Genomic DNA, 139,790 nt, shown 5'->3' on the forward strand with positions numbered 1-139,790 from the left:
TATTCACCTGAAATTTCTTTTTTTTAAAAAAAATAAAGTTGAGTTTGGACTTAAAATTTGGTGTGAATGTATTTTATGCTTATGGCTATCTATGTTTTATATATGGTTTTCACGAGTTTCAACTTGTTTGATGATTTTCACTAAATATGTCCTTTAAAGTCATTGTGAAAAAATAAACTATGAATAAAAATATTAAAATCAAATAAGATTAAGTATCCAAAATTTTTTAATTGATAGACAAAAAGCATGGCCCTCATCATTTAGCCAAATACGAATAATATGTCATACGAGTATTAGAAAAGAAAAGAATTTGTATAAGTGTTCTTGGCAACTTAAATATCAATTCTGAAAAATAAACTTTCATAAAAAATTAAAATTAATTTCAAAATTAAATTTTAAATTTCAAATTTTAGCATCGACTGATGTTGTACCAAGGAAATAATGGGAACCAAATGGTGGTGCTTTACATGCAGTTGAATTTAGCCTGGGACGTAGCCACCGCCTTGCGCCCGCCCACCCATGAAAACTGCATTAAAATTTAATATTGTTAAATAAATTGACGATGAAATTTTTATAGTAAATTATAGTTACAGTGAAGTTTAGCCGGGTAAAAAAAAAATCTTTCCAGCTTCTGAATTTAGCCTGACAGATAATACCAATCCAGAAGCTCCGTTCCGTCACGTCATCGTCCGTATAGAGGTAGGCCGTGCGTGCGCGAAACTTACTGCTACGGAGTGAGGCCGAACTCGCTATCCCCGGCCGGATAAGACCGACCGACTCGACTGACTGGTATACACGCACGCATGCCCATTATGGAAACGCTACGCACGTAGGAGTATACTCCACGCTTTGCAACCGGTACTCTCCTGTAAGATCGATCGAATCCTAACGGCAAACCCCGCCCATCACGATCGATCATGCACCAAACCTGCATGCTCGTCCTTTTCCGTTCTTTCCATCTTACCCCCTACGTAAAAAAAAAAAAAAAACAAACTCTTGATTTTCATATTCAACGTTTGACTGTCCGTCTTATATGATATTTTTTTATAATTATTATTTTCATTGTTGTTAGATGATAAAACATGATTAATACTTTATGTGTGACTTATCTTTTTAATTTTTTTCATATTTTTTTTAAATAAGACGAACGGTCAAACGTTAGACACAGAAACTCAGGTTTTGTCTTTTTTGGGACGGAGTGAGTAGTGTGTTTAGTTCCATGTCAAACTTGGAAGTTTGATTAAAATTAGATGTTTGAAAAAAAAAATTGAAAGTTTATGTATGTAGGAAAGTTTTGATGTGATGAGAAAATTAGAAGTTTGAAGAAAATGTTAGGAAATAAACCAGGACTTATACTAGCTGAATGGGGTTGCAACTGAAATTAAAAAGGAGAACCCATCATATACATATATCTTAAAGTCTCAGAAACTAAAATATAATTACTCACATTGTAAAATCTTCATATAGTATTTTATCACTAGTTTGGTGCCTCGCTTTAAAATAAAATTGACTTGTTTGGTTATTGAGGCCGAGGACGAAACATAAGTCCACAATTCTTATTGTTTGAGACCCACATGTCACTGGTGGTGAGTGGTGGCATACACCACCATTTAGGTATTTTCAAAGAGAAAATTTGCATGTTTGTCACGCATAAAAATTGGCTTTTCTAGAATATCATCGTTAAATAAGGGATTCAAATACCACTCTTAAATTGTGAGTATTCGCTACGATGTCACTTTCGTTGTTTTCTGCATCTCCGAATCATTTTTCTTCCATTTTATTTCTCTTGAACGTTTATACCCCTGGCTTAATAGGTTGAATGAGACTGTGTTTTTAGATTAGGCTAGTTAACACAGATAGCCATGTGAGAAAAAAATTACACTACACGAATCTGTCTAATTTTGCAGCTGCTCATATAGATGTTACGTTGACAATTAAGCAGAATCCATCGGTCGCCCAGAAAATCAAGGTTGTGTTCAAAATCCCACCTTTCTCAACTCTATTCTCTCGTCTTTCACGCATATGTTATCAAACTACTCAACCATATATTTTTTTAAAAAAATTTATATGCAAAAATTGTTTTTTTAAAAAAATCATATTGACCTATTTTTATAAGTTTTTCAGTTAGTACTTAATTAATTATCCGCTAATAAATTATCACATTTTTCGTGCATGGAGGAAAGATTTCAAGTCTTGTTGCTCTCTAACTCAAGCCTAAGAGCAGGTACAATAGCAGGCTATAAGCAAACTATAAACATATTTTAAAAAGATAAAGAAAGAGAGATAAGAGCAGCGTGCTACAGATCTGTAACCAGCTGTAGCACGGACTCTAAGACGTAATGTGTGTATGATGGGTGGGACCGACTATTAATAGTATAGTAAGCAACTATTATATGGATTGGCTATTACAATTGCTAAAGATGGTTTGGAACTAGTAGTTGGCTATACTATTAAACTTGCTCTAATAAAACTTCTGTTTTTCAGGAGATGATGTTTCTAGGTCCCTTGAGCCGTTTTCAGTTTCCACCAGTCCTGCGTAGTAATTGCGTGCGTACGATGGGCAAAGGCAGGCGTACGTGGATGCGTGCGATGATGTGGGCGCACATTGGAAAGAATTGGATGGATTTGCAAGAGCTCCGATGTGTGTATGATGGGGGAGGAATAAATTGGGGCGTGTCAATGTGATGGCAGTATGACACCTGTATTTTTTTTGGCTTGGCTGGTCAGTGGAAAATGGCGTGCCGCGTGCGATATTCCTCTCGTTTTCCAGGTACGTGTTCACATCGGTGTTCTTTGGTAGTAATAAGGGTGTATTTAGTTGGGGAAAAGAAAATTTTTGGGTATCACATCGAACGTTTGACCGGATGTCAGAAGGGGTTTTCGGACACGAATGAAAAAACTAATTTCAGAACTCACCTGGAAACCGCGAGACGAATCTTTTGAGACTAATTAAGCCGTCATTAGTACATGTAGGTTACTGTAGCACTTATGGCTAATTACGGACTAATTAGGCTTAAAAGATTCGTCTCGCGATTTCCCCTATAACTGTACAATTAGTTTTTCTTTTTATCTATATTTAATGCTTCATGTATGTGTCCAAAGATTCGATGTGATATTTTTAGGAAAAAATTTTGGAGAACTAAATGGGCCCTAACATCTGGAAGAGCTTTCTTTGTCACAGAAAAGATGAAGAAATGTCCTTTCGACTACAATACGGGTATGATGTGGATTTACCAACCGGAAGATATTTTATAGTGCTAGGCTGTGACACTAAAAAAATTAAAAGTTTGGTTGAAATTAGAACGATGTGATGGAAAAGTTAAAAGTTTGTGTGTGTAGGAAAATTTTATTATAATAGAAAAGTTGAAAGTTTGAAGAAAAAAATTGCAACTAAACACGGCCCTAGTACTAGTATTATAAATAGATAATCCATTTGTCTTAAAACAATTGTATTTTTACTTCAATCATCGTTCAATCAAATTCTCCTTACTCTACCCTAAACATATATCTCTTCCATATAAATTAAAAGCATTATATTCTTTCTTCTCAAATCTTAATACATATAACTAAGCAACTTAAAATATAAGTATCGTGAAAAGTAGGGAATATTATTCTATAAGGAAAAAAAAAAGGTAACCAACTCTTAGATTTATAAATTTGTAAAATGTGTATATGTTTAATGTACCACTGGAGATCCAAACTACAGATAACACAACTTGGGCTCTGACACAACCATCTATGGCGGTGAGAACTGAGAACCTTGCTTTTGGCTCTGTTTAGTTCCACCGATAAAAAAAAAAACTCCTTTTTCACACACATGTTTTCCGAACTTTTCAGAAACTTTTCGCTCTTCACTTTTCTTCACATATCAAACATACCGAGGCATATTATAGCAGAGAGGTCTAAATGCAAAGTTATCCCATTTCTTTTCTTCTTTTTTTTACTGGAATCATAGGATTCCATTATAACCTTGGTGTGGCAGAATCACCATCAACCAGAGACTCGAACCCAGGGGGATGCCGTCCCAGAGGAGGTTGGCATTCTCGGGTTCATTACAACCAATCGCAGCTAGACCATGAGCTACTTTATTACACTCACGTGGACAAAACGTCACACAAAACGATCTAAAAAACGCCTGGATAGTGTTCTTCATCTCCTGGATTAGCCCTCCTGTTGGATTTCTTCTTTTTTTTTTTATATATGGAGTTATCCAATTTCTTTGTGTGAGGGAAAGTTATCCTCCTTTGTGGATGGCCACTCCAGGTGGGCCATGTTGTGGTATTTGGGCCTTCACTGAACAACCCGGCCCAGCCCATCGCTGCTTTACTCCCCCATCAACGCCGCTCGCTCACTACTCGCGCCGCCGCCGCCGCCGCTTCCGCCGCCGCTCCGCTCCAGTCGCGTCGGCTTCCCGCCTCCTCGCCGGCGAGCCGTGCCTCGACGCTCTCCCTCTGTTGCTCCGCCGGCCAGCAGCATGCCGCGCTGCTGCTCCCACTAGCTCCCGCCACCGCCGCCCCTACTGAGCCCGGTGAGACCGTGAGGCGGTGGTGTGCACCAGTCCGGCAGTTCGCCCCCCTCCTCCTCCCAATCCGGCCGCCGCTTCATCACCGCCGGCGAGGCTCCGCGTCTCCTCCTAGGTCGCGCTGCTTCGTATCACAGAGAGAGGTGAGCCCCTTGCAACTTGTTGCCAGAGTTGCCAGAAACACAAAAGATCGATGTTCTTGGACTGAATCGATTGTTTCTTGGTAGGTCAGCTCGGTCTCCGGATAAGCAAGAACCATGGCGTCTGCTGCTGCCGCTTACGGCGTCGGGGCTCCACTCAAGCTCGCTGCAAGGCGGCATGGGGCACTCGCGCTGGCCGGTAGCCATCGCTGCAGTGGATGGAAGTCTTCAGTGTCTTGCCCTGTTCCTCAGGCTTGGATGGGCAGTTGCTCTTCTGTCGCAATGCGCCGTGTCGCCTCCGGTTCTCGATTGATTGTTCAGGCTTCAAACAGCGGGGGCTCAAGCTTGAAGGCATCATTGGCTGATGCTAGCCTGCTTACTGGTAAAGTAGTATTAGATTAGCTCAGCTTATTTTGTTCTTTCTTCAGGTGGTTTATGTTTATGGAAAAGAAAAATCCAAAGTCCCAATGCGCTATGAGATGAAACTTTGTCGTTGAGTTAGTCGAGAGAACTTGTTATTAGATGCAAAGTCTGGGGCAATGGTTTAATTTCCTGTTTCCTGTTTCATTTCAGAAGAGAGGATAACTGTTTTGGTGATTGGAGGTGGAGGAAGGGAGCACGCTCTCTGTTACGCCTTGAATCGCTCTCCGTCTTGTGATGCGGTCCTATGCGCCCCTGGGAACGCAGGTATTGCTCAGTCTGGAGATGCGACCTGTATATCGGACTTAGACGTCTCCGATAGCGATGCCGTTATCGCGTTCTGCTGCAAGAGGGGAGTGGGAATGGTTGTAGTAGGTCCTGAAGCTCCTCTTGTTGCCGGTCTTGTGAATGACCTTGTGAAAGCTGAGATACCAGCATTTGGTCCTTCCTCAGAAGCTGCGGCTTTAGAAGGATCGAAGGACTTTATGAAGAAATTATGCGATAAGTACAATATTCCTACAGCTAAGGTACCTTCTTTTTACATTAGTTTTCAGCCCTATAAGTTTAATCTTTCTGGGACAATGAACATTTGCTCCAATGAGAGTACGGGGTGCCTAAATTTGGTTGATGTGATATCCATGTTTAAGAAAGAACCAAAGATGCATCATTTCAGGCATAATCACACTGATATTTCCTTTGTATTGTTACAAGGTTGCTAACCAAGTTCATATTTGACTTGCTTGATAGTATATCAGTTATAGACAATATAAGTAATCATCTCAGAGTTAATGATATATCTTCAGCTTTCTAGGTGAACTGTACTTAAGCATTGCCCATATGTCCTGAAATTTCCCTTGGGATTGCCTGAGTTTTGAAATAAAGTCATTGTGTTGTACTGTAAACGTTCTAGAAAAGATAGGGAAAAACAGAGCTCCTCTACATAAGTCTATATGTATAATTTGATATGTTAATATAATGGTAACATAAGTGCTTATATTTCTTTTATAGTATCGCACATTCACAGATCCTGCAGAAGCTAAACAATATGTCAAAGATCAAGGCGCCCCTATTGTTGTCAAAGCTGATGGATTGGCAGCTGGAAAAGGCGTGGTTGTTGCTATGACTTTGGATGAGGCATTTGAAGCCATAGACTCTATGCTGGTTCAAGGGTCATTTGGTTCTGCTGGTTCACGGGTTATCATTGAAGAATATCTGGAGGGTGAAGAAGCCTCTTTCTTTGCATTAGTGGATGGTGAAAATGCATTGCCACTTGAATCGGCACAAGATCACAAAAGGGTTGGTGATGGTGATGTAGGCCCAAATACTGGTGGTATGGGTGCATATTCCCCTGCACCAATAGTGACAGAAGAGCTTAAGCACACAATTATGGATAGTATAATAATCCCAACAGTTCAAGGTATGGCAGCTGAAGGATGCAAGTTTGTTGGTGTATTATATGCTGGACTTATGATTGAGAAGAAATCTGGTCTGCCTAAGCTTATCGAGTACAACGTACGATTCGGTGACCCAGAATGCCAGGTTAGTGATTCTCTATCTATAAACTCTAACCTTCAATGATGCACTATCTATTAGGAAACTATGTATATCTATTATAATTTAGATTTTGGTTTATCTGATCATGCTTTGGCCAAGGTGTTCTTGTTGGACATTATAGTAAAACAAAATTGCATGACTATTTTGGATTCTGGTTCCTCTGATCACACTATGGCTAAGATGTTCTTATTGGACAATAGAATGAAACAAACATGCGTGTCTTATCATCAGAATTTTTCTCGTTCTACAGTTTTGACACCCTGGTCTGCATCTAGCAGGTCAAACTCTACAGGGGGTCTAGTAAGAAGCTGAGTAGATTTCATTCCTGTAGTGCAATGATTGGTGCATTTTTGTGTCATTTTAGTGATGGTCAAATTTCAAATTTTATCTACTTTTGCATATTTGTTAGTGATGGCCAACCGTTTGATGTATGAAATTTTCGAATTTATACCAGTGCAGATTAAACAATTCTGACTGGCTACTAAAATGTTTATCTTTGAAGTAAAATTGCTTTTAGAGTATAGACTTTTAAAATTATGCATATTATTGGCAAATAACAAAGGCAAAATGTTAAAATCATGAAGATTGTCAATTGAAAAGGTATATTATATTTTTATGGCCAGAGGTAGTAGTTGTTTATCTCAGCCTGAATTGTTCATCCAGCATCTGGCCCAATTATCCAAGATTCCCTTGTGGGCTGCATTTTCATGAATAGATTGATAGTCCTGTGGCATATTCGTTCTGCTTGTCTGGTACGTATCCCAACTATAGATTTTCCAGATAAGATCGGGTTTTTGTTCTTTTGCTGCTAAGCAATCTAGTTGAACTGTTCACTATTTTTACCATCAAATTTCGATTATACTTTTCTCTACTGATATATACTTCTTTTTTGCACCTCAGGTTCTTATGATGCGATTAGAATCCGATCTAGCACAGGTTCTGATGTCTGCGTGCAGAGGGGAACTGGGCGATGTTTCACTAACCTGGTCACCTGAAATGGCAATGGTGGTTGTGATGGCAAGCGAAGGATACCCCGGATCTTATAAGAAGGGGACTGTAATAAGAAATCTCGAGAAGGCCGAGCAGGTCTCGCCCGCGGTAAAAATATTCCATGCTGGAACAGCACTGGATGGGGATGGAAATCTTGTCGCTGTCGGAGGCCGGGTGCTCGGGATCACGGCTAAGGGCAAAGACATTGAGGAAGCACGGGCAAGAGCATATGATGCAGTAGATGTTGTTGACTGGCCTGAAGGATTCTTCAGGCGCGATATTGGTTGGAGAGCACTGAAGCACAAGCAAGTGGCCAATTACTGATGCGGATTTTCCTGAGCACACCACAACTATGGTGAGCATGTAATGTTAAGAGCAATAAAGAGAAAATTTGTCACTTCTGTGGTTGAGGAAAGGCAAAACCATAGCTCAAATTTGAGTTTTTTTTTTTTGTACCAACTGTTAAATTTGAGTTGGGCTTGCATTTTGAGGAACAGCCAGATGAACAATGACCGAGTTTTGACTTCCACAAGTAGAGAGAGAGCATTGTTCGGTGCTTAATATCTACTTCCGTTGGTTAGTGGTATTAAGGGATTCCATATGTAAGTCGTTTTAGACTTGTGCACAAGAATTAAGATAACAATCTCAATGATTTTGTTACCCTTCATTTAAACTACATCAGAAAAAGATTACTCATTTATTGAAAAGGATCTAATAGTTGTAAAATGATTTGCATTTAGGAAAGAGTGGAGGAAGAGTAAAATGACTTTCATTTAGGGCAGTCAAGAAATGTAGAGGTCTTGTTTTGGTTTGAGACCTTACCAAATTTTGATGTGTGAGTAGAAGATTTCGAAATTACCAAAATTTGGTATGCTTTGGTCGAGTTGCGATTTCAAGAGTTTGTTTTGTTTGTCACATTACTAAAAATCGGTATTATTAATATTAATAAGTTATTTTTTTGAGACAATCATTTGTACAATAGCATTTCTTATAACTCATACTTGTCGGTGATATTTTTTGGATTTAGACGCTTGTCAATGGCATTTCTTATATTATCTCTAATTGAATATATCTATATCAAAATTAAGATTTTCGATTTCAGATGCAACCTGCACTTTGCACATAAAAAAGCTTTAGATATAGTGTACTACTAGTAGCGATTAGCGAATAGCACTGTAGCTGGCCTTAACTGGGCCGAGTACTTCTCAGGTGGTCCAATCTGGGCCGTAGTACTTCCGGTTGGGCCGGCGGTCGCGAGACAGTCGCCGGACTTCCGCCGGCGCAGTCGCCGGCTGGTCGTCATCGGCGGCCGCGACGCAGGGGTGAAGCCGCCGCACTTGACGCCGCCGCACTTGGCGCGCAGGGCGGCGACGTCGACGGCGGCGAGGCCGGGGCACTCGCTCACGTGGAGGACCTCCAGGTGAGGACAGCCGCCGTCCACGATCGCCGCCAGCTCGTCGTCGCCGACGCCGGCGACGCCGACGAGCGTCAGGTGGCGCAGCTCGCGCATCGCCGCGATCCCGAGCGGGCGGCGGCGGTGGTGGTCGCCGCCGCCGTCGTCGTCACGCCACGCGGGGTCTCTGCGAACCTCGAGCCGCCTCAGCCGCGGGCACGCCTCGGCGACGGCGGCGTAGACGCCACCGCCGCCGCCGCCGCGGACCTTGCGGCAGTAGCTGAGCACGAGCTCCTCGAGAAGAGGAGCCATGGCGATCATCTGGGCGAGTCCATTAGCCTCTTGAGAGTGGGCGAGCTGCATAAGAACACGGAAAATTCAGAAGTTTTGGTGTATCACATCGGGTATTATATAGAGTTAGGATGTTCGGGTACTATTACAAAATCCGTCAGTAAACCGCGAGACGAATTTATTAAACCTAATTAATATATCATTAGTAAATGTTTATTGTAGCACTACATTATTAAATCATGGAGCAATTAGGCTTAGAAGATTTATTTCACAAATTAGATGTAATCTGTGTAATTAATTATTTTTTAGTTCAAACGTTCAATGTCATAGAGTGAAAAATTTTGGGTGGGATCTAAACGTAACCGTAAATTCAAAATTCGATCCAAATTAATCGTGCGAATTTGAGAGAAAACTTGGTGATATACATATACCTGTCCCCTACATGTTTGAGGAGCTTGTTGGTGACGAAGGCTCCCGCCATGAACGCCTCGAGCTGGCCGTCGGCGCGCTTGACAGCCTCGTCCGCCATGACGCACAGCACGGCTCTCTTCTTCTTCATGACAGCTATGTCGACGCATCGCCATAGGTGAGGCAGCTTGGTGGCGTCGAGCCATGGGCGGCACACGAGGCCGGCGCCCATGAGGACCTCGACGGCGCCGAGCTTGGCAAAGACCACCGAGAGCGCGTCCACCGGCAGCTCCGACCAGTCCCTCGTCGTCGTCTTCTCCGGCGACGGCGCCGGCAAGGCGTCCATTTCACGGGGAGGTAAACAGGCAAGGCGATCGATGCTGAGATGAAGGCTGAAATTATGGCGTTGGTGAAGGTTGATTTAGGCCTCAATTTATATATAGGCCGGCAAGATCGATCGATTGATTGGTAAATTTGAATGCAATCCTGTTTCCATTCACACGCATTAATTTTTTTCAAGTAATTTTTTTACAAAACTACTAGTATTACTTTGGGAGAATAGCTAATATGGTCCTTAAAGTTTCGCTCCTGGGTCAGTTCTTTTTTCAACTTCAAATTTCAACTACTTCGTTTTTCGTTAGCACGATTTTCAAACGGTTAAATAATGTTTTTATTAAAAATGTTTCTATGTATAATTTGTTTTAAAAAGCAATTAAATCCATTTTTAAGTTTATAATAGTTAATACTTAATTAATTATGTGTTAATGAGATTTCTCATTTCGCGTGCGCAAAAATTTTTATCCTTTTGAAGCATCGAACGGGTCCTAAAGTATAAGAAAATTATATATTTAAAATATTATATCATAAAACTATAAATTTAAGACTAATTATTATAACTATAGATTTAATGTTAAAGTTATCACAAAACTGTAAATTTTGGAACTTAAATCCCTAGTACTACCATTTTATTTGGGTTATAAACTTTGTAGTTTCGTGATTAGATTGACTATAGTTTTACGAAAAATTTACAATCTAATCAATAATCTTATGTATTTTTTATCTTAAATCTATATTTTTATGATAAATTAATTTTATAGTTTGTGATACAACAATTTAAATTTAAATATATAATTTACGACAGTTTGATGAAAATATTAGTTTTTTTTAAAAATTAAGATCAGTATCCCAGAACTCGAGAGGCCGAAGCACCAACCAGTCAACCACATCTTCTCGTTTTCTTCTCTTCGATCGATCGGTCACGGGCAGCATTCTTCCTGCATGCATGCATGATGCATGCATGCCGGCGCGGGAAGCGAAAGGTTCTCATCTCTCACAGCTCAAGGAGGACAAGATATTCCGACTAACCTTTCCAATTCTCCTGGCCTCTTCACGCATCCACTAATATAGGAGGTTGGACGATAAGATTGATTTGGTAGTACATTGAAAAAAAATACATATTAACGCCTACTCCATTCGTTCTAAATTAAGTTTACTTTTGTATATATGAATATGAACATACGTGTTAAAACTTTTGGTTATCTCATTTATATACAAAAGTTTAATTTAGGACGGAGGAAATATTATGTGGGATGCAAAATACAGTTTATATTCACACACATTTGAAATGAGCATCGAGAGGCCGAAGGTAGACTCTCTTAATGTACTGATGGACGGTCAATGGAAAAGGTTTTGTTACTGAATAACAACTGTGTTAGTCCAATAGCGTGGTTCACTTTTGGTGGAAGAGTAAAACAATATATATTAATATTGATTTTTTTTTTGGAAATCCCCCGTTAAGTATATACCCCTTGGGTCTCCCTAAGGCTTAATAAGTATAGAAGGGGATTTATATGGATACCCTTATAATATAGATATTTAGAAAGGTAACTATAGACAATTTAACCATGGGTTTCTTTGTAAGTCGCAATATGTGTCTCTTTTTAGCGAATTGGCCCCTTTGAACCCCGGGTTCTTTAGCCTTGAGGCGAAGGCACTTGGCCTAGTGGTGAAGGCTTCTAGCTTCGCCTAGCAGGTTCGCCGAAGCCACTATCTATGCGTGAATCGGCGCCTTCCCCTAGCCAGTGATCGTTGGCCTATTTCGACAGGCTCAGTCGAAGGCCCTTGTGACATGCCTCCAAAAATGTTTCATCTCGGCTTAAGAGCTTATTCAGTTTTGGAAGAATTTTAATCCATAGAAATAGAAAAGGTAAAAACAACACACCAATCTATATGGATTTTTTCACAAGATTTGAGTGGATGAAAAATTTTCTATCTACATCTTGTAGGATTCAAATTTTTTTTGGTTCCTGTACTTACATTCCTACAAACCGAATGTCACTCATAGTAATTAATATTTGGCCTTTGTGTTAATTCAGCTTCGGCAGATGATGTATTGATGTCAGAAACTAATTTCTCGTGCCCATAAAAAAGAGCGATTTATTAGCACATGATTAATTAAGTACAAGATAGGTATCCCGCGCGTTGCTGCGGAAGAATTGCGCGATAATATAATAGACATGAGTTCTAAAATTTTCTTTCTTACCTACTATACGATTTTTTTCATGTATTTATATATTTTTATACGTTTATCAGTTATCCAAAGATTCTAAATGATTGGTTGTATGTGTGCCTTTTGAGGAAAAGAGATGCAAATTGCACCCTTCATGAATCATCCAAAGGCTAAAAACAATGGAGGTGATGTGAAGAGATGCAATTTACACCATTGATGAATCATCCAAAGGCTAAAAAAATTAAGATATGGCTTCATGAGAGAAGAAAGAATTAGCATTAACTACACTTAGTGGGGATAAACTTTATAGATATATAGGAATATAGGGTTACTATTTTTTAAAATAAAAAAGCTTAAATTAATATGATATTTTAAAATAAATCTACTATGAAATTTTTTTCTGTGGCGGTGAGCCTGTGATATAGCTCGGTCTTCAGCAAAGCTCGGCGCCATGGATCCAGCCATTGATCGATTTTGCTATTCCTCTGTCGCGTGATTTTTTCTTACGCCTCACTCGGTTTTGTGGCCGTTAGATGCTTAGCTGGTCTGTTAATCCCTAGAGAGCCATACTATTTTTTATTTACCATATTTTTATATTTATTCTGAATGAGTTAACTATCGTGTCGGTATACGAGTACTTATGAATTTTTATAGTGTTGTTTTTATAGCCTATAATGTAATTCTTAAAAATTACATTGTAATTTTTTAAACTTACAGTGTAATTTCTTTGTATGTTACAGTGTAATTTAAAAATTTACAGTGTAACTTTTGAATTCTAAATTAGATTCAGTCTTCTAATTATTAGGATATGCTAAACAGCGTCGCTTAGATAATTTGTGTTGCAAATTGGCCTGAATACTCAAGTGTTCCCTAGCCCAACAATCTTCCGTGGATGCATCGGTGCATTGCAGGCCTACCACGTAAGAAATAAAAACCGAGTGATATCATTTAGAAAATGTGTTGAAACATCATGTCTCTTATTTTGTTTTTTATCCTAGGGCTGAAAATTTGTGTGAGACCTAAGAAAAGAATCTGTCGAAAGATATCTAGGTAGTCCCGCCATTGATCTACTACACAACCCCCCATTTCCGGCTAGTAATTGGGCTACATAGCCCACGAAAGCCCAGCTAAATCCAGGCCCACCATGACTAGGCCGGCCACCTTAGGCAAAGTCAGCCCACCACCAAATCGACACGCACATCCCGGATCCTCGCCGGCCACCGTCCCCCTCACTCCTTCACCGCCGCCGTCCGCCGCCGACGCCGACCACCGTGCGCCGCGATCTTCACCGCCGCCCGCCGCCGGCTTCCCCCCACCGCCTTCCTTCCTGCTACTTCATCCCCATCGCCCGGCGCCACCTCCACTCCCGCCGCATGCTTCACCGCCGCTCGTCTCCCCGCCAGCCCTTCACCTCCGCCGACACCGATATGCGCCTGTGTGTTGATGTCGGGCGCCAGATTCTGGGCGTTACCACTGACTGCGGTTAATTTTGTTGGCTACATTGGTAATCTATTCATGACACGGGGAATTTTGTTATTACTGGATTTGGGGCTTTGTGGATGTGGATGAACAGTTCAGGGAAAAAAGAAATGACGAAAAGCAAAATTTATTTTCTTGCTTTTTTTGTTGAGTGCCTGATGTAGTGAATTGTTGATGCATGTTGACACGCGGCAAATGGAGATGACTGGAGCTCTTGGAGTTGGGAGGACCCTTCAAACTGGAGCTGCCCATCATGGTTTACCAGTTTGGTATGGTTTCCATTGATTCCAATAATCTCATTCACGTTTCGTTGCGTTGGCAAGTCTATGAGATCGTCTGAAAGTTGAATTGATTCTGGGTGCTTCGATAAATATCGCAAACAACTATCGAACTGTCATATGTTAACGTCAGAGTGTTGATGCATTTCTGGTGATAGCCATTCAAGACTGAAAACATGAAATTTGTGAAGAAACTGCTCTAAGGGGTTTCATCATGCTACTCTTCAAGATAAGCTATGAAAGTATTTCTGTACTTTGATGCCTTATTTCCACATTTTGATGTCTCATTAAGACACGACACGTTTACTAAACCTACACGAGAATTGGTTCTCTTTACACATGTCTAGAAATTTGAAGACCCGGATAATTACATTCCCGGTCTCGTACGCTTACGCACGGGCTTGTGTGTGCACATAAATGGCTAGAACATGACTCCGCCACCCACCAAAATGGCTTCTAGCTATATTTTGTTTGACAACTTGATTTCTGGAAAATTAAACGTAACGGCATCTCCTTCTGCGCTGGAATCAAACAGCCAAGGCTACTGTTGGAAGTCACGCAACCAATTATAACTTGCCTCTCTTGTCGTGTGTAAATGGTACTACGAGCATGACCACACTAGAGATTATGTAAGCTAACCACGCTTAGGGGTTAAATATACTTTTTCAAAAATAGAACACAAAAGAATAAGTAAAAATATGATTTTCGTTGCTTCACATGAAAATTAAGAAGGTGAGGGCCTGGGCGTGCCTACGAATTCTCAATGGAAAACATTTGTGAAATAGGAGATTTCTAGAAGAACTATGAGATACATTCCAAAAAGGACCACATAGGAAACTTTTTATCAGGTTTGAATCCTTTATAGTCCCTACTTTATTTTTGCATTGTTCTAAATGAGGTTCAAATGACAAATTGATCAGAATACATGTAATAAAGAAAAAATCATGCAGGCAAAGTCAAAATAAAGGAGAGTAATGTTAACGCACCTGGCAATGTGACAACAATCTCCACTTACATCTGATTATGTATCTACAAATGTGAACTACCTAGACAGAAAAATAAATACTCAATTAGATTTAACTCAACATTCACATAAGGGTAAATGGTTTTCCAAAATAGGTTCGGCGGTTTTGAAACATGTCCATAATTTTACGTATAACTTCAGTGATAAGTTGCTTGACTTGTTGGCATGAGGCACATGGAATGTTCCAGAACAGCACACAATTCACAAGAACACTACTGTCCACACTCATGCCTCTCATGAGCAACCAGGTGGCCCACGGGGCCCACAGTATGCCACTTACATATTCCTTGTGTGCACACAAAAAAACAAACAGCAGAGGAAAACTAACTACAGGGTAGAAGCCAAGACGGAAAGGAAGGATCATAATTAGTTTAATAAAAAAAGATAAGAAAAAAACAAGGTTCTCAGTGTGGTGTTTGTCAGGACAGTGCAAAACTCCACTAAAGATGTGCTCATGTGCTGTACCTGTGTTCTATATTTAGTTCTTCTTGAGAGATAGAGATCAAGCAGAGGAGGCACCGCTAGGTGGTGTGTTCAGCGGGCTTTAGGAGGTTTTGGCAATGGAGATGGCTCTCCGGCCTCAAAGCCTTCTATGCCCTCGGAGCAGGCTGAAGGTCGTCATCCGGCCAGCTAGCAGTGCCAGCGGTGGTGGCCTCGCGCAGGTATGATTCAGTTTCAAGAAGTTCATGATTCCGGCTGCTCTTGCTTTTCTTGATTTGCTTGATCCACCAAGTGTTCGTCCTTTTGAAGGGGCATGCAAGATTATTTACTCAGTTACATGATCTCAAATATTAATATTTTGGTTGTGTTTCCTGTGGTTTTGATTCATTTCATCTTGGGAACATACTCTGGTGATAAAGGGGAAATTCATGTTATGGGGAGTTCTTTCCTGGACTTTCTTACGGTTGTTGATAGATTTGATTGAAATATTTTGGGAAATATTTCTGTGGTCAATGATCTTAATTCTCAAATTTAGATTAGGTTAAAACAACGGGACTGAAAGTTCCTTCTGGAGATCGAAAGGTAGTTAATTCTACTCCATTTGTTAAAATTTCCCCCCAAGTACTTGTATATTTAGGTCTGCATAATCATTGAAAGATTTCCTCATCTGGGCTAATTCTGTTCAGTTTTGAAGTGAAGCCTAAAAGACCTTGTCCTCTTGTTTTGATTTGTTGGGTTCTTGTTTTGTAAGGAAAAATACCGCTCATTATGCACCCCCTTTTTTATCTACAGTTGAACATTATGCATTTACATTAATGTGAGAGGGTATCATCCATTCTAAACCGACATGCTAAGAAATATGGTTTCGGAGTGCAATTCAGTATAATTTTTTAAATATTTTTCTGACAGGAATTCTTTCAATAATTTTATATTGAGGATCTGAGAGGCATAGATTTTTTATAGTAAAATAACCTACATATTTCAAAACAGCAATATTGATTCAAATAATTCAATACTCCCTCCGTCCCTTTATAATTGTCGTTTGGGAGTTGTGTCCCCCTCACAAGCACAGATTCCTCGCGACTAATAAAAGGGGACAGAGGGAGTAAGTTCTTTTTATTGAAACATCTTGAGCTACAATATTTACTTTCTTTTCTTTTTCCAGTATTTCTTAATGACCAGGAGATATACTGGAAGCAGAATTGTTCGATGCATGGTTTCAAGTTCAGGTTTGTGTAGGATAGCTTCGTAAAAGCTTTATTAATTTTCTTATTTGCTATGCTAAGGTCATGTTTGTTAAAATTATATCATGCAGACTGTCCTAATAGGAAAGCAAAGAGGACGATTTCCCTTCATACGGAAGTCGCTTCTTCTAGGGGATATGCTCCGAGAATTGCTGCTGAATCAAGTATTCAGGAGCGAGAACATATTAATAGTGATGAAGAAACATTTGATACGTACAACAGATTACTACGTAATGAGTCAACAGAGTGGAAAAAGTTAGATACTACTGAAGTGGATTTGTCACAAGATGTTTCAAGCAGTTCAATGAGGAAAGTGGATGCGACGGATGAAGCTAAGCTAGATATACTTGAGGATGATTTGCCCAGAAATTTGTTGAACGGTGTAACAATGGGGGAAGTAGATATGTTGGATGAAGCTGGGGCAGAAGATGATGTATTTGAGGTGGACTTGTCAGCCTTGCATAATTCCACAGTGGGGAAAGTGGATGCGGTAAATGAAGTTGGGACTGAAAATGACTTATTTGAGGTGGATCTGTCAGCATTGCATAGTGCTGCAGTGGGGAAGGTGGATGTAGTAGATGGAGCTAAAGCTAAAGAAGATTTGTTTGAGATGGATTCATTAGCATTGCACAGTGTTACAATGGGGAAGGTGGATGCAATAAATGCAGCTGGAGCTGAAGGAGACAAATTTGAGGTGGATCTGTCTGCGCTCGCGTCGAACAATTCAATGATAGAGGCAGTTAATGTGATGGATGAAGCTAAGGCTATAGAAGACACACTCGAGGTGGATTTGTCAGGAAATGCTACAAGCAGTTCAACATATGGGGAAGTTAAATTTGAGGTGGATTCATTAGGAAATACTTCAAGCACTGTAATGTATGGGCCAGCGGATGGAGCGTATGAACCTCGGTCCGATGAAGTCACTTTTAAGGTGGATTCATCAGAAAATGCGTCAAACAATGTAATGTATGGGAGAGCAGATGTGGTGGATGAATCTTGGGCTGATGAAGGCATATTTGAGGTGGATTTTTTTACAAATGCTTCAAGCGGCGCAGAATATGGAAAAGTGGATGTGGTGGATGAAGCTAAAACTGATGATTTCACATTTGAGATTGATTCATTAGAAAAAGATTCAAACAATAAAATGCACGGGAAAGCTCATATGGTGGATGAAGCTTGGGACGATGAAGCCATATTTGAGGTTGATTTGTTTGGAAATGCTTCAAGCATTCCGATATATGGGGAGGTGAATGTGTTGGATGAAGCTCGGGCTGATGATGGAAAATTTGAGGTTGACTTATTAGGGAATACTTCTAGCAATTCAACACATGAGGAAGTGGATGTGGTAGATGAAGCTCAAACAGGTGAAGCCACATTTGAGGTGGATTTGCTTGGAAATGCTTTAAGCAGTGCAATATATAAAGAAGTGCCTGTCATGGGTGGAGCTCAGGATGATGAAGTTGATGTAGATTTCTCAATAAATGCTTCAATCACCGAAACAGAAAAGGAAGCAGATGCAGTTGATGAAGCTAGAGTTGAAGATGAGACATTTGATATGGATTTAGTAGGTAAACAGATATCAATCGATTCTATGAATGATGATGTAGTTGAAGAAGGGACTAAACATCACAGATATCCAATGTTGTCTTCAGCATTCATAGAAGTCAAGACCATTCATGAAACACCTGTAAGTTTAAAGCCTGAACTTATGTCAGTTGTCATGGATCAGGAACAAGACAAACCAATTTCCAGCGTTTATCAACAAGAAGGATCAATTTTTAATTTGCATGCAGAAAACCAATCAACGGTAGATTTTCATGAACGGGAGCAAATGGCTATTACTTTTGATAAACAAAAGGAATCAGTTGCTAAACTCTCTAAAGAAGACCAACAGACTGCTGGTTTACCTGAGCAAAACATGTCCTTTGATGGTGTCCATAGGAAAAGCCAGTCAATTATTGGGCTCCCATTTCAACACCAATCAATTGTTAGTTCCCCTGAAAAATACCGATCAATTGTGGGTTTTCCTGGACAAAATCAATCAATCATCAGCTCTCATAAACAAGACAAATCAATTGTTGGTGTTCCTAAAAAAATTCAATCCATTGTTGGTTCCACTAAGCATGATGATTCAATTGTTGGTTTCCGCAAACAAGACAGATCAATTGTTAGTGTGCCTGAGCAAAAACAATCAATAGTTGGTTTTCATAAACAAGATCTATCAATTGTTGCTGTCAGCGAACAAAATCTATCAATTGTTGCTATACCTAGAGAGAGTCAATCAAAGCAAATTTCTATTGTTCGGAGACATGATCCACTACATTTGAAGGAAGTGGAAACAAAGGATAGAGATGGCATATCTAAAAAATCTGGTGGTGACGATGATTTGCCACATATGCTCTTCGAAGAAGAGCTTTCACAGGTTGAAGATGAAGCAAGGGCAATCGCCTATAAAAAGCAGCATGAAGTTGATATAATCTCTTTGACTCCAGATATCCAGGAGTCACCACAGGACAATATCGACCCACAAGAACTCCGAAGGATGCTCCAAGAACTTGCTGACCAGAATTGTTCAATGGGTAACAAGCTTTTCGTTTTTCCAGAGGCAGTGAAGGCTAATTCGACAATTGATGTATATTTGAATCGTAACCTATCGGCTTTGGCGAATGAGCCTGATGTCCACATCAAAGGAGCATTCAATAGTTGGAGATGGAGGCCTTTCACCGAAAGACTGCACAAGAGTGAATTGAGTGGGGATTGGTGGTCTTGCAAACTGCACATACCCAAGGAAGCTTATAGATTAGACTTTGTGTTCTTCAATGGTCGTTTAGTCTATGATAACAATGATAGTAATGATTTTGTGCTGCAAGTAGAAAGTACAATGGATGAAGATTCCTTTGAGGAGTTCTTGGTTGAAGAAAAGAAAAGAGAACTTGAGAGAGTTGCCACTGAAGAAGCTGAAAGGAGGAGGCATGCTGAAGAGCAGCAGCGAATGGGAGAACAAAGGGCTGCAGAACAAGCTGCCAGGGAACAGGCTAAGAAGGAGATAGAGTTGAAGAAGAACAAATTGCAAAATCTGTTGAGTTCAGCCAGAACACATGTTGATAATTTGTGGCACATAGAGCCTAGCACATATAGACAAGGGGACACTGTCAGATTGTACTATAACAGAAACTCAAGGCCGCTTATGCATAGTACTGAGATCTGGATGCATGGTGGTTGCAATAGTTGGACTGATGGACTCTCTATTGTTGAAAGACTTGTCGAATGTGATGACGAAAATGGTGATTGGTGGTATGCTAATGGTATGATATTACACATTTTTCTCTTACTTGGGTAGGAGTATATTAGAGCATCATAAGATACTTTGCCACATTAGCGTAGGGCTTCTAGAAAAAAAAATCCTTGTTCTAGTTATCTTGCACTCTTATTTTTTTGGTTTACTTGGGTAAGAATATATGTAATGCATTGCTTTTCGTTTTAAACAGTTCATATACCTGAAAAGGCCTTTGTATTGGACTGGGTTTTTGCTGACGGGCCACCTGGAAATGCAAGGAATTATGACAACAATGGTCGACAAGATTTTCATGCTATTCTTCCAAATGCCATGACTAACGAAGAATATTGGGTTGAAGAGGAAAACTGTATCTATACAAGGCTTCTCCACGAGATCAGAGAACGGGAGGAAGCTATTAAAATAAAGGTCAGTCAAAATAGAATCTTTAAATATGGACTTGGTTATTTGATCCAGAGTTTTACAACATGGTTCTGATGTATTTTGTTGGCTGACGAATTCTCTAGCAATTGTTCTATTTGTAATTAACTTGCGTAGAGCTAATGAACTTCACATGTGAAATCAGGTTTTTGACCAACCGATTACCTTCTTTTTTTTTGCGGGGATGTTTTTGACCAAATAAGTTACTATTTCACATCCTAAGACATGTTATAAAATTCATCCAAACTCAGTATTCTTTCAAATATACCATAATTAATTTGACCAGTTAGATCATTCTTCACTTTGAACTTGTGCCTTAAGCTGACTGTTTTGACCAAACGAATTGATGGCCCACCCAGTTAGCAGTTAGCACTATTTATTGGAACTTCTGTTATACCATATTATATTATTCAAGGAAAAATGTAGTTGTTCACTGTCATGTATATATCTTGATGTTTTGAACATCAGATATATGTTGTGAAGTCCTTCGGCTTACTATTCCCACTTTTTTGCTTGTACAGGTTGAGAAAAGAGCAAAAATGAAATCTGAGATGAAGGAAAAGACTATGAGAATGTTTCTACTTTCTCAGAAACACATTGTTTATACTGAACCACTTGAAATACGTGCTGGAACAACTGTGGATGTTCTATATAATCCTTCTAATACGGTGCTAAATGGAAAGCCAGAGGTTTGGTTTAGGTGGTCCTTTAACCGATGGATGCATCCAAGTGGTGTTTTACCACCCAAGAAGATGGTGAAAACAGAAGATGGTTGTCACTTAAAAGCGACAGGTTTGAGCTTGACTTGTTACATTGTTCCTTTTAATGCTGATAGATTTATATGATACATGTACTGATGTGCACTTTTATCCATTAATATATATTATTAAGTGCTACTGGACCATTAATTGATCAAGCACTGTTGAAGTATATGTCTAGCAATGTTCCAACTTTGATCCATAAATGGTATCTAGTACCAATTTTGAAACCTGAATCACAAGGTGACATAATTATACTATTCTGAAGAGCTAGCTAGTTTAGTGCCTAAATGAGCTACGACAATTCTGTAACTGGAGTTTTCTAGATGTTATAACTGCAAAAAATCTAGCTGGTTTACTGTAGACATAATTCATTATAATATCTAGTATATCGCAGTCTAACCCAGAAGAGCTCAAAATTTCAAACTACTTTGGATTATTACTCAACTCTTGGTAAAAGGTGGCAATTTGGTGATTAAACTCAATAATGTCCTGTCAAAATTTACCTTTTATGTTTAACTTATTTTGGAACTTTGGTTGGTATATCGTTCAGTTTACTCAATATTACAGTGTAATACATTTTTTCCCTTCCATATTCATTAGTCCCTGTTATGTTCCTTCTCCAGTTAGTGTTCCATCGGATGCTTATATGATGGACTTTGTTTTCTCTGAGTCGGAAGAAGGTGGAATCTATGACAACAGGAATGGGACAGACTATCATATTCCTGTTTCTGGTTCCAATGCAAAGGAGCCTCCCATTCATATTGTCCATATAGCGGTTGAGATGGCACCCATTGCAAAGGTAAGCCATATTACCATGTAAAATTTTCTGTGGCTAGCAACAGTGCTAGACATCAACACTTGCCAAGTTATCTGTTATTTCTATGTGCATAAAGTAATGCCATACTCTGTAATCTCCAATTACAGGTTGGAGGCCTTGCTGACGTTGTCACAAGTCTTTCACGTGCAATTCAAGAGTTAGGCCATCATGTTGAGGTTATTCTCCCGAAATATAATTTTATGAATCAAAGCAATGTAAGTTCAAGTAGCACAACAGCCTATGTTTCTCCTATTATATAATATATTATTTATTTATTTTTGGTTTCTGTGGTGGTTTTGTCGCTAAGAAACTCAAATCGAAGAGCTCTCTATTTTAAGAGATTCTATTACGATACTGTATATGGATGTGCTCCGTGTTGTCCTTCCTTTCTCAGTTAGTTAGGATTTGTGTTAGATATGTGGATTGCTGTCAAATATTTGAAATGTACCTTAATATATCATATACAGTTCTAGTTTTAAATTTTGTATTATTTGAAAAAAAATAACTTTTTCATGTCTTGTCCTTGATGCACAAGAACTATGGAGGCAAAGAGGACTTGTCAAGTGTAGCAGAGAACTCAAGAATATAGAAAAGTGGATTTTATATCTTGTATGAACCATGTTTCATCCGTTTCAATGCAGGTGAAGAATTTGCATGTACGCCAAAGCTTTTCTTTGGGTGGTACAGAAATTAAAGTGTGGTTTGGACTAGTTGAAGACCTGTCTGTTTACTTCTTGGAACCTCAAAATGGGTATGTTGCATCTCATTCTTCACACAAACATAGCTATTAGTCTATTACTCTTGTTTCACGAAAACCATCATCCCTAATCCTTATACTAGCTAATGCACAGTTCACTAAGCCTAAGATGCAGGGTATGATATCCTTCTAAAAACCAATTGTTGGTTCCTGTCGAGTACAAGAGCTAACTTAGTACTCCCTCTGTTTTTTAATAGATGACGCCGTTGACTTTTTCTCACATGTTTGACCATTCGTCTTATTCAAAAATTTTATGCAAATGTATACGATATAAATCACACTTAAAGAACTATGAGTGATAAAACAACTCATAACAAAATAAATTATAATTCCGTAAATATTTTGAATAAGACGAATGGTCAAACATGTGAGAAAGTCAACGGCGTCATCTATTAAAAAACGGAGGTAGTACCAGTTATTCAAACCTTGGCCAGTTTAGGCCCTTACTTCTTTTGATCCCTCCTTCCACTGCAGTATGCATATTATTATTTTTTTTCAAGTATGTGATACAAATCTGAAATCTAAATATAAGAATTAAAGGTACAATCACCAAATGCAACCCACCAGAAGTATAATGATTTCGATTTTTTTTTTCATTTTTAGTCTTCAATATCATTCTCTTTCTTTGTTTCCATGTTTTGCCTCAGCTGGTAGTCTGAGCAGAATAGTTCTGTTCTAAGCTTAGATTGCAAAATTGTTTTTGAGAATCCATGTAATGTGTTTTGCCGCTCCTTAGCATGGATGGTGGTTTAAATCTTTTCCCTTAATACGAAGATATGCAAATCTTTTTCTTAGTTTGGGTCGCAAAATTGTTTGTGATTTTTTTGAGAATGTTATGCACTGATCATGATTCTACTTCAGTTATTAGAATTGGTATCTTTAGTCCTCTAACCTTGACCAAACAATTGTGACCTATTCAGCTCTTTGACTAGGCATAAGGACCTAGCCAGGGTTAAAGAGTTTGCTGGTTCGAGCTCAAATCAGGAGATCTGAGAACAACCTGGCCTTGCCCTTTCTCAGCCTATATTGGCCTTTACTGGGAACACAAATTGCTTGGGTAGCATTAGTATTTAGCTAGTTTATATTTATTTCGATTTTTGCTCTACCATATCCATGAACTGCAAGTTCTCTACACAACTTCATGGCGCTGAATTGACAGAAGAACATTTGTAAGATGCACCAGGGCTTAGGTGATTACACCACACTGTACTATAATTCATACACATGCTAGTATAATTATTTACTCCTGACTGGTTCAGTTCCTGTATGATGATTTCAGTTATCGCAGGAACTGTTTTGGAGATTGTTTCCTTGTAGGAGGCTTCACAGAATAATCAATTTGGCATATCTTGTGGCAGGATGTTTGGGGGTGGATGGGTATATGGAGGGAACGATGCTGGCAGATTTGGCTTGTTCTGTCAGTCTGCTCTAGAGTTCCTCCTTCAGAGTGGATCTTCTCCAGTAAGTATTTCTCTAATTGAAAACTTCCAAGTCCAAAATCAGTGATAAAAGAGAATTTTTTACTTTTGGTAATAAATATATTGTTTTTTCCTCTTGATATTTTCTTCACGTTCTTGTTTTCCATGCTTGCATTTCATTATGTCAAAACATGTTTAAGTCACTGACTTATTTGCTGCATTAGCCTTTTCTTTCCCAGTCACTTTTTCACCTTACATTCACTTTACTCCTCTTTTCAAAAAGAGTGACATTTTATCATCCTGACAGCATATAATACACTGCCATGATTGGTCAAGTGCACCAGTTGCCTGGCTATACAAGGAACACTATGCAGAATCCAGGTTGGCAACTGCCCGGATTATATTTACCATCCATAATCTTGAGTTTGGAGCACATTTTATTGGAAAAGCAATGACATACTGCGACAAAGCCACAACTGTGAGTGCCTGATTATCTTGAAGAGTTTTATCATCTAGTTTGGTGCATTTTCATGTTATATGAAAAATAAAATTATTTTCATATGTTCAAACATCTTCATGTCTGTCTTGCCATACCTTGCAGGTTTCTCACACGTATTCAAAGGAAGTCGCAGGTCATGGTGCCATAGCTCCTCATCGTGGAAAATTCTATGGAATTCTCAATGGAATTGATCCAGATATCTGGGATCCATATACTGATAACTTCATCCCGGTATAGTCATGATAGTCGAATACATTTTTATACAACTACCAGTCCATATGTATTTGATCTTGGTAAACTAAAACAAAGTTTGCTTGGGTTGCCAATTATGCGCACTCATAAGATTATCACTTTAACTAATACTTTTGTGATAGTTGCCCTAATATGTAATTATTGAAAGTGCAAATGCACACTGATGCCACAGTATCGCCCCAAACATTTTTCATGTTTTGCTTATTTCATCCTATGTCAGATGCATTATACTTCTGAAAATGTGGTTGAAGGCAAGAATGCTGCAAAGAGAGCATTGCAGCAGAGGTTTGGACTGCAGCAGACTGATGTCCCCATTGTTGGAATCATCACTCGTCTGACAGCCCAGAAGGGTATCCACCTCATTAAACATGCACTTCATCGGACACTTGAACGCAATGGACAGGTTAATCATTTGATGACAATCTTCTAGTGTCTCCCTAGAACTTGCTTTTCCCTTTCGCAATTATTTTTGCCGACCTATCTGAAACAAGTGATGTGTTTGCTTTTTAGGTGGTTTTGCTTGGTTCAGCTCCAGATCCTCGGATACAGAGTGATTTCTGCAGATTGGCTGATAGTCTTCATGGTGAAAACCATGGCAGGGTTAGACTATGTTTAACTTATGACGAGCCTCTCTCACACCTGGTCAGTTCCAATATCCTACACCATCAAATTGGTCTAAAAAAATTGTTGCTGGCTAATAATTTCAGTGATTCTGCTACAGATATATGCTGGCTCTGACTTCATCCTTGTTCCATCCATCTTTGAACCTTGCGGTTTGACTCAACTTGTTGCCATGCGCTATGGATCCATCCCTATTGTTCGGAAAACCGGAGGTGAGTGTACATAATAACATGTACATATATGAGCTTTCTTACTGACCTCCTCAAGGACCATAAAACTGCTTTACATACATAGATAGCTTACTGGTACTCCTATGATTCATTCTCTCCTTTCTTTGGACATCATGAGCTGAACGTGAATCCTATTTTCTTCATGCGCAGGACTTTACGACACTGTTTTCGACGTAGACCATGACAAAGACCGGGCTCGAGTTCTAGGCCTTGAACCAAATGGGTTCAGCTTTGATGGAGCTGACTGTAATGGTGTGGATTACGCCCTGAACAGGCAAGTACATCCACACCTCACAATTGTGTGAATGCACAATTGAGCTGAACATAATCGTACAGAACCCCGAGCCAAATTCATCATGTGACATCCGTGTGGTTTGTGTGCTTGGTGGTCTATTGTTTATGTGTCTTCCATGTAATCGCAAACAAAAAAAGAAGAAGAATTATCTTCCCTAATTCAATCATATATTATCTTATTCATGCAATGTTTGCTACCCTTTTGCAGAGCAATCTCTTCTTGGTTTGAAGCCCGCGGTTGGTTCCACTCCCTCTGCAAAAGGGTCATGGAGCAAGACTGGTCCTGGAACCGGCCTGCCCTGGACTACATTGAACTGTACCATTCAGCTCACAAATTTTGAGGCCCCCATCCAACGGTGGCAAGAGAAAGCAAGCATTGGCAGATACTACAAATTAAATGAAACATGGCTCAAAGTTAAAATATTTTATCTGAGCTGCAGATACAAATTAACTAAAACATGGTTCAAAGTTAAGATCTTTTATCTGAGCTACACATATATATGCAGAATAAAGACTCTTTACAGCATGCATAAACAATTGTGGGAGTATGTATCAGCAATGTTTCCTATTCTCAGTTTTAATTATGAATACTTGATTTAGTACCAGAACCGTGTACATATGTTTGCAAAATTGCAAGTAAAATGAAGGTGTAGAACTATAATGTTGTTCTATGGTTTCTTTTGCGCTACATCTGGACTATGGCTACGGCGTGGCTGTGTATGCCTTGCAAGAGAAATATTCCCAATGACAATATATGGCTGCTCAATTGGCTTCCAGGTCATCCTGTCCAGAATTTGCATATATTTTGAGACAATTTGGCAATACGGTCCATCCATGTGTGACCAATGCATTTTAAAGAAAGAAATTTCGCAAGTTTTTTTTTTGCCGAAATGACGGAAGGAGGTCACTTAATGTAATTAATATAGGAAGAAATTTGCGAGAGAGAGTACGGTGACCGAACGAATTCTGGCTTGCAAGTGCGTAGTTGACCTAAATGATGCGGCTTTGCTTGCGTGAGATGCTGCTGAATCACTTGGCTGATTTAGGTCACAAGCCGTGTTCCAGAATTCTTTCAAACGCATGAAGTATTTGTTCGGTTTCCGTAAAATTCCTCAAAGAAATCCTCGGTTCCAAAAGAGGCTTCTTGATATTCTACTTCAAACTGCAATACCATCACGATTCCTAAAGCCAGTGTCTCCTTGTAATTCACGTTAAACAACATCGACTCTCTCTCTCTTCTCAAAACTCAAAAAACTAATACTAGCACTAATCAAAATTAAATTCCTGCTACTAATTAACCACAATCAAGTCGAATAGATTTGGGAGTCGAGAAGTACTCCTGCATCTAATACTCCTTCCGTTCCAAAATAAGTATAGATTTACACTATTTATATACAACGTTTAACCGTTTGTCTTATTTGAAAGTTTTTTATGATTAGTAACTTTGTTATTATTAGATAATAAAACATAAATAACTCTTTTTGTGTGACTAATTTTTTAATATCTTTATAAATTTTTTAAATAAGATGAACAGTCCAACGTTGGACACGAATACCTACGGCTGCACTTATTTTAGGATGGAGGTAGTACATTATAACTAGTTATTAATTAATTAATCAAACCAAATAGAATTGGAATTGGAATTTGGAAGGTGAGAAGTTAGCTTGCTTGGGGCAACCAGGTAGAGTAGACTCAGACCTGGTTTTTGCTTTTAAATTAAGTTTCCGAGTGCAATACGTTGCGTGCGCGTAGCAATTTAACCAAGCCCCCAACCCCTTTCCCCTCTCCCTATCCCTATCTCTTCTCGTCTTCCTCCGCTTCACGCCGCAAACAACCAACCAACCACTTCCTCCTCCTCCTCCTCCGCCGCGATCCCCAATCCGATCTCGTAAGTCTTCTCCGCCCCTAGCTGTCGATCGATCGATAGATTATTCGATTATACGATCGCCGAATTTGGTGGTGTTCTTTTTTTTTTTTGGGTCTACTCGTCGATCTGAGCCGTGAGGGTTTGTTGCGAGATTGGCGTGCTGTGTTGTGGGGTGGTGTTGATTTTTTGTGTTTGTTTGCAGGAAAGGTAGTAGTGAAGAAAGCAAGGCAGGGCGCGCGTGATGGCGAGGAGCTCGTTCAAGCTGGAGCACCCACTCGGTTCGTCTCACCTCTTCTCCTCCTTTCTTTTTCTTTTCTTTTTGTCGATATCGATGTATCTGTGTGCTGTTTGATGGATTGTTGTAGCTGTTTTGCGTGACTACTTATGGACTTGGGAGGAGGGCCGATATGGTGTGGGGATTGTTTAGTTTTGTAGCTAGATGATGGTCAGTTTGCTTGTTAGGTTTTGGTGTCACTTTTTGTTTGTAGAATCTCAATCTATCCCCTTCTATATGGTTGATTTCTACATATACGTATGTAGAGGAGATGTAAATGATCTGTGGTTGATTGATGGCTAATTTATTGAATGATGCCGCCTTTTATCAATTCTTAGCGCATATCTTACCATGATCTGTTTATTTTACCCTGCCCATTGGCAAAATTTATTGATTGATACCGCCTTTTATCAATTCTTAGCGCATAACATCTTATCAACAGAATTACTTGGTTATGTGTGGTATAATTGAAGATCTCACTCTGTTTATGCCATGTGTTGTGTCGCAGAAAGGAGGCAGGCTGAGGCCAACCGCATCAGGGAGAAGTATCCCGATAGAATTCCTGTAAGTTGGATGGATTCTTGTTGCTTGTGGTGTTCGCTTACTTTGTCATGATTATTTTGTTCTTATGTGAAGCAACTTCCTGTGATTAAATATAGGTCATTGTTGAGAAGGCTGAGAGGAGTGACATTCCTGACATTGACAAAAAGAAGTCAGTTCTCAACCATTTTACTTTTAAGAATAAATCTAGTGCCACTTTATCTCTATTTGTTTTGGCAAGTTATGTTGACACTTCATTTTTTATGCTGCTGAAAATAGTTTTAGCAAATTATACCAGGTGCCAAAATTTTGTATTTACCAATAGGTTGATTGCTTTGGTTTTCAATTATTCCATTGCCAATCATGCCCTCCAGTCCTATTGCTTCAAGTTTTCAAAGACTAAAAAAAGTCTTAAATCAAGATTATTTTTTCTTTTGGTGTGTGTGCAAGTTCTCAATGAAAGCTAATTATGTACTCCACTTGGGCATATTCTTTTCTTGTACCAGTACCCAAATTCCAATACTGATGAGAAATTATTTTAATCCTGTCTATCATACTTGATAACTCTTGCATCCTGTAATGGCAGCAAAACCACTGTTGACCAACCACCATATGTTCTTTTTTTATCTATATGCAGGTACCTTGTTCCCGCTGACCTCACGGTTGGACAGTTTGTGTATGTTGTTCGGAAGCGGATCAAGCTCAGTGCTGAGAAGGCAATCTTCATCTTCGTCAAGAACACGCTTCCACCAACAGGTATGGCAATATGAGCTCTGGGAGCACTCAGTTCAACATCAACATAAAAAAAAATCATAATTGCGTGATCCCTAAAATGCCTTGTTGCATTGCTCCTACAGCTGCCCTGATGTCCGCTATCTATGAGGAGAACAAGGATGAGGACGGCTTCCTCTACATGACCTACAGCGGGGAGAACACCTTCGGCCTGTTTGTCTGAGTGGCAGCAATCATCAATTCGACAATGCCTCGTGTAAATAGGCATCTAAAAAAAACCTCTGTATATAATCTGGTCTAGCAGCATGTTCCAAATCCCTTAGCATCTTATTGTCAAAAACCTATCCTGTAATCATCAAAGCACACGGTGCTCTTAGTACATTAACAACTGTCTGGTCTGTTCTTTCTGTTCAACAAGTTGCATAATTGCATTGCTTCAGTGTTCTCTCTGAAGCTGCTATTCTAACAAACTGAAATCCATACTTGTGTGTTCTGTGCCATACTGTCCCTAAAAAATCAACTCTTAGCTGCGAACCTGAATGTAGGCAAAAATTACTTCCAGCTTACATTCAGGTTCATAACCAGACGTTGATTTTTTGTGACGGAGGGAGTATATATGCATGTGTTTTTGTTGAGGTGCCTGATTCCGGTGACGATTTCAACGGAGAACCTGGAGTTCTGGACAGGAGGTCAGGAAACTTGTCCAGGGCCCTGTGATGCAGTGGCCTTCAGCCTTAAGCTCCACATGTTGGATCGGATCTACTACTACTACTCCGTAAATGGGAATTTGGCATCATCAAATCAGTGCATTGCATTGCAACATTCTCCCAGGCATTGTGATGTCTGATATGACACCAGATGACACGGTTTGAGCTGGCATAGGATGACTACTGCCGACCCCATTGTTTCACTTATTCATATGCTTATTTAAAACGCTTATTAATAATTTAAAAAATTATTTGTGAGTAAAATTTTTATATACATGTCCTTAGCGACTCAAAAGTAAATGTTGTATAATAAACTACGATGATATTTTTTTTCAAAATTAAGTTCTAAAATTAAATTTTAGCTTATAATCATAAGCATAAGCCAAACAATAAGATCCTACTATATTTGAGTAGTCATAGGATGACTACTACTCCCTCCGTCCCCTAATATAAGGGATTTTGACATTTTGCTTTCCTTGTTTGACCACTCGTTTTATATTTTTTATAAATATTAAAAATGAAAAGTTGTGCTTAAAGTACTTTGGATAATAAAGGAAGTCACAAATAAAATAAATAATAATTCTAAAATTTTCTGAATAAGACGAATGGTCAAACAGTGCAAGTAAAATGTCAAAATCCCTTATATTAAGAGACGGAGGGAGTATGTATTACCTCCATGGTAAAATATAGTAACTTAAGACGAGATTAGATACCACGAAAATATATTCTTAACTCTATGCATTAGGTTGTTATATTTTTTTAACAGAGAGTAGTATCAATTCAAAGTGGATTAATTACTCTTTCCGTCTTAAAGTATAATAACTTCTAAGATTCAAAATTTATCCCCAAACAAACAACTTTTCACCTACATTTCATTCTCAATCGACTACAATCTTCCACTCCACATATTTTATTTTCTCTACCAATTACATTCTTTTTCATTTAACATCACATACTCTCTTAAAACTTTTATATTTTGATATGGAGGTAGTACAAAATTTCTGATCGCTTGATGTGCAGTGGCAAAAGAGCTCATCAGACATTCCACTGCACAGACAATCTGGGCCTTCTTACATGGACTGGCACAATTTAACATATTCTAAGCTGTGCCTGGGTGGATGTAGGGATGCAAGTAGGTCAACCCGTAAATCCACTTATATGCAAAATATATAGGTATTCACGGGTTTACCTTACTAATTTGGTTTATAAATGGGTTTATGGGTCGACCCATTTGCATCTCTAGGTGCGATAAGTCAAGCCACGACATGAAAATGGGCTACCACTTATTTGACGTATAAGTAGATTGGCGGGTCCGTTTAATTGCATCCCTGCACCGGCCATCCATCCTCCATTTCGACGCCGCCGCGGACCGGAGCTCCCCAGCTATGGCGTTCATCTGTGGATCAGTAATTAATCACCTTCTGACTAAACAAGAAAAAGCATCTCATTTACAGAGGTAATCAAACTGAAAGCGACGATCGAAACTGCAGGTACTTTTTTTTAACAAATCTTCTTATTTTCAGGATCCATATATACGCGAAGTATACTGAAATTTTATTTTATTTAGATAGCAGTGCGATCAAGATGAGCTACAGTAGCATGCAGTTACGGGTGTAAAATGAGCAAAGCATTTATGAACTTATGATTAAAGCATATTCTTATATTATCTGAAGAATCAATATCAGCCCAAATTATAATTGATTAATCAGATAGGCTAACTTAACTTACCATGACAGTGTACTGAGAGTTATTACTGCAGCTCCAGAACAACACTGCAGGGTACACAGTTCACTGCTGATCTGAAATTCTGAATAGGGAGAGCAAACATCCCATGCTGTACCTGCAGACTGTAAATGCAGTGCATTGATTCACATAAGCATCCACACTGCATTCGCATTAACACTGCTGCTCACATTATCACACTCTCTCTCTCACTCACTCGAGGCATCTCATATTATTATCATCACCATCTCTTTCTTCAATGCTCTCTCTCTCTCTCTCTCTAAATTTCTCTCTCTGAACTCTGATCAAGAACAGCAGTCTCCTTTTTCCTTGAATGTCGCCAATAAATATCCCAACCCCCTCTTTGTTCGGTTGTTGGCTCATTCACTCCATCACCCTTTGCATTTCCATTGCATTCCACCATGCTCTTTTCCTCCCTCCCTCTCCTCTCTCTCTAATTCTAAGGAGCTATATTAAAGAAGGCTAGCTATGCTTCACTCAAACCAGTTGCTCATCCATCTTCTCTTTTCCTTCTCCTTCTACTTCTTCCATCTCCTCCTGCATTCTGCAAAAGAGTGGCTCGATCTTCATGATATATAGCTCTTTTGTTTGTTCTTGGTGTCCATGTTCGAGGGAGGGTGCCAGTCGTTGCAACATTGCAGTTATGTATTTTGTGTTTTTTTTAATTTTATTTTGGTGATATTAAGGTTGGTCCATTAGACGGCCTTGCGACGACGGGATATTGGGGCGGTTCAATCAGAAAGCTTGTGCTCCGGAAGCGAGGAGCTCTACTCTTTTGATTGAGCCGTGCCAATATCACGTCGCATCCATCACTTTGGATGTTTCTTTCATGCAGATGGTCTTGATTCCCTTGTTTTTCGCCAGCATTGTAGGTTTATTTGTTACTGTATTTCTGTGTTTAGCTACGATTAGTGATAATCTGGATTTGTATATATATATATACAGTGAGGCTGATCTGTTTCACTTGTAGTAATTTGTATTTATTTTACATGTCTGTATCTGTTTAGCAAGCATGGAATTTTATATGTTATGAATTTGCTCTTTGGAGTAACAATGCTACTTGTTATTATTGATACCATTACTTGAAGTTGCACTGGTACGTACGAATGTTTTCTTTATATCTGAATAAGACTGACATGCACACAGTGAGATCCTTCAAGTCTTCAAGTTTATCAGCTGTTTTCAATTTTTACAATGTGGATGTGTTCAAAGGTATATATTTCATTACATTCTAGTAAGATCTAAGTTGGAGACAATAGATGGTTCAGTATCTAAGTCCTTAGAATGCAGAAATCTGTACTTAGTACTAATTAATTGTTTTCCGACGGTGTCAAGTATCATTAATAGAATAACTGGGTGACGTTCAGCAATATATCTAGGTTCACCTGGAACACAGGTAATATGGTTTCACTATCTGCAAAAGAATTATGAAACAAGAGCTAATTAATTAAGTTGCTTCATTAATTCCTTACTCCTTCATCCATTCAGTTCTTGGAAGATGCAATGGATCTGCCATATTCAAATAGAGCATGCATGGAGAAGGTAATGCCAGCAGCAGGAATCTAAGTCAAGATCTGAAATTTTTTCCAGGATACAGAAGATGACTCCCATGGGTGCAGCACTATGCGGCGACGTCGAAAAAAAAAGAAACTGAAAAATTGTAGTAGAGACAAAGGAGTCAGTCACAATGCCGTGGCTGAAAACACAGTTAAAGCCTGATCATGAAATGTTCATGATAGGGCCAACCGATGGACATTTCAAAGCTTTGAGTGATTAACTATATGATCCTCTCTTGAGAAAGAATATATATGCAAAAGGATAATTGGGATAGGTTCTATTTAGTCTATTGTACCTTCTTTTCAATGCCTTCTTATTTTGATGCAAAAGCTAATATTGCTTCATGACTACATTCAGTTTCTTACTGTCACCTCTTTCAGTAAATTTGCTGCTACTGTTTGCACATACTGTGTACATGTTATCTTTTTTCCTTGGACAATTTAAAAGGGCTCTCAGATATCTTGTATTCCTAATATTTGATTTGTGAAATGAACTACAATTAATTGCCAAATCTTGTGCAATGCAATCATCCTTGGTTCATGAAGTGCTAGCTAAATAGGTGCAAAATAATGCAGTAAAATTCAAGAAGTGTGGGACTGAATAATACTACTATTTCCTTTTGGGGGACCAAAAGAGGATGTGATGGTCAAGTGTATCTAGCAGATAAGTACAGGGACACTGGTCCTTTGGTGACCATGGAATGATGCAGAATCTTGCAGAAAACTGAAGCCAACAAGAACAACAGTACAACGACACCATCAAATCAATTCACATTTACAGTAACAAATTTTGTTGTTTGCATCGAGCCTCTGAGGATCATTGCACAGGAGGTTATCAACGTAACCGACAGCGATTAGAGCATGATACTGTTCTCTCTGAAGAACCAACAGTGACATTTCTCAGGGACATGACAGGAGAGGTCATGTGCAAAACTCTGCATCTCAGGCATGAAACCCCCACAGCTCCAATGGATCAAAATGTTCCGGGTTTCTTCCTGTTTGAAATGCAGACGAAACAGTTCAATTCATCATGACTGAATGATATGACTTTTGATAGTTTGTCAGGTATTCCGACAGCGAATCGCGACTATTTGGTACGACTGAGTTTTATGTGTCAGACAGACTTAACCTAAAAAAGCTTAAACTGGTGAGGAAAGATAAACATGGTACACTTAGATAAGTACTCCAATAAAGAATTACAATTATTCGGTATAATTTAGTTCTGTGTACCAAACAATTCGTCTAAAAGCTTAACCTATTTAGTTCTATGTACCAAACAATTCGTCTAAAAGCTTAACCTCATAAGGAAAGACAGACAAGGTACACTCAAATGGGTACTCCGACATTGAATTGTCGGTACAATCGAGTTCTGCGTGCCAGATTGTCCATTTAAAAGCTTAAGCTGATGAAGAAAGGTGGACACGGCACGCTTAAGTAGGTCTGAGGAAGGAGACATCAAGGAGCAGAATATCATACAGCTTTGTGTGCATGCATGAACAAGACAAGCAGCCAGATATATCTGCTTGAGCTTGACAGCAAGGGCGAGAGGGCGTTGTCGTCAACCGTCAGCGCTGCTTCTTCCCCAGGGAATCAACGTGATCCAACAGAACCTGCGGTGAAGGACGGTGTGAGCTGCCTGCATCTGTTCAAGCCTGATCATTTTGCAGTATGCTGCTTCTTTTGGATTCATCTACCTAAGCTGGGAATCACAGAATAAGGGCATTCATGTGAGTGATCAAAATTTGTCCTTATAGTTATGGTAATTGGTTGCTTCATGTTTCTAGTTTTGATGAATTTGTACTAATTGTTAATTTTTCATAGTTTTTGTGTAACTGCCATATTAATAAGGTTCTAGTTAGTCAAAAGCACTTTTTGGTGACCCTAGTGGCTTGGGAGATTTGGAAGCACCGCAACGACTGTGTCTTCTTTTTTTTTTTTTTTGCAACGACTGTGTTTTCAATGGCGCCAATTCTAGAGCTGTGACGGTCTTGCAAGTGATAGAAAATGAGGCGACGGTCTTACAAGTGGTAGAAAATGAGGGTCATCTTTGGTGTGTTTCAGGAGCTTTTGGCCTTCAAAAGCTCCTTAGTGGGACGGCAAGCCTAGACAACCAAGCTCTCCGGGTGGTCTAGTGCGTGTGGGTCTTGGTAGGAGGGCTTGGGTCCTCCTACTTTGTAAACATTTTTGTTTATGTGTTTTTTGTGTTGTTTTTTCTTCCCCTTAATGAAATGAAATACAACTTTCCTGCGTTTTCGAAAAAAAAAAACACTAGTGTTGTTTTTTAGGGAATATGCAAGAGGGTTGCGTATCTTTGGAGTCGAAAGCATTATGAAGTCTAATGAAGAAACTTAAAATCTATGCCATAGTCAAAGTTCAAATAAACAAATATCTGTCATATCTACTCTAAATAAGTTTTATGTAAGCATCATCAATGTTAGTTCTGGCGCAATTGTGCAAGTTCCAAATAATATGACTCCAGCCCAACTCTGAAGCCAAGGGAGGCATGTCCATTCCTTACTCTCAGGAACATATTTTTCCTTCATACTCTCTCCGATAAAAAAAAGGTATATATTTTCATAATATCACAAACTTATTAGATTTTATAAATTTATTCTAATATAAAATTGATCATCAGAATTTAAGAAGTGTTTGAATCTTGTCCTAAATGTCAAGCATTTATGAACAGAGAAGTAATATTTTTTCGAGTAATATATTGAGATGAGGGTTTGGAAGATCAGGTAAATCCCAAGCAGTAAGTACAATAGAAGAACAATGCTTGACAGGCAAGAGGTAGAGAACTAGAGATCCAGCAAAGAGAATCACCAATAGTTCATCATCCAAATTCCAGCAAGGAGCATATTTTCCTTTCTTCTGGACTGCAACTTCTTTCTGTTCAGATCAAGAAAAGTATTGCTTCTAGCCTACTTGCAATGAACCTGCAGCCGACTCGTTCTGTTCCACTAATGTATGGACTGTAGCAGCCAGCAGATCAGAAATTCGCCAACCGACTCGTCGGTTAATAACTCTGCAGGTCTGAAGGTTCATAGTTTAGTTCAGATGATCAATAACAAAATTGCCAAGCAATGGTTAATCCTAAAAATGTCAAGATTTCAGGTGAACTTGTCAGCATTTTCAAACAGTAAGTTGCAGCAACTTAAGCTTAGTTGTAAGTGGATCTATTGAACTCATGTTTATTATTAGTTCTCAGGCAAAATGCATTCCAAGTGACAAACCTGGTGCCATTTTAAACTGTTAATGGAGCACTGATATCGTGCAATGCCAATGCAGGGCATATTGGCAAACAGCAAACTTATTTGCAGCATGAATGCACAAATTGAACAAAACATCATCAGAAAAGAACCACCACCAGGCTATGAGAACATATCAGGAAACTCAGCTCAACTGCACAAACTGGTCCTTGTTATCAACAACACTCCAACAGTCATGCTGATACAGGTGGCAATGCATAGCGGATTTACAGCCAAACCCAGACAGTACTAGCATAAGCACAACGCATGTGCCAGAATTTATTCTTGTTCATAGAGCGGAAACCACTTCTTTATTACATTGCACTGGCATTACTACATAAGGTTTGCGCTTTGCCTCCTAGCACAGAACTTGGGCCATCTCTCATCTTCACTGGAGTTCCTTCAGGAAGTCGGCGTTATCAACCAAAACCTAAAGTGAAGAACATCATTAGTCACAATGTGTTATTTCACAATGAATATGCTAGCAGCACATATCACTGGATCATTTGGCACATCAGCAAGCAGCTCAATGCTACTGCCTTTGAAAAACTATGCTCTAAGAAGATCTGACAGTTATATGAATGATTGCAAATGTACTCGATTTTTTTAGTGTTACAATAAACATCAGTATCAGTGCTTCGCCATGTGTCCTATTTTTATCTTACTCTATCCTTTTAAATCCATCCAGAAGAAAACTTTCTAGTATATTGTATCAAAGATGCCCACTATCCTCTGCTTTGCAGATTATGGCAGACTCATTATCAGCAAACATACAATGAAAATACATACGGCCATAGAAGCGGGATTTCTTTTTCACAAGTAAATGTCTTGCTTCACAAGTGCCAAGTACCAACCTTATCAACAGTAGAGTTCAGAACTATAAACTTAGGTACTGTTCTTTTAGATGAAATGCGGATGATATGCTTGTTTATGAGAATAATTAAATATTATATACATTATAAACCTAACAAATAGATTGAAAAAGGTTAATCAATCAATGCTGGTGAAGAGAATTTTTGGAAGCATGGTGCAAATAATCTGCGGTGATAATCTGGCGGATTAGCCGAGAAGAATGGACCTAACTGGTAAACAGTAATGCCTAAACACTAGCCCTTGTACTTTGGTCCTTTGTGACTATGTTTTAGTTTTGTGCCTGCACTAAAAATTACTATGTTGTGTGTAAGCAAATGGTTTGCTTTCCTTTTTGACCAGGCTTTCTTAAACAAGAACTGCCAAATGCTCTAGGCTTAAATATAATTGATGTACCGATCATTCGATGGTTAACAGTAGTAAAATATAGTGGAACACGAAGACAGGAGCCATACCACTTTCCAGCCATCAGGGTCAAGGAAAGAGGCAATCTTTGTGTTGAGCCCTGGTAGTGGACCTGGCTGCCGCAAAATCTTTCCCCCTAGTTCTTTTGTAACCAACTCAACAGCCTCAGCACTCTTGTAGACATCTTCAGTGCCAATAGCAACCTGCACTTGCATCAGAGATCATCAAGAAATGCCAACATCTCTTAGGAAATCTCTGAAGAAAAGAAGGATTGTCCAAAAACCTGAGCATATGCGTTGCCCTTGGTATATTCTGTGACACCATAGTTGTATGTCAACTCAATAACAGTTGTCTTATCCTCATCAGCATAGCCCAACATGGCAATGGTATACTGTGCATGCCAAAAGTTATTCAGTCTATGGAAGTTCATAGGATAAAATATGTCTAAGAAACAATAGCAAGGCATGGGCCTCAGAACTTTCAGGCATAATAACAGAATTATTGCATCTTTTTCAAGATAAATAGAGGTACCTTATAGTCAGGTACATCCTTCTTCCTCAGCAGCTTCATACCAAGGGCCTTCATTAAGCATAAACAACGCCAGTACACATATGAGCCCACTATTGTAGAGATTAGAGAATATATAAAAGAGATACTTTAGCATTTCTAACTCTTGGAATAGCCTATAGTTATGCAACGAATGAGAATACCTTCTCGTAGAACTTGATGGAGCGATCAAGGTCACCCACACGAAGCATAACTTGGCAAAGAGGCTCAGGTGTTGGACCCCTCTGGATAAGCTCAAACATGTAACCGTCAGGATCCTGTGCAAAGGCAATCACAGTGGATCCTCCCTTGACAGGACCAGGTTCACGAGTGATCTTGCAGCAACAACTGGATTTAATTTTCTCAGCCAATTTGTACACCTATATTTGCATCCGATATCATGTTAAGATAATCATGAGAACAACATATATTTGCAGCATGATATCATGTATTCATGTTAACATAATCATGAATACATAAACAATACATACGTCCTCAGTTGCAATAGCGAAATGCCCAAATCCTGCTCCAATGTCATACTTATCAACACCATAATCTATCAAAAAACAAAAAACATATAGGCACATTAGAGTGTAGAAATGGGTGACAGTACACTCAAAATAAAAACAAGAGCTGACTTGTTTGAGTTAAGGGAGAAGAAAAACAGAACAATTCTCCAGTTGTTTTGTTAGGTTAACACATACTTTAAAAAACATTAACTACAATATCTAATCATCTATGAAGAAGCAAAATATCAGAGGATCAATAACATACTGTATGTCAATTCAAGTGCAAAGTTGGTGTCCTCAGGTCCAAACCCAAGAAATGCATTCGTATATTTCTCTTCAGGCACATCTCTTTTCCTCAGTAATTTCATTCCAAAGCATTCTGTGTAACATCTGCCACAATCACATCATATTAACAGACATATACTAGGTGTGGGAAATATTACTTCTAGCACAAAACCATACTTAATGGTGCGATCCAAATCTCCAACACGGTAAACAGCATGTAGAAGCCTCTTCTTGTCCTTCTTAGGCCACTCCAGCACAACCTCAGGTGACTTCTCAGCTTCACTACCGCTTGCCATTCCTAAAGTGAGAGAGTGTAAATTTGATAAGAAGAATAAACAAGCTAATTATAATAAAATCAAAGGACTAAGAATAATCTCAGCGTCCATACAATGACAGTAAATCACTTGGACAGAACTCTGGTCGAAAGCAAAAAAGGATGCCTCAAAGCTATCATTTCAAAACCAAAAAAAAAAAAACAAAACAAAATATTCCATGAAACGGCAGTTGTAAGATAAGATGAAAGTTTCATATCCCCAGGAAGAAAATCCTTTAGCCGCAGCTTATTATGACTCTTTATTCCTAGTCGATTTCTCCCTAATTTTCTTTTTCATCCACCATGGTGTTCTACTGTAATTTCTCTGTACCCTTTTCTCTCTTATCTGGAGTTCTTGGACCCTTTTCTGAACGAAGACACGCAGGTTCAAGATCTGGAAGTTTTACATGCTAACTCCAAACTAGCACACAACGTAATTCTCCCAAATCTCCCCAATCCGTTCTTAGTTTTGAGTTCCATTTCGGGGTCATTACCCATTACCCCCGAGGCCTGACAGAACCTCTACCGAAGCCCAAGACCTCCGGTAAAATTAACACAAAAAGATCCCCACCTTTGAGCGGCATGCGGGTTCCGTCGACCCCCCCCCCCCCCCCCCCCCAACAAAATTTTCGTAAATAAACGACTAATCCCCAATCAAATCCGCACCAAATTGGATGGACTGGAGAGAAAGAATGATCTCACCATCCCATCCCCCCAACACACACAGTAAAGAAGACCTGAACAAAGTTGTCAAAGTAATCCAAGAAAGTTGGAATTCACCAACAACATCACCAACAACAGAAGAAGACTGTATAATTGAAGCCACTGATTACGGATAGATGGGACGAGTACCTTCGAGCCGAGGTGGGAGGATTCAGTGGAGTGGAGACTGGAGAGGGTTCGACGGGAAGGAGGAGGTATCGCGATGGGAAGAGGAATGGGAAGGAAGAGAGGCTCAAGTACTGGGGCTGAGCAGCTGAGGTCTCTTTTTTCTCTCTTTTTTCTTTTCTTTTCTTTTCTTTAAAATACTTTTTACCTTTTTCTTTTCAAAGAATGCTCCAGAACACCACAAACCAACAAAAAAAAATATCAGGATATTATCACATTGAACATTGCTTAAATGTAAACGAAACTCGATATATTCTTTTGGATTTTTACGTCGCCGTTAACTTTTTAACATATTTATTTTTGTCAAAATAATTACTTCCTCCATTTCAAAATATAAGCATTTTAGCATACTGACAAGTCAAATATTTTTAATTTTGACTATTAATAGCACAAAAATAAAAAAAGATCAATCATGTAAAATTGATGTTACTAGATTTATCATTAAACATACCATCATAATATGTAACTCTTTTTATTTAAAACTTCTTACTTATATTATTGTTGGTCAAAGTAGCATTTGGAAGATTACGTCAGAGTCCAAAAATGCTTATATTTTGGGACGGAGAGAGTATATAAATATGGTTTTTTTTTATTTACTTAAGCATGCTTCTTTTGTATTATAGAATTTTTTAACAAAACTGATAGTTATAATATATGTTTAAAAGTTAACTACTACATCCGTCCTAAAATATAAGCATTTCTAGCTATGAATCTGGACGATAACTGTGTATCCAGATTTATAGGTAAAAGTTGTTATATTTTAGGACGGAGGGGGTAGGTTATACATTGAAAATCAAAATAAAAGCAAGCATCCATATCAACTCGATGCAGTGTTCATTGATGCTACAAGACGCAACAGCATATGTCGTCGCTCGGCAAAATGGAAGCGGTGATCATTTGATGCTACAAGACACAGCTGCATATGTCGTCGTTCGGCACAGATAAGGAACCTTATCACTACACCTATAAACTTGATATGCTCCTAACTTTGTTTCTACCTCCAAAGAAGTTTAGGAGTTAATGGGAATCTCATTAGGACCTGAATTAGTTTCTACAAAAATCATGTAAGGTCCCCACATTTCATGTTGAAGTCTCTCTCTCTCTCTCTCTCTCTCTCTGTGTGTGTTTTTTTCACTCCACCATATGTTTGCACCAGAGTTCTCCATGTGTTGAACGTGCAGATATTTAAACCACAAAACTCGCCTACTGCTGATTCTGAGACGCACAGAAGCTTACAGAAAGCATCAATTATGATTGAGACCTTAATCAATTATTACTCTTTTTGTAAAAAATAATAAATCCTAGCTACGAATCTAGATACGTATATGTCTAATTTGTAGCTAGGATTTTTTTTTATTTATGAATAGAGGCGTACTGAATAGTACAGGTGTCACTCTCACAGTGTCAGAGTAGTGGATGAGCTTCTCACCTGCAGAGTGTACTCCCTCCGTCCTATAATAGATGTCGCTTTGATTTTTTTCTTGTAATGCTTGACCATTCGTTTTATTTGAAAAATTAGTGCAAATATAAAAAAGAATAAGTTGTACTTAAAATACTTTTGATAATAAAGCAAATCACAAACAAAATAAATAATAATTTTAAAATTTTTTGAATAAGACGAATGATCAAAAATTACAAATAAAAACTCAAAGCGACAAGTAACATGGGACGGAGGTAGTACATGTGAACTGTCACAGGCAAAGCTAGTAAAGTTTAGAAACAACCACAAACTCAAAAAGTCACAGTACAGGTATGAGTTGTGAGCATCTCTGCCTGAAGCTGACATCCATATTTCTCATCTCCACAAATCTCATACTGTCCTAGAGCCTAGAAATGTGCTTCACAAGTGCAATCACGACACTTCAATCATAGAGCAAAGTAATTGGTATTCTGCTCCCTATCTAATATTAAAATCTTTATCTACATCTATATCTATAACTATATAATATGACTATGTCAAGATCTAATCTTCAGTTTGTGTTTATCATATTACACATTTCTCTCACCTAAAATTAGCTGCTTTGCATTGAAATCAGTAAAGTTTTCTAAAAGAGGAGTGTATTTAAGCAAGGCCTTTGTACAATTGTGGGTCGAGTATATACAACTCTTTTAACTTCCTACTAAAAATGTGCCAATCTGCTAAGTCAGCCCAACAGTTTAGGTGTCCTTTGCCTGCTCAATCGGATTTTGGCTAGCCTCCAACGTGAGACACGTCTATAATTTAGCATTTAGCTTCCTCTTCACTATCTTCCTTTTTCGGAAGACCTTATTCACTATTGACCTCGCTGTAGCCCTGCAAGGATAATTATTTCCGTGATTTTAACTCGCAGTTTAGAATTGGCAAATAACAGATGAACTTAAGACCAACAGACATAAAATTGCAGTTCAAGTCAATTAGTTAACTAATACATTTCCCTGTTTTCTTGTATGATTTTTTTAGCAGATTTGACCAGGGATATAGTACACTACCATACTGTCATCATCTAAACAGATGCACTCTAGCTCAGGACTAACTAGTACTCTACTAGTGCCATGCCAAATAAATCTGTAAATCTGGAACCACTTCCCTAATCACAAAGGTGCACCAAGACAAGCATGTGACATCAAGATGGAAGGAGGAATTTTCCGAAATTCAAAGAGATATTAGAGGATAGGGTTACAGGGAAGGCAACTGGGTCTCCTCAGCCAAAGCTAGACCTTACAAAAGTGACAGCCAGTACAAAGAAGAGAAAGTACATTATATATAGTCCGTACCATCGACAAAGCAAAATTTTTACGACATGCCACTGTTGAATTCAAGCTCTACAGTATGCCATCAATTAACTCATTTCCTTACTTATATGTCATCGCCGTTGGTCAACAGTTAGTCGACATCAGTTAAATAAGGAAAGGGTCAACTTTGCCACTAGCACACAATATATTTTCTGATACTATCAGCCAACAATTCTCTTATTGTTTCCAAAATAAAACAAGGCTATTGTAGGCATTATGAAAAAAATGGAATCAGCAGTTCACTATGGAGATGGCATATAATGAAGAAAACGGATTAATCAATAGCACATTGTAGAATTCAACTTCGTCAATGGCATATAATAGAATCTTTCAAGAAAAAATAACAGAATCTAGGCAGTTATAAATGCGACTTATCTCTTTCCAACTAGATCACAGTAAAATTGTAACTAAGAGTTCCGAGTTCTGACCAACATGTAGCTATTCATGATTAAGTGTGATTCTGATTTAATGTCAAATAGAGTGGACAAGATATTACCTTAACTGTATCACGCAAGAATTTGGCTTCCTTGTTGTTTTCAAAGTGCTCACGGACAGGCTGAAATTATGAGAAATTGGTAAGGTGAGGTAAAACATAAGCAACTGGACAAGTGGTCAAACGGACTGAGACACTTTGGAAGTTATCATTAAACACATCATGGATGCTATCCTTAAACACAGCATGGATGTCTAATGGAAAACCACATTGCCTACCATACAGACAAAAAACACCCAACCAACAAAGCTTGGGTAGAGCCAGATGTAGTTCACAGGGGATGGAAAAGAAACATTACTTTCAATATTTGGTTTATCGCTTCTTTCAGAGCAGGCTTTACATCAGCAGGATGCAAGGAACCACTCTCATAGTCCATGACTAGTTCTTCCACGCTCATAAATGTCCTGTAAAATAGAAAGTGTTACACATTTACAAATTATACACTATTATTAAATAACAAACGTTTAATAGACTTTTTTCCCCTGAACGACAGTAGAGTTTTTTTAAAAGGATTATTACTTGTTTCCACCATTTTTAGCCTTCCGGACCACCTCAAATTTGCCAAACCAAGGAAAAATGATGTATTTTATGTACTCAATACATGGATTTCCCTTGACAATCTTTGGAGGGCAGAAAGCCTGTTTTATCTTTAAATCTATCTCAGCCTGCAACACATTAAAGTCTGTTAATAAGCAGCATATTTTTGTTGACAATGAATTAATGTCAGTTTAACAGAAGGATTTTTTTTTAGAAAATGGGATAAACCCGGCCTCTACATCCAATCGGATGTACACAGCCAAGTTTAACAGAAGGATGAATGGACCGTGCTATATAGTGACAGAAACATCAAAGAAAACAGGAACTGAACTATACAGCAAAACAGCATATGCAGAAGCTTACTAGTAAGCAGAACATTCTTGTAGCGCATGCAGCATCAGCCCATTAGAATGGTAAGTAAATAATATTAATTGCAAGCTTGTTTGTAAAGACTTAATAATAGTGAAATTAATCGTTCCATGCCTACAAGTAGACTCAACTCAACCAGCGAAAGACAAAGTAAACACAAAGCTGTCAATATTATCATAATATTTTTCTTTTGTTGAAGAATTAAGATCTTCAAGATCTGAATGGAAAAATATGTGGTGTGTTTTGATTTGGCACTTTCATCAAAATTAGACTCTGGCCATTAATTTCTCATACAACATATTTGTCAAGATAGAAAACCATGTAAAAGCACTTTGAAATATTGTATTGGTACTTTACTAATTGGTTAAGACATACAAAGTTTGAAATTTTTAAATACATGCATACATTGTAAAATTGGACAGAGTGAGTTCCTATATAAATAATGTCCACAGTCGACTGCATTTCATCATCCACCCCCTAATCTTGGACATTCTTTGTTGCATAAAAGCCTTCAAAATTTTACTTTAGTTTGACAGGACAAATATACAAAATCCCATTGCATGATCATATCGATGTAGTATGTTTTGTTTGCATATAATTTGGGGACAATGGCTTTACAGGTACTACTAAATATATATCAGGACTGACACTGCAAAATAAGACCTTTGTTTTGTTTTTGTGTATTTTGAGGACTCCAAGAGACTGAAGAGAGGAACATCTGCATAAAGTGGAAATAGCACTATACACATATAAAAAAAGACTACTTGGTAATGGCAGGATTAAAACCTTCTCATCATCCATGAAGATGGCTGATGCTGGATCACTAGCAGACATCTTGTTCTGCCCTTTCAAGCCAGGGAGCAAGTCTATGATTCGTTAAGAAAAGAAAAATAAAAACATCATGACCAAATCTCCATGAATCTGTGAGAATTATGCTGTAGCTCTTGTTGGTGTGAGTATTATGTTCCATGGTGCCCTTGTAGTTGTTGATGCCTTATAACTTGGTAAATGGAAGGTAAATGTGTAGGTAATACACAAATCCTCATTTTGGCAAATTCAAAAAACTAAATAAAAACAGGACAAAATAAGGATACAGTGTGACAGAATAATTGGCTTCTTTTCCTGTCTGTTATCAGAATACGTTGTTGCTAGCTTGTTGACCTCATGCTGATCCATGCCCATCTGACAAATGTCTGCCTAGAAAAGGAAACATTCAACCAGAATCATAATTATATAGACTGCATGTGGGTTTAACCTAAACAGAACTGTTGGGAAAAATCCTATTACTACAAAGAATATGTTGTAATATTCAGTGCAGACAAATCAAATTTAATCTGGAAATATCATAACTAAATACATATCTGCAAGTACTATATGGCCTAGAAACATCTTATCAACATTAGCAAGAGACATCACTCTGCTTGTCCATGACTTCCCACAAACTGATTTAATTAACAGTGGTATGTTAAACAATGGTTTAACCGTTAATTTTCCATCTTCTATAATAGAACCTGGGAATCTCTTATATGGAAAAAAGAATTTAACAGTGGTATGCATTCTTATACTTGTTTATCTGGATTTTCTTTGGTCGTATATAATCCTTTGAAATGACTTGAGATATATATAACAGATTTGCTTAGATCCTCTTACTAAAAGAACTGCACAAGACCAACATGGGTATTAGTGTCCATGAATTCCCAAACGAATGAACCATTGAAGATTCTTACCTCTAGGAAGAATATGCCAGCACACTGCATGCAAGGGTTGAAGAACTGGGCAGTAGGCTTTTTGCATTCCCTGAGCTCCCTTTGACCCATAATTTGAAACATATGCACACAATAAGTAAGAATACAAACTGACTTGCATTTTGTAAAATAATAGGAACACAGACGATCGCCTAAGCTATTGTCAGTTCCAAGATTTTCTAGCAGATAAATGCCATGTAATTATTGCTATTCTTAAAAGTGCAAAAATGAGAAAATACCTCACAACTCCAATCTTGCGGTGTGTGCTAATACCCATGACACGTGGCCAATATTCATCTGCCCGACTATTGATCTCAGCCGATGAACAAAGAAATTCTACCCCATCATGGTTTATACCAATGGATTTCCAGACCTCTATCATGTAGCGGCCAACAGTCTGGATTTTTTCCATGTCACCTCCCAGCTTGTTGTTCAGGAAGGCAGACCAATCATCTATCCAGATTTTTACTCTGCATCCAGCTTCTACCATTTTTCTCACATGTATTGCTTTCAAAACACCCTGCCAGGTGAATAGGTGAATAGGTGATAACAATAAGATGCACAGCCAAAAATTTAGGAGTAATTAGTAAAAAAACAAAACAAAATTCACCCTTCCAGCATGTATAAAAAAATAAAAATAAAATCAGCAACCAGCTCCATCCGCCACAAAATTCTCCAAATTGAAAATGCAATCGATCCAACAGGAAGCAACCACCCGGGAGATTGAACACGCAATTAAGCAAGCAAGCACACTCACCTGGGCAATGGTCATGCGGTCGCAGGGCAGGAAGCTGTCGTAGCAGACGGGTGGGGATTCCCCCGCAGCAGCAGCCGGAGCTCCTCCTCCGTGTCGCACTCCTCCGCGATCCCTAGCAGCGTCGCAACCCTCTCCTCCTCGCCGCCCATCCCCATCTCCTCCGCCGCCTCGCCCCTGCAGACCAGCAAATCACTCCAATAAATCCAATGCACAAGCAAAAGCAACAGCTAGGGTTAGTAGGGATCGATCGAGAGCGCCGGTTGATCTCACCCCGGGAGGCCACCGGAATCGGCATCGCCGGCCATCACGGCGGAACGGAAGATAGCTAGAGTAGGGTTTTGGCTTGGGCTTGCTCAGGCGATCAAGCAGGGTACGAAGAAACAGCAATGGCGCACGGATAACCCTCCCGCGCGAGCCTCCTCGCCGCCCGCCGTCGTTGCTCGCCGCCGGTCTACGGCTTCGCCGGCGCCGCTCGCCGCCGTCGGGAACGGAACGGCTTTTATACCGTTGCTTTTAGATTCGTGCCCACACGTGGCTCGAATCCGAGAGGGACAGCGTCCTGAGGAGTACTAGTATTTGGAAGCTTGGGCCGTGACCCATGAAATAACCAATCTTGGGCTAGTTCGGCCTGCACGTGTGGGGCCCATGTGGGGCCCATTATGTGTGTGGCTGACAGGTGGGCCCCGATGCATCTCCGAAAAGATCCTAATCCTCGTGGGGTTTAAGACGGGGAGAGAGAAGGGGAGGGAGGGGCTCGCTGTCTCATCACTCTGTAACCGATAAGGCTGCCGCCATTGCTGCTGCTGCTGCTGCTTCCGCCGCGTCGCCTTCTCCGGCGATGGAGGCGGCGGCGGCGATTGGAGGGGCGCGGTCCCCGCTCTCCTTCTCCTCCAGCCTCTGGTAAGCGCGCGCGCGCCCTCCTCCTCCTCCTCTCGCAGTAGCTCCCACTAGGCTCGCGCGGCGGCGCGGCGACTCGTGTTGAATTAGGGGGTTGGAGGTGGGGCTTTGGTGGGTTTGGGAGCTCGAATTTATGGGTAATGAGGTTTTTGTGCTGTGGTTTGCGGCAATTTCGGAAGAGGGTTTGGTGGATAAGGTCCCTGGGGATTTTTCTGTGGGCATCGTGGAGAGTGTGTGTGGTTATGTGATGTCCATTCAGGGTTGTTATCGCTAGGTTGTAAGTCTTTGGGTTCAATATGCTCCATTGCTCCAATATGTCATTTGATTTGAGGAAGCCGGTAAGCTTCGGTTTCTTCAAGCCTGTTTTGGCATGGTGGCAGTTAGTGATCACGACATGTGACGGTATCATGTGAATTGGGGTAAAGAATAAGGGGAAAGCATAACCTCTGGTTATTGAGCACGAGAGATAGCCTGTTATTGTACAAGTAATTCGATAGATTTACATCATTTCTTACTTACTCAACATCAGTAAATTTGTTGTAGTCCACTTGTCTATAGTTATCTATGTGATAGTATGACTTTTGTTGTGTTGCCTTTTCTTTTCATTTCGTTTTCTCACTTGATTACTGTTTCCTTGTATGATTCCGTTTGAAATATCTTTTATGCTGTCAGCAATGCAAAAGTATCCTGTGGTTTAGCTCTTCACAATGTGAAGATCAAGAGCAGTCGAAGGCTTGAGGTGGTTTGCCATGGAATGTTGACAACCAGAAAGTTCATGCAGAAGAAGAAGAAAGAGGAGGTATATAAGGATGCTGCTGATGAAGCAGAGCAGAAGAATTGGAGGATGATGATGAGGGAGATAGAAGAGTCAGGATCAGCTGTCTCCATTCTGAAGACTCAGCGAAGCAAGAAAGAACCACTGCCAAGGGATGCTGTTCTTGGAACTCTTATGCGGTTCAAACAGCTCAAGAAATGGAACCTGGTCAGCGAGGTATATTCTCTTGCAGTATATTATCCAATATGAAGCTGTCCTGTTGACTAACTAGCTAGCTGCTATTGTTTCATCTACAATAGAATGTGATTTGAAGAGTTCATAAATATTTGAATTTCTATGCCTCATTTTTCAGATTCTTGAATGGCTACGCACACAACATTGGTGGAACTTCAGTGAGATGGACTTTTTGATGCTTGTTACGGCCTATGGAAAATTAGGAGATTTTAGCAGAGCGGAGAGGGTCCTGAAGTATATGAACAAGAAAGGTTACAAACCAAGCGTGATATCTCAGACTGCACTGATGGAAGCATATGGAAGAGCCAAGCAGTATCGTAAGGCTGAAGCAGTGTTTCGCAGGATGCAAACATCAGGCCCTGAGCCATCAGCTGTGACATATCAAATCATTTTGAAATCTTTTGTTGAGGTGAGCATTTAATCTACCTTGCCATCCAATCTAAAGTCTTGTGATTTAGCCAGTGAAACACATGAGAATGTAGGACCATATATAATCATTAATCTTTTGTCAGATTGAATGTTAACAAGTCAGTCTACTATGATTTATCATAAGACATGAAACTTTAACATTTTTGTTTGATAAATGTTTACAATTTTGTGAACTCTTTTTGGTGTAACCTCAAGGAGTACCTGGCAGCAGGTGGTTGGTTACTTGGTTGGGGGGCATAATATGATCCCCCCCCCCCCCAAGGTGGCACACCATATAAATAAACACACTCACTGAAGCTTTTTCACAATAATGTTGTGTTTCAGACTTCCTGTGCATAGTATAGTTGGCATTTACGGATTTACTTGCATGCTTGCCTTGTCTCATGTGTCCTTGGTGTGGGCGTAAGAGCTCTGAATTTTATATGGTGTACATGCACCAATCCTGTAGAGAATTCATCTGTACATGCTCCAATCAAATGATCACCAATCCTGTAGAGATCTCATGTGTACATGCTCAAAATCAGATAGATTTGTGATATGCTATAGTGTCTCGACCATAAATGTCATTTTCTGCAAAAGTCACTTGTTGCTCTGATCCCATCCTGTTGCACACTCCAAGCATCGATAGTGCCTGGTGCCTCTTTGCTGACATCTCATTGAATCCTTTATAAATTATTTATCTCTTGTATTCTGGTCATTGTCCTAAATACTGCTCCGCGGTCGTTTCAACTTATCTTAGACACAAACAAAATTATTTGTTATGATTATAGCATCTCCCTTAATTCCTCTACATTTGTCCATAACAATTGTGCTGGTGGTTGCTGACAGGGTGACAAATACAAGGAAGCTGAAGCTATTTTTGAGGACCTTCTTAATGAGAAAAGAGCTTCTTTTAAGCCTGACCAGAAGATGTTTCATATGATGATTTATATGTACAAGAAAGCTGGCGACTATGCCCAGGCTCGGAAACTATTTGCTCAGATGTCAGAGAGAGGAATCCCTCTATCAACAGTCACCTTTAATAGTTTGATGTCATTTGAAACAGATTACAAGGAAGTTTCAAGTATTTATGATCAGGTACATCCCCAGCTTAAGTGCACAATCAAGTATATCTATATTTTTTGTTCCTTTCTTTAACGAATTCTATAACTTTAGATGCAAAGAACTGCGCTAAAACCAGATGTTGTGAGCTACTCCCTGCTCATCAAAGCTTATGGAAAAGCTAGAAGGGAAGAAGAAGCATTAGCAGTTTTTGAAGAGATGCTTGATGCAGGAGTCAGGTTCAATCTCCTTTAAATATTTTCTTGGGTTGATACAATTTAAGCATTGATCCCTTTGTTGGACTCCCTGTAATCATGAACATATTTTTTGGCCAAATTGGTTAAAGCCTTAGTGTTTAAGCTGTGAGCTCTAAGGACATCTGTTAGCCATGTGAAGTTTCAGATAACAGTGTTTTGATCTGATCATACTTTTAGCAACATATTTCTCTCATTCTTTTTTGTGTTAAGTGAAAATATGCCACTCGTAAGCACATTAAATAGTTTTTTGCTATGTACCAATGACATGTTATGTGATGCATTAGCAATTCATGTCAAGCAATGTGCCATCAAAATTTTTGTAACCAAAGGGAACTAGTTTGTATTTTCTTTTCCATGAAAGCAAGTCAATACTCTGTTACATCCAGAACTTAGAAAAAAAAACAACTTTTGACAAAGAATATCTGCTTGAGATCAGTATTTTTCTGTAAAAGATATTCCAAAACATTCTAATGGTGGTCAATTTGATGTTAACTTTCCAGGCCAACACGCAAGTCGTATAACATTTTGATTGATGCATTTGCAATATCTGGATTGGTAGAAGAAGCTCATACAGTTTTCAAGGCCATGAGAAGACACAGGTACAAATTTTATCTGTCGACTTAAATTTCAAGACTAATTGAACTGTAGGTTTCTCACCTTAACACATTTTTTGCTTTGCAGGGTTGAGCCTGATCTCTGTTCTTACACAACAATGGTCTTAGCTTATGTGAATGCTTCTGACATGGATGGGGCTGAGAAATTCTTCCGCCGGATTAAAGAGGACGGTTTGAAGCCAAATGTTGTTGTTTATGGAACTTTGATGAAGGGCTACTCGAAATTAAATAATGTTGAGAGAGTAATGAGAGTGTACGAGAGAATGCGGATGCAGGGTGTTGAACCCAATCAGACTATTTATACTACCATCATGGATGTGCATGGAAGGAACTCTGATTTTGGAAATGCTGTCATCTGGTTCAAAGAAATGGAGGCTCGTGGGTACCCAGCAGACAAGAAAGCAAAGAATATCCTTCTTTCTCTTGCCAAAACTCCTGAAGAACAAGAAGAAGCGAATGAATTGACAGGGAATTGTGCAATTCAGCTGGAAGCAAAACCCGATGGAACAACATATGGTTTAGAAATAAATGGTACTGGAAATGAGTATAAACATGGACAAAATGATGCTGGGCATGACAGTTTGTTAGATGGCGCATGCACCACAAGTAATCGAAATGGTAAAGTCGAGGCTGGGAAAGGTCATTTTGAGGAGGTTAATGACGATGATGATGATGATGACGATGATTACGATGAAGAGTTAAATTTTGTTTCTTTCAAAGATAAGCGAGAACTAAATTTTGCCACTTGATGTTTTGATTAATGTATATCTTTATATTGCAAACTTGTGATGGCATTTCCTATACAAAGGTATCCATGCTGTTTGTGAAATGTCAAATATAGCTATTTTTATGATATTACTGTCTAGCCTTGTCTGTTTCAAGGAATGAGGCTAAAAGGTCAAAATGGTGGTTACCTGCAATGTAATTGCAGATATTTATCAGGTAAGTTTTGCTTTCCAGTTGATAGCAACTGCATCAATACAATGCTATGACAAGCATTGACTTCGTCCAATCAATTTCACTTGCTTTGCAAGTAGTATTACAACACTTGCTATGACAAGCATCTTGAAACTGCTGTAGTTAGGGATGTATTATGTCGTGGTGCTTGTTCATACATATATGTAAAGTTATTGCTTTCAACTAATTTTTAGCAGCTTAAATACTCATGTTTTTTTTACTGGGTTTTAAATACTCATGTTAGCTCATCTCTACTTGTGATAGGCTAAAATTGGAATCAGCTACTATTTATCTGTCAAAGCAACTTCTTAAAATAACTTTTGATATTTTGTGTTGTACCTCATGGGCCACTTTCTGCCTACAGAAGGCAACAAGAAAATAAGGCATTTTGATCCTATCAAGTTAAATGTTAAATAAGCAAATAAGGCACTTTGCTGCGAGGATGATATGTTGCCAGTGCCACTGACTACTAACTGTTGTTATAGGTATATGAAAAACTAGTCCTTTTTTAGATCAACTTGACATGTGGCTGTTGTTGGTTCTACCCGTATCCATTCTGACCTTTTTTATCTTCGCATTCTGCTCTTTTATGAATTTCCCATATACTTTTCTTGAAATTGAGATACAGTGTTGCAGTTAATAATGGAATACTATTCTTAGAATTGAAGTCTACTATTGTGATATCTATTCACTATTTACTGTTGTCGTGGTGAAAAGGGAACATCAAATCTAAAGATTGAATTTTATGATGACACAATTGGAACTTTCTGCCGTCCAATCTGAAGCTCCTTCCAGATTTTACTTGTTAATGTGGCTCGGCATCCAACATGTTCTAAAATGATTAATATCATATTTCTCTGGTTCTTCTTGTCATACTGTAGCACAAATTAATAGCTAGAGTGATAAAACACCTGGGTTAAAATTACAAAATGGTAGTAGTACTCTGCGTGCACAACTAGTTCAATTTTTTTTTTCCTTTTTGGGACTCAAATTGTTGCTTAAATACATCTTTGTTCTTCCTCTCTGCTGATGATTCCATGCTTATTCTGGATAAACATTCTGGTTTTAAAATCTAACAGTAGTTCCACTTTCTTTCCCTCTTGCTCACTATCCTGAACAGGTTTTTCATAAACCTGAAAAGGACAGCTTTGAGTGAATTTTCCAGGAATTCTCCTCTGATCTCCAGCAAGATCTTGCTAATATGCTTGACAGCAACATGCTGCATGCACCCTGCCTCTTCGATCCTGGTTGGGGCATGATCCTACCCATCACTGATCATCTCAACTGTTTGCGGATCAAAATCTTGCCTCTCCTCTGACTGATAATCATAATCTGTAGGAAAGATATGCAGCGATGTGGGGACACTTGCTGTTATGTGCCGCTGCAGCTTGCCTGGCGGTCTTGCTGTCAAGCGTGTGTTGACCACCTGAGCCGGTGAGGATTCTCACCGGTTGCTGTCGATCGTGTGTTGAGCACTTGAGCCGGTGAGGATTCTCACCGGCCGAGAGCTGGCACATTGAATGGCATATCAGTTGCCATCACTGTACCATGTTGCCAAGGTTAAATGGTTTTGTTTTTCTCTCTCTTTCTTATGCTAATGCATAATATTTTACGCTTTGTTACTGTATTTTTTTTTTAATTCCTTATTGCATGAGCTTTATCTTGCTTATTGGTTAGTTGATGGAAATATGGAATACATCAACAGACCCACAGCAAATACAATTTATGGCCATAGAAAAGGATGACTTATTGGTTACTAACTTAGAAGGAACTGAATGGAGCTTAGCTCAGTTGGTAAGATATGTGGGATGATACTAGTTTGTACAGTTCATGTTATAGTTTATTTTGCTCATGTTTAAGAATTCATGTCCTTGATTGTAAGTTGATAGTTCCTCCTTGTATTCTCACATTCTTCAACTGAATTAGAGAAAATTGCAGATATAGCAAAAAGTTTCACTTGGGTCCATAACTTGAAATAATGTGTAGGTCACTCAGCCCACTTAAGTCTGTTATCTTGAACTAACTTGCAAGTCCCTAAGCCAGCAGTTGTTAACCCTAACTAGAAATCATTGTACCATGCATCTTCTTAAACTGTACAAAAGCTAAAACAAAACCAGGACACAAGCATATACATGGCAGCCTCTGGCACCAATAGATCAAAACTCACAAGAGACAAACTGACACCACACCTCAGTGACCTGTCTTTATCAGCTCATTCATTACAAAAAGGTGAAGAAAACAACCTCCTCTGTCGCAATGCGGCTGCCCTTGCCATGAGGGTACCTGACCACTCCATTGTCTACTTACCCTACAAACAATTCTACAGTTAGGTGTATTTCTGTATAATATTAAAAATGATAGAAAAAATGTTTAACACCTAGTGCATATTTGGTTCTGTTTCGGGTACAAGGATTTTGCAGCCTACCATTTACAGTTTTGCATTTTTGGATGCTGTGGTTCCTCTGCTCTTAGGTGGTAGGCTATATGCGATACTCAAATACTGAATGATGCACGCATGCTTATTATTGTGATGATTCTTACAGTAATTCTGGTGATTTTAAAAATAAAAATAGATTAATGAATATAGTTTGATGTGTTGAATGAAAACAAGAGGAAAAAATTGGGAGTTAGGCGGCATCAGCTCATCTTTTTCTTGATCATACACTTGCATGGTTAGAATAGTACCCGGTCATATCAATATGCATGACCAGAGCAGTACAAATTACAAAATTACATGTCTTAATTTCTCCCTTGGTGTGCATGTTCATCTTCTGATTGAGGTGTATTGTTTGTTTCTAGCCTTCATTGTCTGTTCATTTATTATTCACAAAGTTCCTTTTCAGGGAATGTAATTCCAATTTCTCCATTCATGACCACTTGAATTACCCATGTGAAAAATACACTTGAATAATTAACTGAGCATAGGCTATATAAAGCCCACCCAGGAGACCTCATGGGAGCAGCCAGAACACAAGCCACACGCCCACACTGAACAGAAACCAAATGCCCCCTTGAACTAGCTTTTTTCCCCTATTCTACACTCTTCTTCCCTCCTTTTGTATATTCTTATACAAATTTAGCTTAGGAAGTTTTAAATTGCTACTATAGAAATGGCTCAACTCGCTGCCCGAATCACAATGGAGGTTGCGCCACCGAAGCTGTCATCGATCATCAGGCGCACCAGGCTCCCGAGGAGACTCGACACGATCATGGAGGATGACAGGGAGGCCATGGAATCACCAAGGGCTCCTCCTCGCAGCACAAGCTATGCCAAGGAGGTTGTCGACACCTCAATGCACTGCACCAAAAAGGGGGTATTCCTTGCCTCGATGATGAAGGCAGGGTGCCTGAAGATTAAAGCCTAGTTTGGTAGGAAACATGGAGTTTCGGGCGGTCTAGTCTTGCTCTCTTTTTTTTGTTTGAGCAGATTGTGCATCCGTGATATTTCTTGAGTCTTTTCGTTTTCGCAACGTTAGTGTTTTTTACTAGTTTACTCTGTGCAGTGCCAAACAAGAGTTGTTTGGTGCCAATTAGACCTGGTCGTGTTTGAGCAGAACGTACCATGGTATCGAATAAATGGTCTCTTTGATGTGGTGAAAGTTAATAAGTTTGTTGATTTCGGGAGTTACATATATTTTTTTTATACAGATTGGGAGCCATTGTTGTTTAACGGTACCAGCTAAAAGTTGCTCTTCACCTTTCTTTTTTATGGATGAACAATATTATGCTTTTTTTACATGGAATGATCACTGGCAATGGTTCATGCTGAGCACAGATTGAAAACAGTTGTGCGGACAACTATCTTGGTCAAATTGTTCAGTTGTTATTAAGAGAACATGGGCATTTCTACTCATGTTCTGGCTTCTGAGACTCCTCTTTCATCTCTGGCTTGGTGCTGATGTACATAGGTATATTTTGATCACAAGGTTTGCATGTTATTTGACCACATGATGAAATTTCCACACAATTTGCCAATTTTGGTTGTTATGCATCTTTGTCATATAAAAAGAAATTTGGATTTTACCTTCTTGAACATTGTCGAACTTTTTTACCATGAGTACCGCTTGTCCTTTGAAGATTATATATGAGTGATTTTTTTCCCTTTTTGGGGAAGTTCAGGTGAGTGTTTCCAGTGTTCTGTTATTGGACTCCAAATGTCGATTACATAAAATTGGGCACAAAGAAACTAGTACTTCCTCCGTTTCATAATGTAAGTCATTCTAGCATTGCTCACATTCATATAGATGTTAATGAATCTAGGCACACATATATGTCTAGATTCATTAACATTAATATGAATGTGGGAAATGCGAGAATGACTTACATTGTGAAACGGAGGGAGTAATTAAACTAATTATTGACTCATTTCCCAGTTTAAGTCAATGAAGTATTATGTACTGAGCATTGACAACCCTTCATGTCATTGAAATTGACCTGTATCTCTTGTTGGTTCCACCAGCCTTCATGACTTGTATATACTCACTGTGCTGTTTCTGAATTTTCATATGCTGAATTGAGATATTCTGCTGCAATGGTTACGATTCTTGAAATTGATGCGTATTATTGCAAGAGTTACTCCCTGATTACTATGTACGGATAAGATTTATGGTGAAGATGGAATTCCATGATGAAAGCTGGAATTTTCTGCCATCCAATCTGGAGTTCTTTGCAGATTTTCCTTGTCAATTGGAAATGAACTGCTAAGATGCATATGCTAATGTGAATCAGCACCCAACATGTATTAAAATGATTAATTCGCATATCCCCCTGTTTTTTTTCCCTTGTCATAGTATGTTACATGAATTAATGGCTGCAATTTAGTGGGTTAATTTCACAGATTGATGGTATTCATCCCTAAGCCAAACTACTACATTACAGCCTCTAAATTTTCTTCTTCTTCTGGTGATGTTTCACCCATTTTATTCTCTGTTCACTCCGGTTTACATATTAGTAGCATCGTTCCGTACTTCCATGTTGCTCCTCATGTTCTCTATCCTGAATATTTTTTCCACAAACCCGAAAACCAAAAAAAAAAAGGAACCCTTCATGTAATTCATGGGAAATTTCATCTCTCATCTTCACATCATCAGCTGCTGAATCCTCCTGCAAGATCTTGCCAATCTGCTTGACAACAGTAGGCATTGCAGCATTATGCACCCAGCATCTTCCATCCATCATCCAATCATCTCACTGTTCGCATATCAAAACCTTGCATCTAGAATGCAAGCGGGCTGACCCATAAACCTATCTATATATTAAATAAAAAGTTATCCACGGGTTTTCACACCATGGCTCGGCTTACAACTGGATCAACCCATAAACCCATTTATAGATCAAATTGGTAGGTAACCCGCGAGCCAATCCACGGGTTACTAACTAATTTGACCTTTAAACAGGTTCACGGGTTGCCCGCTTGCATCCCTACTTGCATTCCCAGTCTCCAGCCACTGATGTGACAATTAGAATGGAATGCTTCTGTTGTGTGCTGCGGCTGCAGTTTTGGTCGGCGGTCATGCTGTCGAGCGTGTGTTTTTGACTATTGAGCGCCAGCTGAGACCTGGCACGATGGGTGGCAATGAGAGCGATGCTTGTGTTGTGCCTGGTGATCAAATGCTTTTGTTTTTGACTCGTTTCCTTTTCTTTTTCTTAGTTTAAAACATGAAAAGGTCTTGTATTGAGGAATTCAGCATCCGCGGCGTTTAGATGATGGATACATAGGCCCTGTTTGGAAGCTAGTTTGGTTTTAAATTCCTCGTAGTTTTGAGCACCTCCAGGTGCATCGAACCAGCTAGGATCTACAATATAAACCATTTCAGTTTGGTTCAGTTTGACATATGGTATGGTACTTTCTTCGGGTTATGGCATTCCTAATGTATAATATCCATGCACATGATTATAAGTAGGATCAACTATAAATATTCTCTTATTTTTCTTATTTTTTCCTACATCTCCTAATTATATTTTCATTTAAATTGGATTCAACCGTTGAATGCATTTTTTTCTCCCCTAATGCAATAATATCTAACCTTGGTTTGCATGTAAGCTATGTCCAATTAAAACTTTCATTTTGTCAGTGTTACAATATTGTTCCTCCTATATACATGCCCGCTGAGAATACCGTGTACTTCTTATATGGAAGGGTATACCTAAGTTTGGTTAATTCTCGAGATAAGACAAATTTCTTTCCTGGCAAAGAAAGATATCGAATGTATAGTACTAGGTCTTATTTGCTCGTAACCTACTTGGAACCCCTAGTTCTATTTAGAAAAGGGATTATCTGTCTATATAAGAGCGAGTACAATACAAGTCAGCTATAAGCACACGTGAAAGAGAGAAGGAAAGCGGGCTACATATTTATAGCCATATGTAGCACGTAGTGTAGCATATGTTTATAAGTAACTATTGTATGAATAAACTATTAGATTGACTATAGATGAATTGGAGCTATTAGTTGGCTATTTTATCAAACTTGCTCTAAATTAAATAAGAATCCTCATATAAAAGAAGAGTATCAAATCATAAGTGGTGCTATAGCCACGTCAGCCAAAATAAAACTAGCCGCAACGCAAGGCGACCAAAAATAAAAAATAAAAAAAAAAATGATCGCCTCTCCCACCCATTTCTCCCCCGTCTCGCATTCCATCGCCCACTCGATCAGCCGCAGCCGCAGCCGCGAACCCTAGGCGGCGTCGCTGGATCGGGAGATGAGATCCCTCTGGTGGTCTACACCCACCCCGTCCTGAGCTCGCTCTCGCTCCCGCGCTGTCTTCGGTGAGGTACGTACGATGAACAAAGAACAAACCCCTAAATTGCTCTTTCTATATGCGATTTCTAGAGTATTTATTTATTTATTTATGAGGGGGGATTCCGCCGTTCTAAATTGGTGGGTCACAGGAGAGATAGGTCCGATTGTTCTCGTGGTGAAATTAATACTATGCGCTCACGTACGCTACCTCTGGATTAATTCACCATTCAAACAAAATCAAGGCAGAACAAATGGTATATATCTGCTATTTTTGTCAGCGCCAATCTGCAAATTAACAATGCTTTACATATTGGAAAGTGTCTTGCTGTTCTTCATGTTTGTCTCAGTTAGTCAGTTAGCAGCTTCTTTTTTTAATTTCTTTAGCGAAATTCGTTATATCTGGTGACATACGGACAGGGTCGACTAATATAGGTGCATGGTCGCGGCCTACTGCAATCTGCATCTGCAATTTGATTCACGGTCTATTTGGCTCCTTCGTAGAGACATTAAAAATATTGGTTGTGTTTGTATGATCAAGAGAACTTTCATCTGAACTTTGATTGGTTGTGTTCACAGTTGCTGGAGTTGAGTTTGACAATGGATCTGGAGACGGAGAATCATCTTGCTTCTTTACTCCTTGAAGAGGCACGGAGGTTGCAGTTAGAGGCTGACAGGGAAGGTGTTCACGCGTATCTGCGAAAGCCCAATGTAAGGCATCGCCCGAATTCACGGTTCCTCACAGCCACAGTTCGTGGAGTTCAACAAGGTTAGAAAAATGTTCTTTTTTTTCTCACTATCACATACTCCTGGTGCTGGATACTGTTCAATGCAGCACAACTTCTGGTTCTCTTGAATCTGTTGTTCATCATTAGATTTGCAAAATACTAAAATCTTTTGTATTGGGCTTTTTACCATGATTATGTCTTTTGTGTCATGAAATTCATACATTAAGGAGAACTGAAGAACCAGAATTTGCTAAACAACATTGTAAAAGCCATCTGTGTAAAATTGCTTCCTCTGTCTAGGAATGATCGGCCAGATAAACATTAGAGTAATAGCTAGCTCATAAGCATAGCCAATATCACATTACCCGTTCTCTTGTAAAAACGAATCAAGTGTTGTTCTGGTGTGCTGTTGAATAAAATGTGTTATTCACCTGCAGCAAACCGAGTTGTAGAGGTCAATAAAATGTGGCGAGCAAGGGAGAAGGAACTTGAATTGGAGTCTAAGACAAAAAGAAGATCTATTAATCGTGGTGACTCTAGAGGTAAAAAACGCAGGAGTGATGTAAGAAACCAGAGCTCAAGTCCAAGGATGGAACAAGATAGCACTTCTTATAATAGTTCTTACTTGGACCTGGAGGGTGCTCTAGGGGATGATGAAATAGAGATGTTCCTTCATTCGAGGTTAGTAGCGTCCATTTTTTCTTGAAGGAACTATAGAGTTGTTTTCTCATGCCCTGGTCAATTATAAAACTAATAAGCCCATTTATCTATCTTTTGATAGTCATAGCATCAAATAATTGTTTCCATGTCTCTGTTTTCTTAGAATCAAATATCCTGCATATGATTCCCGTACCAATCTTTAAGATTTGTTGACAAACAATTTAATTGTGTGCTATGCTAGGGTGAAGAGAGGACGAGGGGCCCTTGGTTCTAGGATGGATGAGACTGGTCCATATCTTAATGCTTCATCACGTAGTCAAGACAACGTACCTAGTCTTGATATAAGGGTGGAAGAAAAATGGTAACTCCAAGTACAAGGCCCAGAGAGGCCACTGTCTTTGAGATTCCAATCCACAGATGATTATTGGCATAGGGAAACAATGGATGGCGAACCATCCATCTCTGGGAAACACATGAAAAAAAGAAAGAAAAAGGAGAGCAATTCAGAGAAAAAAGATAAGGAAGAGAGAAGGAAGAAACATGAAAACAAAAAAATCTAAGCATCATCGCTCCTGCCACTATCACAGAAGCCGGCGAAGAGAATGATAGGTCTCTTGCTGAGGAACAAAAAATTGTATTGACGGTTCTTGTGACGTTAGATAAAGTTATAGTTTGGAGGTATATACTAGTATTGTGAATTAATATGAGATTCGTTTACCTCTTAGCTATTCCCAAGGACGAGAAATACACACAGAAGAAGGGGTTCATCCCTGACCCTGAAAGTGACTAGAATGTTTCACTTGAAACATGTATGGAAAGCTTAACGTCGTGCATAATGAAATGCTGTTTTTATTGTACAGATTGTTGATACAAAATCATAGGTTGCTTTCAGTTCTCTTTTTTATATAATGCATATAACATGATTAATAAACATATACATAAGTGTTATCTTTTTTGGTCTAATACCTAAAACATGATTAACATGGCAGAAGTGCTTTCTTTTTGCCTGTCGCATGATCAATATTCTTGTTTTTTATGAGATTCTCTTGGATTGTTAAACATTGTTTAAGCATGTGTTCAGAATCTTTGCAGAGCATGATTATGCAGTGTGACGAAAATGATGAAATTTCTCCAACCTGAATTCTGACAGGCACTGTCCTTAAGGTACTTAGCTTACATCAAAAGTTGTATCAACATAACAATAAGCAGATGGCTTTAGAAGTTGCTTGTCAAGCTGCTGTCATCAGATGCCTTAAAGATTTCAAGTGGTAAAGAAATATTGTTTCACCTTAATCACAATTTTTTTTCCTGGAGATGTTTGTGGCAGCAGCATTCAATTTAGGGATAATCTAGTTTGAACTGGTTATAAGTCTAGTTTAGTTGCCAGTTCAATCAGATATGAATCATGTTTGGCTCATATGGATATATACTCATAATTATTTGATGTCAAAGCTTTTTCGTTGAATTAGAAACAAAACGCACAAAGAGTAACTTATATCAAAGTGCAACTTATGCACATTAACTTGTCATGAAGGTTACTTGAGCCAGTAATAGTAATCTAGTCATTGTATTGTGCAAGTGCAACTCCAGAACCACAGCAAAATATGACCCATCTTCTGAGGATTGAGGTATGATGACAAAAACGGATTGCGGCACAGCCATTGGCACCAATGGATAAAAAAAACTCATTTGTGTTTTCTTGGTTAGCTAAGCTATTAAGGGGATATACAACATCACACCTCTTCACCATGTCTTTGTCAGGTCATTCATTACCAAAATGTGAAGAAAACATCTTTTGTTGCCATGTGACTGCCCTCACCATGAGGACACTATGTCTGCCCTACAAAGCAAGGTACGGTTCCGTTCATTCCTCTACTGCATTAAAAATTATACATAACTAAATTGATATGGAAAAGGATGCAAAAGAAGTGAAACATTTGCCCTCACATATGGGACAATGGCATGCTTGTTTTTTTTATAGTTTCTAGTTTGCGGAAACAAAACAAAAACAGAGCTGTACTTTATGTCGTACGGAAAAACAAAAGAAAAAAAATCTAAGTTGCTGCAGACATAGTCAGTATGGGCTGTTTTTGTACAAATTTGTTGTCATGTTGCTAGAATGCTAGTGCTCAGATCTATACTTTTATTGAAGAAATGTCTCTTTTGTTTACTGGTAGTTTTCATATTGAACTGTTTCTGATGATATACCATGCATCCCTCCTCCAAAGTAATGATCTCCTTTTTCACATCAACAAAAAAAAAATTGAGTCATCATTAATAATGCAAAAATAACATCTCTTTTTTTTACATATTGCTTTTAGAGAAGTTTTCAAAGGGGTAAGGGGACATGATTTTTTTAAAAAAATTGCAGACAGGGGCATAAAATTATCAGCTTGTGTAATATTATTTTGACAAAGGACTCCAGTTGAAACTAAGAGCAAATATCTCTAGGCAGACTAGGCTTCACAAACTAAAATGCATAAGCTCTTTACTTTTAGAACCTGAGTGGTTTTGTTTAGAACAGAAATGCAAGGTACTTTCCATGAGTATTCTTCTTTCAATTAATATTGGTTGACAGGAACATTGGAAAGTATAATGACACATTTTTCTTGCACGTACACTTGAATGGTTGGAATACTTCAGTCGGCAAAACCAGTATGCGTGGCCAGAACAAGTACGAGTGACATAATTACATAACTATTGAATTCTACCCAGATGACCATTTGCTTCCAGTCTTCACTATCAACTCATTCATTTTCTCCCCAAAGACTACTTCCAGACAATTAATTGTCATTTCTAGACATGACTATATCAATTTACAGCTCCAAAAAAAATCAGAGAGAATAAGCTATATAAAGCCACCCCCAGAGATCTCATGGGAGCCAAGACAAGCCACATTGAGCAAAACTCAATTGCCCCTGAGTTTGTTTTCGCTGTCTTCCTTGCTTTTTGTGTCCAAATCCAGCCTAGAAAGTTTTAAAGTTACAACCATAGATTATAGAATATGGCTCAATTCATTAGCCAAATCACAACGGAGGTTGCGCCATCGAAGTTGTCATCGATCATCAGGCGTGCTAGGCTCCTGACAATGCTTGACACCATCACGGAGGATGACAGAGAGGCCATGGAATCACCAAGGGCTCCTCCTCGCAGAACAAGCTACGACAAGGAATTTGGTGGCACCTCGGTGCACTGCACTAACAAGGAGGTCCTCCTCGCCCCAATGGTGAAAGTAGGGTGTTTGAAGATCTAGGCCTAGTTTGATATATAGGAGAGATGGAGTTTCAGGCTGTCTAATCTTGCTCTCCTTTTGATTTGAGCAGATAGCATCTATGAACTTTCACGAGTCCTTTTGTTTTCTCTACATTAGATTTACTAGTTTACTCCATGCAGTACCAAGAGAGGGAGAGAGTTGTTGCTCAGTGTCGAGTAAAGCTGCTCATGTTGGACCAGAAAGTATTGTGCAGCCTTGAATAAATGTTGTCTGTTTCATGTTGTAAAAGCTAATACTGTAATAATGCTGTTTTTTGGTTTCTGCCCCTTTTATACAGTGTAAGGTGAAAATAAGACTTAAATGGTGAAGCAATCCTATTTCAGAAACTGCAGACCTTGAACAAAATATGAGTGGAACAAGATTTGTGTGTTTTTTATACATGAATTATCCACCAGCAATGCTTGGTAAATATGATTTGGCAGAGAATTGGCCACTGAGTTCAGCAACCAAACCACCATATCCTATAGGACTATACTGATGGGCATTTCTGCTCATATATACCAAGACCAAGTTATTATCAAGAAAAGATGGCATTTCTGCTGCAATCCGGCATCTCTACTTTCCCAGTGGAAAACAATGTCTTTACGAATACGCTCAAGGCAAAAGTGCATGTTTTCATGTGCTTCCGCATTATTAGAAGTAATAATAGTATGCTGCTATTTGCAAGATGTTTGATTTGTAGCAAATTTATCATGCAATTTGCTGGGTGTCTCCCTTCTTCTGAGATGTAAAATAACATGGCCAGACAAACCCATACCGCCGTCTCGTGTTTGCTCAATATTTGTAGTTAAAACATCAACGATTTTAACTGGTAAAACTAAACAGTTTGCTACATGACATCTGAATACTGGATCAACATCATACTGCGTCGCTACAATATATCTACTAGCCTGAAGAGATCTCCGGTCAGTCCTCGTCCAGCAAATCAAGAGCAGGTATTCGTCGAAAGCGTCCTACATGCCTTTGGTCTGATGAGATGCTGGGTGATCTTGCCTCAATTCTTCTCTTCTTGGGTGTGGAGTATTCTCCTGTTATTGATTCAAAGAGCTCTCCCATATTCGCCAAGTTGGGCCTCTTCCTGTCAGCCTCCTCTTTCAGGAAACTGATTGCCAAGCATCGATGGACAAAATGTTAGGATGTTCACATATTAAGTGCATTTTACATAAGAAAATTTCAAGTCATTCAAGCAGTTAGTCGCCAAAAAAAATATATGATTCTAATAACAACAAAGCTAGAAAGAGTACCTTTCTCGGATGATTTTAAATGCTTCCTTTGTTGCATATGGCAACCCCGTCTTTGGGTCACGGTATCTGCAAGATTGTAAACCTAAAATAAGCTTATCTGCTCGTAAAATAAATCATCCAAAAATAACAGTACAATCAGATCAGAATTCAAATGTACTACTTTGAAAAAGATATAAAACTACGTTCCAAATCTCTTCAGCAGGACCATATTAACACAATGCACATCCTACAGGTGGTCTTACAGTGGCTAGAAAATAATAACAAATCGGCTTCTGTGGGATCATTTCAAATTGCCAAGTCAAAATAATGTAGCTATTTCACCAGAACAAGATGGCAAACAATAACAAGGATGTGGCAAACAGCATTTCAAGCAATGCAATGTCTAAGGATAAACACTCTGCTAATAATGTGGAGATGTTAAACAAAAGGTGCACGTGTGCACAATTTTATTTAGATCAATGCAATAAACACAGCAACAGTTTCGGCTTCAGAAAAGGAACATCAAAGGCCAATATAGGTCACTTCAAATGTGCGCTCAGAGAACATACTTGGCAGGAAGTCCAGTTACAGCACAAATAGATTTCTCTGGATCTGTAATGAAGAATATTATCATGAGAAGAGGAGGGCATTTAAGTAGTATGAGCTCAATCTGTCACGGATGCTCACATTTAGTGATTACTGGCAGAGGCAAATAACAAAGAATAACCAAATGAAAGTTTGCACTTACAAGGAGCTGAGGTTGTACAAAGTTCTGACCCAAATGATGCCCCGTTGATGAATTCCAAGCGTGACTCCCCTAATTCAGCACAGAACTGATAATAAGCTATTGAGAACACATAAGGTATTGGTTATCATAATTCATAATGTAGAAAAAAGAAGCTAGTAATTCCACATTCCAGATGCAAACAGATGCTTGATGATATTTTAATAGAGAAGTTACCATCTCTTGAGCAAAACCGAATCGTAGGACCCTCATAAACAGCTTTATGAACAACGGCTTTTTTCTTAACCTCCTCCTCTCTTGCCAATACACGTTCAAGATTTCTCAGGTTGATGATCTCTGGAAAAATATACAAAAAATGCCCCAACGTATTAATGGCAACAATTAAAGCTGGCCCGTTACAGGTCTGCAACTTTTAGAGATCAGGCAAATTACTACACAGCTTTTGGAAGAAAAGCCAAAAGAAACATAGTCTTTTACAAAGTCTTTTTTGACAAACAGCAAACTAACAAACTAAAGAGAGAACTGCTCGGAATTCCAGCTAACAGGAAGCAGGTCCATACATCACGATAGCCAGAAAAAGGACCCACCCAAATTCAACAAAACCAGACCTAAAAGACAGCACTCTCTCAACAAGACAAACACTCATACTCCCAAATCGTCAGGTAGCAAACTAGGCGATCGCATTTCATTCAAGGCCTGCATCATCTCTTCTTGTGAAAACTGGAAAAGGTTTATAAAAACAAAAAACATACCTGTTTCAGCTGCTTCCAACAGCATCTCTTCTTGTGTCATACGCTTTTCTTCTCCCTCCTTTTTCTTCTTAATAACAGGCTGAAGCCATTTACAAGATGAAAAGTGAGCAAATTAAACCCTCAAAATGGAAAAATGCCATGGATTGAAAAACTAATATATGAGTAACACAATATTCTTTTGCCTGGCCCATGGGCAGCCACAATGCACTAACAACAAAATTTGATACAAAGAAGCTAAGGACTCAATGTGGGCATACAACCTTCATCGTTGCTTCTTTCTCAGCACGTATTGCCTCCCTCTCAGCTTGTCTGACGATGACAGATGTTCTAGTTGATTTCCTGATGGTCTTTTCACCGGTCTCCAGTTCATCAGGAATGTCTGTTTGCTTAGACGGACTTTGCTGATCTGAATACTTGTCAGTTTTGGAATCATCTTCCAGCTTTGGGACCACCTTCTTCTTCTTCTTGGCATTGATTTTTTTCATAGTCTTCCCAGGGAATATGAGTCGCTTTTTGATAGGTAACCTGCTTCATGATTGAGTTGTGACATGAGTGTAGAACTAATATACACCATATTGTGACTTGCTCTCAACAAACACATGTACCTACCTCTCACGTACTTCCTTTTCCGGTTCATCATCAGGTTCCGACTCCTGGATGAATCCAAAGGAGTTACATCAAACAACTATGTGCAGTGCTTAGTAAGTAGAAGCAGAAGAGCAGCACACCGGTGAAAGCTAAAATGATTAGGAGCAGCATGAAGAGGGATCTCACTCACATCTTCACCAAAATCACTGTCGAATTCATCACCAGCATCCTGCTCTTCCTCGTAGTTGTCATCTTCTTCATCCTGGTAATAAATATGAGCAGACAATGAAGAATCGTATTTGTCATCCTGCTTAACCAAGCAATTGCAGCAACCAACAGCATTGACGCAAGTCGCACAATTAATTAACTAAATGGCGAACTCAACAACAACGGAAGCTATTCTAATTATCTGTCCCGAGCACACTAAAACAAGATCCAAGACCCGCTAAAAGAAATCAAGAAATGATAAGAAGAAAAGCAGCAGAATGCGGGAAGGAAGAGAGTGAGAAGAGAACCTCCTTGAGGGCGTCCTGATTCCAGAAGACCTCGTCCTGCTCAACCTCATCTTCGAGGAGCTTGGTTATCCTAGGAAACGATGACAGAATTGAATTGAGCGGCGGGCGAACTAGGTATTGCAGCCAAAGGGATAGAGCGAGCCATAGAGGATGAGGGGGAGGGAAGCGCGCACCTCTTCCCACGGGTGGCACGAGAGGCGCGGTCGAGGAGGACGGGCGGATCCTCGTCGGCGAGGTCGGCCATGGCGGCGGCGGCGGCGAGACGGCAAGAAAGTCAACGAAGAAGCAAAGGTGGGCCGCAGCGCACGTCGGCGGAGGCGGCGGCGCCGGCGAGGAAGGCCCGCGTGGGCGGCGGGTTGGCGGCGGCGGAGGTGGGCGGTGGCGGTGGCGGTGGCGGCGGCGGGTTTCGGTGAAGCGATTGGGAAGGGAATGGGGGACGGGAATGGCTAGGATCGTTTGGGCTGGGCTGGGCTCGTTTGTTAAGGGATAGTTGGGCCAGCCCAAACTATTTCAAGAAAAAGTCCAACAAATACGAGTGACATATGCACGAGAAATTTGATAATTTAACTTTTTTTTTCTCAATTGTGTTTAATTGACACTTGTGAGGATAACATGTGGGACCATCTGAGTGAATAAAAGTTGGTCAAGTTATCAAATAATCAAAGCTCATTTTAAGGTGTTAAATTATCAAATCTCTCAACATGCACCTTGTTTCATGATCCATCGATGACTGCAATATCTAGGAACTACCATCGTACAAACCAACTTATCTTAGAAATATCGTCGTCATCAGGGTTTCGTTCATTTCACTCCATTCAAGTTGTGGAATGTCATTTGAAACATCAGAGCCCAAAATGATGGTAGCTACGTCTGAGCTAATAGCGAAATTTGACAAGATAGAGTTGGATATCGAAGCGGAATCGAAGGAAATTGAATCTTGCGAAAACGAACTGTGCATCGGCTGGAAACAAAGTCAGAGTTTGATTGAGCCGATATGGCAAATGGTCGATACAGCTATACTTGGGCTTGGGTTGGGCTTCGATTGAGATAACCGTCATTGCCGTTTAGGGATTGAGCTCATTTAAGGGTGTGTTTGGTTCACGGTCAAGGTGGGCAGCCCCACCCCTCAAAAGGCAGTGGGCAGCCCCCTCATGCGCCGCGGTGAATTTGGCAGCTGGACAACCGAACACCCCGGCCGACCCAACTCCATCACGCCCACCCTCGCCACCGGTGCCTAGGAAAAGGTCGAGCTATACTACAAGTCAAGCAGTTACCCACTCTCGCTTGTGGCAAGCACGGTAAGTCTCACAGGGTTTCCCGTGAACCGGTCCTTAACTGCCATGGGTGCAACCAGCAAAACCATGCACCCACAGCCCACCATTCAGCGTATTTTAATTAACTAACACCATTGCGGTGACACCAATCCAAAGCTATGCTAATAGTCAAAGTCTATGCAATAATGTGATCCCCATTTGTGTACTAGTTGAACTAAGCACGGCTAAGCATTTCCTAAACCAATATCTAATCATTTTGATACCCAAGTTATCAATGGCATAAGGTAAACAATATATGGCTGAGTAGTAGAACCCATCCCACGTGACATTGTAAAAGAATGCAACATTTAATAGAAATGCGGGATATTTGTAAATTGGGTACAATATGATCAAATGTAATGCATGACTTGCCTTGCTCTCGCACTGATGAGGCCTCAGCAACGTCTTCGAGAACCCGCGGATCGACGAAACGACCAAAATCTACGCGACAAACAAAACACAAAAGCAAAACATGCTATAAGACTACTGAAACAGGAAACAAAAGCATTTTTAGTGGACTCTAGGGATTTTTATGAATTTTACTGAGACTTGAATGGACTTAAACGGAGCTCGGATGAATTACTGATGAATTTTAGAAGATAAACTGTGTTTTTACTAATAAAGAAAAATCCTTAATCAATTTTATTGCGCAATATTGCCCCAGGGCTGACATCATCAAAGGAGGGGGAGCGCCAACAGGCGGGCCCCGCATGTCAGCGGCACAAGGCGGCCGGTCCACCATGGACCGGGACCACGCGGGTGGTCCACCGACGGTCCAGATCGGCCCCGAGGCCGATCGGACAGCGCGGCGGCGGCTAGGCACGGCTTCAAAACCGGTCGGCCGGCCATGGCAGGGTGGCGGCAGCGCACGACCGCCGGCGATGGCAAGCGGCGGCGCGGGAGGCGTTGGCAACCAGCGCAGCTCGTCGCTACGAGGGAGAGGAAAGGAAAAAGGGGAGGAGGGTGTCCTCACTGTGGAGTGGCCGGTGTGGGGAGAGATGACGGCGAATGACGGCGGCGAGCGGCGGATGGTGAGGTGGATGGGTGGACGAGGCGACCCTCGTCCTTGCGAGGCCGACAGCGGTGACGGAGCGACACGGCGGCGGCTTCAGCAGCGGCTAGCGGTGGCCGGAGGCGGCAGTAGGCGGCGACGCGCAGGGAGAGCGGTACGGCGGCTTCAGCTGCGGCTAGCGAGCGGCGGCCGAGAAGGCTCTTGTGGCAGTGAAGCTAGCGGCGGCGAAGGCACGGCGTGGTGACGGCGCTAGCGGCGGTAGGAAGCACGGGAGGGCGCGGCGAGTGAGGGAAACGGGAGAGGAGGCTCGGGGGAGTGGTTTTATGGGCGCGAGAGGGGCGGAAACGGCCGGGGAGGGTCCCTATTGCGCCGGCGACGTGGGGGAGTGGAAGGAGAGAGGGGGTGGGATTCAAATCAAATCCCGCCTCCAAGCGAGCGCGCGCGCGAGAGCGGGAGAGGTGGAGGAGTGGGGCGGCGACGTGGGTGCGCGGCAAGGGTGGAGTGGGGGCACGAGGTGGAGCGGAGAAGGCGGCGGCGCGGGCGGTTGGAGCTCCGGCTCCAACGGCCGGAGGTAGGAGACGACCGACAAGTGGGGCCCACCTGTCGGCGTCCCAGAGAGAGGAGGAAGGGGCGCATGGGCTGGACCAACAAAGAGGAGGCCGAGCGCGGGAGGGAGTGGGCTGACGGCCCAAGAAGAAAAAAGGGGAGGAAAAAGAAAAAGGAAAAAGGATTGGATTTTTTCTGGGATTAAATATTGCACTTGCTCATTTTTAATTGGTTAAAATTATTTCCAAGGCTCTGAAAATTCCACTAAAAATCTTGTTAATGCATTAGGGCATGGGGAACTCAAGAAAAATTCCACCACGCCATTGCTGATTATTAATTGCATTTATTAATTAGGAATTAGCTCTAGGTTAATTAAACAATTTCTTCGGCCAATTTATTTAACAAATTTTTAAAGCATGAAAAAGGGGAAACTTTAGGGCGTGACACATGTCTTGTGGATTTTTCGTGCTTAAACCCTCTTTTTAAGTAGTATAAGAAAACCTAAACTTCAATTATAAATACTCATGAATGCATAAGCTTTTGACGTTACATGATGACTTCCCGAGTTTTGTGACGTCAGAAGCTTCTACAATCATAACAGCCACCGGATCATCCGAATTTACCTGGAAAATTCGACCATATGGTGTTGTACTGCATCCACATTAACACTACAATTAAGAGAAAATAATGAACACAACATGATTGGTTACCTTGGTTTGGCAATCGGGAAGCTCAAGAACCAAACCGCCCAATATCTACAAAACAGAGCTAAACATCACCATTTCCGGCCTCGAAACCGACATGCATTGTCTCAATTTGTGGCGAGAAGAAAATATTGGGGCAGGTAGATCCTAAGCAGCAATAAATAGGGTTTTTTTTTAACAAGTTAGTGTCTTCTCCTTTGCAGGTTATTACTTTAGTCACCCAGTGGCTTCGTACTTGGATTATCTTCCACAAACCGGGTCTCGAGATACTATTGCGATGGTACCGTGACATTTGGACCAGGTGGCACGGGTGTTTTTTTACCCAGAAGCATGGGTGGTGATCTAGTCTATGGATTAATAGCCACAAATATCTCGCTCGTGATGGAGGTCAAGATAGGTTCTTTTTTGTGTGGGGCTATGTGCATTTTATACAGAGACCGGGGATGGGCTCAGTTGGAATGTATCATCTTTAATGTATTTGAATGAGTCTTAATAAAGCTTCCACTATCGAAAAAGAACTTAAGCAACACAAAACGGGACCCTAGAGCAAGAGGAACAACGGATTTGGGGTGGGGGAGGTGAAGGGAACGAGACACAAACCTGTTGATGACGCAGACTCCGAGGAGGCACAGCATGCGGTTCAGAGCACGGCCACCAGCCATGTGGCCACCCCGCGCCGGCGCCATCAACTTGTGCGGCCTCGCGGCCGCTGGCGTGAATTTCGTTACCGCGCCGTTTTTCTTTGGGGCCCTTTTGCAAAGTATGTACAATTCCACTGTCCAATCTGAAGGTTTATCTTCCGGTTTTCACATTCAAAAATGACATGTGGCTCAATTTCGTTTTGATAAAATAGTTAATGCTATGTTATTTATAAATAGCCTTAGGTTGTGTTTGTTCTCTCAATTTTAAACGAGATAGATTTTCAGCGCACACGGAACAAAAAAACTCGTTAGCATAAATTAATTAAGAATTGCTTGCTATGAACACAAGTACTCAAAGATTAGAGTGAAGCTCACTAGCTATCAACTTCTCTTCTCAACCCTAATTCCCTTCTCTTTTCAAATCCCCTTTTCTAATATCACTCACAAAGAGTTATACCACAAAGGTAAGATATTGAGGAGTGGCTCTTTGGTTTTAGATTATCTAATCTCTCCCAAAGTCAGCAACTGTAGATGGAGGGGTGAAGGGGTTTAAATACCCGGGCATCTCAAAAACTAGTCGTTACTCATAGCTCTGCACAGTCCCCAAGTCTTCAAGACCTAGGGCCAGAGTCTCATGGACACCCAAAAACTAACCATTAGGAGCAGGTCTGTACAGGTCCAAAGTATTCGGGATCTAGCTCGGAGCCTCGGGAAGCCTTCTCGGGTATACGGAGGTTCTTCCCCGGAGCCTCTTGGAACCCTAGAAACTAGCCAAACTGTATAGGCCTGAAGTATCTTAGACAAGGCCCGAAACCTCTGGTGAGTCTTCTTGGGTACCCGTAGATTCTTTCCCGGAATCTTCTGGCCACCTGACAGCACCCGAGGAAAAAGCCGTAACTTCTTGCTTCGGAGTCTGTTTTCGATGACTTTGGGTTCTATGGAAAGCTTATTGAAAGGGCTACTCAACCTAACCAACAACAAGCTCTAAAACCACCCAAGGTATAGGCTAAAACTTGGGTTTCTCTCAAGGTAGCACTTGGATAGGTTACTTTGAGCACCGAGACATAAACAAACACATCAATGTTGTATGCCTTTTAATAGTATGGCATTGCTATACTCAAATGCAAATAGAAAAGCTATACTAATAGGAATGCATTCACACCATATTTTTTTTCTTCACTTTGAGGGTTGTCAACGTCAAAGTCATTTCACCATCAAGACTATTCTCATATAATTCAATAAGCACATTAGTCCCAAATCAATTATACATTTGCCTTGATCAATGCGCTTCTTGATCACCAACAAATCACATCTTGATCTTTGGCATTGCATCTTCCATTTCTTAAATGATTGATACGGATAGTCCATAGCTTCAAATGGTCTCACACGGTCCGTCATGACAATGTCTTCACTCGCCCTTCTCTATTGGATTTGGTTCGTCGGTGCCAAGCCCCATGCTTGCCCTTCATCACCGCATGGTCCATCGTAGCCGAGCTTCACTTGCGCTTCACCGTCTTGTCATAAGTAGCCACTTCATATCTCATATCTTCTTTTTTTTTTTGAACCAAAGACAGTGGGGGAGGCCCCCATGGTATATTAATTTTCCAGAAATATGTACAAAGAAGGAAAGAGACAAATAGGGAAGGAACATATCTCATATCTTCAATCTCTTTATCTTTGGTTCTTATCAACCGACACCTGTTCTTTTCTCCAATAAAAGTTGGATTAAATTTTGGATACTCGTGGCACGTTTTTCAAACTGCTAAACAATATGTTTCGTGCGAAAACTTTCTATATGAAAATTGTTCTAAAATATCAGATTAATCTATTTTTCAAGTTTGAAATAATTAAAACTCAATTAATTACACGTTATTACAACCTCGTTTTACGTGAAACACTTAATCTTCATCTTCATCTTCATCTTCACCTTCGGGACATTCAAACACCACCAAAGTCTATCTTCTAGGTTCTTACACCATATCCATTTTTATCAACTTCAACCATAGTGTACATCTCCTTCAACATGTCAACTCATGATGGGATCTCATTAAACATTTTCATGATCAACATTTGACTCTTATTGATTCCCAATATATGAGGTATTATCTTTCTTATCATCAATCCATAATCCTATCAATTATCCCCGCATATAAGCCATCAACATTTTTGCTTGCTGCCGGAACATAACCTAACATGACAAACTCATAGCAAAGGTTAGTTCTGATAATCGTTGTCATTAATCACCAACACTCCTCCTAATACAAAGTTAGAGAACTTGATCTTTCACTGAGAATAGAATCCTTAGGAATTGGATAGGCTCTACTCCTATGAAACAAATGGTGCATGTAGAAAAAATTCTAACGTTTTAATTCCTACAACAATTATTTAAAAATACTTTAAACCGAATGAGCCTGAAGCTTGCTGCTACTCTATGTAGTAGTAAGTAGGTGGGCTTTCAGTTTACAGGTTTCATCATTTCTCCACATCAATTGCCCATAAGAAAGGTGTTGTACCCCCACTAGCATCAATGGCTGCAGGCCTGAACCTAGGGCCTAGCTACCACTGGCCCTAAATTTATCATGCCCTTGTTTACTTCCAAACTTTCTCTTCGAACTTCCAACTTTTCTATCGCATCAAAACTTTTCTACACACACAAACTTTCAACTTCTCCGTCATATTGTTCCAATTTCAACCAATCTTCTAATTTTGGCGTGAACTACACACACCCATGGGGCAGCATTGTCATTTTAGGCAAACATCAACAAAAAAACATTCTGTATCAAATGGTAGGTGCATCATAGTGGAGCAGCTAAGCTGACTAACATACACATCAGTGTCCTGGCAGATTGTTCTTTAGTCTGAAAAATAACCTTCTCTAACATGAGATGCTCTTTTCAACACTATTCAGTCTATCTGATGCATTGGTTACCAAAACACACATCAAACAGGCTTAGGCTGTGTTTGCATCTACCGGATGGGAACTCATTCCCTCTGCACAGAAAACGGAGCGGTCCATTAGCGCATGATTAATTAAGTATTAGCTAATTTTTTTATAAAATGGATTAATTTGATTTTTTTAAGCAACTTTCGTATAGAAACTTTTTGTAAAAAAACACACCGTTTAGCAGTTTGAAAAACATGCGTGCGGAAAACAAGGGAGAGGGGTTGGGAAAAGGGTGTGCCGAACACAGCCTTAAGAAACTTGTGTAAGACACTGTAACAATTAGCAATACATTCCCCTATAACAAGTTGTTTACCATCAAATGTAGTTATTTCTAGAGTCATCCTAAAATATAGCTATTTTATCGTCTCCTACTTAATTTCTCCATCCAATTTCTTTTCTCAATCAATCACAATCTTCCACCATTTTATTTCACCTAGTTATTTAATTCCCTTAAAAACCTTTGAAAATACTTGCATTTTGGAACTGAAGGGGTAAATATGTATGCTTGTGAACACTAGACATGCACAAACAAGCATGATGCAAGGAGTGTACCATTTTGGACACCTGTCCCTGCAAGCTACTGAAATTGGATAGATGAGTACTACTACTACTACTCTCTCTATTTCATATTATAAATCGTTTTGGTTTTTTAGTCAAACTTCTTTAAATTTGATTAAATTTATAGAAAATTTAGCAACATCTACAATACCATATTAGTTTCATTAAATATAACATTAAATATATTTTGATAGTATGTTTGCTTTATATTGAAAATTTTACTGTATTTTCTATAAATTTGGTTATATTTAAAAAAAAGTTTAATTAGAGAAATTAAAAAAAATCAAAACTATGTATGATATGAAATGGAGGGAATAGACCTTGAGGTTAATAAAAGCAAAGCATGTATTTTCTGAACACCAAGAGGCAGGTCACATGGTGGTTGTTACTGTCCCTCCTAACCTTACTATGATCAGCCGCCATTCATCCATTCCTCTCATCCTCTTGCTATGCAGGGCAGAGCACTGAAAGATGGCAGAGGAAGATGCCCTGGAAACATTGCCAATCTCCTGATGTGTTGATAGCAATTCAGTGCCTGACCTGAAGAGGCAACTCAAACTTGGATGGGAAAGTTCATTGTCATGAAGCAACTCTTAGCTTTTGTTTCTACTATACCAGCTCTTTTTTTCAGTGAATGGTTAAAGTTGTTGGAGGTGTAGCTAGCTCTTGTTTATAGACTTGTAGGTCAGTTTTGGAAGGTCCCTGATAGTGGTTTGGTAGAGCATGACTACATGAGGTTATGGTTAAGATGATTTCATGACCTTTGCAAAGACATCTTAATGAGGCATGCCAAGTATCAGCATGTTACCAAGAAACATGCATGAAGGCTACACCTTCAAACAACTTTAGCTTAGATAAAATATTTCAAAAAAATGCATTAACATGTTTTTATGGTACTGGTGTTCAGTGCTTATAGTATTTTGTACATGTGTCGACATCATGGAGTTGTATATATATAGTTGTTGCCTTATTGTTTTTTGCCAAATGCTTAAGGTCCCCATGTGTACTAATTAAGGTGGATTATGACAATTCTTGGTCCAACCATTTTCAGATATTTCTCATGTTTGGTGCTTGCTCTCAAAAAAGCAAGATGCAAAGGATGTGTCCATGCTATGAATAGCTCATGACTAGATGGGAGCCGTTACTGTGATTGGAAAAAAAAACTATTTTCTTTTTGCTAAAACTTGTTCATCTAAAAATAGAATATATAACCACAACTTGCTAATTTTTTAAATTTTTTTTAGAGAATGGTTTTTTTACCTGGTCTCTACATCCAACCAGATATATGCAGCCTTAACTTGCTAATGCACATATAAAAGTAAACATTTTTTTGCTGTTTAAAAACCATAAATGTTGAAGGTCCAAATATCCACGATGTCTATGGAAGAAACTTTGTCCCTAATTTTCTGTTCACTACCGATAAGTGGGAGTGCTTGGTTTACTAGCTCACTACTTCCTCCGCCCTAAAATATTACTATTTAGGATGTATCCAAATTTATTGTCATAGGATGGGTTAAATTCTATCTACCAACATTTTGAGACGGAGAAAGTACCTTATACCAATAATTTGTAGAACAGTAAACCAAGCACTCCCACTTCTAAAAAAATGATGATGTATATTACTAATGTCATATTCAAAATTCAGTATCAATCTAGACAATCAGGCCTCGTTCGATTTACCTTAAGATGAGGATTGAGTGCAGCCATGCAAAACGTGAAAGTCATTAACGCATAATTAAATAATTTTAAATTATTTTAAACTTGAAAACTAAATTTATTTGTTATTTTAAAGCACATTATATATTATATATAGAAAGTTTTCGTACAAAATATAAAATATACAGTTTAACAGTTTAAAAACATATTAATGAAAACTAAGATAAATTATGCATCTTAATAAAAAAATGGAGCCTCAGTCCTCAGTCTCTGCCCTATGACGACCCATCAAAATTGAGGGCATCGACAAAATTGAGAGGTTGTGCTTGATGTAGCTACAACTACGGTCTACCAGCAGTAGCAAAATAAAATGTGTTTGTGCTACTACAATGCGCTATATATGATGCACATATTTTTAAGAGAAAATTCCTTCTATAACCCTAAAAGTTTAGCCAATTCCTCTACGCCGCCCAAGTTTTGTCTAGTCCCTTGTATACCCCTTAATTTTGTTTTGTTTTTGATCTCTTTCATGCTCGTTCCATTAGCTGACCGTTAGTTGACTGCTTAATTGCTATGAAAATGACCATTTTTCCCTTAGACATGAAGGAAACATGAAAATTGTAGACTAGCTATATTGTTGGAAGTGTATAATTTTGATATATAAGACTACTATATTCATGATTTTATTGTACAATATATTATTCATGGCAAATTTTATTTTACATAATGACATAAAAATTAATATTTATTTACTTATTAAAAGAGTATATGTAGCATTTTTATGGTAGTTCAATATATTTTTTTCCTGTTGTATATATTATATAGGAATGCTTTCCAAAGCTATGTTTATCATTTAAAAAATGCTACACGTACTTTTTTTATATATATTAAAATTTCTATGTACTACAAACTTATATATGAATATTATGACCCCAAAACAAATTTCTATACTTTCAACAATATAGTCCATAAATTTCTACATATTCCTCACATATTGAAGGGTAAACTGACTTTTCTATACCTATTAAACGGTCAACTAACGATCCAAATGAAGGGTATGGAAGGGATCCAAATCAAAATTCAGAGATATGCAAGAGAGTGAAGAAAATATAGGGGCATAGAAGGGACGGCTAAAATTTCAGGGGTATGGAAAGAATTTTCTCAATTTTGAACGTGATTCGATCAAGTTGCCTCCCATTGTCTTCTTATCAACTACAACAAAATTTAAACTTCAAAACTTACCTTTAAAGTTGATTATGCAGTTATTATATTATAGTTTATTTTTCAGCATTAACTTTTACAACATTAATAATAAAACATATATAAAAATTTTACCTATCAACTATGTCTTATTGCTTCATTTTTTTTCCCCACTCATCAGCCATATATCAAGGACTATAAAACAAAAATGTTGGGTAAAATACGAATGTAACTGTGCCAACGCTCACGCTGCGCCACGGCTCGAGCCCACATATCATCCCCCATCACCCCCACCTTTGCCGCTGCCTAACTTGGCAACCCATCCCATTTCACCCCTCCCCTCACCATATCTAGTCACATGCACCGCCAGATAATTCAAAAGGTTAAAAAAAACAAAGAAGCGAATAGTATGGGTGAAAACGGAGCGGATTCGGACGGATAATGGTAATACTATATCCTAAACCATTTTTGAGCGGGTGTGGATAGTGTACGAATGCGGATGCGGAGCAGATTGTTTCGAGTGTCGAAAATGGCGTGGAATCAGTTCGGGAACGGATTAAATTTATCGAATATTACGTGTGTATGGAATCAGTACAACATCGAGGTAACAATGCAAGGAACAATAATACAATAATCAATAGATGGCCCACAGTATTAATTATATGATTAAGTGCTAAACAACATGAATACATGATGTCCATAATATAAAAATACAGTTACGCGAGTGTGACATGAGATAGTAAAATCCTCATACTAAAAAAATATAGGTTAATTGATGAATTAGACCATTGGAGGGATCAACTTATATTATATGTAATAGATAGAATGGTTACATACGTCGATAATTTTGACTTATCAGGCAAATGGCTTATCGGATATTCCCAAAACATGTCGGATTATCCGCATCCGTATCCATATCTACCGGATTTTTAAAAACCCATATGTTTCGGACATATTTGGAGTGGATTGGATATCCGTTTTCACCCTAGTGAAAACCATATCCGTTTTTGCCGAAAAGGCAACGGAGGAGGAGAATCGTATGGCGGGAGAGGATTTTCCTCCCGCGCTGATATTTATTGCTCTCTCCTTTTCAAGAGAGAGAGAAAAAAAAAAGAAAAAGAGGAGGAGAAGACGTTTTCCACGTCGCGTCGCCCTTACACGCTTGGCATTGCGTCCCACGCGAGGCACGTCGGGGCCCCACACTCCCCCTGCTCTGCTTGCGTGGGTCCGTTTCCTGGTCGCTTTTGCAATTTGCCGGCTCCCAGCTGGCGTCGCGCTAGGCCCCACCTTTCCCCCGCTTTTTCTCTTTTTTTTCCCTCTTACAATATACATTTCGCCTCCCGCGAAATTGAAATAGCGTGGGTAGACCTGGGGTAAGGGAAGTTGAGGAGTTTTTGTATTTAGGTCCTTGATGGAATGCAAAATTTAAATTTGCTCCCCGGAGGTTGGGACATGTACAACGCCGAGTCACTGATCACTTCAAATTGATCAAATTGATTGTTTTGGTAGAGGTATTGTACGTACTTACGTGCCTGCTCATGAGTCATGAGGTACCAATTAGATAATACTACTCATAAGCTTTGGTTTCCAATGGTTGCGAACTCGTGATACGATTCAAGGTATGTTATGGTGGTTTTATATGTGAATATCGTGCTTAGTCGTTACTCCCTGCACTCATTGGTAAAAAGAATATGTCATTATGTATGTATTTTAAGTTAGGTTCTTAAAATTTTAAAATATTTAGATAGAGTGAATAATGAAGATACACGCAAATTTGCCTCGGAAAATGATTTCATAAAACTATAATTTTATTGAGGTGTTCAAATGATTTTGCAATAGTAGTTAAAGTCGTATTTTTGAGAGTTTTGTTAATATCCAAAATGGCATTTATAACTAGAGGGATTATAATTTAACATAGAAGACATGATCATAATTTCCATGCATGAATGGCTGAAATGTTCCAAATTTTGTCAATGGATTTGACATACCACATCAGCATCTTTCAAAATGTATCATATGTCATAATGTATACTTAACATTAGTTGTTGTCTAATTGTACTTAGACAACCTATGAACCTAACAAGAAACACTTACAAACCAAGTTATAAAAGGTGAACCTTGCATCTTTATGACAAATCCAGCACCACCTAACACCAATAGTGTGCTTTTATTTATTAGAATTAGTACAAGCTAGTAGTACATTTCTTTGATCCTAGGCCCTATGATCTGTAGCCTGTAGGAATACACATATATAGGGGTGTTTAGATTCAGAGGTGTAAAGTTTTGGCGTGTCACATCGGGTATTATATAGGGTGTCGTATGGGGTGTTCAGGCACTAATAAAAAAAATAATTACAGAATCCATCAAGAAACCACGAGATGAATTTATTAAGCATAATTAATCCATCATTAGCAAATGTTTATTATAGCACCTCATTGTCAAATCATGGAGCAATTAGACTTAAAATATTCATCTCGCAAATTAGTCGCAATCTGTGCAATTAGTTATTTTTTAGCCTATATTTAATACTTCATGCAGGTGTTCAAATGTTCGATGTGACGGGGTGAAAATTTTTGGGTGGGATCTAAACATGGCCATAGTTCAAAGCCATGCATTCATGATTCTCCTAAACTCTTTGTAAGTATCTTATTATGCTTTAAACAAATCAATTAAACTAGCATGGCATTTTTTAAGACCACCAAAGAAATTCAACTAGTATGTAAAGTATATGTGTTATTATATATTATACTGTATTAACTAATAAACCATGCTGTGCAACCCAAAGAGGTTTCATTACAATCATAATGAAAATTATTGTTTTGGACAAATACTATGTTAATGTTTTAAAACTGTTAGGTTAAGTACTCCATGTCTTCCGAATATTTGAATTGGAACACAAGAAAATTATATTCTTAGATTTATATTAAAAAAATGCGGTCACAACATTAAAATTTTATTGGATTTTGAAATACAAATATACAATGGAACAAAGTTACCACATTTACATTTTGAAGAACATATTCATGTAGACAAAAATAATGGTGGGTGCCTGGGTGGTTTCATGAGGACAGATTTTCAGTTTTACCAGGGGCCTATGCATAAATAATAATCTGGCCCACACAACAGAGAATGGACAATAGCGGGGGCAACCAACTCGCGAGAAAAGCACACGATTCGTGCGGCCCAAACTCGCGCGAGAAACACGTCTCCCGAAACTCCCACGCGCACCCATCAAATCTCCCACAGATAATCAAACCCGCGCCACTGCCACACCGGGCCCACTGTTCCTTGCCGAGGCATGGCCCACATGTCAGTGTGCAGCGACCACCTCACCCCACGCGGTCGACGTACCATTTTCCCCGGGGCAAAAGCCACGCCACCTCCCAGATGCCCGCCACGTGTCGCCCTCCCGCATCCCGACCCTCCGCGGCCGCGCTGCCCGCGGTCACACGGCGGGACAATCTGGGCCGTCCGATCTGCCATTAGGTTCGGAACCGACGGTGCGGATCCTGCCCGCGGTGTCCCCGGGCACCCCGCGCTGCCGTTAAAAGGCGCTCCATTCCCCTCCTCTCCTCCTCGTCCCCGAAGCCCAGATCCCCAACCGGGTCCCCGAACCCTATAAGGGCCCCCGAGACCCGATAAGCGATGCCCTCCTCTCGCCGCCGGAGATCGTGAGATCGCCGCCGCGGCCGTCCCCGCCGGCGATGACGTCCGCCGTGCTCGCCGGCCGGAATGAGGTCCATCACCACCACCACCACCACTGGGCCGACGCCCGCGTCCCCCTCATGCCCAAGCACGCCACCAACCCTAACCCTAGGCGGCACCACCGGCCGAGCCCCAGCATCCCGCCGCCGCCGCCGCCGCAGCGGCCACCGGCGGCGACTGTGGCCCCGTCCGTGCCGGATCCCTCCCCGTCGGGCCACGTGACGATCCGCCCCTCCGAGCTGTCCCGCAGGGAGGCCCAGGCGCTCCGCGCGCGGCTCACCGGCGAGCTCAGCCGGGTCCGCGCCCTCCTCTCCGACATCGACGGGTGGGAGGCGCGGCGGCGGCGGCCGGCGGAGCCTCCGCGGCAGCGGGGGCACGTGTCGCCGCCCCCGGCCCTCCAGGCGGCGATGCGGAAGCGGTGCACGCAGATCCTGACGCGGCTGCGGAAGCAGAAGATCAGCGTGTGGTTCAACTCGCCGGTGGACGTCGAGCGGCTGAAGCTGCACGACTACCACGCCATCATCAGGAACCCCATGGATCTCGGCACCGTCAAGGAGAACCTCGCCTTCGGGAGGTACCCCTCGCATGAGGCATTCGCCGCCGATGTCCGCCTCACCTTCAGCAACGCGCTGCGGTACAATCCGGCCGACCACCATGTCCACCGCTACGCTAGTAACCTCCTCGCCACCTTCGAGGGGTTGTACAAGGAGGCCTTGTCCTGGTTCGAGCAGGAGTGCCAGCGTCTCGAGCCGCCAATGCCGCTCGCTTTGCCGCCGCCGCCGCAGCCCCCGGTGCCTATGCCGATGCAGGCGCCGCCAAGGATTGGGGGTGGGGGGAGGAGGCCGAAGCCCAAGGCGAGGGAGCCCAACAAGAGGGAGATGAGCGACGAGGAAAAGCACAAGTTGAGGGTGGAGATCGGGAATTTGCCCGAGGAGAAAATGGGGAATGTGCTACAGATTGTGCAGAAGAGGAATACCGATCCGGCGCTAATGGGAGAGGTCGTTGAGCTTGATTTCGACGAAATGGATGTCGAGACGCTGTGGGAGCTCGATCGATTTGTGGTCAATTGCAAGAAGGCGCTCAGCAAGAGCCGGAGGACTGTCGCGATGAACGGTGATGCTGTTGATGCGACTGCTATTGTTCCAATTGAGGACGATACCGTGCAGGTGAATGTGCATCATCAGCCTGCGGTGGTTGAAATTGGGAACTCGGTATGGCAATGTTGCAATCCTTTGTTCTGTGTGATGACTAATGCTTGAATTGTGTTCTCATGTTTTGTTTATGTTGCACTTTTGCAGGAGAATGACATGCCGGAGAAGAGGGTTTCAGAGGTTGATATGGTTGATGAGTATGTTGATATTGGCGATGAGATGCCGACGGCAAATTACCAGTCGGTGGAGATTGAGAGGGATGCCCAGGTAGCGAGCAGCTCAAGCGGGTCTGATAGTGGCTCGTCTGCATCCAGTGGTATGGCGGAACAAATGTGAATTATGCCCCCGCAGTTTCTGTTTCATATTTGAATTGCTCTGACATAGCAGTTTCTGTTTTGTAGTTGAATTGCTCTGACACAGAAATTGTTTCTGCAGATTCTGACTCGAGGAGCTCTGGGGACTCCGATTCAGACGGGGATGATGCCCAGTCTCCCAATTAGGTGGTGCTTCTTCCTCTAACAATAGGATTTTAGTGGTTTTATTAGGTGACTGAGGTCCATTTTGGCAACGTATTTTTAGTAGCGTGGTATAGGAAATTGGATGGGTTCTTGTTCAAGTTGTTGTGAGCTATGTTCGTGTGTGCGCCTGCATTCACCTTAGGTTGTTGGTAGTAATGGATAGCTAGTTTATGTGGGTAGTTTGGCAAACGAAGACCATTGTAAAGAAGGGAATATAATCGAAGGAAAAGAGAAAGGTAGCAATGTGTTAGCATTTAATCATGAGTTCGTCTCAAATCATCTTATTATGTTTTTGTGCCTGCTGTCTTTGTTCTGTTGCATATTTTCTGTGGATCTTCATTGGATCTCTTGAATGGTAGCATTGTTATCTGCTGCAATACTAATTGATGGTAACTAAAAGTGACTAATCTATTATGGGTGTAGATTTTGCTCTAGTGTTAGTGATTGATGCCAAATGATGCGCATTTGTGTAGGGTAATCCATTCAACTTGCTATGGGACATACACCTTTTGGGTTGAAGGTGTTTTCCCCTATGCTGACTCCATTGTCATTGCAACCAAACCAAACATCCTTATATTCTGTCTTGACTCTTGAGCATAATTACACGAAATGTCAACCGAAATGCATCACTTCTCTTCCCATCTAAATTTTCGAAGGGTTGATTTTCTAATTGTTTGACCTGCCATTGCTTGATTGAGAATTCGCTGATATGATTGCATGGAGTTAAAATGAGGTGATTTTCCAATTATTTGGTGGTGTTCTATACAAGTATGAATTATGAATGTCTATTCTTTTGTTACCATAGTGAGTTCAGTTGTCACAGATGAACTTTTGTTGAGATATCAAGACCATGGTTTTGGCTCTATTGCTCTTCGATTTTGCTTTAATAAATTGTTCTAGGCTTGGAATTTCCCGAGTTTAGCAAGGGTGAGTGCTTGACCTTGACTTGTTTATGCAAAGTCTTATATTACACTATGATTCCATGTGAGCTAAGTACACGATGCTGGCATGGAATCCTTGTTTAGTTGCCAACCTTGATCGATTTGTCTCATGTTAAGTGCTTTGCCATTTGAAACCTTGATCGATCCATCAATACCAGGATTGAAAACTACCCTACTGATAAATCATGAGCAGCTGCTTTGCTGTGACGAATCTTGTTTGGGACATTTGATTGATTGATTTATTCTGTTTGTTTTGTCCTCTCATGGTTGCTTTGCTTTCCCCGGCCGTGTGCTGAGTCTGCTTACTGCTGGTTGACTGGAGCACTCGGGAAAATCAGGGGGTCAACCAATGGGAAAAGTTTGTGTGGATGTGTGAATTTGATGGAGATGGCCACAGGTTGTTTTAGTTCCCGTGCCGTTTCTCGGTTGATCTGTGAAAAGTAGTACGCGACGACTGGTCGGTGTTTTGGCTATGTACAACTTTATGTGAAAAGGATCGAGCCCTGTTGCACAATCGCACTCGGAATGACGATTTTTGGCTCAAAAAACTTTAGAACCCCCAAAGTGAAAAGAGGTTAAAATGTGACTACGATAGCTAGGATTTCTATGTAGATATTGTCATCATGTTATAATTGGAGAAAAAAAAATTGGATGTTACCATTGTGCCGACTGCGGACAGAGAAATACTGTAAGCATTCCTACACAACAGATCAACAGAAACCCGAGCGATTCTACAGGGAAATACTGATGATGGTCACCAGCAATGCTTATATGATCACCAGGCCCCCATTCAGAGGCGTGACGATTGACACCCAACCGAAATCAAATCGTAAATAGTAATAATATTTTTTCTAATCGGTAAATTTACGGACCCAATCAACCCATTTTCTAACTGACGTAACACTACCTACCCGTGACACAAGTTGCCTTGGCTATCTAACCACTGTTCAGGGAACTCCAAACAAACACATTGAGGGATGTATCCTCTAGCAGAGCTTTGATGAAACAAAGCATAAGGCTGCGATGAAACCAAAACCGGAGGAAGCAAATACTTGATGTATAACAATGTATAGGAAATCCTTGCATTACACTAATCGCTAGATGTCCAGTACAATCACCGGAAACACACCAAAACTGCAGACAAAAATACCAGCACAGTAACTTGTTCACTGGTACAGCCATTCGGCGGCAATATAGAGTAAACCATGGGAGTAGAACTCATCGCATTTCACTACAGTTGCAGGTAGGCAGTCCTTTTTTTGACAGCTGCATAAGATGTAGGCATGTAGCTGTGCAAGATCAAGCTCCATTACTCATCTCCAAAAGTTGTCTTCTTTCCTGCAAGACAAACCAAAATGCAAGTCTTAGAAACCTGAGTATCTAACTAGGATACTGATAACATGTAATTTTCAAAACATGCAACAAAACTTGATTTACACATTAGCACAGGTGCATACCTGTACTAGCTGTACCAGCACTCTGCCTGCTCTGAAAACCGCCACGTCCGCCTCTTCTGCCACCATCTCTGCCACCACGTCCACCTCTTCTCCCACCATCTCTACCTCCAAACCTACCACCAGATCGGCCGCCAAACCTGTCACCAGATCGGCCGCCAAACCTGTCACCAGATCGGCCGCCTCTTCTCCCACCACCATCTCGGCTATCTCCTTTAGGCTTGGCTTCATCAACATATAGGTTGTAGCCACCAAGGTCAGACCCACTTAGTTCAAGTGCCTTCGAGAAGGAAGCCTGATCCTTAAAATCTATGTATGCTATCCTGCATTACTCGGCAACATTTGTACAGTACCACTATCAGTAGATGCTTCAGAAAATGTAACCAAAACAGCAAATAAACAATAAATGTAAATCAGAAGGGCATCAACTTAAATTAAAGGTATTTCACATGATAGAATCAAGTTCACTTATCAATTCACAAGCTGAATAGCATATAACGGTTCATGGTCATTTTCAAGGTCCAATTCAAAGTTATACATGGAACATGGCAACCAATAATTTGACATAACAGATTTAAGTCAACATGTTCATATAGCAGGTAATGATAGCTCCATGGGTTTCATCTCTTTTAATTGAATTCACAAAATGCAAACAATAGCTGGTTAATAACATATATGTTCAATTATCCACACTCGCTAATATCTTCTTTACTAGATGAACCTTCTTCCGAAAAAACACATGCAAACTGGCACATGCAAATTAAGTTTCATCGCTAGCAAGTTTAATCAGAATGTGACAATTGTTAATTGTTTTATTCTGCAACTGACCCTTTGCTTGCACCAGTTTCACGATCCATGGGAACTGAGACTCGTGTGATCTCTCCGCAATCAGCAAAATGTCCTTCAAGAGATTCTCGGATCTGGATTTGGCAAAGACAACAATCAGAAAAAAAAAAAGGTGATGCATAATAGGCTAACCAAAGAAATTACCTTGCTCTCCTCAAGAGATGAATCAAAACCCTTGACAAATATAGACTGGCTGGAACCTCTGTTTTGTTTCTGGAATGATCCAGTATCATTCCTATCAAATTAGAAAATTAGTTCGCACATTGTCAACACATAAATTCAGTCAGTATAGCTAAACCCGTTCACAAATAAAGAAAAAAGGTTACCTGCTGTGAGGGGTGTATGCACCTCTTTCATGAGCCAAGTCAAGTCTCACTGGACGACCATCCAGATCACAGCCATGCAATTCAAGCGCCTGAAACAAAATACCAAATCATCATACCTAGTACCATTGCAAACATGTCACTGCTTGCTGTAGTTTAAGCAGCAGTTTTTGGTTTTTTTTCTGATACTGTGTCATTATACTTTTGGATGAAATAATCACAATCATCTAACTGGATCGGTACAAAATGAAGTCTCATCACATCCTTAGCTCAAGGAAATAAAAATGACATGGACAGAAAACATGACAAGTCAAATAAAAACTTACCTTCTTAGCTTCTTCAGATGAAGCAAATTGAACATGGCCAAAGCCCCTGGAGGAGCCATCTTCATGTGTAGCCAAACGAACACTGATAACCTCACCAACTTCCTGGAAAAATTCCTTCCTGTAAACACAAGCAAGAAAGGATCAAGATTCACACCTTCTGAAAAACGTCGACAAATCTTCTGCAGAAAGGCTTACACTTGGTCCTGATTTAAATTGAAAGAAAGGTTGCCCATAAAAAGGGTTGCTGACTCAGTTCCCTGACTTTGGTTACTCGCAGGAGTTTTAGGCTGCACAAAAGCATCATATCAAATACATATCCTATGTTTAGAAAATGCTAAATAAACAAAACTTCAAGGTGCGGGGCATACTTCATCATTTTGTGATTTGGTGGCAGCAGGCGTTTTCTGAAGAATTTACAGAGAGTAATTAATTCATACAACTTATAATGTAAATGAAAAGAACAATCTATGTACTATAGAATCAAATTTAAAATACTAGCATGAAAACGAACCTTCTTAGGAGTTTTGGCCAATTTTTCATCCTCTTCATCACTGTCTTCTTCAGAAGACTCTTCGGAGGATTCCTCTTGGGCCTGCTATAACATTTATATAAAAAAAATTGTTAAAAACAAGTATTTCATTGTTCAGACTGTTCAGAGGTGTACAGTCATCCAGCAGATTCAAAACTTCGACATTACCTTTTTTTGTTGAGGTTGTTTAGGTTCATCATCGGAGCTTTCCTCAGAACTGTCATCCTCTTCATCACTGCTGCTTTCCTTCTTGGCAGCACCCTTGGGTGCAGCATCCTGTGAGGCAAAAGGAGTGTCAGATAGGCATGTAAACAAAGAACTATTGGCAGGTAGGGTAGGTTTCTTAGCTTTCTCCTAAATAGTAGACAAATATAAATGGAGTTACCACTTAACAACGGAACCATATTAGACATTAGTTGTTACACTTAACAATGGAACCATATTAGACATACTAGTCCAAGGAATACCTCATCCTCAGAGTCACTTTCGGACTCGGAACCATCAGTAGAATCATCATTCTTGGCAGCTATAGCAGGGGCTTTAGACTTTGTAGGCACATCCTGAAAAATATAATCAAATACTGTCAGCTATGCCATGAAAAATATGTCCATTAACATTTACAAGGAATATAACCAACAAAGATACAAGTGTAAGTACAACTATAAAAACAGCAAAGGAATTCATCCAGTCATCTCTAAGCAGTCACCTCGTCCGAATCACTCTCATCTGACTCACTCTCAGAGCTGTCAGAATCATCTTTTTTCTTTTGTGCAGTCACAGAAGTTTTTTTCACTGGAGCAGCAGGTTTCTGAAGGATGAACAAAAGAACATAGAAACAATGTCAAACAAGCTAAAACAAAAGGTTGATCAGTTCCCTTTGAAATGTCGCATGTTTAATATACTGTTAAAAAGAACCACTGTAATCTAACTACCTAGCATGAGCATCACAATCATTAATATAAAACTACACAAGTGAAACATATCCGAACAGAAATGAAATGCGAACCTCGTCCTCATCCATTTCATCGTCTGAATCACTCTCAGAATCGCTGCTCGCTGGCTTGCCTTTCTTCAGGCCATTATTAGCAACCGGAGCAGCAGGCTTAGCATCCTTGATTGAAATATGCAAGAAATCAGCATCTCATCCAGTAAAAACTTAAGATTGAATCGCAATAGTGGCTCCATACCTCATCATCAGAGCTCTCATCGCTGCTCTCATCAGAAGAAGACTCCTGCTTGACAGGCTTAGTAGTCTTCTTCACCTGGACCTTGACCTATATAACAAAGAGAAGATATTTAATCTATAAAGCTCAACAGACGTTTTTCACACAAAACAAAAGCCTCACCTAAAACACATTAACGAAAGCGGAATTAAGGACTAAAGTTGTATCCATTGTATGAGTACATTAAACTACAAACAAAAGCAATAGATTATACCACCCATAACCTAACACATGTCCCTTCAATGAAACTACTCGAATCATTTCAAATGAAGTTACTCTCATTTACAAACTCCGAGCTCTACATACTAAACGTTAAAGCATAGTAAACATCAAACTCTAAACGCAACTACGCGAATACTAGCAAAACATGGAACGGCCAAGCGAAACTACCTCCTCCTCGGACTCCGACGAGTCCTCCTCAGAGCTGCTGCCACTGCTGCTGCTCGCGGCCTTCTTGGGCGGCGGCTGCTTCTTGGCCTTCTTGGCGTCCGCCTTGGGCGCGGGGACGGCCTTGGCCGGCGGCGCCGCCGCGGCCTTCTGCTTCTTGGCGCTCACCGCCTTCTCGATCTCGTCCTCCGCCTCCCGCTTCTTGCCGCCCTTCCCCTTGGCCGGCACAGCAGCGGGCGCGACGGCCACGGCCACGGACTTCTTGCTCGCCTTCCCCATCGGTGGTGTGGCGGCGGCGGCGGCGGCGGCGGTGTAGGGGGGGAGGAGAGAGAGAGAAACCCTAGTAGTTGCTAGGGTTTTAGGGAGGGGAGGGGTCTCGAGGAGGAGATGGGGAAGGGAGTTTATAGTGGAGGCGCACATTAGTTTGGGCTTTTTAGGGTTTTTATTACAAGTGGGCTCATATGGGCCTCGATGGTGGGGGTTTTGTTCGTTTTCATGGGCTGGCCCACTAATAACGGGTGGAAAGCCAGGCTTGGACTGGGAAATGAGCTTAAACATAAGCTCGGCTCGGCTCGGCTCAAGCCTTCCAATTGAAGCACATCTCACAATTGAGTACATAATTTGTAAGTATTATTAAAAAAAATAAACAAAACATCGAGAGATGTAAAACTAACACAAGTTCACATATTCAACTCTTCATAATCCACATGATAATAAATCACAAGTTGGTAAATGATAACCCTGTTGAACAATAAAACAATCCACATAACTACATCATATCTCGGCCTCAGCTCCTTTGGCTTTCGAACCGAGCTCATTTGGTCGTTCACAAAAGTACTCCAACCAGGTACACTAAAACAGTGCGATTCAAACACTCCACTAAAAAACTTTTAAAACAAAATAATGCTTAGTATAATTCATCGTTAGGACAGAAATCATGTTGGTTAGCCATATATTAGTCGATAACATGAACAAGATTCCACGTAAAATCATGCCTAGTTAACAGTAAAACACTCTTATCTAAAGGATATTTTTTGAGTACGCTTACTTTCGATCGTCCGATGGAGATCAAAATATCGAACACCCACAACATCCAACTAGCCCTTTCGTTATAAGTGCAAAGGCACATGCATGCAGTTGCCCTTCTCTTGTTATCTCTCCTACACGTGCATCGATATCCATTTCATCTATGACACTATATTTTCAAACTTCAAACTTTTTTTCACTTAAATCATTTACCCAATCTATTGTCTAATTGTAACGCTATGTTCATTACAATTAAATATATCCAACAAAATCACACATGATTATATTAAAATTTCAATGTTTCACATGTGAGAAGTGTATGTTTCGGTCCGAATTCAACATTCTTGCATATTTCAGACTGTTATGTTGCAATCAATTTTTTATTGTTGCACACGGTGTTTATTGGGATGTTTCAACAAGTATTTTGTGATATTTCACTAGTTCATTTATAAAATGTTGCACACTGTGTTATTTAGATGTTTCACTATTTTATTTATACTAGAAAAATGCCCATGCGTTACAACGGGTGAAGGCTATTTTAATCTTATTATTGTTGTACGGTTTAGCTAAGGTTAAATTCACTGTTGGAATTTGCTTAGATATTCTTTTTACAAAATCATGAGCCACAATTAGAGGTCCGATCATCTTAAGTTACCACGCAAGTTTTTTAAAGAGATTTCTTATAGACTCCTTCTGTATTTCTAAAAATGAACAAAATTAAAAACCGACTCAAACACGTATCTGTATTTCCAAAAGCGATTGAACTTAAAAACCGATTCAAACACAGATGACGTACCAAAAGTACTGGCAAAAACATCTTTAATTTTTATAATAGTAGAGATAGAAAAATACCCGTGCGTTGTAACGGGTGAAGGCTATGTTTAATCTTATTATTGTTGAGGTTTAGCTAAGGTTAAATTCAATGTTGGAATTTGCTTGGATATTCTTTTTACAAAATCATGAGCCGCAATTAGAGGTCCGATCATCTTAAGTTACCATGCAAGTTTTTTAAAAAGATATCTTATACGATTCCTTCTGTATTTCTAAAAATGAACAAAATTAAAAACCGACTCAAACACATATATGTATTTCCAAAAGCGATTGAACTTAAAAACCGATTCAAACACATATGACGTACCAAAAGTACCAGCAAAAACATCTTCAATTTTTATAAAAGTAGAGATAGAGATGAAGAAAAAATTATTATGATGGAGTAGCTCATTAAGTGGGTATGACCGTATGAGTACCAAAAATCATGAATAAAACATAAATAAAAATGGAAAGAGAAGAGTAGAAGAAATTAATTTTTGGAAAATCACCAAAGGGATCTGTATTTTATCTGACGTACTATTCAAGTTACCGTTTAGATGGAACTGTTCACCGTGAAAGTGAAGCCACATTGAGAGAGTCTCAGCTGGCCCAGGTGGGCATGACATCCGACGCCACCAAACCCGTGGGCAACTGGCTTGCATGAGGTCCAGCCAGCCTGTGGAAATCCGACGCTCCATCACTCGTGTACATGATGAGACCGAGGCACAGCGTGTGCAGAATACCAAACTGACTCGATATCGCTGACGTACGAAATTCATGACAAAAACATCTTAAATTTTTATAATAGGTAAAGATATGTTGCACATTATGTAATTTGGATGTTTTAATAAGTACTCCCTCCATACTCGTAAAGGAAGTCGTTTTGGATAGCGACACGGTCTCCAAAACCAACTTTGACTTATTGTTCCTATAAAAATATTTATTGAAAAGTGATATATGTATACTTTTATGAAAGTATTTTTCAAGACAAATCTATTCATATAATTTTTACATTTTATATGAAAGTATTTTTCAAGACAAATCTATTCATATAATTTTTACATTTTATATGAAAGTATTTTTCAAGACAAATCTATTCATATAATTTTTACATTTTCAAACTCAACAACTTGAGAGTTATTCATGATTTATATTCCCAAGGTTTGACTTAAACATTGTCCTAAACGAATTCCTTTACGAGTACGGATGGAGTACCATGTGATGTTTCACCGGTTATAACTCGATGTTTCATGTATTATATACCAATGTGTCAATTAGAAATGTAACTATATATATTAGAAATATAATCATGTGAGATATTGTTTTAAATATTTAATTATAATAAATATAATGATGCAATTGAATAATAGATAAGATAATTATTTTTTAAAAAAATGTTTAAATTTTTGTTAAAGGTTGTTTTAGAAAAGAGATTGAATAGATGTAGCATGTCACCTTGCTTGCTGCGCTAATTAATTTTTCTGGAGGTGCAGTGTGTAGTACGGTAGCAGCTCATGGGCCCTCTAAACCTACACGTGCAGCTGTGAATGTGCATCAGGTGAGCGGGCGTTCGATGGTGTAGGTTTATCGGACATCCGATCCGTAGCTGTCTCCGATACTTTTGCTTGGAAAGCTAATAACAATGGAATTTGCATGGTAAACTATGTGTACAAATGCTGGTGTATAGGGACGTAGCACTAAGGAAATTTCCTTTTGAAACCTATAGTTTCTTTGAAAATCAAGATTTTCTTATAATTTCTAAAGAGGGGGGGGGGGGGGTATCTTGATTGACTAAGGATAATTTGTCAAAAAGAATGTGGGAGGCTAGTACTGCGTACTGCTTTCTATCTTACTGAAACAATACATATCTTTTCTTTGATTACCAAATTTCTAGATCTGTGTGGAATGCAACGGAATTTAAACACCTACAAATGTTCAATAGTTGACTTAATGGTCTACAAACTAAACTACACTAAAATTGTTTTTTTTTGTGGGGGTGGGCATTATGTTGGGCTATTTGGCTTTACTGGAATGATGTAGCCTGCAGTGCCAATCTCAATTCCTATTTGCAGGCAATCTTTTAAAAGGATACATTGGGTTCGTCAATGGTTCTTGTTGCTTGAGATAGAGGATGGTGGTAAGTTGAAGGAGAGATACAATTTGTTGGAAGTCATATAGTGTTACACTTCCCTAAACCCGGTTGGAACTTGAGGAAAAGAATAGATGCTTAGCTTCATGTTTTTGTTGTGTTGACATGTTGAGATTGATTGAATGTGTTTTGTAATGAGTGTGAGTCTTAGTGCTTGTTTACTAGTATTCGAGCGAACCTCACACAAGCTTAGAGTTTATGTACTCTTGGTTGAATGTTGATTTCTGTAAATACATTTAGGTGTAGAACCCGGGTTTTAATATGTCGGATGTAAGCCTATTTATCTTCTACTTCTAGGCTTGGGAAAAATAACTGACTGATTAATTCACCTTTGAAATATAACATAATGAATAATGAATATGAACAACTAGATGGTGTCAGTGTAACTAATAAAAAAACCAAAATATTTGAAGAGAAATTCTCTATGCTTGATCATATATTTACTCCAATTTTTCTTGTGCAGACTCGATTCAATATCATGGACGAAAAAGAATAACACTTAAAATAGAAGAGAGTGTGTACATGTTTATAGAAACGCTGGTTTCTTTACCGTGTTTCGTAAAAAGAAGAAAAAGAGTAGAAGATGAGTATAGGTCTTAGCTTACAAGTCACAAACAATCGTAAATAAGTTGAGAGTTTGAGACTAACATAAAAGAAAAAAGCAACGAAATTAACTTGGAAATAATAACACTACTCTGATTCGTTGACCGATCCTGACGAAGACTGATCGCTCTCCTCCGATTCGTTGACCGATGCTGACGTAGACTGATCGCTCTCCTCTGATTCGTTGACCGATGCTGACGTGGACTGATCGCTCCTGATGATCCAGTGTGGCTGTCCCAACTTCCGTTCATGCAAGCAGCTGCCGCCGTCGAGCTCGCCTTGCAGCAATGGCAGCAGCGTCGGCGGCATGGGATTCTTGAGGTGGACCTCGCCGATCTTGTGGCTGACGACGCGGCGGTCCAGCTGGTCTCTCGTCGTGCTCCCGCGGATCACGTACACGCGGTTCCTCCGCACTGTCGCCGCCGCCGCATCTCCGCCGTCGGCGTCGGGGTCGGGGCCGACGACGCCGACGGTGAAGCCGTGGGCCCTGGTGACGAACGCCGCGCGGTCGCCTATGTCCGTCACCGGCGCCCACGCCAGCGGCGGCGACGTCGGCGCGCCCCTGTGCCGCGCGCGGTAGGCGTGGGTGAAGACCTCCCGGATGTCGCTGTCCGCCGCGCGGCGGCGCACCAGGAGGAGCACGTCGTCGGTGGACGCGACGAGGTAGGCGTCGTCGATGTCGTGGCGGCTCGGCGGCGGCGCGATCTCGGCGGTGGGGGCTAGCGTCTCGGCGTCGAACACCATGGTGAGCAGCGACCGCCGCTCGAGCACGAAGAAGAAGCCGCCGCGGTGGTTGACCGTCATCGGCGAGTTGGTCCGCGACCGGTGCACCGGCTTCCACTCGCCGCCGCCGGCCTCGCAGAAGAACACCGTGTCGCCGCGCGCGACCATGACGCCGCGCGGGGACCAGTCCCACGCGAAGCAGTCGTCGGTGCCCACCGCCACCGTGCGGTTGGCGCGTGGCTCGTCGTCCGCGCACGGCGTCGGCTCCGTCTCCGAGAGCGGGATGGGCAGGTCGGGGAGCGGCGTGCGCTCGCCGGTGAACGGGTCGACGAGGTGCGACGAGTAGCGCCAGTTGAGATCCGTGACGAACACCTTCCCGCCGTACGGCGACGACACGTAGCGGCGGCGGCACGCCATCCGCAGCCGCACGTCGCCGTCGTCGCACATGCGCCCCTCGGCGAGGGAGTAAACCCTGTACCCATCAAGCGACGGGAACGCCAAGCACGGCAGCCTCACCTCCTCATCCTTCCCCCTCGGCTCCGGCGGCCGCGCCATGGCCAGCGCCACGCCTCGCAACCACGACGACCCCTCCTCCTCCTCCTCCGCCTTCTCCTCATCGGCGCACGTCGCCGCCTTCTCCTCCTTCTCCGCAAGCAACCGCCGAAACGCCTCCTCGAACACCACCGCCTCCTTCTCCGCCTTCTCCTCATCGGCGAACCCCCGCGGCCAATACGGCGCGGCGAGCGGTGGCGACGATCCATGGCGCGCTCGACGGTAGCGGAGGAACGGCGTGTTCAAGGCGTCCTCCGCCTCGCCGCCGGCGCCGGCGGCCGCGTCGTCGTCCTCCTCCTCCAGCGGCGGCGGCGCCATGCCGCAGACGAACCGGTTCAGCCTGCAGGAGAATCTCGACATCATCTCGGCGAAGTACGACGCGTTGATCTTCACCGAGCAACACGGATCGCTCAACATCTACTGAGGCGGCCTCTCGATCGATCTGCGTGGCGGCTTCGGATGATATCGGCGCGCGGCGGCGTGCGGCGGCGCGGCTCATCTCCGAGACGGATTTGGTTTAGTTCGTAGCCGTGTTGTAACCTGACTCTTGTTGTTACTCCCGTGTTTGAATTTTAGCAGTTTGCCATGCCCGCCGCGTCGCGCGCGCGCGCGAGAGAGAGAGAGAGAGAGAGAGACGGAGGAGAAGTGACGGCGTGGCCTGGCGGCTGGCGCCGCCGGAGTTGTCGGAGGCGATGGGCCGATGGCTGCCGCCGGTGAGGAGCACGACGGCGGCGCCGGAGGAAGCAGCAACGGGGCGCGCGCGGCGAGGGCGACGGTGATGGATTTTCGTGTCCGAATAGGATCGATTTTTTTTCTTTTTCCCTTTTGCCATCTTCGGTTTAGGTGGTGTTTGGATGCAAGACTAAACTTTACTTCATGTCACATCGGATGTTTGACACTAATTTAGAGTATTAACTTATAAAACTGATGTTTGACACTAATTTAGAGTATTAACTTACAAAACTAATTAGATAAATGAGAGCTAATTCGCGAGACATTTTTTTAAACCTAATTAATCCATGATGTTTACTGTAGCATCACATAGACTAATCATGGATTAATTAGGCTCACTAGATTCGTCTCGCGAATTAGTCTAGGGTTATAGAATATGTTTTGTCATTAGTCTATGTGTAATGCTTCTAATTAGTGTCAAACATTCGATGTGTCAGGCACTAAAAAGTTTAGTCCCATCAAACTAGGTTTTGCTATTTCACTTGTGATAGATTGTGCTTCTATTTTTTTAATTTTTGTTCATGAAATCTTCCATCAAGATTCGTAATTTTGATACTTACATATATACTACATCCGTTCAAAAATAAGTACAATCGTAGGTATTCGTGTTTAACGTTTGACCGTCCGTCTTATTAAAAAAATTAAAAGAAAATTAGTCACACATAAAATACTATTCATGTTTTATCATCTAATCACAATAAAATACTAATAATAAAAGTTTTTTTAAAATAAAACGGATGGTTAAACATTAGAGTGCAAAACTATATTTATTTTGGGACGGAGGGAGTACTTAGTTATATAACACTTACACTGAATTACAATACATCAAAATTAAATTTATCAATAATATTTTATCTAGATTTACGATTGTCGACATGTTTGTCTCTTTTTTATTTTACTTAAAATGGGCTATATCCATGATTGAAAATTCTGGAAGATTCAAATTAATAGATTTTTTTTTGAAAAAACACGAATTACTCCTAAACTATTATTGTTGTACGAATTACCCCTCTTAATTTAAAAACTAGATATTTTTCACTCTCAACTTTTCATACAGGACAAATTACCAGTTCATCAACTCCGAAACAGTTTTGATCCTACGTGACACACCCGTGACAATCTAGTTTGCATAAAAAATATAAAAATGATTGGGCTCACTTGTCAGTTCCGCATGAGAGCCCTACCCTTTTTATATTTTTTTTACACTAGACTGCCTCGTAGGAGCAACACGGTTCCAGAGTTATATAGTAGTAATTCGTTCGATATAAAAACTTGATGGTGAAAAATATCTGGGTTTTGAATTGACAAGCTAATTCGTGCCACCACAATAACTCGGATTTAGATTGGGTGACATAGTATTGGCATGTCACAGTGTGACATAGTATAGATCTCAGCCCTCCAAACCAAATTCAACGACTGAGATTCGTCTACGTCATCACGAGTTAAAATTTAACTCCAGTAAAATTTTAACTCCTGAAATTTTACTCTCAATAAAATTTTTACTCCTACGAGTTAAATTTTAACTCGTGATGACGTAGATGAATCTCAGCCGTTAGATTCACCTTGTGACATGCCTATGCTATGTCACTCAATCTGAATCGCAATAACTCAGGGAAAATTCGGACTCCTCTTTTCTTATTTTCTTTCCGATGCTGAATCCAGTTGGGACGAGAATAACCTTGTTGTGGGCCCCACCACCACGGGTCCACAATAGTCCACTCCCCCTCTCGAAACGCATCTCGCCGGCCGGCGGCGGCGCGCGCGCAGCTCCGGCGACCTCCGCGGCCGCCATGCTACTGCCGAGGCGTCTTCCTCTTCTCGCTGGTCTCCTGCGCTCGGCCTCCTCCGTTGCCTCCTCCCTTCCTCCAAACCCAAAGGTGAGGGGAGACGACTAGATGAGGTGCATAACATTTCTGATTCCCCCCCGCCGTGCTAGCCGCTGAATGCGAGAATTTTGCTGCAGCAGCTAACATTTTTTGGGCAGTTTAGGCTTACAATGGCGTCGAATCCCCAATTACTTACTACTTGCTCAAATTAACCCAGATGTATGCGGCATCAGAGTACATTGTTTCTAGCGTGGGAGTTGATTATATGCTTTGACATCACGTTCTTGTTTGTTTCACAGAATGTCTCAGGTAGAGAAGGGTTTCTATGGAGTTCATGGTATTTTCACAGCACAAGGCATCAGACATCCAGAGAAGGGGAGCAGATGGCTAAGGTACAGATAAGCCATGCGATTTAGGTGTTCTATTCTTAAGCAGGAAATTAGAGGCTGTGATCCTGTTAAAACACACATTATGAAGATAAAAAACTTAGGATATTTATTCTGCCAATATAACCATAAATTTCTGTTGTCTGGATCTGATGTCCTGGCATAATCTTTTATTTTTTCTGTATAGTAGGAGCTGCTAGACCCCCTTGCACTGATTAAAGATGAAGTATCTGAAATCTCAAATAGATTGCGCTCAATGGTGGTAGCTGAGGTGAATGCTCTAACAACAATTTTATACTATGAGATGCTATATAAATGTATGATGGCACGAATCCTTCACCATTTGTCTTTGTATCTCCTCATGTGAAAAGATTATCGTTGTATCTATGAAATACATCATGACCAGGTACCGGAACTGACGTTAGCAGCTGGGTACTTCTTCAGAGCTGGAGCTGAAGGGAAAAGAACTTGCCCCACTGTAAGGACAGACTTTAATAAGGGTGTAATTGAATATCTTGTGATTGTGCTGCAGACGCAAGTTACTTATAATATGCATACATGCTAACAATTTACTCCTGCCAATTTCATCATTAGAAGCGCCTGGTCATTGATGTGTCAGGTTCTACTATTGATGGCTTCATCTATAAGCATGGACATGGCTGACCCAATTGTTGGTTCAAAGAATGAGATTCGTGAGAGATATATGCGTCTCGCTGAGATAACTGAACTGATTCATGTATAAGTCCAACCTAGCTGTTTCATTTAACTTTTTACCCCTTCCAGAATTATTTATATCAATGACTTATCTCCTACCTGGCACCTTAGGTAACAAGCCTTATCCATGATGATGTCTTGGATGATGCTAATACCAGGCGTGGCATGGACTCACTGAACTGTGTTATGGGAAAGAAGGTAATATAACAATGTGTTTATAACAAGGATAGTTGATGTCTTATGATATTTGCAACAAGGAAAAAGCAGTTTGACAATATAATCTAATGCTTGTAAGCTTGTTTTGTTGAATGGCAAAATGAAATATGGAAGATGTAATTTGAAAAGTATATCTTGATTCTTGAGCTGGTGGATTTCAGTTTGATAGAACATACTATGTATTAAATAGCACTGATTGAACTACTTTATTTTCACTATTTAGTAGTTCTCACAAGCCAATTATCATCAATCTCTTTTACTCTTGAATGTGCAGGCAAGCCCATTTGTTCTATTATCTGCTTCACAATATCAAATCTCTCCTCTTTCTTTTTGGACACACTTCTTTGTTCAGCACATCTTGATCGCATTTTGATGTATCTAGCTTCCATTTACACAATATATACCAAATAATTAGTGAATCGATGCTCTCTTGCAGCTTGCAGTGCTGGCTGGTGATTTTCTACTCTCCAAGGCATTTTCTACTGCTGCGGTGTCTCTTGACAATGCTGAGGTGTGACTGTTTATCCTTTGTTTGTTAGTGCAATAATCATGTTCCATCCTTATTTTATTCTGTTGTTGATTTCGATACCTAGGATGAAGTTAAGTATACATGTTGATAAATTAAGAAAAAAATAAACAGAGAACCAATTTGTTTTAATTTTGGTGTGTCATCTGCCATGATGCCTTGCATTGTTCTCCATTTCTTGCAACATCAGATTTTATCAGTTGCATTTCAGCATGGACCTTTTGCAGGGCCATAACATCAAGGTTATCCCATTTTTTTCTCTGCAGGTTATATTGTTGCTAGCAACGGCTGTAAATAACCTTGTAACTGGTGAGTTTATGCAGATGAGAATAACTCCAATACAACGTTGCAGGTGCATGTCCAATTCATTAATCACTTTTCTTGGCATTTAAGCTATTCCTGGGCAATGGGACTTTTCCTAGTGATAGAGCGCACAAAGAGCTTGAGAGAAAAATATAGTACTAACTTCATTGTGATGCAATTTATATGTGCTCCACAAGTGAGCAATACTACTTATACCATTCAGTGGCAAAGCCAGGGTTTAGATACAGAGGGGGGGGGGGGGGGGGGCAGCTTGCCAAGTGACAACAGTTATAAAAATTAATGGTGAATATCCCACAAGTTGCATTGCTGTTTTAGAACTACTAAGATAAGAAGCATTGATCTAATGGTTGATAATTCATACATGCTTTAATCCAATGGCAAATATGATTTGATGATACGGCTAAATGCGAGAGTTCTTTTGTAGCAATTAGTGTAATTGGTGGATTGTATCTATATAAAAATAGATGATATAAATAATAAAACTTTTGGGTTGATAGTTTGAAAAAAAAAGATATTTTTGCATAAAAAGCTAGGTTCCAAAAATTCATTGGCAAACAAGTGCATAATAATTCATCGGCAAACAAGTGCATAATAGAGGCAAATGTCAAACCAAGCATGTATACTAGAAAATGATTTGCTACGTGGAAGGAGACCTAATACACCTAAGTCCAACACATAATTAGCATGATTATGAGCTAATCCTCTAGGGAAAGCAATGGCTTGAGGGAGGCCAGGCCTCCCTCCGCCCCTCCCTGGCTTCGCTGCTGATACCATTCATATTTTAAATAGGTCACTTGTGATAAAGTATCAGCTTAAAAAACCTGAGATAGTATTGTTCTAGACAAAAGGGAATAAGGGACTGGAAGAAATTAAAATCAAGTTAGGGTAATCAATTGCATGGCAATCCAATTCCAACACCTCTCTCTCTCTCTCTCTCTCTCTTTAACTTTATTTAACAACTGCTGAATGCATATGCAGCATGGATTACTATTTGCAGAAGTCATATTACAAGACAGCTGCATTGATTTCAAACAGTTGCAAAGCTGTTGCGGTTCTTGCTGGCCAAACAGCTGAAGTTGCGACGCTTGCTTATCAGTATGGCAAACACTTGGTTTGTTATATATATATCCATACTCATTATCTGTTTCTTCTTTTGCTAACCATGAACTACTGACAACTGATGACTTATTTCTGCATTCTCCTGTCAGGGTATAGCATATCAGTTGATCGATGACATCCTCGATTTCACAGGGACATCAGCTTCACTAGGCAAAGGCTCCTTGTCTGATATCCATCAAGTATTATCATCACTCTTGGTCACTATCATATCAAATTCTTACATTACTATTATTGACTGACAATTCCATGTTATTATGTTACGACTAGTGATCTAGTTTTGAGGTTTCTTTGTTGGGTGTACATCAAAACACTGATTTACTTAGTACAGAAGTGTGATATGCAAGGAATAATAAGTGCTTTATCTGAGCAGGGAATTGTGACGGCTCCCATATTGTTTGCAATGGAAGAGTACCCGCAATTGCGCGTAATTGTAGAACAGGGTTTTGATGACCCCTCAAATGTAGACGCAGTTAGTACCGAGACTTTATTTCATTCTTCTTTCTAGTATGGTTCAAAATTATTTGAGTTGTGAAATGCTCTACAGCTAACTAATTCAATTGGGCTCATTTTATTTTCGCAGGCCCTTGCATACCTTGCCAGAAGTAAGGGAATTGAGAGGACAAGGTTACTTGCTGCTGAACATGCCAAATTGGCAGCAGACGCAATCGATGCTCTTCCTGAGAGCAAGGATGGATCTGTGCTGATCTCAAGACAGGCACTCAAAGATCTTACAGAAAAGCTGATCAAGAGAACAAAGTGAAAATATATTTATAATCGATGAGAAGTGCCACTGGGCAGCAGAATCCTTAAAAGATCTCATCATGTTCTTCTTTGTCAAATCATTACAGCTGAAACCTGCAAGCTAAGCTTTGGATGCATGTTCTACTTCTCCAAGTTTTAATGGGTCAGTTTTTTATGGGCTGACTCCATCAGTTCTTTAGGTCTTTAATGGGCTGAATTCTTTCACACGCTAAATTGATTTGCTTGTTCATTTGAATAGGCTCTCACTTGTTAGGCCTTTAACGGGCTGAATTTGTTCCTTTTCAGGCCGTTTCAGGCCGTTTGACGGCCTGATTTTTCTTACTGGGCCTAGTTCATTTCCAAATAGGATTCCTTTAACAGGCTGGATTTTTTACTAGTTGGACCTTTAACGGGCTAATTTAATTTCCTTTTGTGCTTTAATGGGCTGATTTTTATTTCTTTCTAGGCTTGATTGTTTGTTGGAAAAACTACATCAGAGGTCCCTCATCTTATCACCGAATTACAAAATCATCCCTCAATCGAAAAACCAGATATATGACATCTCATAACTTATAAAACCGGGTTACTATGCCGCCAAATCGATGACAGCTAGATAGGATACCAAATATTGTACTTGTGTGATTCTGATGAATATAGAGCAACACCGGCTTCAGACAACAGAAGTAGAGCTATTACCTTCCAGATAAGGGCCCAAACGTGTCTCCATCTCTTTTATTTCAATCTCGCATATACCCTGCTACCGATGATCTCCATACCATCCAAATTCCGTACTCGTGACATCAAACGTCGACAGTAACATAGACCGTGTTTAGTTCGCACGCAAAAACTTTTCACCCTATCGCATCGAATGTTTGGACATATGCATGGAATATTAAATCTAGACAAAAAAAAACTAATTACAGAGATTGCGTGTAAATTGCGAGACGAATCTTTTAAGCCTAATTGCTCCATTATTTGACAATGTGGTGCTACAGTAAACATTTGCTAATAACAGATTAATTAAGATTAATAAATTCGTCTCACAATTTATAGACGGAATCTATAATTTGTTTTGTTATTAGTCTACCTTAATACTTTAAATGTGTCCGTATATACGATGTGACACGTCAAAACTTTTTTCCCCTCGAACTAAACAGGGCCATAGGACTTGATGGGACACAAATATATCGAATTTGGACATGCTTATATCCAGATTAATTGTGTTAAGATATGTCTCATCTTCTAGATTGCTATATTTTGGGACGGATGAAGTAGTTTGAAATTTGGGAGTTTAATGCAACCTCGATTGTCTATACCATTCACTTTTCTTCCATCGCCAGATTTGATCGTGGTTTTTCTTCAATTTCAATCATCATTTCAGACGGTTCATCAGTACATCTCAATAGGGCAGCTCATGAGAACACACTCAATACCAACCATTGCTTCTACTCACATCTCCAATAAGGCAATAACAGATGCAACGACTATCCAGCTATCATATAGTAATAATAAGTTAATAAAGGCGAGAAATTCACAAGGTCATACAAGCAACACAAGCTTGCCAGCAAAAGCAAAAGACTTACCCCAGGATATATACACACACAAACATAGCCCTACTGTAACGATTCTAATTAACCTCCAAATACTAACATCCTGTATTGGTTAAACAAGGCTATAAGAAGATCACAGAGAATAGTAATCATGGTACATAGTGTAAACGTTGGGGTCATCACAATATACATCCTTTGAGTCGACGCAAGACTCAGGGGATGAGAGGCCAGAGTAGTCTTCGTAATAGTCGCCATAGCTACCATCCTCTATCTTGGCCTCGGCCCGCAGATTCTCAACCTCGGCTTCCCAAAGATCATGTAGAGTGATCCCATCATCTTCGCCTTCGTTTTCCCCAATGACACGGAGATCTGGACAGTTAACATGAGGCCATTGTCCAGGCAACCAGACATGTTTGATCTTTGCGCAGCGAGCTCGGAGCTGATCATCAACGTGGATTTTGTAGCAGTCGGAAAGGTCGAGGCACTCAAGGTGGGGGCAGCCATCAAGGATGGCGTACACCCCTTTGTTGGTCAGGTTGTTACCTGAAATCTGAAGAAGCCGTAGCTCGTGCATGTTTTCTGCTATGGCAAAGACATCCTCATTTCGCCTTGCCTCCCACTGCTCGAAAGGTTCTTCATATTCATCATCATCCTCATCCTCATCATGATGCTTCTTCATCTCATCCTCCATCGCATCATAATCAAAATACGGCATATGGACTCGTAGACGTTTCAGCTGTGGGCGAACAATGCCAACATATTTGAAAAAATCTGCTGACATTTTATGATGCGAGCACTCTATCTCCTCTAGAAGTGGACACCTAGCAGCAAGCGTAGCCAATGACTGCCCCCAAACAAATGTGCATGCAATTAGCCGAATGCTCTTCAGTGTACTACTGGCCCTGTGGAGATAAGGACAAAAAATGACAGCAATCAATTAAACTGAGCAATGTTACTTAATAAATCCTTAAATATTTCAAATTGTGTAGCTCATATTTTTCTCCTAAAAGCCAAGAACTTGTGCTAATGCACCTCCACAAACATCAATCTATATATTGTAGCTCTCTGCCAGCCATAAACATACAAACCTTTTTTAATTTTAATTTGCAAGGAAGAAACATGCAAATCTAACTTCACGGTGATAAAATAAAGCCTAATTTAACATCGTACTATACATATGCAATCAGTTTATATATTAAGCTAGACAACGCTTAAGTCTGAAAGCTTAATACGGTCCACATAAATTGCTAAAAGCTCCAACTTCTTAAACCAGGAACTGAATATAGTATTGGGAAAACAATACCTGCTCACGATGTAATCCAAGAGTTCACAAGTAACAAACTTCTGAGCCCAGAACGACTCCATCCGTCCATCGGAGCGGTCTATTGCCGCTTTTGCCATCGCACACAGTATGTCTGTTCCCTTTGAGAAAATCACCTTGTGGCGTGTCATGTCCACGAACCGCCACAGTTCAGGTGACTTTGAAGCCGCCAACCATGAGTGGCACACAAAGCTAGCACCCATCAGAATCTCAACAGTCCCAAGTTTCATGAAGACTGCAGAAAGTGCATCCACTGGAAGCTCGGACCAATCTCTGTTAGTATCAGGTAAGGGATCACCTGGGTCCACCTCCATCGTGCAAAACAAAGCCTACAAATGAGGGTATCATCAGTGAGAAATCGGAATATGAAACGGAGGAAGTAGCTAATAAGCGCAATGGTTCATAATCATAATTATAGCTGAGATAATCGGTTGGCACACGCTAAGTCTCAGTGGATAAATTTTACAGTAAGGCTATTTAGATCCAAAGTTTGGATTCAAACTCCAGTCCTTTTCCATCACATCAATATGTCATACACACACAACTTTTCAGTCACATTATTTCTAATTTCAACCAAAATCCAAACTTGCCACAAAGTATATGTGGAGCCTGTTCGGCTGCCCTGCCTGGGAGGGATTGCAAGTCTGCAACTGATTCTTAGTCAACGAGATCATGCTTACCATGCCCCAAGTGCCATGATAGTGCGGTGTCATTTGCTGATGGATTTCTCAACCCATTGCGCTTGAAGTTTTCTTTGCCTATGAAGCAGTGAAGCACCATGAACAAATGGAGAACTGAAAAGGCCGCAGATGGGGGCGCTAACCGCATGGGCCACATCACCAAAAAAATTCACTACTGTTCGATCAAGTTCTGACTAGCAAGTTGTACGGCTACGATCTATTCAAGTTGTGTTTAAGGTCTGCGCGCCACCGCCACGTAATTATTCATATCTGTGAACCTTTCTTACCCCCACCCGTGCCCTACAGACACGCCAGCCCAGGCTTTGCGTAGTTCCTGAAATTAGAAAGAAGTTTGAGAAAAGTTAGTAGTTTGGAAAAAAAATTAGAAGTTTACGTGTGTAGGAAAGATTTGAATGTAATATGATGTGATGGAAAGTTGGGAGTTGAGAGTTAGGGGAAGGTTTGGTGTGAACTAAACAGGGCCCACTGGACCAACCCCTCCATCCACCCTCAATCCCACCCATCCCCCTCCCGCCCACCCCCGGTAGGCCCCACTCCAACGACAGTAGGGGCACCTCCCGTGCCTCCTCACTAGTCCTCCAACATTGACCACGACGTCCCCAACCACGCTTGTGCTGGTGGTGACGAGGACCCTATATATGCTCCTGGTGACGGCCATGGCCGGCAGATCCAAAACGCTCTAGAAGGTGAGTTACTCTCTTCCCTGATCGCTAAAGCGCGCCGCGAGACACAAGGATTCGGTCGTTGGCTGGTATGCTCACGAACATGGAATCTCCTGAGGAGCATTTGGGCGCCCATACAACATGCGGAATGACATAGCGAACTCGCACGACATCGAAGACAAGAAGTTAGGAGGAATTAGGCGGGAGGCTTACGCAGCCGACGCTGAGGGTGAGACGAGGTAGCTTATCATGGCCATGCAGCCAGGGTGGGCCTCGGACAATGACCTCACGCCTATCCCAACGGCCGCCACCCTTCTCCCCATCAACCGTCGCGCGACTCTCGTACCAGCCGCCACCCTTCTTCCCGGCTGTCACCAGTCGTGCTAGATGTCTAGATTGACATGGGAAGAGAGGGGAGAGAGGTGAAACAAGATTGAGTTGTTGAAATGTGGAGCTCATATGGATCCCTCACTTACTCAGCCGAACTGAGAAAAATATTATCTCGGGACCTAATATGACCTATTTTTATAAGATTAAAGATGTGTTATATCTACAATTCTGGTTTAGAGATTTATTGGTGTCTTTTTTTTTGTTTTACATGCTAGGCAATTGGCGAGTCTACAGACGTACAAAGTAAAATGCTTATCCATGCATTTGAAACTTGTAAAAAATGGTTCCTTAAAAAAAAGAAAAATCTGTAAAAATGTGGTTAATAGCCGGCTTCTAGTATAATAACACTGCTGAAAACTACAAAATTAGAAGAAAAAAAATGAATCCGTAAAAAAAGAAGAGAAGGAAACACTGCTAACAAGTGTTCAAGAATCAGAAATATAACTTTATATACTGACATTGAAATGATCAGTAAATCAAGAGACACCAACGCAATACATTTGCACACCAGAGACTCGTTTGAACATAGAAAATTAAGCAAACGCCAAACGGAAGAAATAATTGTTGAGAATATGATGCTAATGAGATGAGCACAGCTCACAATACACTAACATAGCCATTATATTGCTTGCATACACATCTCCAGCTAACAGTCTAACAGATGCAGGTAGAGACTTGTCCAACTACTACATAATAGTAAGCTTAAGCTAATAAAGCACACAAAGTTCATAAGGTCATAGAAGCAGCACAGCCTTTGCCAGCAAACCAAAAGGCCTACTTCTACAGATAACAGGGTATATATCATCACCATTCTAACCTCCCAAAACACTAATACGGTACTGATAACAAATACTGCAGGTGACACACCCTACGTTAGTTAAACAGCACGTACGCTGGGAAGATCATAGCTATTATTAACCATGGACCATGGAAGACACTGAAAAATATGGAAAATATTGGGGTCATCAGGCTACGTTCTTCAAGTCGACACGGGGGTCAGGGGACGAAGGGACTTGGTCGTCGCCATAGGTACCATCCCCCATCTCCATGTTCTCAAGCAGAGAGCGAGCGAGACCTCTGAAAAGATCAGCCATAGTGACCCTCTCACCGATGGCACGGAGATCTGGGCAGTCACCATCATGAGACCGTTGCCAAGGCAACCTGACATGTTTGATCATCGCGAAGCGAGCTTGGAGCTGACAATCGACGTAGATGTCGTGGCAGCTAGAAAGGTCGAGGCACTCGAGGTGGGGGCAGCCATCAAGGATGGCGCGCACCCCTTTCTCGGTCAGGTTATGACCTGCAATCTGCAGAAGCCGTAACTCATGCATGTTTTCTGCTATCGCGAAGGCATCCACATTCCGCCTTGCCTCCCTCTGCTCGAAAGGTTCCTCGAATACCTCACCACCCTCCTCAAGGACATGCTTAATCAACTCATTCTCCAGCTCATCCTGATCAAAATAGTGCATATGGACTCTTAGGCGCTTCAGATGTGGGCGAACTCTGCCAACACATTTGAAAAAATCTGCTGGCATTTTATGATATGAGCACTCTATCTCCTCTAGAAGTGGACACTTAGCAGCAAGCATAGCCAATGATTGCCACTGAATAAATGTGCATGCAACGAGTCGAATGCTCTTCAATGTACTGGCCCTGCATAGGCAATTAAAGAAAATGAGATACGACAATAAACTAAACCAAGCAATGCCAATTAATAAGTCCTGAATATTTCATTTTGCATAGCGCACATTTTCTGTACTCCTTTAAAAGGCTCTAGTGGTGGCAGCAGTGAATCTGCCACCCCAACTACTCCATTGTAAATTTCAGAGTGAATAAAATTTACAAATAACCACTTAAATTTCTGAATATTAAAAAAATCAAATCTAAATGGATAACGACATATAAAACCAAATTAAGGTGAATATTCTCCATAGGGAAAAGATGGGTAATTCATTTGATAAATAATATGCACTTATTTATTTTAGTCAATAATATAATATATTTTGTTTTATCCGTAGCAAAATATGGCACTACAGCCAGTCAATTAGTTTTCCTGAAAGCCAAGAAACTGGGCTAAGAAACTTGTAGCAGCTGGCTAACCATAAACACTAAGGCTGTGTTCGCACGACCTAGTTCCCATCCGGAACAGTGCACGCAGAAAACAGAACGGTCCATTAATGCGTGATTAATTAAGTATTAGCTTTTTTTTTTCAAAAATGGATCAATATGATTTTTTAAGCAACTTTTGTATAGAAATTTTTTGCAAAACACACACCGTTTAGCAGTTTAAAAAGCGTGCGCGCGGAATACGGTGGAGAGGGGTTGGGAACCCTTGGTTCCGAACAGACTCTAAATCCTTTTTTTCATTTTGCAAGAAATAAAAATGCAAACCTAACTTGACAGTGATAAAATAAAGCCTAATTCAGCATCGTACTGTACATATGCAAGCAGTTTATTAAGCTAGACGAGACTTAATTCTGATATCTCAACATGGTCCATGTAAATCGCTAAAAGCTCAACCTCTCAAACCCAGAACTGAATATAGCATTTGGGAAACAATACCTTCTCACAATATAATCCAAGAGTTCACTAGTGACAAACTTCTGGGCCCAGAATGACTCAATCTGTCCATCGGAGCGATCTATCGCTGCTTTTGCCATCGCGCACAGTATGCCAGTTCTCTTTGAGAAAATCACCTTGTGGCGCGTCATGTCCACGAACCGCGACAGTTCAGGTGACTTTGAAGCTGCCAACCATGAGTGGCACACAAAGCTTGCACCCGTTAGAATCTCAACAGTCCCAAGTTTCGTGAAGATTGCAGAAAGTGCATCCACTGGGAGCTCAGACCAATCCCTTTCGCTATCAGTATCAGGTAAGGGGCTTGGCACCGCCTCCATCGTGCAAACAGGAGCCTACAAATGAGGGTATATATCATCAGTGACAAAATCAGAACTTGGAAGGGAAACTAAAAATGGTTGTGAGTTCTAGCAGACATGAGTTATTATAGTAGTAGTATCACTAAAATGACCGAGGGACGTTGTAGACTTGTAGTACACGAGGCCTTCCAGATCAAAGTTAATTGTTTTGTTTCCGCCATCAAATTCCTCATAGAAATCAAACTTTGATGATTCTATTTGTAATAATCGGTCACAAGTTATGTGATCCCACAGAAAAGAGACCCTTCTTCATCATACCAGATAATGTAACTCAACAAGGAATACTAGCTAGGATCATAAAACAATTGACACTGGCAATTAGAGGTCTCCAACCATTTTCTGGATCTACGGCCACTTACTACAACCGTTCATTTTAAAAATTTACCAAAAAACCTTCAAAATAATATGCTAAGAAAGGTTTCTTTTCAAAAAAGAAAAAAAACGAAATATCTGTTGGCTGTTGCTCCTGTAAGGAATCGAGAGATTTCTAAATGTACGAAGTATGATGGATGCTAACTGAAAATAAACTTGTTAATTAGCCACTTCAAGAGGAACCTGCAAGATTCTTTTTTATAAATACAAAGAAAAACTGCAAGAATCTCGTAGCCAAATGCCGAAATGCCCACAAACAAATCGAAAAAAAAAACCTAAGGAACATCCCAAGCTATGCTCTTCAACATCATAAGTTACTTATAGAGACCTTGTCACAATAAACAGGGGGGAAATCTGCTGGCTAGCTTTTGACCGCAGAAATTAGTAGTAAAAAAATCAATCTCCCCCTTCTCACCACTCCTGCGGAACACTAGGAATAGGAAACTAGGGTATCGGCAACTTTCGAAGAATAGGGAACGGAATGGAACGATCCTTGACGCAGCTAGGTGATCAGTTACCTTCGCCAGCGGCGAGCTACGCGGCGGTGGCCTCTTCTGCTCCGGGCAACACGGTGGTGTAGGCGTGTAGCAAGGGTTTGGAGCAAAGGAGGCTCCGATGCTAGCTAGACACCGAAGGTGAAGGGGTGGTTTGTTTTTGCCATTTTCACCTTTTTGTCCCCCTCTCGAGTTGGTCAGTGGAAGAACCTTCCGGATTCCTATTTGTTTTGACATTTTTACCCTACCACAATGGTTTAATCAAAGGCTTTGTTATTTGATTGTGTAGGAAATGAAATACTTTTTTAAATATATTTTTATATTGAGAATGATATGTAAATATGAAATACCCAACCAAACATGACTTTTTTTTTCTCTTCATTCGCTCTTTTTTTTACTTGAATACCTTCCTAAAATTTTTGGTATCCAGTCTCATTGTTTAATCTTGAGCTTATTAGCTGCAAGTAAAAAAAATAAAAGTTAAATTTGATTTTCTAATCATAGTTTACTTTCTAGCATAAACTTTTGAGTTATTAAGAACACATAAAAAGCTTTGTCTATAAATTACTTTGGTAGCTAATAAGCACGAGGCTCGTTGGTTGCCCATATTCCCTTATAAGTCAAAACAGTTTATCATGGAATAAAAATTAATTTATAGGTAAAAATTTTATATATTTATTCGTAGAGATTAAAAAGCCAATGTTAAAACAATTACATTGAAAATATGTTAAAATCAACTTCAAGTTTAAGTTTGAAAATTTAAATTTTAGCTTTTGCTTTAGCTTATTATGCTAACCGATGGGGCTCCACAACGGTTCATAACCATAGTTATAGGCAAGATAATGGGCTGTCTGTAGCGCCCGTTCCGTCGTGGCGCCTAGCGGGAAAACTATCTCTTAAAAACCTTAATTGTGAAATCTGTTTCCTTGCTTGTTGTCTAGTGTCTGTGCCATCTCAGATCTCAAATCCCCGATCTATCGTCAAGTTCAATCCCGAATCCAAATCCTTCCCAAATCAAATCCCTCCGCAAAAGTCTATTTGCCTCCCTCGGGTTCGATGGGCCGAATCCCTCTCGGCCCATCTCCCCCTCCCTCCTCGGCTCTCTCTCTCTCTCTCTCTCTCCCCGCTCTGCTGTGAGCCGCGCCGAGCCCTCCCTCTCCACTCTCGCTGCCGTTCCCGCCGACGCCGCCAAATCGTCGCCGCGCACCGTTGCTTCCCGCGCACGCGCGCCGTGGTGGCCGACCGGCCAGTCGCCGCCGCCGTCAGCGCCTGCCGCGCCTACCCCGCGTCTGCCGCCCGTGTCGCCGCTCTACTCCAAATCGGTCCGCCGTCATCGCCGTCGTCATCGACTCGGCCCCGCCACTCCCCGCGCGTGCCTCCAAGGGACGGAGGCAGAGCCCTCCGCCCCCTCTGCCGCGTCGCGCTCTCTCCCTCCTCCTTTTCCCGAAATGGCAAGAAGGCAAGCCCCCTTTCCCTCTTCTTTTCTTCTTTTTCCTCTCATCGCCGGCGTCACCTCCTATCGTCGTTTTGGCCGCGAGCGCCGAGCGCCAGCTCGCTCCCTTGACCGCCCAAGGTCGGTTTCCAAACCGACATCGCCGCCCTATAAACCCAGGCGCCCTCCCTTCCTTTTCCCCTCCCAATCTTCCCCGTTTCTCACCCGCGCCATTGCTGTCTCTCTCGCCGACCGCCGCCGTCGCGTGTGCTGGAGGAGCCGGTGCGCGCTAGGACGCGGAAGGGGACTCCGAGCGCTCGTCTTCTTCCTCTTCCCCGGCCCGAGGCCGGAGAGATCACTCCCGTGCCGTCGGCCTCTCGTCACAGTGCCCCACCTCGTCGCGGTAGTGTCGCCCTCCGTTTTCCCTCCTCGTTCCATCTCCCCCCCTTAGTTTTCGGTAGTAGCATGCGTAGCCTCCCCGTAGCTAGCCGGCGCCGTCCCGACTGCTGCCGTCGCTCGCCGCGTGCTCGTCGCCGTCGCCGCCCGAGCTCGGAAGCGCCTCTCGTCGCCGGCCTTCCTCGATGCAATTCCGCCCAATCCGACGCTAGCAACGGATTCCCGTAGCCGCGTAGATGCTCTCACCACCGGGAATCGACCCCTCGTGACCTCGTCGCCGTTTCCCCCTTCTCCCGCCGCCGGTTGCCGCTGCCGCAATCCGCCGCCGTCGAGCATCCCCCGGCGAATCCGAGCTGTTGGCTCGTCTCCCCTCGTCCTGTGCAACAACCCGGTGTGCTCGCCTTCGCCTGTATCGCCATGGTTCGCTCAGCCGCTCGTCGCTGTCGTTCAATGTCCGTTCCGGCCGGCGTCGTCGTCTACCTCCCGCCGGCCCGCGTGGCTGCCACGTAGGCGCCACGTCGGCGCCACCTCGGCCGTGACCGGATCGGCTGACCCAGCCAGCCGCTCCCTCCGTTTCCCTCCCCATGCGCACAGTCCACCGCGAGCCGTGAGGCTGCGCGTGGGCTCGTCGCACCACGTCCTCCGCGAACCGCGCGCATGCGCCGCGCCTCTCTCCCCAAACCCTAGCACGCCCTGCGTGTACCTCGCTCACGGTGAGCCGAGTCGCCGACAAGCGGGTCCCACCCAGGACCATGCGGGATGGACCCGGCCCACCGGCTCTCTCTCCCCTCCCCGCCCGCGTGCGCGCCTTGGGCCGCCCTCTTGGGCCGGCCGGCCCATTAAGCTCGGCCGAACCGCCCCTTTCTCTCAGGCCGCGCCCTAGCCGCCCGAGGGAAGTCTAATTTCCCTCCCTCCTTCTTTTCTTTTCTTTTCTTTTTCAAAAAGGATTTAAATAAATCCTTTTCCTTTAGACAAAAATCCAATAATCTTAGAAATTCAATATCTTCCCAACCGTAAGTCCGTTTGACTCCGTTCAACTTCCAAAATTCCTCAAATCTCGAGATCTATCTAATGGCACGCTTAGAGGTCAATAATAGGGCTTTATTTTCACTGTTTGTTGAGTTGTCCCGTTTCGCGTGTAGTTTCGGAGCCCGAAGACCCGCAGTGCGAGGATTTCGAGGATCAAGCTCAAGATCTCGAGCAAGGCAAGCCACCTTTGAACATCTTGAGCCTATATTTGAACTTAATTATGTTGCTTGAAAAATATTATGCATTGATAGGATCACACTTAATCTGCTTGTCCCGTCTGCAAGGCAGATTGGCGGACGTACCTAATTTGTTGCATTTGACCCTTCCATTGTAATTGTTATACCATGTTCCCTTGTACCCATCTAGTTGCGCCTCGGTAATCGTGCACTCTGCACGGGTATCGACGGTCGCCTTCAAACTTAAAATCTGAGAAACATCTTGGGTAAAACTTGGGTTTTACAAAAGATTTGGAAAACCCGACACCTGGGTCGGTGCTTGCGAACCTAAATGGATTTCCAAAACCGCGGACCGGGGAACGTACCGGGTGTACGGTTTCCCGCTCTTGCACTTAAGGACCGTTTCCTTGGAATTTCATCTGAACATAAGACAAGTACGACCACATGGGTGGAATGGGACACCCCTGGCTGAGTAACTAGCTAATCGGGGGAGCCTTGATGCCAAGAGACATGTGGATTCGCCGGGGTGGTGTCGGGGAGGACCCCTGGGCTTCCTGGCACAGTATGGTCTGGGACCTAATCTGGTGTTGGTCTGGGACCCCTCTCGTTGGCATATGGTGAACCTGTGTCGGCTTTCGAAATGCCTTGTCATGAAAGCCTTAAGGTCTCTAGTCGTGGCCGTTCTGCACGGGCTGGATGATCCGGGTTAATAATGTCGTGTGGGTAAAGTGTACCCCCTCTGCAGAGGTCATTAAACTGTTCGAACAGCCGTGCCCACGGTCATGGGCGGATGTGAGGTGATTCCCAGCGTAGTTTTGTTTGACTATTGCTTTGTGAAATTTGCTGTTGTGGAATGGGTCTGATGTTTGGAAAATCTGCGGCTGATGGGATCAGCCAGGCCCGGGTGGCCGTTTGAAAGCTGTTGGCCGGGTGCCAATCTTGATCAATTCAAAAGATTGATACATTGCACATACTCCGACCGGACGAGACGCACTGTCTCATCCGTGTCGTTTGAGAAGCACTCACTTAGTTGTTTCAGAAAGGAGTTCAAATAAAATGAATTGCAAAAACAACAGCCTTTCCTTGAAGCCTGCATTAAACACTTAATTCCCATGGCTTGCTGAGTACTCTCGTATTCACCCTTGCTCTATATAAATAATCCCCCCCTCCAGTTGCTGAAGAAGATGAAGCGGATCTTGCTGACGAGGAGTTCTTCCAGGAGCAAGCCAGCTACGATGAGTTTTAGGGTTTCGGCTTAGTTCCCAAGTCGCGCCTGTGATGTTTGGTCCAAGTCTTAGCTTCCGTTTCCCTTTTGTAATGCAGTTGTGAGCTCGGGATCTGTCCGCAGCCCAACATGATTGTACTCCTACTCTATAATAAAGAGACCTCTGTTACTGTGATATTCTGTCTTCCTGTGATACCAGCACTGTTTCCTGGGACTAGTATCGATTAACAGGTTAATTTGGAGCGTCACGGGCTAGTTCCGCTCGGGACTAGTTCGGGGCGTGACAAGAGAGGTGTAAAATCCCGTCCTAGGGCTTAATAAGATTAATAGAATACTCATATCAACAAGTTGCAACTTCTTTTCCGGAAGCCAATCTCCAAAGAACTCCAGGGTTAAGCGTGCTTGGCTTGGAGCAATTTGGGATGGGTGACCGACCGGGAAATTCTTCCCGGGTGCACACGAGTGAGGACAAAGTGTTGCAGAAAAGACATGTGTTGATCTGTGAGGGCAGTCTATGACCTATGAAAGCTGCCAGATGTAAGTGGGCCCGGCCTGGGAGAGGCGGGTTGTTACAAAATGGTATCAGAGCCGACTCTCGCGGTTTCACGGGCGCGTGTGTCGCAGTTGCGCAGGTATGGTGCGCATGGCTGGTGTAGACCGGGAGTGGTTACACAACATGGCACATGCGCTGGCACTGGACACATGGACGTGGCCAAGAGAGAACGTTCCTGGCCTGGGGTTGATCGACGGGGGCGTCGATCTCTCTTAAGGGGGTGAGGGTGTAACATCCCGGCCTAGGGCTTAATAAGATTAATAGAATATTTATATCAACAAGTTGCAACTTCTTTTCCGGAAGCCAATCTCCAAAGAACTCTAGGGTTAAGCATGCTTGGCCTGGAGCAATTTGGGATGGGTGACCGACCGGGAAATTCTTCCCGGGTGCACACGAGTGAGGACAAAGTGTTGCAGAAAAGACATGTGTTGCCCTGTGAGGGCAGTCTATGACCTATGAAAGCTGCCAGATGTAAGTGAGCCCGGCCTGGGAGAGGCGGGTCGTTACACTGGCACATGCTAAGTTTCACTAGAAAAATTTTAGTGTTAATTCGATCATGCCATTACAAATATGTCATTTCAGAAAAATGTCATTACAATTCATCTATTTGTAGCTGTGCCATTGCAATTTTACAAAATTAGAACCGTGCCACTACCGTCACGTTTTCCATCCATCTTCTTCATTCTCTGTTTTCTTTCTTCTCTCTTCCCATCTTCATTCTTCACCACCGCCATCGTCCATCCATCCATGGCCGGTGCGAGCTTCAACGGTGCCAGCGCCAAAGTGCTCGTCGTGCACGTGATAGCGGTAGTGGTGGAGCAAGAAGCGGCGGTGACAGATCTGACAACGAGGCGGCAGCCAAACGGAGAGGGGGGATGCGAGGGAGAGCGGTCATCGTGAAGTGCTCACTGGCACGGAGATGGCACGGAGATGGCCGCAGTGGGCAACGGCGACAAGAAGACATCATCGTCCTTGTCATCACCGAGGGAGGTTGGCAGCGTGCGCAGATAGGGGGGAGGGGGGCGGGATGCCACCGGTGCGCGTCAAAGCACGCACCCTGAACTGGTCCACGTGCCGGTCAAGGGTTCTACTCTTGCCGCCCCTGTCACTGCTCCTCCACCGTCGCTGCTGGTTGCCGCCATCGCTCCTGCCCTCACGTCGACCTTGTCACAGTTGCCCTCGCGCCAACCTCCATACTTGTTGCGTCTGGTGAGGAGGGAGGAGAGGATGGGAAGGATTTGTGGGAAGGTTGAGAGGGGGTGGAGAGAGATGGGAAAGAAAGAAGAGGGGGTATGTAGGAAGAAGATGGATTTGACGTGTGGGTCCCACGTTCAGATGAGGAGATGGATGAAAAATATGACGGTAGTGGCACAGTTTCAATTTTATAAAATTTTAGTGGCACGATTATAAATAGACGAATTGTAATGGTATATTTGTAATGGCAAGATCAAATTAATCCTAAATTTTACAATACACTGCCAACAAGCATATGTGGAGCCTGTTTGGCTGCCCAGCCTGCGACTGCCCTAGCTGCAACTACTCCATATAATCAGTTTGGCAAAGCCACAGCCTGCCGAACATGGCCACGATGTTGAAATAGTGTTATGCAAAACAGCCGTACAGACCGATTAATCAGCCGTATATACGTTAACAATAGTAAAACTGTTTCGTTAACATGATACGGTGTACATTTATCGTTCACGAACATTAAAACTCTGTTTTTAGCGATTAGTTGGTCATTTTCCGTTTAATCACCCGAATAATCGTCTGTATGTTGAATTTGACGATGATTTAGAGTAATTTTCTTTTACTTAATTTAGATCTTTTTTGTTATATATATTTTTATGTTTTACTGTTTAATGTAACCAATTCTACCACCATGCGATAAATAAATCTGGTGTTAGAAGAGTTAATGTTTTACTTATCTGTTTAATTAAAAAACAACATGAAGATATTTGATTTATATAGTTGTACACATCTAAATCTTCAAAAAAGTATATAATATTGTAAAATTTGTACATATATTCACGAACGTTAAATTTCCGTATAATTCCAATTAATTCATATAGTAATAGCAAGTTAATAAAGGCGACAAATTCACAAGGTCATACAAGCAACACAAGCTTGCCAGCAAAAGCAAAAGCTTACCAGGATATATATACACACACACACATAGCCTTACTGTAACAATTCCAATTAACCTCAAAATACTAAACGGCGGCACATCCTGTATTGGTTAAACAAGGTTATAAAAAGATCACAAAGAATAGTAATCATGGTACATAGTGTAAACATTGGGGTCATCACAATATACATCCTTTGAGTCGACGCAAGACTCAGGGGATGAGAGGGCAGAGTAGTCTTCATAATAGTCGCCATAGCTACCCTCCTCCATCTTGGCCTCGGCCTCCAGAGTCTCAACCTCAGCTTCCCATAGATCTTGCATAGTGATGCCATAGTCTTCACCTTCGTCCTCCTCGATGACACGGAGATCAGGGCAGTGAACGCGAGGCGATTGCCTGGGCAGCCATGCATGTTTGATCTTTGCGCAGCGAGCTCGGAGCTGATCATCGACTCTGACATTGTAGCACTCGGAGAGGTCGAAACACTCGAGGTGGGGGCAGCCATCGAGGATGGCATGAACCCCTTTGTTGGTCAGGTTGTTACCTGAAATCTGAAGAAGTCGTAGCTCAGGCATGTTTTCCGCTATCGCAAAGGCATCCTTGTTCTTCCTTACCTCCCATTCCTCATTAGTTTCATTCTCATCATCCTCGCCCTCATCCATGTCCTCATCCTCCTCTTCCTCTACAACATCATTCTTGTCCTCGTCCAAGTCCTCATCCTCTTCCATCTCCTCCTCCTCCTCCTCATCATCATCATCATCATCATCATCATCATCATCATCATCATTCTCGTCCTCATCCTCTTCGATCTCCTCGTCCTCTTCCCCCTCATCCTCATCGTCATCAACATTCTCGTCCTCGTATAAGAACTCATCCTCTTCCTCTTCCTCCTCCTCCTCCTCCTCCTCGTCATCATCATCGTCATGCATCATCCCATGCTCCATTTCATGCTCCATCTCACTCTCCATTGCATCCTCATCAAACCACCGCATATGGATTTTTAGACGTTTCAGCTGTGGGCGCGCCCTGCCAACATACACGAGAAATTCTGAAGACACTTTGTTTCCTGAGCACTCGATCTCCTCTAACAGTGGACATTGGGTTGCAAGTTCAGCCAATGACGGCTCCCAAAAATTTCTGCATGCGATGAGCCGAATGCTCTTCAAAGAACTAGCCCTGCAGATTTAAACACAGAAGGACAGCAATCAAATTAACAGTGATATTTATCATGTAAGGAGTACAGTGCCAACCACATCGTGTAGTAAGAACATCATGTAAGGAGTACAGTGCCAACCACATCATGTAAGGAGTACAGTGCCAACCACATCGTGTAGTAAGAACTAAGAAGCCCCGAAATATTTCAAATCGCATAGCTCACACTTTCTTCCTTCCACACCATGTAGTCGGGGCGATGCATACACAATAATCAGTGGGAGATTGGGTTCTTTTTTTAAAAGTCCATTAGTTATAAATACGTAAACCTAACTTGAGGGTGGATATCATGTTACTGCATAATTGAACTTCACAAGATCTAGCTACTATTAAACTACATATCTGAGAACAAATCATCGAAGTAGCATCAGAGCTAAACCCTGTTAACATGAGCCAGGCTATTAAAGCCATGGACTGAAATTCGGTATATAGGATGTAAAATTATACCTGCAAGCAAGGTAATCCAAGAGTTCGCTAGTAACAAACTTCTGAGCCAAGAATGACTCCATCTTTCCTTGAGAGCGGTCTATTGCCACCTTCGCCATCGCACACATGGTGTCTATGCCCTTTGAGAAAACCACCTTATGGCGAGTCATGTCCACGGAACGCCACAGCTCAGGTGACTTCGCAGCAGCCAACCATGAATGGCAAACAAGGCCTGCACCCATGAGAACCTCAATGCTCCCAAGCTTCATGAAAATGGTAGAAAGCGCATCGGTTGGGAGATCGGACCAATCTCTGACAGGTGACATGGGCAATGGGCTTGGCTTCACCTCCATAGTGCCAAGTAGCACCTAAAAATATAATGTGTATCACCCAATGAGGCATCAGATTTGGGGGAAAAATAACTCAGAAAAGTGGAAAGTTTAAACTAGCATAAGGTCTATATGCACTTCCTCAAGCATTACGGATGATTGTTCCGAATTGCTTTTTCTTTTTTATAGATCAAACTCGGGTCTTTTATAATCACGAAAAAAATTTAAATCACCACATGATGGATCCAATAGAGACACTTCTTCAAATACCAAATGATATAACTTGATAGGAAGAACTAGCTGGGGTCATCAAATAATTTACACGGAAGCAACTACAAATCTTAAGAAATTTGTTTTGGTGCTATCCTCAATTTCTACTACCATTCATTTGAGAAGTGTACCCCAGAGAAAATCTCTGACTGCTGCTTACGAAAAGAAAAGGGAAATTTTAAGATGTTCGATGCACAAATAGGCAGCAATCCGATTTAACCAAGACCTGATCGAAAATCCTAACTGCAAGAAACTTGCCAACTAAAAAAAGGTAACTAAAGGGACGTGTTAATATCACACCGATCGTGCTAATCTCTGAATCTCATACACGAGGCGCGATTAATAATTAATATAAAAAAACTGATTTCATCCTCCTGCCGTAGAAAGCTAAGACATCCATATATGCTTGGATGCTTACGGAAGGATCCTTAACGAAGCGAGTTACCTTCGCCGGCGGCAGGATAGGCGTCTACCGGCGGCGGCGGGCGGTGGGCGGCGGGCGGCGGCGGCGGCGGCACCGGAAACTTCGTGTAGCGAGGGTTTAGAGGCTGGAGAGCGTTCGGGCCTTCAATTCGGAGTCTCTCGACTCTCAAGCGAAACTCCGACAATATTTTAATACTATAGTTTAGTGTTTTGGATAAGTCAAGAGATCTCGATCCCGACTATGAGATCAATGGCTGTTTCGAAAAAATACAAATCCGTTTCGTATAGCTGTGTAAATACTCCGACTTCTAAAGGGTGTGTTTAAAATATGGTACTACATGGCATACTATCTCAGGTAGATGACATTGTTGATTTTTTTTGACACACTTTGACTATTCGTCTTATTTAAAAATTTGTGTGTTTTTAAATTCATATAGGTTTCAATAACACGTGATATTTTAATTTTTTATTTTTTTAGTCGTGTTTTTAGAATATGTTTCATTCAGTAGCGGACTATATTAAAAAATGAGACTAAATGCCTGTTCAGATTGATGATATTTTTAACCATATCATTATTTGGTAAATTTATAATTATGTGGCTACATTTAGTTTGTTACCAAATACTCCCTCCGTTTCAAAATATTTGACACCGTTGATTTTTTAGTATATGTTCGACCGTTCATCTTATTAAAAAAATCTGTAAAATATGTAAAACTATATGTGTACATGAAAGTATATTTAACAATGAATCAAATGATATGAAAAGAATAAATAATTACTTAAATTTTTTAAATAAGACGAATGGTCAAGCACGTACTAAAAAGTCAACGGTGTCAAACATTTTGAAACAGAGGGAGTATTATATAATTAGACTCTTCTTAAACAACCGGATTATATTATAATAAGGAGATATCATCGATAATTATAGTTAGATCCTTTGGTACTACTATACATATGATCCAATTGTACAAGTCATGTACAACTAGAGTCTAGAGACATGCAACCATAGATCAATTCAAGGAGAACATTTTCATATGCACTACAATCATTTACAACCGTTGATCAAATTTAATCGTACGTGAGTCAAAATAGTTGAATCATATATATAGCAATTTCCTTAAGCAAATCACTGAAGGTCCTCATCGGTTGCCCATATTCCCTGATAAGCTAAAACGGTTTATTAGGGAATAAAAGTTTAATTTATAGGTAAAATTTTTAGATGTGTTTTTAACCAATGCTATAAAAGAACCACGTTGAGGACCCCTTTGAAAGGATTTATGTAGAAATTTTATAGGATTCAAATCCTATAGGAAATTTTCTTATTTGGCCCTTTGATTCAAGGGATTGAAACTTTCCAAACCCTATGGAATTCTTATGGAATGACTCATTGCATGTGGATTTTGAAAGAAAATTAGCAAGAACTCCAACCTCTTGGAAAATTTCTTTTAAGTTTATATCTCTCATCCGATTATTGCATTTTTCCTGCGGTCCAACCAAACAACCATTCATGTGTTTTTCCTGTGTTTTGCAATTCTCTGTTTTACACTTACATTCTTATCAAGATTGTGTGTTTTTTCTATTCCTTCATTTCTTTTTATTCATACGGTTCAAAGGGGCCCTGAAAATATTTTAAAAACAACTTCAAAACTAAGGTGGTGTTTGGATCCACGGACTAAATTTTAGTTTCTGTCATATCGGATCTTTGGACACTAGTTAGAAGTATTAAACGTAGAGTACTAATAAAACTAATTGCATAAATGAGAGCTAATTCACTGAACAAATTTTTTAAGTATAATTAATCCAATAATTATCATATGGTTACTGTAGAATCACATAGGCTAATCATGGATTAATTAGGCTCAATAGATTCGTCTCCTGAATTAGTCTAGGGTTATGGAATGAGTTTTGTCATTAGTCTACGTTTAATACTTTTAATTAGTGTCAAACATCTAATGTGACTAAAAATTGTTCTGAAGTTTTGAATTTTCAAATTTAGTTTTGATGAAATTTCTATTCCTTTGGGCTTTGGCCATCTTGTTCCCCATTTCCTACTCCTCTTCCCTTCGAATTTTTTTCATTTCTAAATTTTTTTCTTTTAATATTTAAAAAATAATCTATCGGCGTAAAAATTACAAAAATAGACCCTGCCGCCCTAGTGGAGGACGGCAAGCTGACGTGGCAGACGGCGCTCGACAACGTCGTCTACCGCCGTCTGCGAAAATTGCATTTAGCCCTGTAAGGGCGGCAAGGGACTAAATGCATTTTTCGCAGCCCTAAAGAGCATTTGGCTCGTACTTTTTGCATCCGGGCGGCAAGGGACCCAGATGCAAAAAGTACCAGCCAAAAAGTACTAGGCCTAGGCTGGCTTTTTTGCATGGAGGCCCCTTGCCGCCCTAACAAAGGGCGGCAAGGGTTTTCGTGCAAAAAAAAATCCTCCCTCTCCCATCTACCGTCACCGCCCGTCCCTCCCCCGTTTGCCACGTCAACTTGCCGCTCTAGTGGAGGGCGGCAGGGTCTATTTTTGTATTTTTTGCGCCGATGGATTATTTCTGTAAATATTAAAAGAAAAAAATTTAAAAATGAAAAAATTTCTCTTCCCTTCCCTTGACACGAGTTTTCCAAATTTCAATTTTCAAACTCTCCTCCCTCCGTTCCACCTCCACTGCGCTTGCCTTCCTCCTCCCTCCGCCTCTCGCCGTCGCCGTCGCCGTCGCAGTCGCCGGCGCCACCGCGGCATGCCTCCTCTCGACCCATAGCCGGAGGTAGAGGGGAATCAGGCGGAGATGCCGTACGACCCGCTGCCGGACATCCTCCGCAAGCTCCGCGAAGCCCAGACCACCGCCGCTCTCCCGAACCCTAACCCTCCCGAACCCCATCCCCAGCTCGCGACGCCCTCCTTCCCCACCACCACCGACACCGCCTCTCGCCGTCGCCGCCGCCACCGCCGACGCGGCCGCGGCGAGCGTCAGGACCCGCAGCCGGAGGCGGACACGATGGACCGGGCGGAGCTTGGGCTGCCGTACGATCCGCTTCCCGACATCCTCCGCGAGCTCCGCCTCGCGCCTCGCGCCGCCGCTCTCCCGAGCCCTAGCCCTAACCCTAACCCTAACCCAGCGATTCCCTCGTCCACCACCTCTCGACGCCGTCGCCGCCGTGGCCGTGGCCGCGGGCGCGGGCACGGGGAGGAGGCGAGGGACTGGGCGGCGGGGCTGCCGCGGGAAGCGATCCTGGCCGTGCTCCGCAAGCTGGACCACATCGAGATCCTGATGGGGGCCGGGCAGGTGTGCCGCGCCTGGCGCCGCGCCGCGCGCGACGAGCCCGAGCTGTGGCGCCGCATCGACATGCTCAACCACGCCGAACTCTCCTTCGAGCTCAACCTCTTCGGGATGGCGCAGGCCGCTGTGCGCCGCAGCGAGGGGCAGTGCGAGGCCTTCTGGGGCGAGTACGCCGCCGACGAAGATTTGCTCCATTTCCTCGGAGATCGGTGAGTTTTGTTCTCCCCCAATCTTCAGAAGAATCTTTTTTTTTGTTTGTTCTATATAATCTTGTTCGACTTCGTTTTCTGGTAAGCTGATCGCGGCGTTGTGCTTTCTGAATTCTGGTTTCTTCTAGTCAGCTTTGTTCTGATATGTGCTGCTCTTGTTCAAATTGATGGATGTAATAGAATATTGTAGGACTCTTGGCTGACTGTATCATCTATGCTTCTAATCACGGTTTAATTATGTGTTCTATTCGGTACCAACTACTAAATGCATCTTAATTAGTTGCAGTGCATTTGGGTAGATATTGAGATCACTTGTGGGTGATGAACATACACCAATAACAGAAATTGCAGTCAATGCTATATCTGGTTTGATATTTTCAGTGCCCCTGATTTTTATTTTGTGTTGCATTGTCGAATGATCTTTTGTCAGAATTATGTCAATAGCCACTGATTTGAGTTCATATAGATTCATGTAAGAGTCTGTTTGATTCCTACACTCATGTCTGTTTTGGAAGCCATAGCAGGATAACTTTGTTATCTTGGCAATGAAGTGTACAATAGAAAAGCTTTTGCATTGATACTTTAGTAATAATTGCCTCACAAGAAAGCAAGTGAGCGTCAAATGCTAATAGGTGACTTTGGATTTTTGCCATTTGATTCTATGATTTAGAAAGGATAAATTATCAAGAACATGTTGGTAAATCACTAAAAATATCCAATTATCGGCAGATATCTGAAACTGCCTCAAGTTTCTGTGTTTTTATGAACTGAATTCACCTTGACTTTGCATTTAGCTACCATCATATATTCACAAATGACAGAGTAATATGCAGCACCTTGCAAAGTCTGTGTGTTTAAAAGGTCTTAACAAACTGTGGTGGTATCAGTTTGTGGGGTGATGCCGCAATGATCATAAGGTTCCTGACAATAGTTTATGACAAAAGGTACATACTTCAGTTGGATTCAAAATAGAATATATTCAGAAGAGAACTTTTCGATTGGAGATTACAAATTATTATCTGACAAATGAAACTCAACAAATGAAGCAGACTTCATGCATGTTTGATGCTGCTAGCCTGCTATTGCAACATTTAATTAATAATTCAAATTCTCCAGACCAAACATGGCAATTAAGAGAATTCCATGTCACTTGCCTTGTAAATGCTATAATTGTGATGATGTGTGATTATTATTCTCTAAAGTGCCAGAATCTTTTACACATGATCTGTTAGGAACTATGGTTGCAGCTAACTATAACTTTACCAAGACTTGAATGGGGGACTAGACTGCTAGTTACTTCTTGTACACCATATTCCTTTTAATCTTTTATTAATGTCCTTGTCCTATCTTTGCAGGGCACCATGTCTGAAGAGTCTTCGTCTCATGTCTTGTTTTGATATCCTTGATGAAGGATTTTCAGCAGCAGTAAAGAAGTTTCCACTGCTTGAGGAGCTTGAGCTTACGCTATGTGATAATTTAGGTGAGAATGATGTGTTTAAGGCTGTCGGCAAAGCATGCCCGCAGCTGAAGCGCTTCAGATTGAGCAAGAGGTGCTTCTACAATTATAAACATAGTGGGTACAACAAGGATGAGCAAGCCCTGGGCATTGCAACTATGCATGAGCTACGTTCTCTGCAGCTTTTTGCTAATAATCTCAGCAACGAAGGACTGACAGCAATCCTTGACAACTGCCTCTTCCTGGAATCCCTCGACATTCGCCATTGCTTCAATGTCAGTATGGATGACACCCTGCGAGCAAAGTGTGCCAGGATCAAGACACTGAGGCTTCCCTATGACTCAACTGATGACTATGACTTCCAAGTTCATAAGCCTATCTGGTCGGGTGCTGACTTCTTCTCTGATAGTGATGATGATTGCGTTTATGGTGGCCCAGACTATATTCTTGACTCAGATGAGTATGATGATTACTGTGACCCTTACCGCTACCTTGATGGCGTATATGAGGACGAGCTTGATGAAGAAGATCGGATGATGCTCAAGGCTATGCGCATGTTCCTGAAATGAGAATGCCATGAGTATGCTGGTACTTTTGCGTGGTTCACTCATTCAATCGATTCTGCTACTCTTCTATGGTACTTGACTGAATATTGCTTAAAAACTTGGTCGGTCTATTTTGCTACTCTAAGTGTATCGTTCAGTAATCCCTGCCAAATTATTCACAACAGTGTTGGTGGTGTTTTAACTTAGGCAGTCTCCTTAAAGTCAGTATGCGACAGTTTGTACCTGTGTGCCTACAACCGGTACAAGATAATGCATAATGCCTATTGCTATCTGCTCATTGCCTTTTTTTTGCTCTGCTTGCACAGTTTTTATTTCAAATTTACAGTCACTACTCGAGAAGGTAGTAATGATTAAGTGGTTCAAATGAATAGGTCCATCTATTGCCCAATGAGACCATGAATTTGGCCATTTTCTGCCCTTCTATTAGTTCAGAGCTTGTAAGAAATACTCATATTTCCTCTTAAGGCATGTTTGGTTTGCTATTGCGAACCTTTGACAATGTAAAAATCCAAACATGCCTAACAGCACATAACAATTAATTTGCAGCATATAGATATCCTTCTATTCCAAAATTTGATAGCTCTAGAAATCTCCACTGAACAATGCATAGCGTTCAGCAGAGCAAAGTCGCCAAAGCAGCATACATGAGAACCTCCACTTGACTGTATCTGATCTCAGGCCTCTCTTCTTCTTGACAAGCTGTGCTGGTGGTCTTAGGAGGCCTAATGATTTCATATGATATCTTGAAGGTTTAGATCCTTGACTGACCATCGAACTGCCAGGCGCGCTTCTAATACTCCCTCCTTCCCTAAATGTTTGACACCGTTGACTTTTTTAAACATGTTTGACCGTTCGTTTTATTCAAAAACTTTTGTGATATGTGTAAAACTATATGTATACATAAAAGTATATTTAACAATAAATCAAATGATAGAAAAAGAATTAACAATTACTTAAATTTTTTGAATAAGACGAACGGTCAAACATTTTTAAAAAAGTCAACGGCGTTAAACATTTTGGGATGGAGGTAGTAACATCCAACATCTCTTTTTCCATCCTATAGCTTCTCCATCAGCTCTGTTGCCAACAAGTTTCAGATTCTGGAGACGTGTGAGATTCTCCAAGCCTTGTGGTGAATCAGTTCGCTGTGTGCACCGGCCAGGCACCAGTTCATATAGCCCTACAAGGCATCCTATCTAAAACTCCATCTGACTAAGCCTATCTACCAGTATCGCCGGGGATTCCAACTGAGATAGTGGTAGGATGTATGGAAGCTTGGCTCCGGTGGATCTCAATGGATTGAAGGCTAGATCTTGGCTAGGCTTCATGGGTGTCATGGCTTGAATTGATTGCTGTTCTGTTGGGTTTTTTTCTCCAGCCCTCTTTTGGGGCTAGGCCTTCATACCCTTAGGCCCTTTTGGGGCTAGGCCTTCATACTAGGTAGTCTTCGACTCAATTTTGATCAAGTCTAAGTAGATCTCCCGTGGTCTTCCTTAAATAGGTCTTCCGTAGTTTTCTATAAAAATATTTGACGTTTTGTTAAGTCTTACAGGTATGTCATATTTTCAACACCGACAACAGTCACTTTAAGAAAAAGAATAACGGTTAATTACGGAATGGGTATCAAGGGGCTCAAAATGGAACATGGCAATATAGAAGATTAGACAAAACTTGAGAGTATGAAAGAAGGTAACATCATGTGAATGTTTGTTTCAAACTAATAGCATTGGGCGTGACCTGTGAGGTTGGGAAGAGAGGAGAGAAGAGGGGAAGAGGAGGATGAAGGAAGGAGGGAAATTTGGTCCAAATCTTTTTGCAAATGTATCCAAGGGGTAAGTAGTGTCATATTCCAACACCAACCAAATTGTAACAATGGTTTACAAATACATGAATTATAATTGCATATTTTGAAATAGGCAAAATTGTAATGGCATACATCCAAATATCCAATTAACCTTCTAAAACAAAAACCTAGTGCCAACAAGCAGGCACACTAATGTATGGGGACATTGGGAGAATCAACGACATCAAGCTGCTTGTGCCTGACTCGGTCCTCCAGTTGGCAAGCAGAGGGGGCATGGAGGGCACCGGCGCTATGGTGGAGACAAAGAGAGGTGGCTAGTAGCAGCGAAATAGATGGCAGTGGCGGGTAGGTGTATGGTGCAATGGCGACTTTATGGAATCTAGTGAGGGCATGATGTCCTAGAAGTAGATTGAGGCCATGCAATCCAATGATGAAGGTGCTCGATTTGGCTCGGAACATAATGGTGACAAGTAAACAACAGTACACAAGAACAAAATCGCGTTCCTAGTAAACCACTGCATGAATCATCAACATTGTGGAGGGTAAAGAGCATGAAGGTTTTGCGAGAAACTCACCGTAGAGAGGGATCGACGAGGAGGGAGCTCGGGATGGCATGAATGGTGGCCGCAATAGATTTTGGCGTTCCCGAACGTGGGAGGATGAGAAAGATGGCGGTGAAAGAAGAGGAGGTACCGACGGTGGAGTCCCAGCATCCTAGGGTCCAGTAGCAGTTGCCACTCCCTCCCGATGATGATAAAAAGTCCGACCGACTACGCCTCTGAGCTCATCGTTTAGCCCCCGGTATCGATGCGGCTATACCCTGAGTTCGAGCGCTGAGAGGAAGATAAACGATAGGCCAAACTATGTTGCCTCTATTAGTGCGCGAGTGCTTGGTTATGCCGTTATGCTTGCCGATGGGGAAATCGGAGCTCCAAGAAGGCATATGGGTAAGAGGAGATAACGAGGCAAAGAAGACTCATGTCACTGAATTTACCGAGTTTGGCAAGCATAAATAATAACATAGCAATAATCTAATGAAATAACATCCTCCATTATTACTGCACACGTAGTTGTACCATTGACATGATGAAAAACTCAACTATATGTGCAGTAACAACGGATGATTTTATTCCTAATCTAATGGGCTTTGATGATAAATAATTAAAATTATTTAAGAGGGTTATATATGAGAATGCGTGTTTGAAGAGGATGGCAAATAGTAAAGGATAATTTTATATTTCTTAAAAAGATACCATGAGTTACCATACTCGATAGTACTCCCTCCGTATTTTAATGTATGACGCCATTGACTTTTCGACCAACGTTTGATCATTCGTTTTATTCAAAATTTTTGTGCAAATATAAAAATATTTATGTCATGCTTAAAGAACATTCGATGATGAATCAAATATTTATTTAAGATGTTTTTGCCGAAACTATTTTCGTACGCGTGGTATCCGATTCTGCTCGCTCATGCGCCACGCCCCACGTCGCGTTCACATGCATCCGAGTCCGTTTCGCATGTGTTTCCTCCGGCCGTGAGCTGGTTAATTAGTCGACTGTATGATCGTTCCGTTCGACGCAATGCGAGAAGGTTTTCCGTGCGCAGCAAGGGCCGGCCAGTCCGGATCAAGATGTACTGTTAATTATCTTTGCACGTGGATAGATTTTGCATGCATGCAAATCACAGCTAGACTCATATTTTCCTGGAGCAAATAATGACTGGCTAGCAAGATCTCAGGGATCATTGCGTAGAGGTCAGAAGGCTATCCCAGCACGATAGCTGGTTGTGGAGAAAATAACAAAACACGAGATAGATTCAATTTTCAATAGGTGCAAATTTACAGTAAAAAAACTAGAAATATAAAAAGTGTCATCCAAACTATATATGGTAACAATTGCAAATCGTGAAGATAAAATTTATCAAAAAAATTAAATTATTTTTTAATTTATTTGAATTTGATATGGTTCTCGTGCAATTACCATTATCTTACCTTAGTGGTAACCTACCATTTATTAGACGTATAAGTTTTAGTTAAGCCTATGGTGGGTGATAGTCACATAAAGGTCGAGTGAGGACGCAGATTGAGGTTGTTCAAGTTAGATCAAAGCTGGTGATGCTCGATCAAAGGTCAATTGAATTAATTTGGATCAAGGAACAAGTGACATTATAGAGCTCTACACCATTAAATTTTTAGATGTCATTGCACGTGCTCCACATCTACCTACTGTTGTAGTGTTGAGAGATGTCCTCCTCGGAGGGTGAACCTTCTAGCTATAGTCGGAACGACTCAAGATACAATGTCCATTTATGAGTCCTCCATCATACCATACTAGATTGCCTAGGGTGAAATGACAATAAGAAAAATCTAGCATGTATCATCTTTCTCTTTTTTTAGCTCGATTAAACCAAAAACATGTGCCGCTAAAAATACTCACCCGTTGCAACGCACGGGCATTCTTTCTAGTCACAATAAAATAAATGATAATTACATAAATTTTTTGAATAAGACGAATGGTCAAACGTTGGACAAAAAGCTAGTTAATGGCGTCATACATTAAAATAATTAAAATATAATATGGAGGTAGTATAAAACTTAATAACTCTACATACTATAAGTATCTCGAGGTAGAATTTAGATATCTCAAGTTACTTTTCTAAGCACCATGAAATTTCTCGATAGCGAAAACAATTAAACCAACTCTTTCTCCATTCCACTTCCCACCGCCATGCCTTCCTCCTCCGCCTCTCGCCGTCGCCGCCACCGCCACAGCCACCCCGGCAAGCCTGACTACCCACGGTCTGAGCTGCCGGACATCCTCCGCGTCCGCGAGCTCCGCCATGCCCCTCACGCCGCTGCTCTCCAAAACCCTATCCCTCACAAACCCCAGCCCCACCCCACGATTCCCTCCTCCTCCACCACCACCACCACCTCTGGACGCCGTCGCAGCCGCCGTGGCCGTGGCCGCAAGGAGGGGGATGCGAGGGACTGGGCGGGGGGCCTGCCGCTGGACGCGATCCTGGCCATCTTCCACAAGCTCGACCACATCGAGATCCTGATGGGGGCCGGGCAGGTGTGCCGCTCCTGGCGCCGCGCCGCGCGCGACGAGCCCCAGCTCTGGCGGCTCATCGACATGCGCGGCCACGCCGACCTCTCCTTCGAGCTCAACCTCTTCGGGATGGCGCAGGCCGCTGTGCGCCGCAGCGCGGGTCAGTGCGAGGCCTTCTGGGGCGAGTACGCCGCCGACGAAAAATTGCTCCATTTCCTCGGCGAACGGTGAGATTTCTCTGTCTCCCCAATTGCTCTCCATTTCAGTGATTCATCTATCGAGCTTGCCCTTTCATTTGAGTGACCCTCGGATTCTGGAACCAACAATACATAATGATTAATGAACACTGGAAGACTCGGCTATAATTGTGTATCATAGATGCTTCTCATAAGTCATAACAGTTCAAATGGGGTAACATAGTTTGCACCAAATACTCCCTCCATTTCATAGTATAAGTCGTTTTGATTTTTTTTACTAGTTAAACTTTACGTTTGATCAAATTTATAGAAAATTATGGTAGTATTTTTAACACAAAACAAACATATTATCAAAGTAGAGACTAATTTAATGTTTAAGATGTTGCTAAATTTTTCTATAAATTTTGTTAAAATTAACAAAGTTTGACTAGAAAAAAGTTAAACTGACTTATAATACGAAACAGAGGGAATATATCATAAATTCGTAATTAGTCGCATTACATTTGGGTAGATATCAAGATCAGTTATAGATAGTGCACAAATGACAGACAGATGTTTCTGGTTCGATATTTTCAGTGTCCCTCACGTAAGAGGTTTGATTCGTAATGTCCACATAGTTGTCTTATGGGAGTCGCAGCAGAATAATTGATTAATCTCTTCATCTCGAGAACAGAAGATTTACACGAAGGGGAATTTTAATCTCTTCATCTCGAGAATAAAAGATTTACACGAAGGGGAATTGCTGAACATTGGAGCTTTTTGTATTGATGTTTTAGTAATAATTCAAGAAAGATAATCTTAATTTTCCAAATAGGACATAAATGTTATCGATAACTTTTGATTGTTGTCCTTTAATTCTGAGACTGCCTATGTGGGATTGTGGATACACACTGATTAAATATCCAATTGTTGCCTTTTTTCCATCCATTTGGAGACTGCCTCAAGTTTCAGACTTCCAGTGTTTTCAACTGCTGAATTTTCCCTAGACTTGCATTTAGCTAGTTGTCTTCACGAGACACAAGGTAATATCTCACATCAGCTTATGGGTTGATGTCTTGATGATTGAAGGTTTCCTGACACAATTAATTGGTTAAGACAAGGTACATCTTCAGTCGGATTCAAAATAATAGAATGCAATTGTGAGAGAGCTTTTCAACTGGAGATTACATTTCATCATGTGTCTAGTTAAACTGAATGAACTCACATGAATTCTTATTTGGTGCTGCTGTTGAATCATTTTAAATTGCACTCTAGGGCACCACTACGATAGTTGAATGTTCCTCTTCCACATGCAAAATGTGGCGATCAAGAGAATTCCTGTCACTAAACCCCTTTAAATGCTAGAACTGTGATGATGTGTGATTACTCTCTAAGGTACCTGAATGTTTTCCACATGTCCTATTAGGGGAAATGTAGTTGCAGTTAACTGCAACTTCTAGCAAGTCTAGAATGGATGACACAGTACTATTACGTCTTGTACATCATGGTCCTTTTTTCTTAATGAATGTTCTTCATTCTATAATTGTTAATTCATACCCTAGTCCTATGTTTACAGGGCACCATCTGTGAAGAGTCTTCGTCTGATCTCTTGCTATGATATCCTCAATGAAGGATTTTCAGCAGCCATAAAGAAGTTTCCACTGCTTGAGGAGCTTGAGCTTTCGCTTTGTTCAAATATAGGTGAGAGCAATGTGTTTGAGGTTGTTGGCAAAGCATGCCCACAGCTGAAGCGCTTCAGATTTAGTAAAGACTGCTTCTACAGCTTTGAAGATAGTGAGTACGAGATGGACGAGTAAGCCCTAGGTATTGCAACTATGCATGAGCTACGGTCTCTGCAGCTTTTTGCTAATAGTCTCAGGAATGAAGGTCTGGCAGCTATCCTTGACAATTGCCCCTACCTGGAATCCCTCGACATTCGTCATTGCTTCAATGTCAATATGGATGACACCCTGCGAGCGAAGTGTGCCAGGATCAAGACACTGAGGCTTCCCTATGACTCAACTGATGACTATGACTTCCAAGTTCAGAAGCCTATCTCGCTTGCTGACTTCTACTCTGACAGTGATGATGATTGTGTTTATGGTGGCCCCGACTATATTCTTTACTCAGATGAGTACGATGACTACTCTGATCCTTACCGCTACCTTTGTAGTATCTATGAGGGCGTCGCGTCAGGGCGAGCTCGATGAAGAAGATCGGATGATGCTCAAGACTATGCGCACGTTCCTGGAATGAATGCCATGCGTATGGTGGTACTTCTGCATGGTTCACTGGATCTGCTGCTCTCTCGGGTGTCACCACTTAATGGAAGATTGCTTAGCAACTTGGTCAGCCTATTTTTCTGTTATTTTGTCTTCTTAGTACTCTACCAAGTTATTCACAACGGTGTCGGTAGTGTTCTTACTTGGGCAGGTTCCTGTTCCCTTTGAATTCGGTATGTTGGTGTATTGACTTTGTGCCTACAGCCAGAACAAGATAATGGCACACTTCTATCAGTATATGGTATGTTCCCCAGCCGGAAAAAAACGTTCGCTTGCTATGATTATCATTCGTTTATTCCCCATTGACCTTGTTTATACTTCTACTCTATTTTCATAAATGTATGCATTTTAGGATGCGTATGAGTATAATAAAATCCCAAAAATCTCACATCACTAACATTTGATGTTTAGAAATCATATTACTATGTTTCACAATACTTTATTGGGCAATTTTGACTTGACGTTTGATGTGTAGTTGTGTCTTATATATTTTAGAAGTATCAAAAGGAATACATTACTGAAGTATGTTAAAATATAAGCATAAAAATCACATTTACCATAATCAGACAACTTAAAATATATCAATGGTCAAACAAAAGCAACTGCCGGTTAAAATTACCAAATATTACGGAACAGATGAAGAAGCAATTGATTTGTAGAGAAAATGCTTTTGTGTAGTTATATTTGTAATAATGCTTTTCCATGAATATGTATTAGAGAAAGGTACTATCTTAATTAGCACTTCTCGAGTTTTCACGAGGTTTAATGGGAGGTCAAATTAAATTAGGGATGATTATGATTGTTTGAGATAGAAAAGTGGAGAAATTAAATAAGATGTGATTTGTGATTGGTTGAGATATATCAGTAGGTAGAAAAGTTGCTACAGAGGGAGTAAAAAATTAAGATTTGCCTTGCAATCTACTCCCTCCATCCTAAAATATATAAGACACAACTACACAAATGTAAAGATCGAGAAAAAAATACTATCACCTCCTTATTTGGATTATCTCAATAAGAGCAAGTACAAACTAACTATAAGCACATGTGGAGAAGATAAGAAAGGAGAGAATAGAAGTGGACTATAAATTTATAATAAGTTGTAGCACAGATTCAAAAATGTTATATATGTATGAGAGGTGCGACCTTATATTAATGGTGTACTCCCTCCGTTTCATAATGTAAGTCATTCTAGCATTTCTCACATTCATATTGATGTTAATGAATCTAGACATCTATCTAGATTCATTAACATCAATATGTATGTAGGAAATGCTAGAATGACTTATATTCTGAAACGGAGGAAGTGGTGTATATTTATAGGTAATTATTATATGAATAGATTATTAAATTGTCTATTAGATGATTTTGAGCACTATTAAACTTGCTCTAAATAAAATGTATGCACGCAATATGATTAGAGATCTTGAGAGTAGATTATTTTTAAAAAATATTTTAAGGGAATAAGAGGTGCTAATAAATTCCATGCATTGCATGTATGTGCGCATTGCATTATGAAATGTTGGAAAAAAAGTAGTTGCACCCTATATTTTAGGATGTAGGTACAAAGAGCACATGTATATATATGCAATTAACTAGTACCTTCCCCTCCTCTAAATTTATCTTTTAAATCCTCTACCCCTAATATCTGTAATTTCTTGGATGCATGTATTATACTCTCTCCATCCCATAAGTGTCACAACCCTCCAAAATCACTTATGGGCCTGTTCGGCAGGCCCGGCTGCAAAGGCTGTGGCTGCGCACGGTGAATGCGGCACTGTTTGTGCCAGCTGCGGCAGCCGAACATGCCCTGTATTATTGGACGGATGAAGTATTTGTTAGGGTAATCCAAAGGAAGAGATGGTAATAATTTTTTTTTTTTGTCTTTGGGTTAGTATTAATGTTAGTTACGTCTTATATTTATTTTGGAATGGATAGTTGTATTTTGGAATGGGTGGAATATCTTGAACAACGAGTAAAAAGAATAGTGGATTTCCTTCGTCAACTGTTCATGCCAAATTAGAGCAGCTTTGCTGCGGCCATCGTCGATAGATTTAGCGCCCGAGGTTTCTGAAACCACCATTGCATTGTTTGCTTCGCGCTTGGATCATCGAGTTGGTCTTTCCGTTGAATCTCAGGGGCTATTTGGAAAATAGAGACTTATTAATTTGGAGTCCCTGTTACATCGAATATTTGGACATTAATTTGGAGTATTAAACATAAACAATGTTTGGACATTAATTTGGAGTATTAAACATAGACTAATTACAAAACTCATTCTATAACCTTGGACTAATTCGTGAGACGAATCTTTTGAGTCTAATTGCGCCATGATTTGACAATGTGATGCTACAGTAAACTTTTCATAATTATGGATTAATTAGGCTTAAATCGTCTCGCGGATTAGCTCTCATTTATGAAAATATTTTTTATTAGTCTATGTTTAATACTTTAAATTAGTATCCAAACATCCGATATGCAGGGAGCAGAAAGTTTTAGCCCCCATCTAAACAGCCCCTCAGTCCTACTGTACTAGCATAATCTTTCTTTCCTTGTGGCAGATCATTCATGTTGAGCATTTTTCTTTCCCCAACGATTCTCTTGTTGCAATTTGGTTGACCATGCGTAGTTGCAGATAGAGCATTGCTTCTTGGGATGCGAGAATTAATGGAGACGTTGGTTTCGATGTCTAGATGGCATTGGATTGCACGCGAGCACAGTGGTGGATTTAGCATTTAGGTTATGGGTAGTCCGACCTATTTTTTTTCTAAACACAGTAAATCTAACGATGGTAATATATACTCCCTACGTCCGTGAATATAAGAGATTTTCACTATTCACGTGTAACGGTTTGACTACTCGTCTTATTCAAAAAATTTGTGCAAATATAAAAAATAAAAAGTTATGTTTAAAGTACTTTGGATAATAAAGTAAGTCACAAATAAAAAAAAATAATTCCAAAAGTTTTTAATAAGATAAATGGTCAAACGGTGCAAACAAAAAGTCAAATCCCTTATATTCACGGACGGATGGAGTACAATGCAAGTATGAATAATATAATAGACCAAATCACCAAAAGTTTACCATCATATATTAATAAAACAACTAAAAACATATAAAATTAGTAATTAAGTAAAATTTTAAAACTGAAAATTAAAAAAGATACGCGAGTAAGGTAGAAAACCTAAAATTGTTGGTGCCAATGGCACGGGCAGCCGGGCATCAGCGGCGACTTACTGCAGCAAGAAAGCAGGCCTCCGTGACTCTGTTTTTCAGTTTTACTCGGCTGATCGGCTCGACGACGGCTTCTCGCGGTGGCGGCACACGAGCTGCAGCACAGCACACAGCGCACTGGCGGCCAAGGCGGCGGGCTCGTCACTCGCGCGCGGCGTGGGCGTGGGTGCGCATCGTGAGCGGCGCGACGCTACCGCGTGATGCCGTGATTAGATGAGGTCAGAGGAGAGCCGACGTTCTGAGCTCTGTCTTCTGATCGCGTGATCCATGCGTGTGGGGCCTGTGGGCGGCAAGCGCCGGAAATCAGGAGACGGGAGAAACAGATTTGATCGCTATTTTCTTGTTTTTTTAATTGTCACTATTTTTTTTTAGAAAAGTGGGGTCGATCGCCGTTTTTTGCCCGGACCACCTCTTAATCCGCCGTTGCGAGCAAGGCACTGGCCATCATTTTTTTTGTTTTTTAAACCTTTTTAATTTTTAATTTTAAAAACAAACCGTTTCAAAACATATTTCCAAAATCTATCTGAATATTTTGATGCGTGGCATGAAAAAACAACGCTAACAGTCATCTATAGCGGACGTGACAGTTTTTTCCTGCCACGCTAGTGAGACCAACGTAACCAAATAACGTTGTCACGTTAACTATAGGACGTGACAGTAATATTTTGCCACGCTAGGTCAAAAAGGTTCAGATTTTGAAAATATGTTTTGGATGAGTTTATTTTTAAAATAAAAAATTAAAAAGGTTCAAAAGAAATAAAACAAGAAATTCCTAGCGATCATGTTATTTTGGGTGCCGGCGTACGTCATTGTCACGGATGTGGATTTTCATCCCTCGAGGGGACATCCCCTCGTTGTTTGCATGTCATGTAAATAGTTATCAAAAAATTTGAAAAAAATTGACAATATAGTTAATACGAAATATATCACTCCACAAATATGCAAGACCAAATTCAACTTCTATAAGTTGCAACAAAAATAACAAATTAAACTGAAAATAGTTATCGCACATTCGCAACTATATTTGTTATTTTTGTTACAACTTGTACAAGTTAAATTTAAACTTGCATGTTTGTGGAGTGATATATTTCATATTAATCTATGCTACCAATTTTTTTCATATTTTTTAATGACTATATAAATGACATGTATGAAACGAGATGATATCCCCTAGAGGGATGATTTCACTTTCCCCATTGTCACCGAACACAACCTAGTAGTTCTATCTCTCGATCTCTGCATCGATCACCGTCAAGTTGCTCAGGCCGGCGACGGGCATGGCGGAAGCCGTAGTCGTATCTCTCTCGGCAAAAGTCGCCATGGCTGTAGCCCGCAGCACGGCGCTCGGCGTCGTCACCTCCCTCGGCGGCGTCCACTCCTCCATCGCCGCTGCCGAGCATGAGCTCAGCCTTCTCCGCGGCCACCTCCGCAGCGGACGAGCCTCCTGCCGCGGTGCGGACGACGACGACGACCCCATTGATAGCTGGGCCAATCAGGTCCGTGACGTGGCCTTCCAGCTCGACGACATCACCGACGAGTGCTGCTTCCTCTCCGGCTCCGGTTCCGGCCATGGCTTCGCGCGGTACTGCGCCAACGTCCCGACCTGGATCGCCCTCTCGAGGAGGCTACGCAAGGTGCGGGAGAAGCTTGGCCAGCTGTTGGAGGCGGCGAACCAGCGGCAACGCATCGACGTGAGCTCCGGCGAGGTTCGCCGCGAAGACGATGATGCCAATGCCATTGCCGCTGGCCGGAGGATGGCGGAGAACGCGCGCTTCATGGACAAGGAGGAGATCATCGGCTTCTCCGATCACCGGGAAGTGCTGGCGAGATGGCTGGCCGCGCCGCCGGCGGACGACACTGGTCGCCGTGTGCGGGATGGGCGGCGTCGGCAAGACGACCCTCGTCGCCAGCGTCTACAAGGAGGTGACGGCGGCGAGTCACCGCTTCGACTGCGACGCGTGGGTCACCGTCTCGCAGCGCTTCACGATGGAGGACCTCCTGATGAAGATCCTCAGGAAGTTGAACCTGAACGCCGCCGGCCATCGTGCTGGTAGGCGGCGGTGGCGAAGCGCCACGGATGCCGGCGACGACACGGACTACGGGTCGCTCGTGGCGACTCTGCGGGCGCGTCTCGCCAACAAGAGGTACCTGATCGTGCTCGACGACGTGTGGGACGGCCTGGAGCGCGCCATGCCCATGCCCGACGGCGTCGCCGGGAGCCGGGTGGTGATCACCACGCGCAAGAGTGGAGTCGCCATGGCCGCGGCGCCGGAGAGGACGATGGCGCTGGAGCCGCTGCCGACGCACCAAGGCTAGGCACTCCTTTGCAGCGTCGTGTTCAAGGATGTCCCCGGCCACAGGTGCCCGAGCCACCTCAGGGAGGTCGCCGGAGACGTGATGGAGCGGTGCCGCGGTTTGCCGCTGGCCATCGTCGCCGTCGGCAAGCTCCTCAGGCACAAGGGTAGAACCGAGTTCGCCTGGTGGAACGTCCATGACAGCCTAGCCTGGGTCAAGAACAGCGAGGATCTTGGCATTGGAGAGGCCTCCAGAATACTGAACTTTAGCATCGATGATCTGCCATACAAACTGAAGAAATGCTTCCTGAGTTGCAGCATATATCCTGAGGACTTCTTGATCAAGAGGAAGATCCTGATCAGGAGCTGGGTTGCGCAGGGCTTCATCGACGAGGCGCAGGAAGTACACGGCGAGAGGAGGAAGATGGAGGATGTGGCAGATCATTACCTGATAAATTGGTACTAACTCCATATTTTAATATATGACTCCGTTGACTTTTTATCGACGTTTGACCATTCGTTTTATTAAAAAAATTTATGTAATTAATATTTATTTTAATGTGACTTGATTCATCATCAAATGTTCTTGAAGCATGGCATAAATATTTTTATATTTACATAAAAATTTTAAATAAAATGAATGGTAAAACGTTGTTAGAAAGTCAAGCGTCATCAAGGATTTGATCAATCACAGGTCCAAACATGAGGAGGGGTTTGTTCAGCTCGCAGAGTGCGATCTAACAATGGATTCTAGCATTAGGGTTCGCCATCTCTCACTCGACAGATGCACCAGCAGCAGGCGATCTGCATCCGCTGCCAAGATCGCCGCGCTTCGCTCCTTCCAAGCATTTGGTTCAAAACTTGATGCCTCGCTGATGTCTTCCTTCAAGCTATTGACTGTGCTGAATCTGTGGTTCATCGAGATCAATAAGCTGCCCAGCACAGTGACCAATCTTCGCAATTTGCGGTACCTTGGGATACGATCTACATTCATCGAAGAGCTTCCCAAGGATCTACGGAGTGCTCCCTCCGTTCTAAAAAAAAGACAAACCCTTGGTTTCCGTGTCCAACTTTATCTGTCTATTTTATATGAATTTTTTTTATAATTTGTATTTTTATTGTTGTTAGATGATAAAACATGATTAATACTTTGTGCGTGACTTATCTTTTTAATTTTTTTCATAAATTTTTTAAATAAGACGGACGGTCAAACGTTGGACACGGAAACCAGGGTTTGTCTTTTTTTTTTTGAGACGGAGGGAGTAGGCAATTTGCAGAAGCTGCAAACTCTGGATACGAAGTGGTCCATGGTCCAAAGGTTACCGAGCAGCTTGTCCAAACTGAAGAGCTTGCGCCAC

At 41.1% G+C, this 139,790-nt stretch overlaps 13 protein-coding genes and 5 pseudogenes across 20 annotated transcripts; 9 read left to right on the top strand and 9 right to left on the bottom strand.

The window, feature by feature from the left end:
- The first annotated feature begins 4,327 nt into the window (after nt 1-4,327).
- On the top strand, nt 4,328-8,385 carry LOC127782817 (phosphoribosylamine--glycine ligase-like). 3 transcript variants are annotated; one of them, XM_052310084.1, is made up of 5 exons: nt 4,328-4,665; nt 4,750-5,044; nt 5,239-5,609; nt 6,091-6,621; nt 7,537-8,385. In XM_052310084.1, exons 2-5 carry the CDS (start codon nt 4,780-4,782, stop codon nt 7,948-7,950), a joined length of 1,581 nt encoding a protein of 526 aa, XP_052166044.1. In that variant the 5' UTR covers nt 4,328-4,665; nt 4,750-4,779; the 3' UTR covers nt 7,951-8,385. The 3 variants fall into 3 exon arrangements, with proteins under 3 accessions (XP_052166044.1, XP_052166043.1, XP_052166042.1); XM_052310083.1 differs by having other exon boundaries at nt 4,755-5,044; nt 5,236-5,609; nt 7,537-8,383; XM_052310082.1 differs by having other exon boundaries at nt 5,236-5,609; nt 7,537-8,382.
- Nucleotides 8,386-8,776: 391 nt separating this feature from the next.
- Nucleotides 8,777-10,103, bottom strand: LOC127781175 (putative F-box/LRR-repeat protein 23; annotated as a pseudogene).
- A 3,314-nt stretch (nt 10,104-13,417) lies between these two features.
- On the top strand, nt 13,418-26,672 carry LOC127781782 (soluble starch synthase 3a, chloroplastic/amyloplastic). Of its 4 annotated transcripts, XM_052308821.1 has the most exons (18): nt 13,418-13,731; nt 13,908-13,975; nt 15,491-15,670; nt 16,615-16,678; nt 16,765-19,998; nt 20,182-20,396; nt 20,930-21,200; nt 21,793-21,968; nt 22,094-22,201; nt 22,628-22,737; nt 24,102-24,204; nt 24,469-24,639; nt 24,763-24,891; nt 25,133-25,315; nt 25,423-25,554; nt 25,634-25,745; nt 25,914-26,037; nt 26,266-26,672. In XM_052308821.1, the coding sequence occupies exons 3-18, from the start codon at nt 15,569-15,571 to the stop codon at nt 26,396-26,398; spliced, it is 5,367 nt and encodes a 1,788-aa protein (XP_052164781.1). In that variant the 5' UTR covers nt 13,418-13,731; nt 13,908-13,975; nt 15,491-15,568; the 3' UTR covers nt 26,399-26,672. The 4 variants fall into 4 exon arrangements, with proteins under 4 accessions (XP_052164781.1, XP_052164779.1, XP_052164782.1 ...); XM_052308819.1 differs by having other exon boundaries at nt 13,418-13,975; XM_052308822.1 differs by having other exon boundaries at nt 13,908-15,670.
- Nucleotides 26,673-27,800: 1,128 nt separating this feature from the next.
- Nucleotides 27,801-29,946, top strand: LOC127781078 (autophagy-related protein 8C). Its single transcript, XM_052307986.1, has 6 exons — nt 27,801-27,945; nt 28,127-28,202; nt 28,707-28,762; nt 28,858-28,910; nt 29,376-29,494; nt 29,596-29,946. The coding sequence occupies exons 2-6, from the start codon at nt 28,166-28,168 to the stop codon at nt 29,691-29,693; spliced, it is 363 nt and encodes a 120-aa protein (XP_052163946.1). The 5' UTR covers nt 27,801-27,945; nt 28,127-28,165; the 3' UTR covers nt 29,694-29,946.
- Nucleotides 29,947-36,879: 6,933 nt separating this feature from the next.
- LOC127782424 (lactoylglutathione lyase) lies at nt 36,880-40,656 on the bottom strand. The gene is made up of 9 exons (XM_052309603.1): nt 40,505-40,656; nt 39,517-39,637; nt 39,320-39,444; nt 39,037-39,101; nt 38,710-38,925; nt 38,531-38,578; nt 38,283-38,390; nt 38,050-38,202; nt 36,880-37,154 (listed from the first exon to the last, which is right to left on the bottom strand). The coding sequence occupies exons 2-9, from the start codon at nt 39,633-39,635 to the stop codon at nt 37,113-37,115; spliced, it is 876 nt and encodes a 291-aa protein (XP_052165563.1). The 5' UTR covers nt 39,636-39,637; nt 40,505-40,656; the 3' UTR covers nt 36,880-37,112.
- A 1,658-nt stretch (nt 40,657-42,314) lies between these two features.
- On the bottom strand, nt 42,315-47,650 carry LOC127782782 (tyrosine--tRNA ligase 1, cytoplasmic-like; annotated as a pseudogene).
- A 318-nt stretch (nt 47,651-47,968) lies between these two features.
- Nucleotides 47,969-52,289, top strand: LOC127783155 (pentatricopeptide repeat-containing protein At3g59040). The gene is made up of 7 exons (XM_052310394.1): nt 47,969-48,113; nt 48,783-49,101; nt 49,238-49,528; nt 50,377-50,625; nt 50,704-50,828; nt 51,347-51,445; nt 51,528-52,289. Exons 1-7 carry the CDS (start codon nt 48,052-48,054, stop codon nt 52,207-52,209), a joined length of 1,827 nt encoding a protein of 608 aa, XP_052166354.1. The 5' UTR covers nt 47,969-48,051; the 3' UTR covers nt 52,210-52,289.
- Nucleotides 52,290-58,985: 6,696 nt separating this feature from the next.
- Nucleotides 58,986-61,406, top strand: LOC127782000 (uncharacterized). Its single transcript, XM_052309074.1, has 4 exons — nt 58,986-59,193; nt 59,739-59,928; nt 60,325-60,568; nt 60,789-61,406. The coding sequence occupies exons 2-4, from the start codon at nt 59,760-59,762 to the stop codon at nt 60,910-60,912; spliced, it is 537 nt and encodes a 178-aa protein (XP_052165034.1). The 5' UTR covers nt 58,986-59,193; nt 59,739-59,759; the 3' UTR covers nt 60,913-61,406.
- Nucleotides 61,407-64,507: 3,101 nt separating this feature from the next.
- On the bottom strand, nt 64,508-68,068 carry LOC127781999 (SWR1 complex subunit 2). The gene is made up of 11 exons (XM_052309072.1): nt 67,818-68,068; nt 67,645-67,714; nt 67,320-67,391; nt 67,151-67,194; nt 66,802-67,066; nt 66,542-66,620; nt 66,006-66,125; nt 65,793-65,861; nt 65,614-65,656; nt 65,066-65,131; nt 64,508-64,923 (listed from the first exon to the last, which is right to left on the bottom strand). Exons 1-11 carry the CDS (start codon nt 67,886-67,888, stop codon nt 64,728-64,730), a joined length of 1,095 nt encoding a protein of 364 aa, XP_052165032.1. The 5' UTR covers nt 67,889-68,068; the 3' UTR covers nt 64,508-64,727.
- A 13,737-nt stretch (nt 68,069-81,805) lies between these two features.
- LOC127781794 (transcription factor GTE7-like) lies at nt 81,806-83,850 on the top strand. The gene is made up of 3 exons (XM_052308841.1): nt 81,806-83,134; nt 83,222-83,390; nt 83,510-83,850. The coding sequence occupies exons 1-3, from the start codon at nt 81,923-81,925 to the stop codon at nt 83,572-83,574; spliced, it is 1,446 nt and encodes a 481-aa protein (XP_052164801.1). The 5' UTR covers nt 81,806-81,922; the 3' UTR covers nt 83,575-83,850.
- A 1,724-nt stretch (nt 83,851-85,574) lies between these two features.
- LOC127781793 (nucleolin 1) lies at nt 85,575-89,999 on the bottom strand. Of its 2 annotated transcripts, none has more exons than XM_052308840.1 (15): nt 89,625-89,999; nt 89,199-89,285; nt 89,018-89,122; nt 88,718-88,819; nt 88,479-88,571; nt 88,180-88,287; nt 87,994-88,074; nt 87,851-87,886; nt 87,678-87,769; nt 87,483-87,600; nt 87,160-87,248; nt 86,978-87,068; nt 86,816-86,907; nt 85,991-86,310; nt 85,575-85,871 (listed from the first exon to the last, which is right to left on the bottom strand). In XM_052308840.1, the coding sequence occupies exons 1-15, from the start codon at nt 89,898-89,900 to the stop codon at nt 85,843-85,845; spliced, it is 1,719 nt and encodes a 572-aa protein (XP_052164800.1). In that variant the 5' UTR covers nt 89,901-89,999; the 3' UTR covers nt 85,575-85,842. The 2 variants fall into 2 exon arrangements, with proteins under 2 accessions (XP_052164800.1, XP_052164799.1); XM_052308839.1 differs by having other exon boundaries at nt 87,994-88,077.
- A 3,786-nt stretch (nt 90,000-93,785) lies between these two features.
- LOC127782050 (uncharacterized) lies at nt 93,786-95,487 on the bottom strand. The gene is made up of 2 exons (XM_052309119.1): nt 94,681-95,487; nt 93,786-93,830 (listed from the first exon to the last, which is right to left on the bottom strand). Exons 1-2 carry the CDS (start codon nt 95,485-95,487, stop codon nt 93,786-93,788), a joined length of 852 nt encoding a protein of 283 aa, XP_052165079.1.
- Nucleotides 95,488-97,877: 2,390 nt separating this feature from the next.
- On the top strand, nt 97,878-102,781 carry LOC127781199 (solanesyl-diphosphate synthase 1, mitochondrial-like). 2 transcript variants are annotated; one of them, XM_052308119.1, is made up of 12 exons: nt 97,878-98,093; nt 98,342-98,434; nt 98,619-98,699; nt 98,835-98,906; nt 99,048-99,164; nt 99,254-99,340; nt 99,795-99,869; nt 100,151-100,236; nt 101,187-101,319; nt 101,417-101,506; nt 101,698-101,796; nt 101,908-102,781. In XM_052308119.1, exons 1-12 carry the CDS (start codon nt 98,007-98,009, stop codon nt 102,085-102,087), a joined length of 1,200 nt encoding a protein of 399 aa, XP_052164079.1. In that variant the 5' UTR covers nt 97,878-98,006; the 3' UTR covers nt 102,088-102,781. The 2 variants fall into 2 exon arrangements, with proteins under 2 accessions (XP_052164079.1, XP_052164080.1); XM_052308120.1 differs by having other exon boundaries at nt 98,038-98,093; nt 98,616-98,699.
- Nucleotides 102,782-103,751: 970 nt separating this feature from the next.
- On the bottom strand, nt 103,752-105,253 carry LOC127783302 (F-box protein SKIP19-like; annotated as a pseudogene).
- Nucleotides 105,254-107,671: 2,418 nt separating this feature from the next.
- On the bottom strand, nt 107,672-109,589 carry LOC127783341 (putative F-box/LRR-repeat protein 23; annotated as a pseudogene).
- Nucleotides 109,590-117,562: 7,973 nt separating this feature from the next.
- On the bottom strand, nt 117,563-119,419 carry LOC127783201 (F-box protein SKIP19-like). Its single transcript, XM_052310433.1, has 2 exons — nt 119,088-119,419; nt 117,563-118,604 (listed from the first exon to the last, which is right to left on the bottom strand). Exons 1-2 carry the CDS (start codon nt 119,417-119,419, stop codon nt 117,563-117,565), a joined length of 1,374 nt encoding a protein of 457 aa, XP_052166393.1.
- A 3,662-nt stretch (nt 119,420-123,081) lies between these two features.
- LOC127782051 (putative F-box/LRR-repeat protein 23) lies at nt 123,082-125,857 on the top strand. The gene is made up of 2 exons (XM_052309120.1): nt 123,082-123,572; nt 124,928-125,857. Exons 1-2 carry the CDS (start codon nt 123,082-123,084, stop codon nt 125,595-125,597), a joined length of 1,161 nt encoding a protein of 386 aa, XP_052165080.1. The 3' UTR covers nt 125,598-125,857.
- A 4,271-nt stretch (nt 125,858-130,128) lies between these two features.
- LOC127783395 (putative F-box/LRR-repeat protein 23) lies at nt 130,129-132,835 on the top strand (annotated as a pseudogene).
- The last annotated feature ends 6,955 nt before the right edge of the window (nt 132,836-139,790 follow it).

The sequence above is a fragment of the Oryza glaberrima genome, chromosome 8, assembly GCF_000147395.1.
Source record: "Oryza glaberrima chromosome 8, OglaRS2, whole genome shotgun sequence".
NCBI classification, from domain to species: Eukaryota; Viridiplantae; Streptophyta; class Magnoliopsida; order Poales; family Poaceae; genus Oryza; species Oryza glaberrima.

Bases quoted from the DNA above. Each gene is read 5' to 3' on its own strand.
- LOC127782817 (XM_052310083.1), top strand. From the start codon at position 4,780: ATGGCGTCTGCTGCTGCCGCTTACGGCGTCGGGGCTCCACTCAAGCTC. The intron at 5,610-6,090 runs GTACCTTCTTTT...TTTCTTTTATAG, and splicing joins ACAATATTCCTACAGCTAAG to TATCGCACATTCACAGATCC. The intron at 6,622-7,536 runs GTTAGTGATTCT...TTTGCACCTCAG, and splicing joins TCGGTGACCCAGAATGCCAG to GTTCTTATGATGCGATTAGA.
- LOC127781782 (XM_052308820.1), top strand. From the start codon at position 15,569: ATGGAGATGGCTCTCCGGCCTCAAAGCCTTCTATGCCCTCGGAGCAGG. The intron at 24,205-24,468 runs GTAAGTATTTCT...TCATCCTGACAG, and splicing joins TTCAGAGTGGATCTTCTCCA to CATATAATACACTGCCATGA. The intron at 25,555-25,633 runs GTCAGTTCCAAT...ATTCTGCTACAG, and splicing joins ACGAGCCTCTCTCACACCTG to ATATATGCTGGCTCTGACTT.
- LOC127781078 (XM_052307986.1), top strand. From the start codon at position 28,166: ATGGCGAGGAGCTCGTTCAAGCTGGAGCACCCACTCG. The intron at 28,203-28,706 runs GTTCGTCTCACC...GTTGTGTCGCAG, and splicing joins CAAGCTGGAGCACCCACTCG to AAAGGAGGCAGGCTGAGGCC. The intron at 28,911-29,375 runs GTCAGTTCTCAA...ATCTATATGCAG, and splicing joins CCTGACATTGACAAAAAGAA to GTACCTTGTTCCCGCTGACC.
- LOC127782424 (XM_052309603.1), bottom strand. From the start codon at position 39,635: ATGGCAAGCGGTAGTGAAGCTGAGAAGTCACCTGAGGTTGTGCTGGAG. The intron at 39,445-39,516 runs GTATGGTTTTGT...TGATTGTGGCAG, and splicing joins GATTTGGATCGCACCATTAA to ATGTTACACAGAATGCTTTG. The intron at 38,203-38,282 runs GTTTTTGGACAA...ATGCAAGTGCAG, and splicing joins AGGGCAACGCATATGCTCAG to GTTGCTATTGGCACTGAAGA.
- LOC127783155 (XM_052310394.1), top strand. From the start codon at position 48,052: ATGGAGGCGGCGGCGGCGATTGGAGGGGCGCGGTCCCCGCTCTCCTTC. The intron at 49,529-50,376 runs GTGAGCATTTAA...GGTTGCTGACAG, and splicing joins TTTTGAAATCTTTTGTTGAG to GGTGACAAATACAAGGAAGC. The intron at 50,829-51,346 runs GTTCAATCTCCT...TTAACTTTCCAG, and splicing joins ATGCTTGATGCAGGAGTCAG to GCCAACACGCAAGTCGTATA.
- LOC127782000 (XM_052309074.1), top strand. From the start codon at position 59,760: ATGGATCTGGAGACGGAGAATCATCTTGCTTCTTTACTCCTTGAAGAG. The intron at 59,929-60,324 runs GTTAGAAAAATG...ATTCACCTGCAG, and splicing joins AGTTCGTGGAGTTCAACAAG to CAAACCGAGTTGTAGAGGTC. The intron at 60,569-60,788 runs GTTAGTAGCGTC...GTGCTATGCTAG, and splicing joins GAGATGTTCCTTCATTCGAG to GGTGAAGAGAGGACGAGGGG.
- LOC127781999 (XM_052309072.1), bottom strand. From the start codon at position 67,888: ATGGCCGACCTCGCCGACGAGGATCCGCCCGTCCTCCTCGACCGCGCC. The intron at 67,067-67,150 runs GTAGGTACATGT...ATCATGAAGCAG, and splicing joins GAAAAGGAAGTACGTGAGAG to GTTACCTATCAAAAAGCGAC. The intron at 66,126-66,541 runs GTATGTTTTTTG...ATATTTTTCCAG, and splicing joins GTTGGAAGCAGCTGAAACAG to AGATCATCAACCTGAGAAAT.
- LOC127781794 (XM_052308841.1), top strand. From the start codon at position 81,923: ATGACGTCCGCCGTGCTCGCCGGCCGGAATGAGGTCCATCACCACCAC. The intron at 83,135-83,221 runs GTATGGCAATGT...GCACTTTTGCAG, and splicing joins TGGTTGAAATTGGGAACTCG to GAGAATGACATGCCGGAGAA. The intron at 83,391-83,509 runs GTATGGCGGAAC...TTGTTTCTGCAG, and splicing joins TGGCTCGTCTGCATCCAGTG to ATTCTGACTCGAGGAGCTCT.
- LOC127781793 (XM_052308839.1), bottom strand. From the start codon at position 89,900: ATGGGGAAGGCGAGCAAGAAGTCCGTGGCCGTGGCCGTCGCGCCCGCT. The intron at 87,249-87,482 runs GTAAGTTTTTAT...ATTTTGTTTCAG, and splicing joins CATCTGAAGAAGCTAAGAAG to GCGCTTGAATTGCATGGCTG. The intron at 86,311-86,815 runs GTCAGTTGCAGA...CGAGTAATGCAG, and splicing joins GAAACTGGTGCAAGCAAAGG to GATAGCATACATAGATTTTA.
- LOC127782050 (XM_052309119.1), bottom strand. From the start codon at position 95,487: ATGGCGCGGCCGCCGGAGCCGAGGGGGAAGGATGAGGAGGTGAGGCTG. The intron at 93,831-94,680 runs GTCGGCGTCGTC...ATGTATTTACAG, and splicing joins CCAGGGCCCACGGCTTCACC to AAATCAACATTCAACCAAGA.
- LOC127781199 (XM_052308119.1), top strand. From the start codon at position 98,007: ATGCTACTGCCGAGGCGTCTTCCTCTTCTCGCTGGTCTCCTGCGCTCG. The intron at 98,907-99,047 runs GTAAGGACAGAC...TTGATGTGTCAG, and splicing joins GGAAAAGAACTTGCCCCACT to GTTCTACTATTGATGGCTTC. The intron at 101,507-101,697 runs GTATTATCATCA...TTATCTGAGCAG, and splicing joins CCTTGTCTGATATCCATCAA to GGAATTGTGACGGCTCCCAT.
- LOC127783201 (XM_052310433.1), bottom strand. From the start codon at position 119,419: ATGGAGGTGAAGCCAAGCCCATTGCCCATGTCACCTGTCAGAGATTGG. The intron at 118,605-119,087 runs GTATAATTTTAC...TTAAATCTGCAG, and splicing joins TTGGATTACCTTGCTTGCAG to GGCTAGTTCTTTGAAGAGCA.
- LOC127782051 (XM_052309120.1), top strand. From the start codon at position 123,082: ATGGACCGGGCGGAGCTTGGGCTGCCGTACGATCCGCTTCCCGACATC. The intron at 123,573-124,927 runs GTGAGTTTTGTT...CTATCTTTGCAG, and splicing joins CTCCATTTCCTCGGAGATCG to GGCACCATGTCTGAAGAGTC.